The sequence below is a fragment of the Blastomyces gilchristii genome (genome assembly GCF_000003855.2).
Source record: "Blastomyces gilchristii SLH14081 genomic scaffold supercont1.14, whole genome shotgun sequence".
In the NCBI taxonomy this organism is placed as follows: domain Eukaryota; kingdom Fungi; phylum Ascomycota; class Eurotiomycetes; order Onygenales; family Ajellomycetaceae; genus Blastomyces; species Blastomyces gilchristii.
The window spans coordinates 1,555,985-1,667,257 of NW_003101669.1; the positions used below are offsets into that span (position 1 = coordinate 1,555,985).

General features: G+C 35.8%; 13 protein-coding genes and 3 pseudogenes across 17 annotated transcripts in view; 8 read left to right on the forward strand and 8 right to left on the reverse strand.

Annotated features, from left to right (window-relative positions):
- Positions 1 to 10,280: 10,280 nt before the first annotated feature.
- On the reverse strand, positions 10,281 to 10,369 carry BDBG_17443 (annotated as a pseudogene). The gene has a single exon. The product of its transcript is annotated as a tRNA-OTHER (tRNA).
- A 10,718-nt stretch (positions 10,370 to 21,087) lies between these two features.
- Positions 21,088 to 22,235, forward strand: BDBG_06788 (acetyltransferase; the record flags this gene model as incomplete). Its single annotated transcript, XM_031722773.1, has 2 exons — positions 21,088 to 21,201; positions 21,471 to 22,235. 2 exons carry the CDS (start codon positions 21,088 to 21,090, stop codon positions 22,062 to 22,064), a joined length of 708 nt encoding a protein of 235 aa, XP_031579632.1. The 3' UTR covers positions 22,065 to 22,235.
- Positions 22,236 to 23,731: 1,496 nt separating this feature from the next.
- On the forward strand, positions 23,732 to 25,981 carry BDBG_06789 (uncharacterized protein). The gene is made up of 4 exons (XM_002623304.2): positions 23,732 to 23,996; positions 24,055 to 24,470; positions 24,542 to 24,911; positions 24,973 to 25,981. The coding sequence occupies exons 1-4, from the start codon at positions 23,788 to 23,790 to the stop codon at positions 25,220 to 25,222; spliced, it is 1,245 nt and encodes a 414-aa protein (XP_002623350.2). The 5' UTR covers positions 23,732 to 23,787; the 3' UTR covers positions 25,223 to 25,981.
- Positions 25,982 to 28,385: 2,404 nt separating this feature from the next.
- Positions 28,386 to 28,755, reverse strand: BDBG_17444 (uncharacterized protein; the record flags this gene model as incomplete). The annotated part of the gene is made up of 2 exons (XM_031725163.1): positions 28,386 to 28,487; positions 28,576 to 28,755. 2 exons carry the CDS (start codon positions 28,753 to 28,755, stop codon positions 28,386 to 28,388), a joined length of 282 nt encoding a protein of 93 aa, XP_031579633.1.
- A 1,647-nt stretch (positions 28,756 to 30,402) lies between these two features.
- On the reverse strand, positions 30,403 to 30,817 carry BDBG_17445 (uncharacterized protein; the record flags this gene model as incomplete). The annotated part of the gene is made up of 2 exons (XM_031725164.1): positions 30,403 to 30,426; positions 30,527 to 30,817. The coding sequence occupies 2 exons, from the start codon at positions 30,815 to 30,817 to the stop codon at positions 30,403 to 30,405; spliced, it is 315 nt and encodes a 104-aa protein (XP_031579634.1).
- A 514-nt stretch (positions 30,818 to 31,331) lies between these two features.
- On the forward strand, positions 31,332 to 33,580 carry BDBG_06792 (chitin synthase export chaperone). The gene is made up of 3 exons (XM_002623307.2): positions 31,332 to 31,907; positions 31,994 to 32,565; positions 32,631 to 33,580. Exons 1-3 carry the CDS (start codon positions 31,667 to 31,669, stop codon positions 32,817 to 32,819), a joined length of 1,002 nt encoding a protein of 333 aa, XP_002623353.1. The 5' UTR covers positions 31,332 to 31,666; the 3' UTR covers positions 32,820 to 33,580.
- BDBG_06793 (uncharacterized protein) lies at positions 33,286 to 35,467 on the reverse strand. Its single transcript, XM_031722774.1, has 3 exons — positions 35,240 to 35,467; positions 35,013 to 35,161; positions 33,286 to 34,939 (listed from the first exon to the last, which is right to left on the reverse strand). Exons 1-3 carry the CDS (start codon positions 35,279 to 35,281, stop codon positions 33,721 to 33,723), a joined length of 1,410 nt encoding a protein of 469 aa, XP_031579635.1. The 5' UTR covers positions 35,282 to 35,467; the 3' UTR covers positions 33,286 to 33,720.
- Positions 35,023 to 40,308, forward strand: BDBG_06795. Of its 2 annotated transcripts, XM_031722775.1 has the most exons (4): positions 36,487 to 36,507; positions 36,617 to 38,089; positions 38,225 to 39,481; positions 39,616 to 40,308. In XM_031722775.1, the coding sequence occupies exon 3, from the start codon at positions 38,264 to 38,266 to the stop codon at positions 38,684 to 38,686; it is 423 nt and encodes a 140-aa protein (XP_031579636.1). In that variant the 5' UTR covers positions 36,487 to 36,507; positions 36,617 to 38,089; positions 38,225 to 38,263; the 3' UTR covers positions 38,687 to 39,481; positions 39,616 to 40,308. The 2 variants fall into 2 exon arrangements, with proteins under 2 accessions (XP_002623356.1, XP_031579636.1); XM_002623310.2 differs by lacking the exon at positions 39,616 to 40,308 and having other exon boundaries at positions 35,023 to 38,089; positions 38,225 to 39,445.
- BDBG_06794 (acyl-CoA thioesterase) lies at positions 35,469 to 37,626 on the reverse strand. Its single transcript, XM_002623309.2, has 2 exons — positions 36,768 to 37,626; positions 35,469 to 36,494 (listed from the first exon to the last, which is right to left on the reverse strand). The coding sequence occupies exons 1-2, from the start codon at positions 37,107 to 37,109 to the stop codon at positions 35,655 to 35,657; spliced, it is 1,182 nt and encodes a 393-aa protein (XP_002623355.1). The 5' UTR covers positions 37,110 to 37,626; the 3' UTR covers positions 35,469 to 35,654.
- A 672-nt stretch (positions 40,309 to 40,980) lies between the features above and the next one.
- BDBG_06796 (mucin) lies at positions 40,981 to 45,245 on the reverse strand. Its single transcript, XM_031722776.1, has 3 exons — positions 43,182 to 45,245; positions 42,821 to 43,103; positions 40,981 to 42,747 (listed from the first exon to the last, which is right to left on the reverse strand). The coding sequence occupies exons 1-3, from the start codon at positions 43,710 to 43,712 to the stop codon at positions 41,495 to 41,497; spliced, it is 2,067 nt and encodes a 688-aa protein (XP_031579637.1). The 5' UTR covers positions 43,713 to 45,245; the 3' UTR covers positions 40,981 to 41,494.
- Positions 45,246 to 85,728: 40,483 nt separating this feature from the next.
- On the forward strand, positions 85,729 to 85,817 carry BDBG_17446 (annotated as a pseudogene). Its single transcript has one exon. The product of its transcript is annotated as a tRNA-OTHER (tRNA).
- Positions 85,818 to 93,763: 7,946 nt separating this feature from the next.
- On the forward strand, positions 93,764 to 93,852 carry BDBG_17447 (annotated as a pseudogene). Its single transcript has one exon. The product of its transcript is annotated as a tRNA-OTHER (tRNA).
- A 6,396-nt stretch (positions 93,853 to 100,248) lies between these two features.
- On the reverse strand, positions 100,249 to 101,486 carry BDBG_06799 (uncharacterized protein). The gene has a single exon (XM_031722777.1). The coding sequence runs from the start codon at positions 100,611 to 100,613 to the stop codon at positions 100,296 to 100,298; it is 318 nt and encodes a 105-aa protein (XP_031579638.1). The 5' UTR covers positions 100,614 to 101,486; the 3' UTR covers positions 100,249 to 100,295.
- Positions 101,487 to 102,313: 827 nt separating this feature from the next.
- On the forward strand, positions 102,314 to 106,615 carry BDBG_06800 (NADH dehydrogenase). Its single transcript, XM_002623315.2, has 5 exons — positions 102,314 to 103,098; positions 103,180 to 103,518; positions 103,586 to 103,863; positions 103,926 to 104,619; positions 104,697 to 106,615. The coding sequence occupies exons 1-5, from the start codon at positions 102,720 to 102,722 to the stop codon at positions 104,768 to 104,770; spliced, it is 1,764 nt and encodes a 587-aa protein (XP_002623361.1). The 5' UTR covers positions 102,314 to 102,719; the 3' UTR covers positions 104,771 to 106,615.
- Positions 106,616 to 106,897: 282 nt separating this feature from the next.
- BDBG_06801 (mitochondrial 54S ribosomal protein YmL10/YmL18) lies at positions 106,898 to 107,888 on the forward strand (the record flags this gene model as incomplete). Its single annotated transcript, XM_002623316.2, has 2 exons — positions 106,898 to 107,186; positions 107,305 to 107,888. The coding sequence occupies 2 exons, from the start codon at positions 106,898 to 106,900 to the stop codon at positions 107,886 to 107,888; spliced, it is 873 nt and encodes a 290-aa protein (XP_002623362.1).
- Positions 107,889 to 109,748: 1,860 nt separating this feature from the next.
- BDBG_06802 (CAMK protein kinase) overlaps positions 109,749 to 111,273 on the reverse strand; it is a gene marked incomplete at its 3' end in the record, with an annotated part of 2,833 nt that continues 1,308 nt past the window's right edge. The window contains exon 3 of the mRNA XM_031722778.1: positions 109,749 to 111,231. Coding sequence (XP_031579639.1) covers positions 109,749 to 111,231 — 1,483 coding nt within the window. The remainder of the gene's footprint in view (positions 111,232 to 111,273) is intronic.

Sequence of the window (111,273 nt, forward strand, 5' to 3'; positions counted from 1 at the left end):
AGCATATGTTTTCTTCTGATTCAAAGAAGAAGAAGAAGAAGAAGTAGAAAAGAAAGAAGAGCAAACTGAAGAGTCAGTGATTATATTAGAAATTTTCAAAGTTTTTTAAACTGTGTTTGAAATTCCAAGTTTGAACTTGATCACTTTCTGTAGTTGTCTAGCCTGAGTATGAAGAATTAACAGAACTTCTTCATTCATCTCACTTAGACACTGCTTTTCAAGAATTTTACTTGCTTTTTCAAGTTTCTGTATTTCAAGAACTTGTTGTTTCTCTATCTCTTCTTTCTTTCTTCTCTTCAGAATTTCAATCTCAGAAATAGTATTTGAGAAAGCATCTTTCTCCACAACAACTGAGTGTACTTTTGAACTCATTGTTCTTACTCAATGAAAAGTTAGTCAGACTAATTCAATTGAGATATTTATTAAACTCTTTTTGAATTGAAAAGTTGATCAGACTGTTTCAATTAAGAGGTTTCTAAGTCTGTTTTCAATTGAAAAGTTAGTCAGACTATTTCAAAAGAAGAATCGCAGACTTTTGTGTATAAAACACCTGATTTTTTTCACACTAGTTCAGTAACTAGGTTAGATTTTTGAAGAGAATCTAATAAACTAAAATTGATTTTTAAGATAAATCAATAAAATCTTTACAATCTCTTTCTTAGAATACAATGAGGAAAAGTATGATATCAATTGATAGTAAATCAGATGATATGACAGTTTTTGAGAGAAAAACTGACAAAAAATAAATCAATTTTTTGAAGAGAAATTGATTAAAACTATTCAATTTTATTCTAAATTATTCAATTCTTCTCACACAACAGGTGTGCAACTCAAATCAGTTAATAAAGAGTGTAAAAAAGAATTAAGTATTAATGAAAGCTCTTCAGTCACTGAAAAAGTAATTCTTACTTAAAAGAATATGAAATTATGACAGAAAACAACTCTGTTTTTAATTCTTTGTAAGAATATTGTGTAAAACCCAGAGAAAAACACCTTACTTTTTTAAGAGAAGTAAAAAACTATTTCTAAAATCTTTTTTTTGCATTAACTGCTGCAGAAGAATGAGATAGAAACTGCTAAGATATGCACTACTGTATACTCTCTACCAAGACTTTCCCTCTTCAGGGTCTTGATATTATAGAGAATATAAGTCTGTTTCTATATAATAATATAAATATTGCCAGCGGGATGTAGAGGAACTGGTTATTTATATCTCAAAATAGAAGACTTTGTCAATGATTATATCAATATAGAGTTAATTCTCAAATTTAATAGAAACCTAGTGTTGCTGTTCTCAATCCCTTGCAGAATCTATTGAATATTGAGGTATTAAAACTAGATTTAATATATCTCACTGTGCAGGGATCAAAGGCTCAGTCAGACCTTGGGGTATACTGATTTTATAGTTGTCGTGTCTGCTGATTATGTATTGAGTACAGTTGCTGAGGTATCTTTTTGTACTTTTCTGTCGGGGATGGGCCAGATTGAGAGGGGTGGTACGAGGGCGAGACTTGGCGTTGATGTCCAGATACACTGAAGACAGACCGCGGAGGTTGCACTTCAGAAGTGGTTGTTGGTTATGTGCTTGATATTATCGCTGAGGTATCTTTTTGTATTTTTCTGCTGGGGATGGGCCAGATTAGGAAGGGCGGTACAACGGTGGGACTTGGTGTTGGTGTTTTGAAACATCAAAGATGGACAGGGTTTTCGCGGAGGTCGCTCCTCAGATATCTCCACAACTACAGATCGGGGATCTTCCAAAATCGAGAAGATTGGTGCATATGGCTAGGTCTCTTCACCTTACAATTTGTATGGCACTTTGGCCCGGGGTTGTGGTGTGGTAGGGGAGAACGGGGGATACTCCCACACAGGAGTTTCGAACAACGTCCGGTTCACGTTTGGCTGGATAACTCCACCACCACACAGGGTATGCGGTCGGCGATGGGGTCAGAATGCTCGTATGATCGAGGGCTTTTCGATGGATCTATCGGCGGGTTCTTATTCGAAAAATTGAGCGAGTTCGTGGTGGAGCGGTTGATCTGTGATTATGTAGAAGTATACTGTAGAAAGAGTATAAGAAATACTAAAATTATTAATTTATCAACTTACAAAGCATCTCAGTTATCTACTTCAACTGAAGTAAGATTCTCTTTAATTAGTGATTAATCTCTACAGTGCTTTCAATAGCAGTATCAGCTGACTTCTTCTTAAGATTAGTCATTCTGAGATATTTTTTTATCTCAGAGACTCATACTTTTATCTTCTTTTACAGATAAGTAAGAGAGATCTTCTCAGTCTTAACAGAATTCATCAACACTTGAAGCTCTGAGATTCTCACTCTGTACTGCTTAAGTATCTAAACTTCTTATCAGAGCTGATATAACATCTTTCTGTGAGATAATACTTACAGAGAGATAGAAGTTGTTGTTACAGATATAACAGAAATAACAGAAGTAAGAGAAGAGATAGATATATAAAATCCTCTCTTTCTTCAGCTGCTTAGTACAGTGTAAATAAGTAATAATATCAGTCAGAGACTGCACTGAAGTCTTCTTACAGAGAGAAGACAAAGAAACTGCAGAATTCTGTGAACTTAACTTAGCAGTATTCTGAGCAGGGCTCAGGTATACTGCAGAAGAGAAACTACAGATTGAGCTTCTCAGAGTCACTATCTCTGAAATCAAGCTCTCTCTGAGTTTCTCTCTGAATGATCACACAGGGTCATACATTACTATGTTAACTGAGAGAAAGAGTAGTGTCACAACAGCAGTGAAGAAGACAGAGAAAGAATCAGATATGAACAAACTGACTGATAGAAGAGATAACATCTCACTGTAAGATATAATAACTACTGCTGCAGCTGTAAGAGAAGCAGAGAAAGAAGAAGAAGAAAATGTGACAATGAAAGTGATACTTCTGCAGTCTATTGACACTGCTGTCTTCATCTTCAATCAAGCTTTCTTAATAGTCACAGAGACTGCAGCTGCACTACAAAGACATTTAATCACTAGAAAATGTCAGAATAAGCTCTTTATTATCTTCTCAGAATAATACTCTCATGCACTCACTATTATAATTGAGAGAGAGGAAAGAAAAATGTATCACAGAGAGAGAGAATCTTTTGAAAAATCCTGTCACTACTGTTAGCTTTGTTTCTAAAATACATCACTTTTATAGAGAATTTTATACATAGAATGAAATATAATAAGAGATCTGTAAGTCACTTGTTAACTATGTTTTTCACATTTTAAATTGATATATAAGAAACTCACTTATCACATATTTAATTTGAATAGAGATGAGAAAGAAAGATCTATACAGTTAGTAGAAAGACTCATCTATTTCTTTATATCACACACAGTATATACACTGTCAAATTGATTGATAACTGTTACTATACAACAAAGATAATTTCTAATTCAGTAATCTTAAGAGTATCAGAATCATGCTTTTAAAGAAGAGAGTATTATTATATTTCTGACTGTGTCAAGACCTTACTGCAGTTCTACACAGCTTATCACTTTTATATGAATAATTTCATTCATTCTGTAGATTATTCAAACTGGTTTTCAACCACTCTATAACATTATTCAGATATATTATAGAAAGATTTAATTAATAAATATGAGAATCTCACTTCTATACAAGATTAGCAGATTACTCTTTCTTGATAATAAAGCATCACTGAGATATTGCTTCAGCTATTCTCACTGTGAAATGAGAGAAGAGTATCTGCTTATTATCTATATAGAATAGCTAGATGCTGGCTTCTCATCAAAGAAGTCAGTAATTTATTTTTCTCAGACTAAAATATATACAAGAGTTACTGTGTTTCTCATACAATCTTCTTAGTATACTAAGTATTATATCTGTGATATTCTCACAGTAACTCTGTAGTCTACAAGCTCACTATTTAAGCAAGATAGTCAAGCTCACTTATACAGCTTCTCAACAACTATTTCTACATAATACCGCTGACTAGCCACCGCTTCAGTTCTATCACATTACATTAATTATCAACTGTAAGAGTCAGCTGTAAAAGACAAATGTTATTATACACATCTCATTCATTTTCATATGTCACATATTTAATCTATTTTCAACATCATGTCATCTGAAAAACACTAAAAATAAAGAAAAATCTCAAAACTTGAGATCTGCAAGAGATTCAAGAGCTGCAAGCTACTCTTATAACAACATTATATATATCTCTGATTTCTCTATCACTCTGTGTATAACATTAATGTCATTTATCACAAGATTGACTGAAATGCCAATATAGAAATGTGTATATATATATGTAGAAAAATTGAAAAAGAGCACAGAACTTACAGAATTAGAAGTCAAGATAGAGAGAGCAGAGATGAAAGAAATAAAAGAAGAAGAGAGTATAGAACTGAATGAATAACAGTAGAAGTCACTCAGAATTGAATGCTTATAACTCAGTATATATACTAGACTGGCCGCTGAAACTATGAATTTCACATTTGATCCCATTTGGTCTGGTTCCATGCATTTCTTGGCGTGAATCCCGCTGGGACTGACTATCAAAAAAACATGTAAAGTGACTATATATCAGATCTTAAAATGAAACCATGACTTGAAAAAAATGAGAAAGTGATCTCATTTAATTCCATTTAGTCTCATTCTTGGCATAAAGTTACTATTTTTAGACATTTTAAGGTTTTTTTTAAACTATTTTTAATTTTTTAAAAAGTAACGCTTTTTGATAATGCTCAAATGAGATTTAAAGTCATTTAAAGTAATAAAAATAATTTAAATTGAGAAGTGAAAATCATGATCTCATTTGAAAAATGTGACAAGAGTAGACAGTAAGTCTCACTGGAACAGTATAGAACTACTATCTAATGTTAAAACTATGTAATGAGATCAGTTGAATTGGTAATGAAACTATCAAAAAATCTGGTTCTGGTTTCAGACACGGTCACATGATCAGTCTAGTATACACACAATCTTCTCTGCAGAAGAGAGAGAGAAAGTAACAGAAGAAGTTTAAGAGTAGAAAGAGATAGTCTCAGCAGTGTAATCATCTTTGATTAAAATGATTTCTGATATTGAAGTAACTAAGAATCATTGTTAGTATACAAAAACTGCAAAATCAGAGATAAGAACAGTTACTGAATGAACATCTACTGATCTTAGAGTTGTACATACAACTATAACATGCACAAGACTTCTCAGAAAGAGAGAGAGAGACACAGAGAAATGCAGAAAGCAGAATACAGTATACAAACAGCTCATTTTCATGATAATATCTCAGATAAGATGTATGAGTCTCACACTCACAGATGTAAAAGAGTACAACATTCATGTTTCTATTTCTGAAAACACAGATATCTTTTGTCTGCATCATGAAGTTGAATAATAGATACTAAAGAATAGACTGATATGAATCTATTATTCTGAAGAAATTCATCAGAGCTGATATCTCTGTGATATTGAACTTTACAGTTGTAAAAAGTTTCTTAATATCTGTGAATGTCATGACTTTGTGTATAATAAAATCTATAATAATTTTCTCTAAGAACAGAAAAATCAGTGTTAGAAAGAGAAGATGAAAAAAGAAAGACTTACAATCTTAACACTATTAAAGAGAAGAGTGATTCTTCAGTATAAATGAATAATTACTTCATTATAAATATTTAAAATAAATATAATAATTGATATCTATAATCAAGCTTCAGATAGTCATATTATATACAGTCTTTGTATAATAAATTGTTTTAGAAGTTAATAAGAAGAGCAGAAGTATATACACTGAGAAATGTAATTCATTAAGTCTATGCAATATCTTCTTAAAACAGAGAGAGCTAGTAATAAAAGCAGAGACAGCAGAAGTAGAAAGAGCAGAAGTAGTGAGAGTGAGAATTATAGAAACAGAGATAGCAGAAGCAGGAGAATCAGACACAGAGACAGGTGTAGAAGATAAGAGAGAAGTAGTAGAGAAAGAAACAGAGAGAGTAGAAGAGAATACAGAAGATCTGATTATATATAATACAGATAATTTCTTCATTATTATGTTTTTCAAGTTTTTAATTAATGATTTAACATTGAGATACTCACTATTATCAGCAGACACAGATCTGTCAATATATGAAGATTCTATATGAATAAAAACAAACATCAGTATCTGTATTCATATAAAAATCATGTCAGAAAATATGATCAGAAGTCTACTGAGAAGAAAAAACAGTTGAGAGTGTATAAGAAGATGAAGAAGATATGTTATTCATGATAATATATTCTGATAATTATTAGAAGAAAATAAGTCCTGATCACATTTCACAATGCATTATACTTACTGCTAACAAACTGCTCAGTATGAGCACTACAAGAACACTTATTATAAGAACAGAGAGTCATCATCAGAAATGTATACAATGTGATAGATGAATAACAGATAGAAGATGTTGAACAGAAGAAGAGACAGAAATCTTGAATGAGATGATAATATTTGATGATGATAATAATGAAGAAGATGATTGAAGAATGAGAAAAGTTAGTGAATAAGTGATATAATATAGTAGAAGTTTCTTTGTAAGAGTGTACACAGAATACTAACTGAATCAGAAACAGATCACATAATTTTGAATACTAGTGACATGCTAATCTGCATGAAGCTAGAGTGTACATCATGATTATGTGAGTGTGACTGAATCTGATGAGAGAGAATGTGATTCAGAAGAACATACAACTGTCAGATGATAACACAGCCGCTTCCAAACTTGCTTATGAATGTAAAGAGGCCATAGCAGCCACCGATTAATTTAGTGTACAGTATATAAGAAGCCGGCGTACGCCTGTAATCGTACGCTGGCTCAAGCAACCTTTGAATCACAGAACTCTACTCAATCAGATGAAAAGAGCTCTGAACTCAGTAGCTGCTCACTCAGTGATAGTCTTCTCATTTGAATTACTCACAGAAGTTAAGCTGAGATAGCTGCTGCTGAGAGATAAAGAAGCTCTGATAGATGTAACTGAATTCATCATGATCTGTGATACTGTACAGTGAAATATTCTAGATTTATATATTCTTGCAAAGATTAAAATGACAGAATTCTTCAACTGCTCTCACACTTAATCAGTTATCAAGATAAGTGACTTTGTCTTTCTTAATCTAGCCTGTAAGAATGAGAAAGAATATACTATTTAAGAATCTTCAAAGATCTCATCTCTGTAAACTGACCTGTTTAAAGTTATTATGAAAGTCTCTGATATTGCCTTTTATCTACTACTTTCTCTCAAGTGATGCATGCATTCTGTTATTTCTGTCATTTATTTGGAAAAAATACTTCTATATTCTGCAGATCTCAAACATTCACTCTCAGAGTCAGTTATTGTGACTAATCAGTCTCAATTTGAAATTGAAAAGATCATCAGCAAATGCACAGAGAGGAGAAAAACATATCTTCAGATTAAGTGAAGAGAATATGAAGATCTGATCTGAAAATCTCTCAATATAATTACAAAGAATACTTCAGATCTTGTCAAAGTCTTTATAATCAAGAGATCTCGCAGGCGATCATGTCAAGTCTAAGAGAGATGAATAAGAAAGAGAATGTCATGAGTAAAAGTAATAAGAAAAAAGAGAAGAAGAAGAAAAGAAAAGAAAATTCATTATCACTATTTTTAACTACTGACTGCAGAAGAGAAAGAAAAAAGAAGAAAATAAAATAAAGAAAAGTAAAATCAGAGATCTTTCATCTATTACATTCATTTCAAGTCTCTTATCAATTATTCTCAAGCTCATGTTACAGCTTCATCTTCTATTTGATGAGATATGCATCTCAGAATGCAATGTTCACTGACAGACTATTATTTATAAGATCACTGAAGTATGTCTCACTAGATAGCTTGAAGAAATAATTGTTATTGATGATATCATCTACAGCTGAGATTATATTAGTAAATTCTCTGATCTTGTCTAACTTCTTTCACACAGTCTGCACAGTGTTCAGATTATATTTATCAAGATTAGATAGCTGTCTCAATATCTTCAGATTCTGTGCTATACAGTTGATAGTCTAATCTCTGAAAGATAAAATTGATGACTACTATCTGCTACTTATCTTGAAATTCTTGATTACTCTGATAGAAGTTAAACTAGCATTCTTCTCACTAATTCAGATATGCTTGATAGATTTTAAAGTGACTGAACTCAAGATCTTCTGTTTTAAGAGAGTGAGTGTCTTCTCAGTAGAGATAAAAATTAAATTATTTTCATCTGCATCACTATCTTTGATAGTGTTATCTCTATTCACACTCACAGTCTTCTTAAATCTCAGCACACTTTCTCTAAACAGCAGATTATCAGTGTTCTTTTCAAATCTGTATTAGCTATGACAATTTAAAGAACAGTGAGCACTCTTGTTATTTCACTGATAGTTGATATAAGCATCATATCTCTGCTGAGTCTGATTGTTATCTGAAGAAGTAATCACACACTCTTTGAATCATCTGTAATCTGCTGTACAAGACTAACAAGATGTGAGAGCTACTTTCTCATGAGTTTGAAGAATGACAACATTCTGATTGACTGAATCTTTGAGATTAACTGTTCTTGAGATAATTAAGTCATTATTTATCATCTGTAACTGCAACTTTCATTGCATGAGTATTTATTCCAGCTGCTTAATCAACTACTGACTGAACAGAATAAAAAATTTGCAGTTTATAAACAGTATTTCCTCACTATGTTCTGTGAGTCTTTTAATAATTGAGATAGTATCTGCAAGTCCTTCTACAGTTGAATCCTGTATTATTAATACACTTGGCTGAGCTGGCTTCTCATTCTTCTGAAAGTGTAGATCAGTTCTGTCATCATAATACAGATAATACATATAAGTTATGTCTCATAGTTAAGACATCTGATTATCTTTAATAACTCTCTTCTATTCTATTCTTTTCAGCATGTTATTCTCTAATATACTATATTACTTCTGACTATCTCTTCATCACTGTTTATCTGCTTCAGTTGACTTCAGTTTCTCTTTATCTTTCTTCTTATAAATATCTTCTGCTGCTGACTTTACTTTCACTTCTATCTGAGCTATTAACTTTATCTTGTCTTCAGTCACTGTCTCTGCATCTGTATCTCTGTCAGAGAACTCACAAATATTTGAAGATCATGACTTCAGCTCAGTGAATGATATAATAAACTTTTATTTAAATCTCTCTGCAGTTACATCTGAATCTTTTGAGCTTCTGCTCTCAGATTTCTTCACTAACTCATCTGCAGCTTTCTGACCATGTAATCTAGCTGACTGATAATGAGATGCAACTGTCTTTTTCTCATCACTTCTTGAAACTATCTTAGACATTGAAGAATGAGATTCTAACTCTTCAATTTCATTTGTCTTCTCTACAGTCTTAAGAAGAGTATTACACTCTTTCTGACTTAACAACTGAAATAATCTTTTCAATACTCTTCTTATATTATCTCTGTTAAGATAATTAATCTGATTAATTACTTCTTCTGTATCTGATATTCTGAATATCTTTCTTGAACTTATTGCTGCAAGTTCTCTAAATTTTAATGAAAATTTTTTATAATAATGAGAATAATGATGAAAAGATAATAAGAAAAAGAAAAGAAAAATAAGAAGAGAAAAATGACTGATTATATTATATACTTACAGATTATTCACTCACATTATTTTCAGTCTTCTGACAGAAGATCTATCTCTTTATTATTCTTAATTCTCTTATTCTCTTTTGTCTGTATTCACTCTGAGTTCTACAGTTCTTCATCTTTCATCTATTTATTCATTCTTATGACTTCTATCATCTTGTTATCTCAGACTCTTTATCTTATTCATAGTTATTATTTTATTATCATCTTATTATTTCAATTTCTTTCTTTATCTGTATAATATCTGTGAAAGATAAAGATTCTCTATAATATCTATTATCTTATTATTTCAGACTCTTTATTATTATGTCATTATTATCTCATTATAATAATTTCTTTCTTTACTATTATTATTATTATTATTCTTTCATTATACTTATATGCAAGCGGAGCTTATGATGAGTCCTTGCGTGATGTTAAATACAGGTCAAGTGTTGGTTATACAGAAGGAAATACAGGTGTTGAGACCACGCCAAGATAACAAGAACATAGGAAAATACAAAGGAGTGACAATTAGATACATGCGATAATAACTTCCCAGCCCAGGAACATAGAGCAATTCATTGAAGCGATTTGTACACCTCTGTATTTATTAGAAACCTGAGGTGCTTGAGTTCCGGATTTAATGTATCCCCTGCGGGTTTCGAACCCACGCGCCTTGGTTTCCCACATCAAGGTGCTACCAGGTGGCCGCATTAACCATTCAGTCACCGGGGCTTTCTTTCTTTACTCACTCTTCATACAAGAAGGATATTAACCTGCATCTGAAAAATGCCTAACTCATTTCTTATTAGATTTAACACTCACAGTATTTAGTGATTTCTATCACTTTCTTTCAACTTCATTTTTTTTTTTTTTTCTATCATCTCATTTTCAGATGTCTGCCTCTTTTCAGACAGAGAGACTGTGATGTTTATTCTTACTACTTCTCAGAGCTTCTACTTCTTTCTTTCTGAGACTTCTACTTCTTTCTTCTTTTACTCTATTCTTATTTCTCTATCTGATACTTCTTGAAGCTTTCATCTCTTTCTGAGACTTCTGTCTCTTTCTTTCTGAGGCTTCTGCTCCTTCCTTCTATAAAAGTCAATCACAATAAACAAACAAGCATGTGTATATATATATATATATAGAGGCGTCCGCTCATCTCCATCTTGAAGAATAAGACAAGATTTACCTTTTTACATATATGATACGTGATTGATATACACTATAGATGATGTATACTGCAGTTCTGCAGCTTTTATTAAAGTATCAGATTCATAATTAATAACTCAGACATTAATATTAAAAAGAGCTCTTAATGTCAAAGAAGAAACAATCTCATTATTCTATAATTCTCATCATCATTCTGCTAAATCTTCTCAAATTTATAAAATATTCAATGATGAAAAGTTATCTATACATTCAAGAATCACAGTCATTAGTTAACAACTGAAGAAGATTTGAAATCAATGATCAAAGAAATGAGATTCTTTATAGATGGAATATGAGATAACTGCTCAGTGATATTGTCAAAAGATGAATTATTATAACTTTGAGCAGAGCACTTGCTGAATAGTAGACTGATTATGTGACTGTGTCTGAAATCAGAATCAGATTTTTTAATAGTTTCATTATCAATTTGACTGATTCTATTACACAGTTTTAACATTAGATAGTAGTCTCATACTGTTCTAGTGAGACTTACTGTCTACTCTTATCACATTTTTCAAATGAGATCATGATTTTCACTTCTCAATTTAAATTATTTTTATTGCTTTAAATGACTTTAAATCTTATTTGAGTGTTATCAAAAAGTGTTACTTTTTAAAAAATTAAAAATAGTCTAAAAAAAACCTTAAAATGTCTAAAAATAGTAACTTTATGCCAAGAATGAGACTAAATAGAATCAAATGAGATCACTTTCTCATTTTTTTCAAGTCATGATTTCATTTTAAGATCTGATATATAGTCACTTTGCATGTTTTTTTAATGACTAGTCTCAGCGGGATTCACGCTAAGAAATGTATGAGATCAGACCAAGTGAGATCAAACATGAAATTCATGATTCTGGTGATCAGTCTACTGAATAGTATATAATAATACTCATATTCAACTTCTGAGTAGTGAGATTGCAAGTTGAATAGATAATATTGAACATGATAAAGCAATAATTGAGACTTCTTTAAGAAAGATGATAAAATAATTAATAAGTAGAAAGAAGAAGAAGAATCAGAAGAATGAATCTATAACTTCTATATTCAATTCTTCTATACAGATCTCTTAATTACTAGTAGTTATATTTCCTTCTTCAGCTTCAGCAGCTTCAACTTCATTAAATATAACATTTTCAAATAAGATAATCAATATGATAATAATGAAATATATGATGAAAGAAATAGAAGAACTGAATTCATAACCTCATTATCATTCACATTCAGATCTGCTATTAAATCTTTCATTAAATTCTTCATTAAATCTGCTGTTGAATTCTTTATTAAATCTGCTACAAATTCTTTATCAAATCTGCTGTTAAATTCTTCATCAAATTCACTGTTGAACTCTTTATCAATTTCACTATTAACTTTATTAAATTCATCTTCAATTTAAAGCAGTTCAATATCTTAATTTAATGAATAAGCAGATTTATTCTTTGATAAATACTTTAAATGATTGATAATGTGAAGATCTAATAAAGCTTCTGATTTATTAGATGCTAAGTTCATTCTTCAGAAGAAAGAATTTGAATTGAATTATCTACAGATATTGATAAGAGAACAGTTACTTGATATAAATATTAAGAAGAGTATATTTCAAATTATAAGAGATGGATTAAAAAGTTCATTATAATAGATAAGATTGCAGAAATTTAAATTATCTCTATCAACTACTTATAGTGATGAGAGCAGATTTTATAAGTTATACTACTTCAATCTTTAAATCTGTATTATAGTTAAATGAATTACAATCTGAATCTTTCTGATTATTATAATACTATTTTATATAAGTAGATCTGAAATATTCTTTTATATCTTTTTCTTTCATAAAGTTCTCAACTGTATGATATAAAAAAGCTTTAAAATCTCTATTAAACTAAGTATCTAACTGATCTCTATATCTTCTAATTCATTTCTTTAATGTGTGAAAAGACTTCTCTATAGAATTATAGTTAGATAAATATAATAATAAGAATAATAATTTAACATCTGCATATCTGCAAAGATTCTTCAATTCTTGAGATCAATGAGTATTACAATTATTTATTACTAAGTAGTGATAACTCTGTTAATATTTAAGCAGTATTCAGATATATATAAACTTATTAAATCTCTCTGTATTGTAGAATCTCTGATATATATTATAATTAATATATTTATTGATAGTTATTACAAATAAGATTGATTATCTTCAAGATTATTTACAGAGTCTTCTAATATGATAAGAGATCTCTCTACTTAATCATTCATAGACTGGTCACTGAGATCATGAATTTCATATTTGATCTCATTTAGACTGACCGTGTGACCGTGTCTGAGACCAGGACCAGATTTTTTGATAGTCTCATTATCAATTCGACTGATCTCATTACACGGTTTTAACATTAGATAGTAGTCTCATACTGTCTCAGTGAGACTTACTGTCTACTCTTGTCATATTTTCCAAATGAGACCATGATTTCCACTTCTCAATTTAAATTATTTTTATTGCTTTAAATGACTTTAAATCTCATTTGAGTGTTATCAAAAAGTGTTACTTTTTAAAAAATTAAAAATAGTCTAAATAAAACCTTAAAATGTCTAAAAATAGTAACTTTATGCCAAGAATGGGACTAAATGAGATCAAATGAGATCACTTTCTCATTTTTTTCAAGTCATGATTTCATTTTAAGATCTGATATATAGTCACTTTGCATGTTTTTTTGATAGCCAGTCCCAGCGGGATTCACATCAAGAAATGTATGAGATCAGATTAGACTGATCATGTGACCGTGTCTGAGACCAGAATCAAACTTTACAGTTGTCACATTGTCTAAAAGCATTACTTCTGGTCATGATTTGTGTTCATCACATTGATCTCAAATCTCATTATTTCAAATATTAAAGGTTTCAGATTCACTTTTCAAATAAAAATCTAGTCTCAGATAAAGAATATGTTTGAATTCTTAGTCATATTTTCATTCTGATCTTATTATTGAAAATGGCATTAAATGAGACTATGAAATCATTTCTCACTTATATAATATTATAATATAGTACTCATTTGTTGAAAATTCAACAGAGAGTGTTATCAAATATTATTACTTTTCTAAATATAGATTATAATTAATATCATTTTAATTAAAAAAAAAATGTAAAATACAAAAAATAATAAAAAAACAAAAAACAAAATAACAAGAAAAAATCCCAACAAAAAAAAAAAAAAAAAAAAAGAGAAAGAAAAAAAGAAGAGAAAGAAAAAAAGAGATAGAAAGAGAAAGAAAAATAAAAAAAAATAAAAGAAAAAGAAAAAAACAAAAAATAAAAATAAAAAAAAATCAAGATCACAGAGCTGCAGCATTTTCAAAATACTTACTTCTCAGAGTCTTTATAATATTCATTATCAACTGTGTATCTCTCACAGTGAGAATAACACAGCTGCAATGAGTTATTATCTTAATATCATCTAACAAATAATCAGTATATATCTATATAAATGTGAATAATTAGAAAATATACACTTAAAAAGTGTGATCAGGGTGAACTCTGCTGCTACTTGAATAACATCAAGAACAGAATACTGAAATTGATGATTTCTCTCATCAATTTCACAGACAAGATATGTAAAGATAATCTTGAGAAATATAAGATTCTCTGACTTCTGATAGAAATGAATCTCATGAAGAGACTCTATTTTCATTATATCAGAGACTGAGTGTTATTAAAAAGTATTACTTCAATGCACATGCACTTACTGCAGCAATTCACTCTCTATGCATGTGACTGAGAATTGCAGCTTTCTCACACTGCATGACTCTTTCTGAGATGCTGCTGCCAGTTTGCAACTCATGCAGTCTCTCAGTTCAGCATGCACTGTGTATATACAGCCCTGCATGCTGAGACTGTGTTAATCATTATAATCTGGCATGATACTCACTTTTCACAGGCCATGTTTTGTTTGATTCAGAGGAAGAGGAGATACAACTGCTGTTTTATTTGAGAGGAAATGAGTAATTGAATCTGTAGAAGATAATTTGATTTCTTCTGTATTTGAAATTTAATTAGTCTATACTCTTCAATTTGAGGGTTTCTGAGAGTGTTTTAATAGTTTTCATACTAGCTTGAAATTAGTGATTGATTGAAGAAGAGAAAAGAGAGAAGAAAGAAATGAGAATAACTTATCTTTATAATATAAAAACAGAGAATTGCTGCAATCATTTGTTCTAGTAACAAAGATCTGTTTTCTGCATATATCTCTGATACACATTATATGATAACTGCATATAAAGAATATCAACAGTGTATGTATTGAATGAAGATAATGTTGCTATATAACACTGTAGCTGTTTCTGTATATTGCTGAAAGCTGTTAATATTTTCTTTAAGTCTCTTTATATTTGATAAGTCAGTAATATATTTCAATACACTCTCTCTTTCATCATCATCATCATTATCATCATCATCATCATTATTATCACTATTACTATCATTATTATCATCATTATCATCATCATTATCACTATCATCATTATTATTATTATTATATCATTTCTAGCTGTCTCTTCTATCTTCACCTCTCTTTAATACTCACTGAAACTAATCATGTCATTCTTCTTTAAATATTCTGCAGTTCTGTGAACCATCAAGGCACATGAGTACTGTCACAGATTGAAGAAAGAGAAGAAGAAGATATTCAAGTAAGAGAAGACAGATTATAAGACATATTATAATGTCTTGAAGAGGCTCTGTAAGAGAGTAAAATAATAATGATTTTAAGTAATACTTCTGATAGATTTAGACTGAACTAAGTATAGAAATAATGTGAATGACACTGTCTGTGAGAGATTGAAGAAGAAGACAGTAAAGAGTCTTATACAGTAGTGATGAAATTAGAAGAAGTTCTGAGAATAGTTTGAGATCAAGATGAAGAGAGAGAGAGAGAAGAAGAGTGTTACTATAAATAAGTGATAGTAGAAGAAGATTAAGAAGATGTTGAAGTGAGAGATAAAGAAGTTAAAATGAATAAGTTTTTTATTTATTAAGAGATAATAATTTTTGATAATACTTCTATTCTCTAATTGATTAGCAGAAGCTGGTAGAGAAGAAGAGAATTGAGATCTTGTTCAGGTCTTGAATGCACTTCATGATTCAGAATATTGAGAAGACAGCTCTGCTCTCTGAGCATGCTAATCTGCTTACTACTGAGATGAAACCTGAGATAGCAGACTAGAAAATGCAGGATTTTGAGATGCAGATTGACCTGGCTGAGAAGAAGTAGTGAGAACCCTCTTCTGAGAAGGCAGTGAAGAGAGATTTTGAGATGATTATCATCTCAGATAAGAAGAAGAAGAAGAAGAAGAAGAATGAGAAGTAAATTATAAAGAATAATAAGAAGAATGAGAAAGAGAAGAAAGATGATGAGTAGAAAAAGTTTTTTTCTTTTTATATTAGTTAGTTATTAGTTCATAATTATTAATAATTGAAATTAATTTTGAGTTTTTAAAAATTATTGTACAAGTTGTAATCAAGTCAGGAACAATATATATATATATATATATATTTAACTATCATGATTCACAAATCACTATAATGTATAAGTATTAACATTTTTTCAACATTGATATTCATAATATTAATATATTTTTAATGATATTATCTGATAATACAATTTAGTAACACTCTCTTTCACAATATTAATATATTTCAAGAAATATGATAGAGATTAATTAAGATTATTTATTTACTTTTATACATTGATGATATTCAATCTGAGTTAGTACTAAAATTATAACTAAGCTAAGAAACAAGATTATTTTCTCTTATATTAATTCTTCTTACACATATCAGTGATCAGTTATTAAAAATAAATTATTATCTTTCTTAAATTATTATCATGTCTTCTGAATTCACTTCTTTCACTTCTTTTACAGTTTTACTTCTATTGAAGATTTATAAACTTCTCAAGAAATCACTGTGAATCACAAAGTCTATGTTATTTATAATTCAACACAGAATGCTCTCTTTCAATTATAGTGAATAATTACTTCATTCTTCATATCTGATTTCAGGTCACAAAATTTATGAAAAACTCAATATAAATATTGAGATGAACTATGAAATAATTATTAACAGATTGTATTGCAGATTACTGAAGAGTTATCTCTCTACTATAATCACTGTAACTTTATTCAAAAATATTCATCATGAACTGATTATGACTCTGAAGAAATTTCTCAACATCTGAAGTCATCAGAATGCAGACAATAAAAGAAAAATAATCAGAAAATTACTACTGAGCTGATAAGTTACTCTATTAGATAATAATTTTTGATAATACTAACTTTCTAATTTGAAGAAAATTATATGAAAATAATCTTATATCAGTACTCTGATTTCATAACTCTTATCTGATAACTTCTGTGAATAATTACTTTGTATATATATATCTCTGAATCTTTCTCTTCAATCAATTAAAAACCCTGAATTCTGAACACTTCTTCAAATGCTTAATTTAAATCTTCATATTTCACATTAATTCTGTCTTCAGTTCAATCTTGAGACATACTACAAAGTTAATATACAATATCTAAAATCAGAGTTGAAGAATCATTGAAGAGTGTCTCTCACAGTGAATATATAAACTAGTACAAACAATCTTATATTTATGAGAGTTATATGTTATTACATTGATGAGAACTGAACTTATTAAGAGATATTAATTGAATTTGAATCATTGATCAGTAGTCATACTGAGAATTATATAATAAAGATATTAATAACTGTGATTAAAAATGACTATTGAGATATTAGTCTCAGTCTTCTTACAATTATAACTGATAATACTGTGAATAACTACACTATAATAAAGAGCTTGAAGTAAAAATTAGCTTTGCATTTCTGAAATAATAAACAAGGTTATATTCTCTGTATTACTCATGTGATTTAACTTGTAATACAAACACTGATAAAGAATCTTAACATTGAGATGAAGAATAATGAGATGACTAATTCTTGAAATAAGAATGAGATGAAAGTGATTACTCAAGTAACTTTTACATTCACTTTATAAAAGATAATATTTTTTAATAATACTTTTTAATATTGCTTTTTAATAACACTTTTTGATAATGCTACTGTTAATTTTGAATAGATTGACTAATAATTTAAATATCATAGATTTGAAATATTATTAATGTGATTTGTATCTCTTCTAAACAATAATAATAATTTCATGATATTTAATAAATAAATAAATCAGTCACATCACTGAATATGATACAGAATATTAGAATATAATGAAGTTTAATATATAAGATAACTGTTCAGACTCTTTAATTATGTCAGATAATTAATCATTGAGTGCAATACTCTGATTAGAAAAAGATTCAGATATTGAAACTTTCTAATATAAAGTGAACTCAGTTGAAATATGTGATTGATTTACTATTTCAGTTTTATAAGATAATAAAGACAGTCTCAATTACTTGTATATCAATGCTGCAGTCAGTCTGATGAGTGTATAATAGTTTATTTACTCATCTTAAGAAGCAGTTGAATCACTTAAAAAGAAATTCAGTCTGAGATAATGCTATAGTGCAGGCTATTGTTACTATAAGAAATAAACTGATATAGTACTACAGCAAAATGAAACAATCTTTTACAGAGTACTATACTATAGCAGCTCTACTAGATTTCTTCTGTTAAGTTAATATCTACACTTCTCAAGATTGAACAGAGAAGAAATAAGACTTATATATTAAATTAACTCAAGACTACTACAATACTAACTATCAGAGATTTGAATGAGCAGATATTCAAGATATGAAGACAGTGAAATATAATTCTCTAGTAAGTAATGATCTTTGATAATACTTTATATTATATAGAACTATAATACTAACTTTGAAACAGAACTTATATGTATTGATTGCAACTGAAAATCAGGCAAAACTATATACTTATAAAATTGAATTTGACTACTATCTTCAAGATGATTCAATAAATTTACATACTAAATCAATTCTAGAGTTATAAAAAATTGTTGAGAGTATATATTCAACTGTTACACTGATAATGTGTGATATTCTGACAATTTCATTGATAGAGATGAGAATAAAGTAAAAGTTCAACTCAAGTTAAGATATTTATCACTATTATCAGAGACAATTATAAGAAGAAATAATTAAGAAACTCATGATTATAAAACATAGAATTATCAGATAGTTTAATACCTCTGATCACAGTATATCAGAGAAGTGTAGTTTTCATGAGAAAGTGAAGAATAAACTTGTACAAGAATGTATTTAGTTGTTTCATAAGTGTTATTAATAATCATTATCAAATTCTGATTATATAAGCAATCACTGAATGAACTGAATAGAACTGATTTTAATCTTCAGTCTCAGTCTTATTCTGATTTTGAAAGAATGATTATCTTTCACAGTTTATTCTGGAAAATTACTCTCATTTCACTGTTCTTGAATTAAATCTGGTCATTTTTCACATCATTTCTCTCAGAAATGGTTCATTTTCAGATTTTTTTAAGGCTTGATTCTGATGAGACTCACATCAAGAAATGTATGAGATCAGATCAAATGAATCAAATGTGAAATTCATAATTCTGGCGGCCAGTCTAGACCAGATCAAATGAGATCAACGTGAATTCATGATCTCAGTGATCAGCTATCTCATTGATCTGATCTCATACAATTTCTTAGCATGATCTGCTGAGGACTAGTCATAAAAAAACATGTAAAGTGACTATATATCAGATCTTAAATGAAACTATGACTGAAAACAATGAGAAAGTGATCTTATTTGATCTCATTTAGTCTCATTCTTGACATAAAGTTACTATTTTTAGACATTTTAAGGTTTTTTTTAGACTATTTTTAATTTTTTAAAAAGTAACACTTTTTGATAACACTTAAATGAGATTTAAAGTCATTTAAAGTAATAAAAATAATTTAAATTGAGAAGTAAAAATCATGATCTTATTTGAAAAATGTGATAAGAGTAGACAGTAAGTCTCACTGAGATAGTATAAAACTACTATCTAATGTTAAAACTGTGTAATGAAATCAGTTGAATTGATAATGAAACTATCAAAAAATCTGGTTCTGATCTCAGACACAGTCACACGGTCAGTCTAATTATTCATATCATTGATTCACTGTACATTTATTTATAGCACTCTCATTTAAAAAGATCAGTTGATCAGAGAGATACTAAGTAAGTTAAATATATTATTCAGCTTGAAGTTCTTCATTGTATTAAGTGACTATGAGTTCAATCTATATTATAGAACTAATGAATTAGTAGATTCTATATATTAAGTAATATTTAATTATAATATTGATTATCTTCTTTTATATCAAATTCAGTTTCTTCAATACTCTAGATATTAATCATGAGTGAATATCAATATTAAATTCATTCTTCATAAAGCAGACAGTCTTATTGTGATATGCAGTTGAATACATCTTGAAAAAATCCTTCAATTCTGACAAGATATCTAGTGTGATCTTTGACTTTACACTGTGTATTGAATGAGGTTCTCTAGCAGTTTCAAATCAGCAAAGATTTTATTGAATTCAATATATAGTAGTTAGATGACAATCAATGCTTCACACAATCTCAGCGGATATATAATCATTCTTAAGAAGGTGTACAATCTCATTGATAGTGAAATCACAGAGTTGAGGTGGCATATTGATGATAAAGGTAAGAAAGACGCATATTTGGATGATATTTGATTGAAAAAGATGTGTATTGGATGATATTGAATGATTCTAGAGAAATGCAGGTTTTTTGATTTTTTGGTGGTGTTTTGCTACTAATTTTCAGAGGGAGCTGGGAAAATTCTGTTTTCGCAAGTAATATGTCCGCCACAATATGAAAACAGTCTCTTCCTCTTATACTTAACCCCACAAACATTATCATCTCTAAGTTACCGAGCACTCTCGGACTAGCCACGTTGGCAGATATCATTTACCAGCTCCTGAGTGTGCGAAGAGAACGGGCAGGTGATGGCCAGCTTGACAGCAGAATTATTCCTTTCCATCTCTTCATATAGCTACCAAATACCTTGCTATTCATGAAGACTTTGCCTCTACTTGATCCTTTTGATCTATGTGCTCTTTGTCTGTCCATTACGGAGCCGCCTTTCATATAGCAGAATCTAGTTTGCAATAGGCATTGTTACCACAATCGTCCTCACTCCGAGATTCTACAGCAAGTCTCCCAATAATTACACTCAGTATGACTATCGAGATAAGCCCTTTAACCAAGGAGGACATTCCTGCTGTTGTTGAGATTGTCCAAAAGGCCTTTGAGGCTGACCCTTATTTCCTCTGGGTCTTTGATGCGCAAAAGGTGCGTACCCACGTCAATATATAATATGTTCCGACAGCGTGTTGAAAGAGTGATTCGTCGAAAGAAACTTCCCCCAACTGCTCAAACACCACTGGCTCCAGCTCTTTTTCACACGACTCATGCCCCCTACTAGAGAATGATGATATTCCACATCCCAGGAACAGTATTTTGTCTTTAGTACTAACCTTTAATTCAACGGCTTGCGGTCCGCGGGAGATACACTTCTGTCCGCTACTGGGTCGATCCATTTCGCTCTCTTCATTGAACAGTTCTCGAAGGAAAGAAACGCAGCATCCCTCACAGCCCGCTGTTTATGGGGTATCAACAATGGTCTATTCTACGTTGCCAAGGGGGTACCATCATCGAATGGTGATCAAGCAGGGTCTGTCGGACGATCCAAGAAAGATGCAGCTCGCATTATCGGCGTTGCGATGTGGCTTCCTCCCCACCCGCCGTCCGAACGAGAAAGCTGGTACTCGTACTTCCAATCTTGGATCTTAACCTTTCGCCAGATAGCAAACAATATCCTTTTCCGCGGGCACGGTGGTCTGAACGTCAAACGTTACTGGATCTGGAAGGATGCTCAAACTGCTATTCAAAGCGCCATCTGGGATGACCCACGTGGCTATTACTTTTGCAATGTCATTGCAGTTGCGGACGATGCGCGCGGAAAAGGTATTGGAAGAAAACTGGTCGAGATTGTCACGGATAAGGCCGATCGGGAAGGAATGAAGTGCTATTTGGAAAGTTCCAGGGATGTACCGAATTTAGAGATCTATGGCCGAATGGGATTCAAGTTTGCGAAGGAAATGGAGTGTCATGATGGGGAGGAAGTCTGCAAGGTGAGATACATGAACCTCTAGATCAAGCCTTCGTGTTGCCCTCGATGTTCGTGAATATGTTTAATATCCTCCTTTTTTAAGGCTAGGAGCTCGCATATTCCACCACAACATCATGACCCACTGGTTAGATGCTTGCTATCATGTCTTTTATTCGCTAACATTGCTTCCAGCTTTATTGTATGACTCGCGAACCAAAAACCGCGAATTGAACCGATGTAGTTCAAAGTAGGTGGGCGCTGAAGTGGTCAAATAGTTACAACTTCTTTTTCCTTTGAGGGCGAAGAGGCGACTCTTTATCAAAAATGCCTTTTGTATATAGATTCCTACTCTGCACAGTTATCAGCATAAGTGTTCTCCATAGTAGGTGAATGACGTCAATTAAAGCCAACATCCATTAGCTTGAATGCACGTGACTGTTGATGGCCAAGGCGGCCCAGACAGCCTCAACAACATGATATCCAGAGACTAAAGAGATTCCTATGCGACGAAGAGTTTCAAATATTTTGGGTATGAAAACGTCTTCCTTGGTTGATTCTTCTCAAACACGAGCTGTTTGATATCTTGGCACCTGGTTGCGTTTTCAGGGGCTTGCAAAATCGCGCGACGCTTCTCTGACTCGACACCAGAGATCTAACGTTGCCGCGAGTCAGAAAGACAAAGCAAAAAAATCTAATAATTGCTGAATCAGTTCTTCTGGTATCTTATAAACCCCTTTATTGCAAAGAGGTATCCTAAGGACATCTTACTCCCACTTTCGCGACTCTAAGTGTTTGAGAAGCCAGCCCTTGCAGAAACCAGAGCATAAGGGATGGGGGATTTGCAAAACTGATCAGATGACAAAAACTGCTTTTTTCGCCTACCAGAAAATATTTTCACCTCACATTGGGAAGAATTGAGATCTTCTATTGGTGGGTTCAAAAGAAAGTGGCAACAAACAGCATACATCCAGATCCTCAAACCTCTGGAAGGAATGAGTGCGCCAGCCAAAGATGTTATCTCCATTTGAAACCAGCCGTCAGCTTTGCGTAGGCGCCCTAGGCAATGAGACATGGGTTTTTTTTACTCCTTCAGCATTTCATGATGTTTGACTGCTATGGTGGTCTTTTATTCCCCTTATTTGGTCGCTAACAGCAGCTGAATCCGGGGCACCCCTTCTCCTGAGAGGGGACCATTTGTCGTACCGTGCATAACAATACCGGATCCGGTCTTGGGCAACATTTCTATCCCTTCCCCTCGAGTACCTGACTATTCTCTCTTTTCAATGTTTGGAATTTGTTCTTCTTTTCTCACTTCGATACAGGCGGCCTTCAAGCCCCGGAGGAACAATAACAATAATGCCATTATCCTAAGGACGATATCAAAACAGCAATAAACCAGCGGAAGAAAAGAGGTATATAGCGAGGTGGAACCCCCTTGCATCAGTTAACGAAGTCAAATGTCCTTCCGCCCTTCTTCAGTAATATTGTTTTCACACAGGGACTTTAGCCATATTTTGGCTTTTGGCATTGAGTATACGCTATAGACTTGATTTACGAACCGTTTTTCTTCTATCCCAGCTGGGATCTGATTTTGTCGATCTAGTAGGCAGCTGGCCTGTTTACCTCGCTTTACTTACACGCCGTTCCGTGATAATTGGGCAGAAGGGACCGCATACTCATGCCGTTTACCGCCAGTTATCTGCTTTAAACAACGCAGACTCTTTTTTGGTCGATTTCAAGGGCGAAGGTTATCGAAGATCACAACTATGCCTTTGATAGTTGAAAATATGGCTAGTTTGATTGGGTCTATGGCCGATGAGGGAGATACTCTGAGGCAGCTCATATATCCTACAAAGAGATCAAGATCCAATAAGCACAATACATCTCCTCGAGCAACGGGTGTTACCGAGAAGAGGAGACGGAATGAGGTCGTTCGCTTTTTCATGTACCGACAGAGCAGGCAGAGCCATATAAGGTTCGCCAGACTGCAACTTAGCGCACGTGAACCGGAATCAAATACACCCGGCCTCAAGGATAGGGGAGGGACTTGAATCCGAGACTGACAGCGAAGAAAGTCAGGATGATGAGGGCGATTTGGATGGCGAGGGTATCGACACCAGCGGGGATGAGAACGCGGGAGAGGAGGAAGAACAGCCCAAACCTACCACATTCAGTAGCGGAATACCACCTGCCGGCACCAGTCCCATCGAGTCTGTAAAGCCAGGAATCGACTCACCAGTAGCCTTGGTCTCCGGAACCATTAACCCATTACCACCTGCAAACACCAGTCCCAGCGAGACTGAAAAACCAGGAATTGATTCACCAAAAACCTCGGGTTCCGGAACCATTAACCCATCTCCTACAAACTCTGCAAATTCGTCTCCTTCAAAGGGCGGTTTGGATAGTAGTAATCCTACGCATCTCGCAGTTTTAATGACAGGGATAGTAGGTAAGCAAAGACAATCAGCCCACCTTCGGGACTTCCATTCAACTTTCATCTAACATTTTACTTGTAACTAGTTGTTGTCTTTTTTATATTCCTTGCAACCTGCGTAATGATAAGGCCTAAAAAGCAGCGGCATCCCGGAGGGATTTATAGTCGATATCAAGGCCTGCGTCTAAATCTCGGGCTTGCCTCGGGGTATCATAAAGCTCCCGTAATCAAAAATACTAGCATGAAGACCACCGGTAAACCATACTGGGATGTAGAATCAGCTTCGAAAAACCGTATACCCCTTCTGTCAGGTCGAAACTGCACAACACTGAAGAGAAACACACTTCTATATTTCGGAAAGCCCTCACTGGAGCAAAGTCAAGCATCCCTCACATCAAGCCCAGACCTAAATCTCTCGTGTTACGAGGCCACAATTCCGCTTTTGGGCTCCCAAAGGTTGTACCAGTCCATAAGGAATACAACCCCTAGCCAAGGCTCACACTGTCGATTCTCACAGGTCTCCGACTTTGCTTGCAAAGGGCCAAGAAAATGAGCACGCCCAGGATATTCTACCTTCGGGATTCACATCTAAGTTTTCACGGACGAATGCGTCAGCAACGAACACGCACACAAGATCATCGGTACATACACCGAATGCTTTACACTATACACCTAGAGTCGATGAGAGCGATGCGGTAACGGTACTTACAGAAGACACCGAACCTATCCGCTTCAGAAGCACGACGAGTTGGGTGTTGCAGCAATAGGTCAAGAACCAGCATCACGCCCAATTGAACCCGGATAAGCCCAAACGACCACCTAGTGATATGGACTTCTCAATTTCGGAGGATTCCCATGTCCCAACTGGGGTTTAACCAGGCCTTGCAATATGAAATTACGTACACAAGCCTCACTTTTCAAGTTAAAGTTGCCCCTCGGGGCTATGTGGTTCTGGTCTTTTCAAGGTGTAGCTTGAGGGCTCCAGATTCCATGTTTGTATCATCCACCGTCTTCCTACTAGTTACTCATTGGAATTGAAGATGCTGAACGAAAGAGAGAGGATCAGGTCAGATAGTACTTTGTTTGTCCACGCTTCGTTTTCCATCCATCAACACAGCTTATAGCGCAAGAAGCATATGCTTTCGTGATAATTTTCCTCTCCTTGTTTCCTTACTATTCTATTGATTTCGCGTCTATTCCGTTGCCTTTGAACAAAAGTAATGAATTGAGCACACTTCTGTAGCATTAGTATGTATGCACATTACATTTATGTAACTAGCAGCACTCAGACTGAAAATATAGGTTTGCTTTCCCCTTGCACTTGTATTGCAGGGTCCTAAAACAACAGAAACCATACCAGAAATGACTCTGAGCTGCTGTGATTTAGTATTTAAGACCAGTTTAAAGGAGCCTTGATTCACACCTTTAAATTCCCTTTCAGCTCCAACTATACATAAAGTGATGTTTATCTACTTGACAGGGAGATCATATAATCTCCTGTCTACGCCTGCCCAGTCAGCCAAGTGTTATATTGCCGATCTATGTATCGGCTTTTCAAAAAAATAAAAATAAAAAATAAAAATATATATATATATATATATATATATATATATGCAAGTAAACGTCGCAGAAAAGCATAAAAAACTCCGTTTCCCTAGGCCACGGCCCTGAATTGTACCAGTAGTCCTGACTAATTGGACTCTTAATGCAGGAAGCAGGCCTCCGCCCAGGAAGCAGAAAACTTGACCTCGCTAAGTGCGCCACTTGACCTTGTTACATAATCATGACACTGACCTCACACAATACAGTAATAATCAGTTGATAATTGACTTTCAATCTTTCAATTCACTCATTTATTCATTCATTCAGCTCATCAATCAATCAAAAAGCATGTATAGCTGATTCATAATCAATTAAATAAATAGATAAATTCATATAGAATATAAAGAGATATTTTACAGAATTTTAAAATATATTAAGATAAAAATATTTAATAATTAATTTTAAATTGATTTTAAATTGATTATTAATTAATTATAGTAATAAAAATAAATTCAATCTATATATTTAAGTAATTAACAATTGATTGAAAATCAATTAATAATCAATTCAGTGTAAATTATATAAATACTTACTTTATTATTAAATTCAAGAATAATTTCAGTATTAAATTGATTTTAAATTGATTTTAAATTGATTTTGAATTGATTGTAGAATTGATGGTAAATAATTGAGTGGTTTCAAATTACAAGAAAAGATGTATTGAGCGAGGTCAGGTAGTGGCACAGGCCACAATTTGTGTAGGCTACTGGGGCAAAAGAGCTCAATCACCACCAGCGCACTGCTGGTAGAAGGGCCGACCAACCGCGGGACCCCCAACAATTTGCGAGGTCAGCTTACATAACGAGGTCAGGTGGCGCACTTAGCGAGGTCAAGTTTTCTGTATACACGCCTCCGCCAGTGCTTGATGCTGAGATCATTTTGTGTCAATCATAGCCAATGCGCGCTTTCGAGCGAGCGCATCTTTTGTTTCTGATCAGCGTCTTACGGGATAATATGCAGAGGGATGCAAGCCATTTGTCCCCCTTTTCCGCGTTCTCTACGAGGTTGCAAACCCGGAACCCGCGATCAGCAGCCACTTTGGCCTACGCATAATTTATCGTACGATGTTAAATTTAGCAATAAGTGGCCGAGCTCAGGCCCAAAGTATCTGGAACAAGCATGAAGAGCAGGCGAAACAAGCGAAGAATGTCCGTACAAGAACCAAACAAGTTGAAAGGGATGAAGAGGCTTCAAATATCAATAACTAACAACATTAGCTAAGTTACCCCTTTATGCAAAACACAAACTCATATTCTCAACACCGATATATATATAAAAATATACTTCTGGGTATGAATGATATCCGTGATAGCTAATTGCTACACAAGGGAACAATAGAAGGTAATCATTATTATTATTGCAAATTGAACCATCACCAAATGTCAGTTGTCCATCCTTCTCTAAATAACTTATCTGATTGCTACGTTGCAATATTTGAGCAACTCGAAGGAGAATTTCAACGCTCAGGGGAGGGGAAACAACGCCTCCTGATCAGCAAATACTAAGAGCAATGATAGCTAGCCGCATCATTCGGCGTATAATGTAAATAAACGATAGGTTTATTGTCACCTCGGACATACGATTGCCAACCAACTGGCTGAAACGCTATCATATATTTCAATGCTGTCTGGTGGCCTCACTATACCTTTCTTACTACTACGCTTGTAACCGGCGAAGCCATGGAAAATACATATGAAATATTATAGAAATATTATAGATGATATTTGGAATTATCCATTTCTAGGTTTTCAGGAGTAACCAATTATTTGGCCAGCACGATCTAGCTAGACAAGGAAAGGAAGTGAATGAGCAGAATCAGAAATTCCCGCCTAAATTCGCTTCATCAAAACCATATCAGGAAGTAGATTCCAAGACCGCGTCTTTGAAGTCACTAATATAGCAAGTGATATAGCACAGCAGACAGCAGCGAGGTGTGCAAGAATGAAAAACGTTATTGGCGCGTAGGACTGTCCGAGAACAGCAACATCTGTGGTCGATAACATATCACTGGGGGAACAAACAGGAAGCCGCCCCTTCCGTTCTCTCCTCGTGTATTTCAAAAGTTGTTGGCACTCCATTAATGTGATGCCCATCCTTAGCGAAATAAGGTATCATTTGACAGAAGAATCGCCAATCAAGACGTAGCAATTCTTATTAATACTCCACGAGGGTATAAAGCTGAACCATATAGTGCACTTAGATTCATGGTAATATAGGACCCAGATTGAGGCGCCTCGCGTAGAGCGTTGTGCCAGCTCTGCCTGGATACAAGTGACCCCCCCCCCCCCAGCTCGCATCGGCCGGAGCCCCCATTAGTTCAAGGTCTTATTAGACTGTATCAATGTGGGCCAGACTGGTGCTTCTTGCATGCTTGTAACAAAATTTTGGGCCATGAAGAGTAGGGGGGGTATAGATATAGGAGTTATAAGCCTATCAGAGAATATTAGTCACTATACGAGGGAGGGATGGAGAAATGCGTTCCAGTTATTTTTTCTTAAAAGCAGACTCTATAGCTTACCGTTCGAATAGGCACGTTCTGATTACTCAAAAAATGGCTGGCTAGCAAGAGTAATTCGGTGACGTACTGGAGCAAAGAGTCCGGCCGCGCAAATGAGTATGAGGGTGTCTGGATGATAGCAATCGGCCCGCGTTCCGGCTCAACCATGATAAGGAATACTCGCAAGTTAAGATCGGTCATGAGCCGTGCAAATATGCTAGGGATATTGCGGGGGAACAGGGGTTATGGAGAATTTCCAACGTGACAACGTTTGATCACCGACTCCTTGCAACGCCCGAAGGCTAATGCAGTACGAATACATGTGTGGAAATGATGTATTAAGGACAGGGGAGATGCCACCAAAACAGTTATGACGAGTCAATAGGAACGAATGAAGCCAGGTATGTGCTATATGCGGGTCTCCGTCACTTCTCACCCCTTGAAGCGCGAAGAACCAGTCCAAACCACTAAAAACAAGAAACCCAAGAAACTCACAGACCATTTCTCCACCATCCTTTCCCTAGAAAACGCCCCTAGCCGCAAAATAAATAGGGAATTTAAATCCCAGCGAATGACCAGTGGGACTTTGCAGTCCGCGATAACGCCTCATAATGTATACCCAATGATCAAATGGAAAAATAATTGTGTCAACGACTACAAGGAGACCCCTGTTCAGATATTAATATTAACCCTTGTACAATGAAGGTTTATAAGGCATGGGTCAAACAACTCAAAAAGCTTGGGATTATGTAAAAGCTGAGAAGTGTTTCCCGATCGCGTCAAGCAGTCAAGGAAAAGACGAGATAGAAAAGAAATCGAGGTAAAAGGGAAGAGGGAGGCAAGGCAAAATAAAAAGTCGGCCAAGTGCATAATTTAGAAGGAATGAGTCGTACCTGGATAGTTGATTACTGCAATTATTAAAGAACATTCCGGGTAACAGTGTCTCCCTGTCTCGGGACGCATTGGAGGTAATGAGCCGGGTTGGAAAACGGTTGGTCTAATCCTAGCGTTTGCAAAGACGACATTGACCAACGACCACGATAAATCTTTCATGGGGGCTCCCGTCGCATCGGACTCCGCTAGATCCATCAGTCGAAATACGGAAGAAATGGTTTGCTGGATCCCGACAGGCGCTGTAGATGTAAAAGTTTTTGAAGAAGTTGCACATTGCAAGAAGTTCGATAGGCCAAGGGCGAGTTGAAACTTCATAGCTATTAGCAATTTGGAAGTCTCCATAAAGCACAAAAGGGACTTTGTCATACCTAAATTTTCGGAGGGAGAGGAGTGAATTTGTTGCAGTAACAATGCTAGAAGGTATCCTGTAGAAAGTGGGTATTCGAGGACATACCCTTCCCTCTTTGTAGGATCTTATAGAAGCATGAAGGGCAACGGTGCAACCTGGTTACACCTCAAGGTGGTCTCAAAATTCTCCATTGGCAGGAAACAAGAAAGGCAACCTTCACGGAATTGGCCAGGATAAATTAATCAGATTGCTGAAAGTCTATTTAAACAAGGCAATCTGAAGTTTCTGGAGTTTACAAAGAATATCATCTCCCGGTCGATCCAGTGGGGGTTGTCGGCGATCGAGAGGGACGGTGGCTAAAGATTGACGATCCAAGGATATGCCAGGGATGCCACGAGAAAAATGTGGCTGTTTATTTGTATTATTGCACGAATAATAAAAAGAGTTGTACAGCAATCGCGAAGCGGGAAAACCTTGTAGGGCTCCGGATAACACGCATTATTAGCCCCACGGGGAACTGCAATGTACTCTTGCTATCTGGACCGCTTAAAGGCCGGAGAACTCAACACATCGAGTCATATAAAAATAAAGTTCGGCTGAAACCTCTAGGAAGTATTCAATATGTAAAACTTGCGCGAAGGTTTGTTAACGGCACGTCACATCGGCAAATTTAAACCGTAAACGCGAAGAGATTGAAGAATTTGATATGGACGACGATCAAGGGCATACCACATTGAGAACACCTGAAATGGCACAGATCACCATCTGAACAGACAACATCAAGTTGTGCATGCATATCGCTCCACAATGGGTCGGAACACTGGATCCCTCATTTTTCCCACTGTTCTTGTTCCGCGTGGCGTAAATCTCAAACGTGGTTAGAGTTGATTGAAGGTACATTGATGCCTTAAGATTAACTTCGACAGACCGATTAATACAGGCACATAAAAACATTGAAGCAAGCCAAGCGTCCGAACATACTTCTCGGACGGATAATAAATAACAGGGATTGTTTTTCATCCTTGCAGGAGCTATGATATCAAGATGTCCCAGCCTTGAGGGGATCTACAGCTTGCTGACAATGACAAGCCCAAACAAATGGCGTTGTTGGCTGACTAGATTTCTCTAACTTGAGACGCCAGGATCCATACATTTAGTTGTTTGAAGGCTTGGCCATAGTGGCACCGACAGGGTCGGTGTGTGGTCCTTCATTTTTGAAAAAGTCCTTGCGGAAATGAGCTGCACCCGTATTGACCGCAGAAGAGAGCAGCATAATGAAGGTGACAATTAACAGAGCGCAACGAACCCTATCCTGAAGGAACGAGCAGAAATGGTCCGTGATGCCAGACGCGCCAACACGACATCATTCAGCATCTAGGCATCTATCACGAACAGGTTGTTGTAAAGTAGGTAGTGATACGATACTGAAGCGACGCGGAGTCGTTTTAAACTTTAGAGGCACTAGTCCACATTTAGAATAGGTTCTATTTTTGGGGCTCGCTGAGCAAAAGCGCAATATTTGTCAGACCGACCCGTAACTCGCTGCCCCAAAATAGCAATTTCCAACGTCAACCTTGAAACATCGTCCTACCCACGCTAATCGTCTTCCAATTTTCTATCTTAGTCGTTCATTGCCAACGTCCTTTGTTATTATCGACAGGACGGATTCTAGCCGAGCCGTAAAGTCTGTAATCTGGACGCAATGACCCTCTAGGTCTGACCTCTCTTTGCTCTCTATCCTCCTGTGCTGTCACCCCGCTTGCCGTTTCTCCTTGACACCTTTGGCGCCTTCGTTAACGCGAATATACCCTACTGCCTTCTCATTTGACTGAAGTAGCACGCGGGTCGACGATCCGCTCCAAGTAGACAATGGGCTTCGGTGACTTTGATTTCATATGTCGGCAGGCATCGATCCCTCTATGCTCTTTGGTCGGGCCTCCCTCAACGGTGACGAACGGCGCACGGGGCTATCTAGCCAACTGCTACTCCAGGAATATCGAAGTCGCAAATACGATCATCTTTCAGGGAGCTACTGGTGTTGCGCATATTGCTGCTCTGGTAATGACGGTGATCATGGTAATCCATGTACGGTCGAAATTTACGGCTGTGGGTACGTATGAAACTTGCCCGGAAATTGAGAATGGATGATCTAGATGACCATATGATTCTAATACGGATTTGGACTCGTTTTTTTAGGTCGAAAGGAAATTATCACGTTCTTCTACCTTTACATGGCCTTGACGATGTTTTCGCTTGTCCTTGATTCCGGCGCTATTCCCCCTGGAAATGCTGTCTTCCCGTACTTTGCAGCCGTGCAGAACGGTCTAACATCCGCCCTCTGTACTTGCTTGCTCATCAATGGATTTGTGGGATTCCAGCTCTATGAGGATGGGACGACATTATCAGTTTGGCTTCTTCGACTAGCATCCCTGGGAATGTTCTCTGTTTCCTTCGCGATTTCGTTACTAACTTTCAAGGGATGGGCTGGGCTCTCGCCGACGAGAACTGCTGGGTTATTCGTCGTGTTGTATATCCTGAATGCACTTTGCCTGATCATCTATCTACTAATGCAGGTTATTCTTGTCGTGAATACTCTACAAGATCGATGGCCATTGGGCCACATCGCTTTTGGCACATTCTTTTTCCTCATCGGGCAAGTGATTCTATACGTCTTCAGCGAAACCATCTGCGAAAATGTTCAACACTATCTGGATGGCCTTTTCTTTGCAACTATTTGCAATCTTCTAGGAGTTATGATGGTTTATAAGGTACGCGAATCTTGCTCTTTCTTCCCGCCACACGCTATGCCATTGCTGAGCTAACATTTGAATAGTATTGGGACTCCATCACGAAAGAAGATCTTGAATTCTCAGTCGGTGTTAAACAGAATAACTGGGAAGTTAAAGAACTTCTAGAAGATGACCGAAGGGCTACTGTTTACCATGACAACAACTCCGAATACGCCAGCAGCTTGTACCACCAGCGAACGTCCATCTACGGCGGTGTCCCAACGAACTACTGAAGCCATCCAATTGAAACTAATATCTTTGCTATTGTCATATTCTCATAGATTGTCACATTACTCCAGCCCCTCTCTCTAGGAGGATTCCTTTTTATCTTTGTTGCTCTTGGCCGTTCTAGCCTCATTTTCCTACAGGCTTTCTAATTTTCAACGACATCTTAATGCTTGGTGTTCTATTTGGGTTATATTGGCTGCCTCCAATTTTTCTTTTATCTTTTCTCTCCCTCTATATCTTGTTTTTTTCTTTGTTTTCTTTGTTTTATTTTTTATTTTATTTCAACATTTTTGCAAATCCCTTCATGTATCAGCAAGACAAGTCACATATATATTAGTACTTTACTGTTTATCACTCACAGAGACATTTTAATAATCACAGCCCTGCTTTGAAAAATCCACACCTCTTCCCTTTTCCTTTCCTTTATTACTGACTCCCACTCCTGTATGTGGGAACGAAATACCTGCCGAGTCCACATTATATTTCCGAATCAATTGTCCCTAGAATTAGAAGACGCCATCATGTGCAATTTTCCCAAGTTGTTTGCATTTAAATGTTGAAAGTTAGCTAGTCCTATATCATGTATAAAACAAATGCTTTATCGCATACGGAATTTCAGAGCATAGATGGCACAAAAGATGTCTCATTCTTCGTTGAGAACGCGAGATACTCTGATTAGGCATAGCCATGACCGTTGCCTTGATCAGTACCGATGTATAGTAAAACACCCTACTGTAGAAACATAATAATAACCCTTCCCTGGCAATCATTCCCTTTTCCTTATTCAAGTGTATCATTCAATCGTGTATTCCTCGCACCTCGCATAAAAATACAGCATAACGCCCGCTTGAAACAAATTCAACTTCGGAAAGAGTGAGCAAGAAATTTGGACTCCGGAAATCCGTCCTAATCTACAAGAACAACATCATCTTCGCCTTCCACAAACTCTTTCCCTTCATCCTGGCCACGGTTCGACCCAGGGCTGTTGCTTTTTGGGTTACTGGAACTACCGCGACCACCACCAGCGCGGGTAGCTTTCAAGTACCACCCTCGATCGACCCATCCAGTCAGCAGCTCGCAAGCCTGCTGAGCGAGATCATAGAAGGATGGATTTTCCACGGACGAAAACATGCTCATGTGCGCTTTTGTTTCATCATTTGCTTTATCATTCGTGGCCTTTATCCACTTGATCCCCGACATATCGCTATATTTTGCCTTGATGTCACCTTTATTTTCGCCCTCATCAACATCAGCCGGGAGGTTGCAGAATGTTCGCATCTTCGAGCGCAATATATACCGACTGAGATAGGAAGCTGTGGAAGAAGTGTTGCTGCTGCTGCTAGCTGGGACGGCGACTGCCCCCTCCCCTAAACATGTGTAAAAATCTGCACAGCCGATCCCTCGTTCCTGCTGCAGTCTTGCGGTCGCCGATACGCGCCGTCGTAGTTCTTCAGGCCGTGCGAGACACCCAACAAACTCTAAGTGTGAGGTAGCCCAGCTCCAGCCTTCTAAAAATTTATTGCGCTGAGAATATAAAGCAGCTGCTCCACCGGCTGCAACTGCGCCTGCAGCTCCCGCATACATCGCGTAGCGTCCCCAGCGTTGCCAGGACGGCGTGGCAGCAGCATCATCTGTGGAGGAAGTCATGCTAGATGTACTCGTAGCTGGAGGAAGAGCGGATGCGCCGGATCGACTATTTCCGTCGGCTACAGGTGTGCTTCTAGCCATATTTTCACTTTTCTTCGCAGCTCCCCATCCAAATACACCAGCTACCTCTGAAATCGCTCCGTACGCAGCAGTGGCCGTTCTATAATGATTTTCAGCTGTGTATGAGACAACTCCTGGCGCGATACCAAGGAACGGGGTATCGAATGCAAGCAATCCTTGGATGTGAGGAAACATAAAAGCGTTGGCTTCTACAGGCTTGCCCTCCGCCCCTGACCTCTTCGAGGGTGAAATATTTGACGGAGTGGGTAAGAGTTGTTCTGACGCTAGAAGGAGCAAAGTCTCTGCGCCAACAATCCCACCCATCGAATGTCCAACTAAAAAGACATGTACAGACGGGTCGACAGTGGGAGACGGTGCTTCATTTGCGACTTCTATGTCTATAACCGTGTTTTGGAGCCTGTGTACAACTTCACACGTTAGATGCTGTTAATTTCTCCCGGATATCAAGCACAAGCCAATATGGAACGAACCATTCTCGAAATCTAGCCACACACCCGTTTAAATCCCCCTTCGTCTCAAACTTCGGGTACACCGCTACGGTGACCTCTATATTCGGCAGCGCATGGTTGACTAAGGCGCGCAGATGATCAGGGAAGCTTCCAAATGTATCCTCTCCGCCCTATTGACTGCGCTGTTAATATTACCAAAGCTCCTCCCATCCGTAATGCGCGAGGCGGCGGCGCGAGGGGTGGCACACCTTGAAACCGTGGATAAATACCAAAAGAAGGGTTCTCTTCATGATACCCGTGAATCTCGGAACATATTCTTCATGGTTGACGGTCTTGGAAACGGTCCTGAATGAGGCAGAGTTCTACTTCGCAAATGCGGTTGTTATGTTATGGATAGTTGGCCGCCGTCCCCTTCCCAGGCATTTGGCGTCACAAGCAGACAGTTGTCACATGATCTCATAGGGCTGACCCTTCCGTCGACCCTCCCTCGAATCGATTAGGATACAACCAGTCTGAAATTTGAACCAGGAACTAATATCTCAATTGTTAGACTTCGGGAAAGATCCAAAGACTAACAGGAAATGGCATTTGAAAAACATCCAGTCTTCACCATCTAATTTAAATTGAAATATGCAAGTCTAATATAACAGGGAGCAATGGTGTTCAAAGTTTAGGAAACGAAGCTCTTAGCATGCCATCCTGCATCATCGTCGCGACCAGCGTGCCATCAGGGCTCCAAATCTGGGCTTGGAAGAGACCTCGATTCTCTCCTGATCGACTCGTTTGTGCTTCCAGCGCGAACCACTTCTTCCGCGCTGCTTCCTTAGGGGCATCCCAATCTATCATTCTCAATGCCGGCCCATGGGTGTGGAAGATCACGGTATGGCTTAGACTCGCGATATTGGTAATATCATAGACCATGTCGTGAGCCCACGCAATGACAAGTAGCGAACTGCGGTCACTCTGGTATAGATGGGCACAGATATAGAGATTATCGTACTCTCCCGCCTCGTCAGCCTTCCGAATCTCTTCGAGTGTGCCGGCATCTGCTTCGTCTTCGAGGCCAGGTAGCCCCAAGAGCCGATAGAATTGCAGGTGGCGATACCGATCTTTATGGTTTCGAGCATCCACTGATTCATTGTATTCATCCATCGCTACCTTCCTTGACTCAACGCCAGCGAAATGCAATTCTTCACTTATGCGTTCTTCAACCTTGGGGTTCCATGATGCCCTGTCGACGAAGGGCGCCAATGGGTGGTCCTCTATCCTCTTCCCCGCCAGGACGACTTTATATCTCTCCTGGATATCTGCGACTGGTTGATGCTGGAAATTGTACCTCCGCTCTGCCCGTTTAAAACTACAGAGAGCGCTGAAACACACACCTTGGCCTTGTGAAACATCTACGGCGCGAAGGCAGTATGTTGAACCGTCTCTAACATGGCGCACTGAAAATGTGAAGGGGATCCCATCCAACCCTGGGAGCGTGAACGAGCCTGTTATATTCTGAACAGCCATAGTTAGTTACTGCTGTCCTCTTTTTGAAATATAGCGCAAGCTGTTGGATCTGTACAAGTTGGTGATATCTGAGCTGAAATATTATTTGTTCGCCTTCGCGCTGGTTTCAGGTTTGTTTGGCACACACATATTCCTTCCGTCAAACACTTATACTGCACAGGTGCCTTTCAACCTACCTGCCTAGCAGGCGCAGAGCAGTGTCCACAACAACACAGTAAACAAAATAAAAATGGGAACAGGTAAGTAACTTTAGGTCCTTACATGTAAAACGAAACCCTTCCCGACAGTCTTTGATGCAGCATATGCCGACTGGGCGTAAACGTGTCCGCCATACGCAACTTTAAAATCGTCTGGCCGATACGGGGCCATCCGGGCCCGAAACCTCTCAAATCGAAATGATTCCCCATTCTGAGCGCCATTCGCACAGCTGTCGCAAGATCCACCGTTGCCCGTAGCATCTCCGTTCTCATCTAACCTTTCGAGGGCCATCAACTTGACAAATGGATATGCGGGCGGTGCGGAGGGTGCGGCGGGATGTTCTTCATCATCGCTTCTGTCGCTTGCGCTTTGCACAGAGCTGTTTATTGGGGGTGGCCTTGACATGGTTTGAAGAGCATCCTTGTTCTATGGCCAGAGTATGCGTGTGGGCTTGGGGAAGATGTGAGATTGAGAAAGGAATATAAAGTTGAAACGGGACTTCTTATCGAGTGGTTTATGACTGAGCTGGGAGATGAAATGATTCCGCAAAATATGGGCAAAGATATGGGCCCTCCCTTTTCAGCTACAAAAAATTAGCTGCCCGGGAGAAGGCATGTGCGTTGCGAATAGCCCTGTTATCGATACACTCCCCACTTCGAAAGCCTAAAGGATCGATCAAATCCCACCTGTTTTGCCCTTGAAGTCATTCAAAGGATTTGTTATGCGCGGCCATGGCTGATAATAGCCCCCGAAAACTACCAGAGCCTCTGCGAAAAATCCCTGTCGACATCACAACTGAAACCTCACATATCGAAATGCTGAGGTATTCTTGCCGGAAATCTGGAGTCGGCCATATCAATCTGTGGCTTCGGCAGTTCCGGTTGTCGGGCGGGAAAGCTATATAACTGCTCCGTACGGAGTACAGAGTACAGCGTGTTTGTCTTGTTTGTCTCGTCCCAGCTTCTCATACCAAATTAGTACTTACATAGGTGATGTTATTTGATGACTCGAGTGCATTTGGCTTGGCCTGTTTAACTGCCCGCCATTCTGGCGTGCAGCGGCTTCCAGGTTGTCAATGATGTAGACTTATAGGTGATCGCCGCGGTGAAGTCCAAAGGTATCAGTTCGGAGCATTAGTGGTTTCTTGGTAGTTGCCGCTACGATCGTATTTCCCAGGCACCCACGCCCTACGCTACGTACGTAGGAGTTCAACTCTGAGGGGAGCTTGCTGCCTGGCATGCTGTTGAAAACGTCCCCGCGAAGTCTATATAACAAGAAACGTGTTGGACCTCTCTCACGAGAGTGGAATGATCTGAGCGACTCAGGCAGTTGTTGTTTTGAAGTTGTGTTCGCTGTGTCCTTTGATGAACAAGCAGATATTCGAGGTGAGTCTGCAAAGCGGAGAGGGGATAGGGGCTGCGTTGAGCTTAACCATTCCCCCGGGAGCTCATGACGTTCGTGTCTGAATGTCTAGACGCTGTCTCGAGCGGTACATGTGCCCATGCTAATCCTCGCACCAGCCCAACCATCCTATCCATCAAAATTACCATTAAATAACCATGCCCCGCTTCATTGTGGTGGTCCTCCCAGACGCCGACGCCGAGTCTGGCAGGATGCCCACGACCCAGGAGCTTGCAGACATGACCGTATTCAATGAGCAGCTCGTCAAAGCCGGCGTCATGGTCAGCGGAGAGGGTCTGCTCCCCTCCTCACGCGACGGGTACCGCCTTTCATTTTCCACCGCTGCCGACCCCGTTGTCGTCAAGGGGCCCCTTGAGAACCCGGCTCTCAGTGGCTGGTGGGTGATCAAGACCAAGGATGTTGATGAAGCACTCGAGTGGTGCAAGAAGATTCCGTTCAAGTCTGGCGGGGTGGAACTGAGACGCATTGCTGCGGAGGAGGATTTTGGGCCGGAGCTCACTGATGAGCTAAAGGCGCGAGAAGGGGCTATGAGGGAGGAGCTTGCGGGAGGCAAGCCCTAAGGATGGATGCATGCGGACTGGAGTCCGATGGAGGCGCAGGTTTTTATGACTTCGACGATGTTTACTTCAGATTTGACGTTAACACCACCACCCACTCCGGAAGGAAGCCCTCCCAGGAATTTCAATCTTTGGTACTTGTTCCTTTTTATCTTATGCGGTGGAAGTGAAAGGAACTATCTTGACTTGAAGGACTATGCCTGTCAACAGGTAGAGTTCAAAATACTTGAATCAACACTCTGTCGCTCTCTAGCTATAGCTCATTTTGTATGTCTATAGGTTGCACTCTTTTACTCGCACAAATATATGCAAGTTTGATCTCAGCCTCCTTGCTAAGAAGACTGAGCACGTCACTTTTACTCTGGTACATGTACATGATGTGGTGTATATGAGGAGTGGAGGCGCTCCGCGCCGCTGGATACACATATATGCCAATGCCATCCACCGCATCCCACTCCACCCCAATAATCCCAAATCCCACTACAGCTACAGCGAGCTATCTTGACGAAAAAAAGTCCTCTCCTAGCCAAACCATGCCGTGGGACGATCTATCCATCCAGCCGGGCTTCTGAGCAATCGCACCTCCCACCAAACCGTATATCTCATCTCACCCACAAGTGCAGCTGTCAGAAATAGTGTTTGAAAAAGAAAAGCTTCCATTGAGAAGAAACCTACTCCAGATCTCTGTATGAGTTTCTTTTGTTGTTGTCCTCCCGTGTAGGGCTGATGTTTATCCTGTTACCAATGCCATCAGCAAATCTGAGTGTTTCTGTTCTTGTTTTGCGAGAACGCTCTTACGTAGGTTGTTGCTACTACCATGGGGTTCGAGAGCACAAGTTTAACTCTATTTGCTGTGTCTCTTCTCTTTCTCTACATCCCTTTCCCGCTCCCGCTCTCCCTTTGTCTTCTTCTATGAGCTAACTTTATAATAGCTTTGGCCGTGAGTTTTGTTTGATACGAGCCCGCGGTATCGAAGAGTAATCTCGAAGACTGAATTAATTTTTGTAAACTGGGAATTGTGGGCCCTTAATCAATCAATCAATCAATCAATCTATATTGATGTTGTAGTAAAAGGTAAGATTTCCCCCAAGTCTCCCTCCCTCCCTCCCTCCCCCGACATAATCTAAACCAACGATATATATATATTTGAGAAGCCTCCCTGAGCTTTAGTTTACACCCATCACGGTCAACGTGAGCGGGTCCTGTCCCGTGCACGGCCATCCCATACATACATACATACATACATACAGACTCCGTGTGCCTACGTAAAATGCACCAACCAACGAGACAGACAAGATAAGATATCGTCTAATATCTTCTCTCCCCCTCCTCTTTCTTCCCTTTCCCCTCCGTCCATGCCTCGCGCATTAAGCACTGCCTGGCAATTGCATCATGTCGTGCGTGACGATAGAAAGAGGAGAGGGGTAGGGGGGGAAAGGAGCGGAAGTAAAAGAGGGAGGAATGATATATATCAATCAATCAATCAATCAATCAATCAATCAATTAGGGATTGGTGAATGTATACAGAGAGTAAATATTCATAACAATCTTGAAAAAAAAAAGCTTATTCTGTTTATAATTATAACAATTTTCCACTAAATAATAGATTTTCTTTATTCTTATAATCAGTTATATAATTTACTACACTGAAAGTGATAAATATTCAGAGCAGATACTATTATACTGTTTAACTCAGCAGAGACAGATATAATGATATTTATCAATTATTTAAAAATTTATTATCATATAGAAGAGAAAAAATACAGTATTTCAGATATTTCAACTGTGTTTAAAAAATCAGATATTAAAATAATACAACAGTCTGTCTATTAAAATAAAATAAAAAGATTAGTATTTCTCTCTTTGTTATAATCTGCGAGCTAAGATGAGAGTTTCAGTTTCTTTCAAATCAGCTCTTTTGTGAGATTTCAATTCAATCAATCTGAATGCTTTCATTATTGCAAATAATTCAGCATCAAAAACTTCACATTCACTGTCTAGACTTCATGAATCTGAGATAAACTCAATATTATTCTCAGTATATGCAAGTTCAGCTTCTAATTTATTCAGATTCGGGAAAAAAAAGGGGGAAAAGATACAAAATAAATAAATAAAGAGGAGGGAGATTTGCCCAGCCTAAGTACGTACCCATGGTTTGTCGAGTCAATAATATTTCCTCCGGCCCCATGTAACTAACTACCTCTAGCTTCACATGATAATATAATAATAATGGTGTTTTCACATCATTAAAAAGGGAATTCATTCAGAAAAGGGTAAGAAAGAAAAATCAATTTAAAAAAAAAAAAAAAACCGCCGTGGAAAGGTCTTAGATAACAACAATAGTGAACCGCCCATGGAAATAGAATAATAGTAGTGACACTGATGGTAGTAAAAGAAAAAGGAGAAAAAATAATTGAAGATCAAAAAAACCGCCCGGTAAAAAGGGAAATGAAAATGAACTGGAGTAAAAACAAAGAGAAAAGATAAAAATAACATATAAAGTACCAATAATAGACACCCATCTAAGCGAAACTCCGACGCAATGCTTTGGAAAAATATAAGTGGTATTCGTCATGAAGCTGGAGGGAAAGAAGAAAAAGAAAAAAAGATAAGAGAGAGAGAGGGATGAAACGAAACGGACCGGAACGACGCTGTACAAGTTTGCTAGCTGAAATCAAAAGATAAAAGCGAAGAAAAAACCGTTAAAAAGAGTGTATGATTGGAATGAGACGCATCGTCGACAAGGGGTAAATTAGATCGTCTAAAGTATATGGAATTGTGTCTAGTGCTCCAAAATACCCCTCAATTGATTCAACGAAAGGATTGGCCTTGATACAGCTGCTGTAGTTCTTGCTGATGCTGCTGACGTGGATGATGATGATTTTGCGGACAGCTAGACTGAAAATGCGATTGCGAATCAAACCAAGTTTCATTACAACTGTTGTTTTGGGAGTAAGGAAGCACACCAGTCTTTCGCTCAGTTACGGACTTCCCCAACGGTTGGTAGTGCATCTGATCAAGCGGGAGATGGCGAGCATGGTTCATAGAAGCGGATGGGGGAGGATACAGCAATGTGTTGACCTGCCGGACGGGTCGGTAGGGGGAGTTTCTATCGATGACGAAGGATGGGGAGAGTCGGGTGGGTGTATGTACAGAGTAGGCGGAGAGAGCTGGAGATATAGTGGCGGAGGTCGAGGTGTATTGGCTTTGGTGTTTGGGTTGGTCGGGGTAGTTCGTAGAGGTACTAGGTAGCGTGTGAGGTATGGGGGCTAACGTCGTCGTTGGCGGCGTGCGTTGGCTCCAGGTGCTAACAGGTGGGTAAACCGTGGCCATGGCACGGGTAGAAGGTGGTAGGATGGGTGGAGGCTGTGATTGTGGGGCAAATGGAGGGTAATGCTGTTGTGCCAGTGCAAAATTGAGCCGCGGAAGTTGTGGTAGAGACGAAGGGAGCGTGGGAATTGCTAATTGTGGAACGGAGGGCATTGTCAAGGGTGGAATATGGCCTCCGGTGACTGCTGTTACGGGTGGAAGTGTAGGAAGAGACGCAGGGCCAGACACGGTTGATATGGCCATTTTCTTTGAGGGATGCTCCTCTACTGGTCCTTCCCAGCTTCGCTTCCGATGAAGCCCCGAATTCGATTTCACTGTCCATGACGACTGACGCGGAGACAGACTTGGGTGGCCCAAAATGGGTGGAGGCGCTGGTGTGTATTTTGGATGGTGTGGCGGCACATATGATGTTAGGCCAGGAGGAGAGGGTAGCTTTGGGGGTCGGCCTGGTAGATGTGTAGCAGATGTAGGAGTTGTGGGTGTGAGATGAGGGGAGGGTTGCGTAGTCGGGGTGGTAGGTTGCGCCTCGTTATCGAGTGGAAGTCGAGCAGCTTTTGTGAAATAGTCTGCGAATGTTCCAAGCTTGGTGTGCCACTGCTCCCATTCACTTTTCGTCACGAATAGGTTATATCGAACATTACTAAGAAACTCCACCTCCATTATATGGATTTCCTGGACTGAGATACCGGATACTTCGGCCCAGGTCTTGTTCGTATATGTATTATCATCCAGGACTATGATCAAATCAGCATAAGAAGATATCAAATCGGTTAAATAAATATTTCAAAAATAAGGTACCGGCCATACATTTGTTTCCCATCATTAAAGCTATCGTCATTAATCTAAATTCGCTTCCCCGTTTCCCTCTCACAGCGGGGTTGAATTTTTTCAAACGGTAGATAAATAGGAGGGCTAAGAGCACGACATTTTGGCTGACTTGTGTCGTGGAAAGGATTGTAGTGACCCATTTCCGAAAGCCGATTGTTGGTATCGATTCAGGCATAAGTGGTGGAATATGGTACTTTGAAGACGAGGAATTCAGGACGACGTTAAGTTTCGACGCTTTTTCGAACCAGAAGAGGCATGTAATCTTCGCCCGTCATGTTAGGTACGCAGTCCAAAAAACTCTCAGTTGAAAGGAAGGAATGACCCGTTGAACCCAACATACCTGTGCAGTGAATTCCGCCAGACTGCCTCTGCTATGATTGATGGATGATGGAATCTGCAAATACGGAGCTATTGAACTGCCCGAGTTCTCCTTCTCACGGGTCTCTGGGAGCTGGCTCGTCTGAGAGGGTGGTTGTTGTATCCGGGAGCTCACGGCGCTCGAGGCCATGTCCCTCCTCGTCACTATCTGGATGGATGGTCTCTCGGGGGCAGCGTTCGAATAGGACGTCTGGATCCGATATGGGGTTGTTGTTCCATAGCTGGATGGTGGGAGCGACGGGACAGACTGCTTTACAGCAACACCTGCCATATCCTCCGGCGGGGTGGACAACCCAAAGCGAAGTGGTGAGGACCACTTCCTCGTGTCCCCAGAGGAAGTCTCACTGGATCTGCAATGTGTATTTGTTTTGGCTCCCACCGATCCTCCTTCGACAATATTCCTGATGCTGGGATTGTTGTAGGTGGAATAGCTCGGAGCAAGCGGGTGTGCGGAAGTAAGCTGCGGATGGGCGGCTGGAAGAACGCCAGGCATGGGGACGGCGGCACCGGTAGAGGAAAGGGTATGGGATTAAGGAGTATCGAACGGCAAATGTGGAGGAGGGATACCTGATATATAGCCTCCTGGGTGGAAGGGAATGGAATGGAAAGACGAACGAGGAGGGAGAGAAGGGGGAGTAGGAGAGGAGTAGTTGGTAGCAGAAGAGACTAGTAGGGGTGAGGACGGTCATCTAGGGCGGCGGAAGCCGGTCACTCAATTGTGCTATCGGTCCATCGGTCTATCAGGGCAGGCATCAATCAGGACTGGAGTCGATTCACAAGAGTTACAGCGAGAGGCGGTTGAATTGGAATTCGGGTGGTGGTGAAGAGGTGAAGAGTGACGCAAGTTGGGGCGGTGGAAGGGGAGCCGCAAGGTTTATTCTTTGGTTGGACCAGACAGAGCGCAGCCCCAACAACAAAACTATATACCAGGCCGGCTTGATGAACAGTGAGTGAGCTGATTGAATGGAAGGGAGAGAGAAATAATAAAGGAAAAAAAATGCAATAAATGGGGGTGGGTAGTCAGTCAGTAGTAGTTTAGTAGTAGTAGTAGTAGTAGTAGTAGTAGTAGTGAGGAGGCGGGCAATGACGAAAGGTAAGTAATAAGTCTATCTAGTTTGTACGTACAGAGTATCAACGAATGAATCGGAGAACGAGCAAGTCGCAGGAACGAACATGAGCCACCACCACACCACCCAACAGCCCACTTAACTCAGCAACCCCCCTCAGTCCGGCCCAGGGAAAGGCTGGTGGAGCAGGATAAGGGAAGAGTCGTAATAACAACTTAACAAGGGGAGGTTCTCGGCGCTTTTGGGAAGACGAAAGAGGAGTCTCACATACGCAGTAGCGACCACGGATGGAGCATGGCGGGATGGAGATAAACCAGGCCTCGCTGGGCTCTGTTCCACTTGGTCTGGTCAAGGAGTTTCTTATTAGTGGCAGCGGCGGATTACGCAGAAGGGATACAGTTTATTACTGTGTATTAGTGGGAAAAAAGAGAAAGGCTAAAGTTGCCGGTGTCAGAAAAAAGGCGGGAGAAAAAAGGGTGAAAGCAAAAATCAAATATCAAATATCCTCCCAAAAAAAAAAGGGAAAGAAAAAGGGTATGGTTCCGAATAATAATGACTTTCTATTTTTTTTTTATTTTTCTAAAAATTCATTCATCCATTCACACGATAACAAGCCATGATCCAGCATGGTTATACTGCGTAGGTATAAAAAAAAAAAAAAACATAAAAGACAGGATAATAATACAACTATTAGTTAGAGTTTGCTTTTTTCTGATGAATGCAGGCGAGGAAGCCAGGGCAAACCCAAGAAAAATGTTTAAAACGTATATGTGTTGTTGTACACAGCGTATAGTTATAGAAAAAGACACGAGCCAGAGAAGTTATGAGACGGGCTTAGTTTGGTCAATGGTCAAGTCTAGCTGGCTGGGCGTAGAGAGTCATTTTTTGTACCCGGAAGCAGGTCAGGATGGCTGGATCCGATTCTGCGTTGTTCTCGAGTCTGGTCTTGCAAAAACCACCCAAAAAAAAAAAAAAAAAAAAAAAAAAAAAGGGAATAAACGAAAAAAGGAGGGCGGAATAGGTTAGTTTGTGTCTGAGTTATTAATAATAATGAGGCAGGAAAATGGAATAACTAATAAATAATAGTTCAGAACAGAATTAGGGCGACAAAGGGCCGGCTAAGCGGGAAAAGGTTGAACATGGTGCCAAAGAAGTTGATTGTGGTTGCTGCTGATCTCTGGCCCACTTTTCTGGACACAAATGTTCAACTTTTCAACTTTAGTCATCTCTCTCTAAAACACACCCTCACTACACACACATATTATGTAGAGATGTAGATTAGAGGAGTAAAAACTGGGAATTAGTATTAGAATGAGCTAGAATGAGCCAGAGTCTCAAGAAATATGAAGAAAAATCAATACATGAAGCCTCCTTGAATACAGAGGAGATGTGAGAATGATGTGTGGAATGCCTAGTGTATGTAGTTTTAATGGGGTGCTGCCATGCCATGGGTTCCGGTTGAAGATCAGGTTGGAATCACACCAGGGCTGTTTTTCCGGCCTGAGTTGGCATTCACAAGTTTTGTTGGCACCCATGTTCAACTTGTAAACCCCGAAAAGGATGTTAAAAAAGGGAAAAGAAAAAGAAAAGAGAGAAGAAAAAGAAACGAGGGGAAAAGAAGAAAGCCACCAGAGTTCAGGGTTGAATTCAGAGAAAACGAGGGGTTAGGTTAGGGACAATCATCAATCGCTTATCATTAACTAGCCCAAAAAAAAAAAAAAAAAAAAAAAAAAAAAAAAGCACGATCACACTCTAATAACTCAACTAATTTATCCAGCCTAGCCTGCTGAGAGTTACTAATAATATTCCTGCCTGCCTGACTGCCTGCCTGCCTGCCTGCTTGCTGCATCGACCCCGGCATACACAGCATAGGCATAGGCAGATACAGAGGGCAGCGAGAGGGACAGACAAGTCAGCTGCTTTGTTGAGGGGGGAAAAGAAAGGAGCCACACTACAAGGCTACAGCCCATCCGACCTGACGACGACGACGACGACGACGACGACGACGACTATTCCTCGCTGCTGCAGATGATATACAACTGCTGTCTGTCACGGCTGGGGGGTGTGTGTGTGTGTGGTGGGTGTGTGGACTGGCTGCTGATCCAGTGCGGGGCAAACCCGGTCTCCTGCTCTGCTGCCAGTTTGCAACCCGTATCACATCCAATCGCACGCGCTCGTTTGTTCCTTAGTGGTTGGATACTTGGTAGATGGGTTGCAGTGGTTTTGTGGATGTACTGTGTATGTATGCATCTATATACTGTGGTATGGTATGGTATGGTATGGTATGTATGTATGGATGCGCCCGTGGGCAGTCCGTTCCTTGTTAAACAACTAAGAAGTGCACCGCCTTGTCTTTCTTACTTGGTTTACAGATGTTTTATTCCTTTCGAGGTGAGCCTGGTACCTCTGTACATTTGAGGGATTTGTACAGACATGGGACATTCATTCCCCCCTTTTAACTGGTACATACATGTTCATGTTCACAAAGAGCGCATTCTATTGCTGATATATTTCAATTCTGGTCTGCTCAACCATGAACCAGGACCCTCCTCCTAGCTGAGAAGAAAAGGGATGTGATTTACGTACAGAGTACTGGCTGCCTGGTTACATACTTGTAGACACTGTCCAATCCAATCCAAGAACATCAGGAAACAGTCATGGCAGAGTATTCTTGTCCTGTAGTTAAGGAGAGGAGGAGGACTCCGTTCGGACATGAGCTGAGAACAGCACTTACTACTATTACACCTACCTCATGACCGGCAATGCATTCTAACCCGTCCATATCTTTAAACCATGCCCCATCTCCTTTCCTTTCCGTTCCCTGTGCACCCGGGCAGCCAGAAACAAGCCCAGTCGTAGATGTACTGTACGTGTATGCTATAACCACTGTAGGCAGAGCGCGAGGGAGGGATGTATGTATGTATGTATGTACTCCGTATGTATGTTGTGGGTTCTTTTATTATTATTATTGTATATAGTCCGTACAGAGAGTAACTTTAACCACATCATCTTTTCTTTTTCCTTCTCACACGCAGCAGCCGCGAGAAAACATCGATCTTTTGTGCAACAAGTAAGTAACCAAAAGTCCGGGTTACATGGTACTCTCGCGATTATCACCACTCAAACCACCGATGCCTCTGTAACTTATACACCATACCTCCTCTCCCTCGGCTGTGTTAAGTTTGGGCCGCCCGGGGGCCTTGTCTTGCTGCCGTGCTGTATACACTTCGTACCGCTTCAAAAGCAAGAGTAGTACTATTCCGCACATAGGGATGGAAGGGTACTTGTATTGTCCATCCATGGATACATTAAGTTGCGGCCTTTATGCAATCGAAGTCCCACACCAACAACCTACTCAAATCAGACACACACATGTATGTAAACAGTCCGTACACGCACACACAAAGACCCCTTCGTGTGATCGCCTGGCGCTCATTGGGGGTGGTGCTATGTAAGCGAGTGAAACTTCCCTCTATCATTCATCAACGTCAACTAAAACTAACGCATTCTCGAGTAATTTTCGCTGCTTTGTCCTTGTGGCTTGCGGAAGGGTTGGGTTGAAAGTTCTGGTGACTAGAGTAGATTTTATTGATTTATTATCCCTGCGGGATTTCAACTTGCTGGGGGGAGGGGGGGGGAAGTCAGTACTGTAATAATATTAATGGATCTGTTGTGGATAAATAATGATGATGATGGTTGCATTCTAAGTCTGTATGTTCCTTCAATTTCTGGAACGATAGCGGACTTGGAAAGACTGTTGGGTGTCGCGGGTGAACCAGAACTACAGTAATAATAAGTTACCTAAATATCAAACTTCAACTTCTAAAGGCATGGTTGGGTTGCAGCCCCGATTGTGACGCCTATCAGGTTCTAACTACCTAACTTAACAACTTTTGGTTTGCCTTAACTAGCCACGATGGCAAGAAAGAAGTGGTGTTGGTATTTTTAGAAATTCTGATTCTGTAGTTAAGTTAACTAACTCAAGAAGAAACATTACGTGATATCTTTGCTTAAATTCTGCCGCCAGTCCTGAGATAGCTGAGAATATGCGTCATCATACAGAGAGCTATGCATAAGAGGAGTCGTCCCGCAGCCACTGAGGATGATTTGTTGTTAAAGTTACCATCTTTCAAACAACGAAAAAGCGCCTTGTTTAAGAAGTGAAAACCTCTGATAGACGAAGTAATAAATCAAACAGACGTATTACTTCGCTTATTTACCACCCCCTGTCTCCGAACCAGGAATTCCGCTGCAAAGAATTATTAAAAGAAAAATGGAACTTTCCCAAGCCAAAATGTTGGAATGCTTCGGAAGGGAAGGTCATGTCGGGTGCCACCGGCTAGAATTGAAGCCGCAGAAAGCACTTTTTCGTTTCGCTCTTTGGCTTTTCTGTTCCGGAGCGACCTTTTTTGAGATATCTCACTATTGCAAAATGCGCATTATTATTGAACACTTTGAGATGCGGGCCTTTCCTTAGATCGAAGAGACTCGGTGCAGCATACATCTTGTACGGAGTACAGAGGAGGAGGATGTCACAGCATATTTCCCCAAGATTCATCAGCAGGTGGTGCCAGGCACCGCCTGTTCTTCGTCCCAGGGTTCCTCTATTTCATCTCTTTCTCTCTTCTTTTTCTTTCCTTTCCCTTCATCTTCCTCACGCCATTTTGAAACTTGAAAGAAAAAAAAAAAAAACAATACGTATATAGAAAAAAAGGCAAACTTTCTTTTAGCCGAGCCAATCCCACCCCGCTGCATTCAAAGAAGATGTCACTTCTTCCCCTTCTGGCTGAGATTTGGTAACGCTGTGTGGGTAGATAGTTAAGAGAGGCTCTTGCAGAACCCATGCCAAATTAGTACGGACTGTACGGAGTACGGAAGAAGCTTTAAGGCTTGGCTGGATCCTGTTTGTGGAGGTGGGTTTGGCTTATCATTCCGCCCTTCTATCTGGCTCTTCTTTTGTCCTCTGACACTGACAGCGAAGGAAAAAGTGGCTGGGGATGCTTTTACGAGACAGGAGCGGCAAGGCATTAAAAAAAAGAAATGCACTTCTTTTCCTTGCACAAGTGGGGTTTCGAAAAAACAAAAAATCGTCTGCATAGATCGATCGAGCCACTTGAAGAGAGACGAGGCTTGGGGACGGCAACTTGATGTTAGCTATGCATGTACTCCGTACCCAGCCCAGCCCAGCCACAAAGGATTGCGTTTCACTAAGTTATTTTATTATTATTGAAAGGCGGATTTCCGCCTTTTCATTCCCGCCGCCCCCCCCCCCCCCTCCTTCGCTCCGTTGAGTCCTGGTCATAAGTGGTTTTGGTTTTTGTCCCTTGTCGAAGCTCTTTAGCACCAAGTGGTTTGAATGCATGGGCCTTGTGCTGATTTGGGTCAGTCTCAGAAACGCGGCTTGGGATTTTTTTTTAATTTATTGGGTGGCAAGCTTGGGAGGGAGGGAACGCCCCCAGGCCGGCAGGACCTTTCAACGCGCATGAAACTTCCAGTCAATCAATGATAGCGCGCGGAGGAACTTATCTCGTTTTCCCGCCCGCCCAATAATGAAGCAATCCTGGCTGGACGTTAGGAAGTTACTTATTACTATTTAGTGATGGATGTGGTGAAGATGGGATTACCAGGACGGGGTTAGCTTGATAACCTACCATTCGCTCGAGCTGAGGAGGGGAATCTCATGGATACTAGCCAATAAAGGAGGAAGTCGTTTTTGTCTTTGCTATGTGCAGTTAATAAGGAGCAGGGAATGGCCAGTAGACAGCTGGTGGTATTTACATCTGTACGCTGTAGAAGGATGAAGCTCGCTCGCCTCACTGTACATGTACATGTACAGTACATTCATGTCTGGGTTCGGTCTCTCAGCTTTTTTACATACAGAGTGAGTGGTTGGGGCCATGGTCACCAACATATTATCAACTTTGCTTAGCAAGGGAAACGAAGAACTGCTGTGTCTGTCGTAAGGGGCTATGAAAGTTTCGTGGAGCCAAACCCCATCCTTCTACGGAGTACTCTGTACAGCGTAGGTACCTATGTTAATCATGGCCGGAAACCGTCTCATGGACGCCCTTTGCCCACCCTTACTTTCTACTAGTGTACTACCAATCCACCAAGTTCACCATCCAGTCGTTTTGACTCCTCGGATCTAATGCTCCCACACTGCATCCGAGAGGCCAAATAATGCCAGACGGTTAGGCCCATATCAGCCGGGCGATGTTCAAGTGGCAGAAAATTAATTGCAAGGGTGGCATGGGGCCTCGAGGGACAGAAGATAAACGCATCTGGATACCCCTGGCACCAAGCACCAGCCCCAATGTACGCGGTCTCATTCGTCCATGCATGCAACACGAGAAGTGAGCCCGCCTTCAACATCATTATTGGTAGAAAGTTATACTCTCTTCAGCTCAACATTCAGAGTTAAGATATCAAAGTGTGCGCCCAACCAACAAAACCGATCAGGCGAAGGGTAATCGAGGATCAACCGGGAAGACGAAAAACCCCATCCGCACCGTTGTTTAAATTCTGCAACAAACAAGCTGCACCAACCGCGGTGGACAAAACTCGTCGAATCGCGGTATCTTTCTTTCTTTTCTTTCTTTCTTTTCTTTCTTTCTTTTCTTTCTTTCTTTTCCCCTGTTGATTGTCCTGTCTGATTTCTCAAAATTGGCTATTCCACTCGGAAGAGAGGACCGATAAAATTTATCCCATCCATCCATCCATTTCTTGGGTTTTGATAGGCAATAATAATGTCTGAATTCGGGCTGTCGCACATCCATCGGGCGGGGGAGAGGCTGTTGCAAACTACTGGAACTGCATACTTGCATGTGGTGACCATTGGAGAGGAGAGGAATAAAATTGACTTTTGTCCAGAAAGGATTTGGTATCACGGCCTTCCTCCATACTTCTGGGGCTGATTTCCTTTGTCCGGAGGAAGCATGGAAATGCACAAAGTATGTTGCTGATTTCAGCGGAAATCAGAAGACAGGACGAAAAAAGAAGCATTTAAAATTCGGCGTGTGTAAAAGGAATACAATCCCCTTGATGTAATTTTACGGAGCAGCAATGGATCAGAGCCCATTCTCAGCAACCAAAGGCAAGACACAGAACTAGACCTAGACCAACCTGTCAACACGCGACACTGCAGACACAGACGCCTCAGGGGAACGGACTCTGTTCCGTTCAATTCCATATAACCCGATTTGGTTAATCATAGCCTGCCAACCTTGGATCTGGATAGCAATGTGATGGCGCGAAAGTCCTGAAATGTTGTATCCTAGAAGAAACCTACTAGGGACAAAAGGGCTGTATTATTATTAATTAAACCGAGCACAAGATGACAGCAGATCAGATACCAAACCAATCTTTCACCGCCTGCTAACAACAACTAGTTACTGGATTACTCCGTAGTGGGCAAGGTCATGAACCAGCCAGCCAGCCAGCCAGCACGCCTCCAACAGGCTAATAACTAATCACAGCTTCCCCCCTGACAAACCCCTCAGCGGGCGGACAACAAACTCTTAACTATTTTATTATCGCGGGGATCCAAAATTTGTGTCAAACCGCTTTACACACAATACACACGAGATTGGGGGCGATGAAAAGGAAAGTTGCTGCTCATCGTTCATAATTATCAGCCTTATTATTCCTCTCCCGCCCAGGCCCAGCCGCTGCTTCTTCCAACCCCCTTTCAACAAGTGCTGACTGCAGCGAGGGTATCCCGCTTAGAGATATCATAACTCCTCTGTGCTCTCCTGTCAGATTTCAGAAGAGTTAGCACACATCTCAAAATTGATTAAGAGGCAGGGAAAGCCGTTCCCTTGTTTTTTTTTCTTTTTTTCCCCCTCCTATCTGAATCCTTTGAGGCTGCTGCCCTATTCACAGAAATATAGTTCTCGCCACAGCTTGTCAATGAGGGGAAACAAAAATCCTCTAGATGGGCAATAGCAAAACTTTGTTTTGAATGGGAATTTCTCATCGATTTCTTTTAACTTCTTAAAGAATCAAGATGCATTACCATTGAAGCAAGCCTAATTTTTGGCCTATGAGCTTTCTAGTGCATGGAGGCCACATATACCTAGCCTTGGATGTTCAATTTCATGCGCTTACCCTACTCTACCTAAGCAACCGCGCCATTTGAAAGTATCAGGGGGTTATCTGGAGCTGGATACGACTCTCGAATGTTGAAGTCTACGCAAAAGCGTCCTCCTCCCTCGCTGCTACTGCATGGATATAACTGTTCTACAGGAGGACATGTGGCTTGTTTGGTGAACACGGAACTTGGGATGATAGATCATTGCCCATTTTGTGAGCGTTGGCAAGCCCTGAACCTTCATACATTGACTTCCTTGAGGATAAGAAGTATCCATCATATCGAGATTCCATAACAGAGACTCGTTGACACCAAACCCCTGGGATTGATCACACCGATGTCCACTGAATGAAATATTCCCTGGCTGAGGACTTGACTTGCACATTTACTTAAGTGTCATTGGGAGTGAATAGAAACCCTTCTGTGTTGACCGAATATGATGGTCTCCCTTTCCCAGATACCTAGCCAGATCTCTCTAACTTGTAGTGTGGTAAGGAAAACCGCAACGATGCGGGAAGGAAGGGAGGGACACAAGGTCAAGGCTGGCTAGATAGCGATATGGATGGTCAACTGTGTATCATTATCAATTCGGCATACATACATTGTTGGAGTTTGTCCCTTTTTTTTCCTCCTTATCGCCCATTTGGCCAGCAATGTGTAAAGCCATTGTCAAGAGCATCGAGGTTTATTCATATCACTATCATCAACTGGTCAACCTTATCATATCTGCGTTTTGACCAAATTACATGTACATGTACATGTACTGTACATACCTAGTGGTTTCTATTATTTCCCAGCGGTCTGCTTGCGAGCTTTGGTAAAAATAAAAATTTAATTAACCCTTGACTAGGGTTCAGTGGTTTGTTTCACCAATATTATGGAGAGGACGCAGATGGTTCTGAACGCGGACATGACTGAATGAACTGGAGATTGTTCCAACCCCCCCCCCCACCCCCTCTTTTTATCATTCAATGTCAACGCGAGGATCTTATCTCAATGCTGAGCAGGGCTATGGGGGGGAGTATAATAAGCGGAAAGAAAGCGCTGTTTTCAGCCCGTCGTATCGACAACCTGTCAAGAGTCATTGTCAAATTCTGCACTTTTTCTCACCCATCCCATCCTCTAATGAGGTTTAAAATAAAGGAAGCAAGCCTGCGAGACGCGGGGGGCTAGCTCCGCGGCTTTTTTCAGGGTAACCTTCAATGCATCCCTCCCTGTCAATGGATGCCAAACTAAACTTTCCAGTCGAGCTTGACATCAGCGAAGCGCAAGATCCTGCCAGATAAGAGCCCCAGTATCTATCTGCATGGCATGGGTGGAAAGGAGGGGAAGCGGGCAGGAAACGGCGTTATTTTATTACAGGCTCTACAGTGCATTCTTTCCAGGTTTGTTTCGGCGGCGGGTTATAGAAGATATAACAAAGAACTTAGATCAGTTAGCTAGTCAGGCCGACGTTTTATTTCCGGTAATGTAATGTTGCATATCTGTTCCTCTTTTTTTAGTTTTTATATATATATATTTTTTTTTATCTTGCCGCAATACACGTTTACATGGTCCCCATTCGGCCAGGACATAACTATGAGGGGGAGTATTATTATTGGACATGGATGAAACGGCCGCCTCTGTCTTGCTATGTACAATTTGTGGCTGCACGGCGACAGGATAAATTCATGGGTTGGCCCAACTATGTAACTAGGGAGTACACAGTAGAGCGAGTATTAATGATATTTATGCGCTCAGATGGCTGGCGGCCCTGCGCAGCCTAAATAGACCAGATTGCAAGGGTCAGGTGCAAGGCAATAATTTACCATTATTATTAATAAATAATTGAGGCGAGTATAACGCGCAGAGAGGAATGTTTGCTCCCAGCAATTCGTTCCGCTCAATGAAATCAGCCCTCTGCAGTTCTGCTGATAGTTAACTTAAAAAATATCTTAATGCACACAAGCCTCTGTGTGCAAAGATGTTGTGAAGCTAAGCTCAAAACAGAAGATCTCACAAGATTGATTTTACAGCTTATTATTAATAATAATAGAAGAGATAGAACTGTAAAAACATATAGAGATTCATTTTTCAGTGTAAAAGCATCAGCTAACTAAGTAAGAAAAAAAACAAAAAATATCTCACTCTGTCTCATCAGCTCATATATCATTCTCAAGAACAGTTTAAATAATCTGAAGAAGGCTTATAATAGTTCTGAATTTAATCTTCAGAACTGTATTCTTCTTACACAGAGTCTCATTTTCAATATAAAGAGTTAAAATCTTAATATTATAATTATCAACTGACTCAATACTTATTATCTGTTTTTTCAAGACTCTAGTCTCTATATTCTCAGTCATAGAGTATTTCTTGAATAAGCTCTTCTTCTTAATTTTCTCTCTTTTTTTATTCTTCTACTTCTTTTCTTTCACTTTATCATTCTTCTTACTGATATTAACTATATATAACTATTAATTAATTGTATTAAAATTAATATATTTCATATTAAAAAGTAACTCACTTTTATAATAAGAGTAGTAACTTTCAGTACTATTATAATAATAATTAATACAAGCTTTATAACACTGATTCAGAGCACTGATATAGATAATAAAAGAGTCTTCTTCTCTAATACAGTAACTGCAGAGAATTATAAAAACAGTACTGTAGAATTATAGAAGAAAAGCTTTATAATTTATATTAATTTTTATATTAATCTGATAACTCTTTTATAAGACTGACTTATAAGTATAGAATAATCTAATAAGAGTCTGTAGCTTCTTTAACAGCTTCTCAGATATTCTTTCAGTTAAATAAGTTAATAGTTAACTTAATAATCTAGAACTGATAGATGCAGCAGAGACAGAGACAGATATAGATATAAAACTAAAAATAAGATTAATAGCTAATAGCTCAGTAAACTGAATAAGATTATTAAGAACTATACTAATTATCAGAATTATAATTTTTATTATTTTAAGAATCTCATTTATAATAAATATATTTCAAGATATTGTTTTCAGTTATAATAACAGTATTAATAATTTTTTGAACTTCTGATGAATTAATAGAGATAAATAATATAATTTCTGAAAAAAAAAAAAACAACTGATAGAGATAAGAGATAAGAGATAAGATAAATTCTTTAAAGAGAAAGAAAATACTCTAAGATTCATTCACTTTCTCTTATACATGTGTTAATAGCTGTAAAAATTCAATATTTCTTATTATATAATATAATACAGGTCTTAATAACACAGGTCTTAGAAGATTCTTAATCTCTCAGATTAAAGATATTATTATATTAAATCTGAGCTATATAAATTAATATCTGAATTATTTCAATATCTTCTATAGACTATTAACTACTTATTCTTAAATTCAGTGATTATAATAGAATCAGTTATAATAGATTTATTAAATTCAATAATTGAATTCAGTGAATCTGTGAGTAGAATAGATAGAGAGAATAATAGAATAGAGAATAAAGAACTTATAGTAATAAAGAATAAGTAAATAAATAGATTAAATATAAACTGTGAAAAAGATGAAATAAAGAGTAAATAAAGCTATATAGAATATAGATTAACAGAGATCTATAAAAAGAAAAGAAATATAACTTAGTTATCTATTAACTTTTATCATGCTCCTGGCCGCGCCAAGGCCCTGTTGCGGTTTCACACGGCTCATCACTTTCATGCGGATGATTTCATCCTGTCTGAACCAGTTGTCAACCACTCTATGACATCATTTGAATATATCATAGAAAGATCTGATTGATGAATATGAGAACCCTGCTTCTATACAAGGTCACCAGATTACTCTTTCTTGGCAATGAGATGCTGCTGAGGTATCACTCTGGCTATTCTTACTTATGAAATGAGAGAAGAGTATTCACTCATTGTCTATATAGAATAGCTAGATGCTGACTCTCTATTAAAGAAGTCAGTGATTCATTTCTTTTACTTCTAGAGAAATATATACAAGAGTTACTGCATGTCTTATACAATCTTCTTAGTATACTAAGTATCATATCTGTGATATTCTTGCAATAACTCTGTAGCCTATGAGTTTGCTATTCAAGTAAGATAGTCAAGCTCACTCATACAGCTTCTTAAAATAACTATCTCTATATGATGCTACTGACTAGTCACTGCTTCAGTTTTATTATATTACAATTTAAATCACTTGATCTGATTACATGTTTGAATCAGTCAAGCTCTAACAGACTGATATGACCTCATGCATTCACACTGAGACTGACTTGATTTCACTCTCTGAAGGAAACACTACATCATCTTCTAGAGTGTGTACATCTCTATTTCAGCAGGAATCTGAGATTTCTGAAGTCACTGTGCATTTTGACATGAGCTCTTTAATCACTCTGTCATCACCACAGTCTCTACACACCTACATCTATCATGAAGATAGAGAGATTAAGATCAGAGATTCACTGAGATATAAGAAAAACATCTTATCTGAATTTCACAGCTTTATCTGTACTCTTGAATGAAAATTCTGCCTTAATCTGAGCCAGTATAATACTCATGAGATATAAGTAATATACACTGCTAATCTTCTTGAAGACATCTCTGCAACTACTTGAGTCATCAAGAAGAGGAAGCTTGAGTGTATCAATACTATTATAACTTGAGAAGAATTCAAGAACTTTCTACTAAATTAAATTAAAGATTACTGCAACTGCAGCTTCACAGCAGTACAGTAGTTTAACTCATTATATTAATGAGATAATAAGAACTCTTTCAATTTCAATACAAGATTTGAAGAATATTAAGAGAAATTAACTGATGATTTAAACTAATTAAAAACACAGCTTTATCTTATAAAGCTGACTCACAAGGTGTGAATAATAATATTATAATATCAGAGTTCATCAATCAATTACACTGAGCTTGTCAACCTGACTTTTCAGATCTATTTAAATAATCAATTCTCTGAGAAAAAGATTAATAAGATCTCTTCTAAGTAATTAATAATGAAATCTAAATAGTGCTGTGATAGCTTCAGTGTAAAGAAAGTAAAGAAGAATCTTAAGTATTCTGATTCTTCACTCACTGTGAAGAAATATTAAAAAAGATTTGATAAAGATCTCTATTTCAACTGTAAAGCTGATAAATACTATATCAGTGATTATAAGAAGCTGAAGAAGAGAAGAAACTGAGAAGATATCTTCTCAAAGTTAACTTCTCTTCTGACAAATATATTCATAAAAGATAATGAAGAGAAAGAAATGAAGAATTGATAATTCTTATATCTCTGAGTTTATATTACAATTATAATACATACTCTGAATAAGAAGATATCAGTGAGATGTCTACTTGACTCTAAGATGAATACTAACTTTATATTCTATTTCTTTTCTTTAATAAAGAATTGAAAGAAGATAGATTTATCAGATTATATGAAATTTACTGATGAAATGAAATATCACTATTTTAGCATAATTCAAGTGAAGTATGTGATCACAGACTTAGAAGAAATCTTTAAGAAGAGCAGTCTGCTTCTTTATACAGTTAATATTATAGATGAGAATGTTATTCTAGATCTTCTGTGATTAAGAGAAAACAATTCTCTTATTAATTGAGTCACTCAGATGTGATGATACTGTCTCACTAATAAAGAGACAGTGATAGAGAAACCTGAAGAGTTTCATTGAAAGAATCTTGAGAAAAAGATTGAGTTGATATACTGTGTAGTAGATAACTGAGACTTGAGAATAGATGAAGAAGTTATTACTCTCACTACAAGATTAGCAGCAGTATTCATTATTAAAGATGAATGTATATGATATCTCTTTACAGATTTTAAGAATGTCTTTTCAGAAAGAAAAGCAGTGAAGTTTCCTGATATCAAGATATAATATAAGATTCATCTTGAAGATGATGTAACAGTGCTGTATAAGCCTCTTTATAACTTGTCTGTAAAGAAGTTGAATATTTTATGTAAATATCTTGAAGAAGCACAATTAAAGAACTGGATATATTTATCAAAGAGTCTGATAGAAGTGTCTATACTCTTTATACTCAAGAAGAATGATAGACTATGTCTATGCATAGACTACAGAGGTCTTAACAAGATAATAATTAAAAATCACTATTCATTACTGTTAATTAATGAGATGATTAATTAATTATCTGAAGTGAAGATATTCTCAAAAATTAATATACAGAATGTCTATTATAGAATCAGAGTTAATAAAGATAATATTTAAAAAACAGCTTTTTATATCAAGTATGGTAATTTTAAATATCTTGTTTTATCTTTTAGTCTTTATAATGCTTCAGCCATCTTCCAGGCTTATATAAATGAGACACTGTGAGGCCTTATCAACATCTTCTATATAGTATACCTGAATAACATTTTAATCTTCTCAAAATCAGAGAAAGAATATGATACTCATATTCAAGAAGTGTTAAGTTGCTTAAGACAGTATTAACTCTATATAAACACTGAAAAATGCTTGTTCTACATGCAGAAGATTGATTTCTTAGATTATATTATTAAGATGAATAGCATTTCAATGAACAGAAGTCAGATCTTTGTTATTAAGAACTGGTCAGCACTGTGAATATATCATAAGATACAGATATTTCTAGAATTTGTGAATTTCTACAGATAATTCATCTATACATATTCACAGATTACTGTTTCTCTTACAGATCTGTTAAAGAAAAGTGTGAAAGACAGAAAAATGAAACTGTTTACTCTCACTCAAGACACTGCACAGACATTTGTGAAATTGAAACAAGCTTTTACAGATGTTATGATACTGAATCACTTTAATTCTGACTTACTTAGTCAGTGTGAGACTGATGTATCTGAGAATGAAGTCTGTGAAATCTTTTCACAGTTGACACTGAAGATCTTTCAATGTTGAAAGAATTAGAGAATAATCACTTCTGAGAAAACAGATAATGAATTATCTGTGAAAGAAGACTTTTTTACAGAGTCTATAAGACACTGTGAATAGAGATCAGTGACTTTCTTCTTCAAGAAGTTATTACTCATGTAGAGAAGGTATGATACTTATAATTAGAAGATGTTAGTAATTGTTAAATTCTTTAAGATCTGATGATATTATCTTTAGAGTAGTAAGTACTCAGTGTAAGTTCTCACTAATTATGCAAATCTGTGTTACTTCTTAACAATAAAGAGCTTGACAGAATGTTAAGTCAGATGAGTGAAGCTGCTTTCAGAGTATGATTTCTATATCTGATACTGTTCAGATTAGCTTAACCTCATTAATACACTGTCTAAACAGCTCAATTATAATATTATTAATATGAAGAAGAATTCTATAAAAGAATCTCTGTCATCACTGCAGAAGAAGCTGACTGCAGAGAATTAAGATTCTCTAAAGCTTGAAAACAGTGCTGAAGAGGCAGCTGCATAACTCAGTATAGAAGATGAAAGAGAATCTGAGTTCTTGCAGAGAACTGACACTGAAGATTATGAGCTTCTTATATTATATCTTACAATCATTGAATTAGTAAAGAATGAAACAGTCTACAATCTTTCAATCTGACTACTTTTGAAATTCATTGATAAGTTACAGAAGAGAGATGTCTCTACTACAGCTTGAATTTAGAAGTTGAAGAAGAAAGAATCTGGTTTGAACTTGAAAGAGACAGACTCTGAGTGAGATGATACTGCTAAGAAATCAAGTTACTGATAACTAGAAGAATGTGAACTTCTACTGCTGAATAATTCAGTCTTTGTTTCTTGTAGCAGAGCAGTGTGTCAGAAGTTATTGAGAATTCATCATAATAATTCTTATACAGAGCACTTCAGATTAGAGAAGACTGAGAAGCTTCTAAAATATAAATACATTTAAGACAAGCTTCAGACAGATGTCAAAGAGTATATTAAAACTTATGATATCTGTCAAAGAATAAAGATTCTGCAGTATAAGTAATACAGTTAGTTGATATCACTGTCTGTTTCAAAGAACTCATGATAGAATCTATTAATAAATTTCATAGTTGACCTGCTGAAGTTAACAAGAGTTAAAGAATATGACTTGATTTTAGTTATTATTGACTGCTTCATGAAGATGATCAGATATATCTTTACTTATAAAAAGATTAAAGCCTCTGAATTAACTGACCTGTTTTTAGATATTATTATTTATAATCATGATGCTCTGAAATTGTTAATAACAGATTAAGAATCTCTCTTCATCAGTAAATACTGATTGACTTTTTACTATTATCTTATAATAAGATGTCTTCTCAGTACTGTATTTTATTCACAGATCAATAATCAGACTAAATATCAGAATCAGATACTAGAACAGTATCTTTGAGCATTCTATTTATATTATCAGAATGATTAGCTTAAACATCTTCTGACTGCTGAATTCATATATAATAATACAAAGAATGTAATCTTAAGAGTATCTTCTTTCTATGCTTATTATGAATATAATTCTTCATTACTCAGTGACATTGCAGATAATGTTTCAAAGAGAGAAATAGATAGTCAGAATATCAGACAGATACAGAGAATGAAGTATTTCTCAGTATCAGAAGTAAAAGTAAGATTGAAACTTTTGAACAAAATTCATGAGAAGATAATGAAAAGCATTTACTGTGCTTAGAAGTGATAGATAAAATACTATAATTAAAAACATTTTCTGATAAAGTTCTTAATAGAGAATTAAATGCTACTTTCAGTAAAGAATATCAAGATAATGAGACTGTGTAAGAAGCTCAGTGAGTGATGACTAGAATCTTTTCTAGTAATAAGAGTGATGAATAAGCAGACATATGAGTTGAAATTACTTATAGAATTAAAATCAATTCATTTTATTTTTTACATTTTCTATTTGAAGTCTTATAAGCAATATCTTGAAGTGAAGCTGTCTTGACCAGATAATATTGAGATTGAGAGTGATACTGAATATCTTATAAAGAAAATATTGAATAAGTGAACATATTACAGCAGGCTTCAATATCTTGTTAAATAAGAAGATTATTCATTATCAGAGAATTTGTGAGAACTGCTTGAGCATTTGAAAAATACTGAGAAAGAGATTGCAAGCTATGAGATGACTAGTAGAGACTGCTCTGTTATATATCAGAGATATTGAGTAAGAAATACTGCTTAAGACTTCTTATTTTTCTTAAAGAATTTTTTAAAGAGAATCTTGCAGTGATGAGCTAATATCTTATAGACTCTATAGTACTCTTCTTCTATTTTCTCTTAAAGAGTTTTTTAGAAGTTTAATAAGACTATATAAGTGTAAAAATTCTGAAGCAGTTAAAGAAAAGAGATATTGAAAATTAATAAAAAGATTAATATTATTAATCTGTAAGCTGCTGCTATTCTAATAGAGTTACAGCCTGCTGAAAAAGTAAAAAGAAGAAATCTCAGAGTCTACTTATCAATAATCACACTCTCACTGAACTCATTCTTCACTGTTGAAGTCTCTGACATCAGTATCTTTATCTGTTGAGAAGTTAGTGCTGTGATACTGCAGAGAAGTATGCTACAGAAGAGTATGAGAGATGCTGAAAGTATCAACTTATTAACTTATAAAGCATCTCAGTCATCTGCTCTAACTGAAGTGAGATTCTCTTTAATCAGTGATTGATCTTCACAGTGCTTTTAACAGTGATACTGACTAACTTCTTCTTGAGATCAGCTATTCTGAGGTGTTTTTTCATCTTGAAGATTCATGCTTTTGTCTCTTTTTACAGATGAGTAAGAGGGATCTCTTCAGCCTTAATGAAATCTGTCAATACTTAAAGCTCTGAGACTCTTGTTCTGTACTGCTTGAGCATCTAGACTTCTTATCAGAACTGACATGATGTCTTTCTATAAGATAATACTTACAGAGAGGCAGAAGTTGTTGTTACAGATATAACAGAAACAATGAGAGTGAGAGAAGAAGTAGATGTATAAAATCCCTCTCTTCTTCAGCTGTTTGATACAGTGCAGATAAGTAGCAGTGTCAGTCAGAGACTGCACTGAAGCCTTCTCACAGAGAGAAGATAAAGAAACTGCAGAACTCTGCAGACTCAACTCAGCAGTATTCTGAGCAGGGCTCAGGCATGCTGTGAGAGAGGAACTACAGATTGAGCTTCTTGAAGCTACTGTTTCTGAAATCAAGCTCTTCCCAGGTTTCTCTCTGAATGACCACACAGGGTCATATGCCACTGTATTGGCTGAGAGAGAAGGTGGTGTTGCAATGATGATGAGAGAGGTGAGAAATGAACTGAACACAGATGAACTGACTGGCAGAAGGGATAACACCTCACTGCAAGGCATGATAACTACTGCTGCAGCTGTAAAAGAAGCAGGAGAAGAAGAAGATGTGACAATGAGAGCAGTGCTCCTGCAGCTCATTGACACTGCTGCCTTCAATCTGACTTTCTTGATAATCACAGAGACTGCCACTGCATCACAAAGATGTTTACTCACTAGAAAATGTCAGAATAAGCCCTCTATTATTCTTCAAGAATGATACTCTCATGCACTCACTGTTACAATTGAGAAGAGGAAAAGAAAAATGTTTTATAAGAGAGGAAGATCTTTTTGAAAAAATCCTGTCACTACTGTTAGCTTTGTCTCTAAAACACATCACTTTTGTAAAGAATTTCATATATAGAATGAAATATGATGAGAGATCTACAAGTCACTTATTAACTATGTTTTTTCATATTTTAAATTAATATATAAGAAACCTACTTATCATGTGTTTAATTTAGATGAAGATGAGAAAAAGAAGATCTATGCAGTCAGCAGAAAAACTCATCTATTTCTTTGTATCATGTGCAGTACATGTGCTGTCAATTGATTGATAACTATTGCTATATAACAAAGATAATTCCTAATCTGATAATCTTGAGAACATAGAAACTATGCTCTTAAAGAGAAGAACATTATCACACTTCTAACTGTGTCAAGACTCTGTTGCAGTTTCACACAGCTTATTGCTGTCATGTGAATAATTTCATCCTGTCTGAACCAGTTGTCAATCACTCTATAATATCATTTGAATATATCATAGAAAGATCTGATTAATGAATATGAGAACCTCACTTCTATACAAGGTCAGCAGATTACTCTTTCTTAGCAATGAGATGTTACTGAGATATTGCTTCAGCTATTCTTGCTCATGAAATGAGAGAAGAGTATCTGTTCATTGTCTATATAGAATAGCTAGATACTGGCTTCTCATCAAAGAAGTCAGTGATTCATTTCTTTTACTTCTAGAGAAATATATACAAGAGTTACTGCATGCCTCATACAATCTTCTTAGTATACTAAGTATCATATCTGTGATATTCTCATAATAACCCTGTAGCCTATGAGTTTGCTATTCAAGCAAGATAGTCAAGCTCACTTATATGACTTCTTAAAACAACTACCTCTACATGACGCCGCTGACTAGCCATCACTTCAGTTCCGTCACATTACAACTTTGATATTTTATATAATTAATCTTATGTATCTGTATGCTTCTGCTTACTTTATTATTAGACTGATAAAATCTGAAATAATTAAAGAGTTACTTAAATAGAAGATCTTAATATATTTTAACTCATGAAATTATAATATATATAAGACTAGTCTGAAATTCAGTTTTAAAAATATCAAGAATAGTCTGATCAAGTGATAATTCTTAAGATTTATAAACAGTAATAATATATATAACTATAATAAAGAACTGTATATAGTTACAGACTTAATTAATATAAGAAAAATCATAATAACTGTGAAAGATAGACATAAGTTTAAGATTCTTTCATTTCAAATAAGCAGAGTTATTATATTTATCAAAATTGATTAACAGTATAAATAAAGAATCTTGACAGAAATTCTTCATATCTAAACTTTATACAATATTATAAAGAGTTCTAAGAGTACTGTTAATAAGACTACAGTCTGTTTAAATATTTTATAGAAGTATAATTCAGCAGCTGATAAAGAGAGAAAGATTCTGATAAAGATTATCAGTTTTATCAGAATTTAACTGAGAAGTGTCTATATTAATATTTATAATCTGAATATTAATAACAGATTATTTACAGCTTTGAATAGTATTATTATTATAGACATGAATATGACACTTCTTTATATAAATGTGAATTATATTCTCAAAGATCAGAGCTTCATGAGAGATAAGAGTCTGTATATACTTTAAAAGAAACTCTCAATCATTCAGAGTTAACTGATTAAGATAAAGATTTTTCAAGATCTTATAGAACTGATAGCTGATAACATCTCTATTCACTTATTATTAAATTACAGTAAGTTGAATAATTTTACTAAAAGTTAAGTAGATTTAACAGCTCTGAATATCTTCTTTATAATCAATACATCTGTTATAATAGAGTAGGATTTAAAAAATAGATAAGAGTTAATAGAAATCTTCACTGAGAATGACATTGAGATTATTAAAATAAGTATTTTTATAAGAGAATATATAACAACAGACCTGATTAATTTATAAAAGTTATTATAAATCAATTATTAACTTTTTATCAATTAATAGATAGTGAACATTCTTAAAAAGAGTCTGTAAAGATCAAAGATTTTAAGAGTTAAGCAGTTTATATAACATATTCTTGTATATAAGAAGCTGAAATAATATATATAAGGTTTAAGTGTTAATGAAGTAAGCAGTTACATCAGTTAACATAACTTGAATAATTGAGATTAAGAGATCTTGAGCCTCTGCAAGATTTTGAAAAGTTATAGATAAAATTATAATTAAATAAGTTTTATCAGTACTATCTTTATTATCTAGATTAATTAGTAAAGAATCTGAGAACTCACTGTTAAGAATCTCAGTATAATAATAGAGAATAGTGTTATAAAGAAGACATTAATCAGAGTCTAGAGTCTTGAGTGAGTTATATTTATAAAGAGTAGTATCTGTAGAGAAGTTAGTCTTTATAGTATTTTAAAATTCTATGTCAAGATTGATATAAGTGTCAACATAAGAGCTTTAATCATAGTTGAAATTTAAGAACTGATAATCAAGCTATTCACAGTTTCAGATGTTAATGAGATTATTATTATCACACTGTGAGTTTTAATAGATAAGCAATGCTTAAGAGAGATCAAGCTTCTCTTTATTATTCTAATTATCTTCAAACTTAGATTCTGATTTCAGTATATCTTTATTATAGATATTAACTGAGTGATTATAAGAAAGATAGTAATAATTAAAGATCTCTATAAAAGAGAATTAAGAGATGAGAAGATTAACAATCTTAAGATCTTCAATTTGATAAAAAGAGTGATAAAGAAGAAGTTTGATATAAGTATAGTTCTTTAAATCAGTTTTAAACTAATAAATAGAAAAGTAGATTAATACTCAGAGTTTTATACAGAGATATCTCTTAATTTAATAACTGTGAGAAAAGATTCAAAGAAATTTAAAAAATAAAAGATCTTCAAATTCAGTTAATCACTGCTTATATTTTTTTATAAAGAATAAATTATATTATAATTCATCAGATTCAAGAATATAGCTATAATAATATTAAAATTCAGATTAATAATTAACTGTAATTAACTTATAAGAACTCATTTATAAAGAAAGGTTTAAAAGAAGATAATAAATCTTCTAAGCAGATTAATCACACTTATTAATAAGTTAATTCATAAGTTTAACAACTGTAGAGAGTAGTGAGTGACTTGAACTGACTCTTGAAATTACTTATTAAATAATCTGATGATAGAATTCTGTATCTGTTTCAGTCTTGACAATGTACTTAGATAGATAATCAAGAACAGCACAGCTGTTAATACAGAGAATAATATCAGTATTTACTAGTTAGCTAACTATAATCAATCTGTTATAGTTATTAAGAATTGAGTTATTATAATGAGAATGCAGCTGATAATATCTACTATTTAAAGATTTAAGAATAGTATAGTCAGTCTGATATTTATATAAGAAGTGAAATCAGTAATGTAGATTATTAGTGATCTGATATTTATAAATACAGTACTTTTCACTACAGTGATGATATTGAACACAGTTAAGAACTATAGATAAATATTCAATGATATTTATCTGATCAGAATAACTGAGAGAAAGAAGTAACTGTACATCTTCAGACTGAGTATAATTAAGCTCAGAATTCTCAGTTATAATAATGAGATCTCAGTAGTTAGTAAAGATTTGACAGAAGTTTTCATTCATATCAAGTTCAGAATTCAGCATATTCTTACACTAAAATACACTATATGAGTGCACTGATTCATGATCTTATCACTTATAATAAGTTCAGTAATCTAGAATTTTGAATTTCAGATCTAGAATCTTTTTCTTAAAGATTATAAGTTATAGATGAAAGTAATGTATAACTATAGTGTCACGTCTCTGGCCGCGCTAAGGCCCTGCTGCGGTTTCACACGGCTCATCACTTTCATGCGGATGATTTCATTCATTTCACAGGCTGTTCAAACTGGTTTTCAATCACTCTATGACATTATTCAGATATATTATAGAAAGATCTGATTGATAAATAAGAGAATCTCACTTCTATATAAAGTTAGCAGATTACTCTTTCTTAGAAGTAAGACACTGCTGAGATATTACTCTGATTATTCTTACTTATAAAATAAGAGAAGAGTATCAGCTCATTATCTATATAGAATAGCTAGATACTGACTTCTTATTAAAGAAGCTAGTGATTCATTTTTCTTCTACTGAAATATATACAAGAGTTACTGCATTTCTTATACAATCTTCTTAGTATACTAAGTATTATATCTGTGATATTCTTGCAATAACTCTGTAGTCTATAAGCTTGCTATTTAAATAAGATAGTTAAGCTCACTTATACAGCTTCTTAAATAACTATCTCTATATAACACTGCTGACTAGTCACTGCTTCAGTTCTAATATATTATAATTTAAATTACTTAATCTGATTATAAGTTTGAATTAATCAAGCTTTAATAGATTAATATAATCTTATACACTTACACTGAAACTGACTTAATTTCACTCTCTGAAGAAAACTCTACATTATCTTCTAGAGTGTGTATATCTCTATCTTAGCAGAAATCTGAGATTTCTGAATCTACTATATACTTTGATATAAGTTCTTCAACTGTTCTATTACTGCTGCAGCCTCTACACATCTATATCTATTATAAAAATAGAGAGATTAAAATTAGAGATTTTCTGAGATATAAGAGAAATATATTATCTGAATTTCACAGCTTTATCTGTACTCTTAAATAAAAATTCTGCCTTAATCTGAGTCAGTATAATACTCATGAGATATAAGTAATATACACTGTCAATCTTCTTAAAGATATCTCTGTGACTACTTGAATTATTAAGAAGAGAAAGCTTGAGTATACTGATACTATAATAACTTGAAAAGAATTCAAGAACTTTCTACTGAATTAAATTGAAGATTACTGCAATCACAGCTTCATAGCAGTGTAGTGATTTAACTTATTATATTAATAAAATAATGAGAATTCTTCTGATTTCAATATAAAATTTGAAGAATATTGAGAGAAATTAATCAATGATTTAAATCAATTAAAAATACAGCTTTATCTTATGAAGCTAACTCATAAGATATGAATAATGATATTATAGTATCAGAGTTTATTAACTAATCATACTAAGCTTATCAATCTGACTTTTTAAATCTATTTAAATAATCAATTCTCTGAGAAAAAGATTAATAAGATCTCTTCTAAGTAATTAATAATAAAATCTAAATAATACTGTGACAGCTTCAGTGTAGAGAAAATAAAGAAGAATTTCAAGTATTCTAATTCTTCACTCACTGTAAAGAAATATTAAAAAAGATTTGATAAAAATCTCTATTTTAACTGCAGAGTTGATAATCACTGTATCAGTGATTATAAGAAGCTGAAGAAGAGAAGAAACTGAGAAGATATCTTCTTAAAGTTAACTTCTCTTCTGATAAATGTATCTGTGAAAGAGAAAGAAATGAGAATTAATAATTCTCATATCTCTAAGTTTATATTACAATCACAATATATACTTTGAATGAGAAGATATTAATAAGATACCTACTTAATTTCAGAGTGAATACTAACTTCATATTCTATTTCTTTTCTTTGATAAAGAGTTAAAAGAAGATAGATCTGTCAGATTATATGAAATTTACTGATGAAATGAAATATCATTATTTTAATATAATTCAAGTGAAGTGTGTGATCACAGACTCAGAAGAAATCTTCAAGAAGAGCAGTCTGCTTCTTTATATAGTTAATATTATAGATGAGAATGTCATTCTAAGTTTTCTATAATTGAGAGAAAACAATTCTCTCATTGACTGAGTTACTCAGACATAATGATACTGTCTTACTAATGAAAAGACAGTGATAGAGAAATCTGAAGAGTTTCATTGAAAGAATCTTGAGAAAAAGATAGAGTCAATATACTATATAGTAGATGACTGAGACTTGAGAATGAATGAAGAAGTCATCACTCTTACTGTAAGATTAGCAGCAGTATCTGTTATTAAAGATGAATGAATATGACATCTCTTTACAGATTATAAGAATATCTTTTTAAAAAGAGAAGCAGTGAAGTTTTCTGATACTAAGATATAATATAAGATTTATCTTGAAGATGATACAACAGTGCTGTACAGATCTCTTTATAACTTATCTGTAAAGAAATTGAATGTTCTGCATAAATATCTTGAGAAAGCATAATTAAAGAACTGAATATATTTATCAAAGAGTTCAGCAGAGACATCTATACTCTCTGTACTCAAGAAGAACAGTAGACTACATCTATGTGTAGACTACAGAGATCTCAATAAGATAATAGTTAAGAATCACTATTTATTACTATTAATTAATGAGATAATTGATTGATTATCTGAAGCAAAGATGTTCTCAAAGATTGATATATAAGATATCTATCATAGAATCAGAGTTGTGGCGGGCTGCGCCCGATCAATCATATAGACTATTCCGTACACTCCATAGATTTCTACCGCCTCATTCCCGATCGCTGATCCTCGGCCGCCACGAACGTGTATGTTCTGATCACCGATCCTCAGCTGCTATGAACGCGCGTATATTCTTCCGCTCTGAAGCACCACCATGTACATCATCACATACATGTATAAATATTCACTTTGATTGCTGATTCTTGCACTTTCTCTTTCTTTTCTTCTCTAACATTTTTCTCTTTATTATATAAGACCTATCAATATTATACTAATCTATTCAGCATAGGCCTCTTACATTAGAAAAATGTTCATTATCTTCTTATTAAAAAATGATTATTCACACATTATCTTCTTATTAGAAACAATTATTCATTGAGAGATATTTGAACATGTAACAATGTGTAAGAAAGAGAAACAGTTAAGCAGACACTGAGTTCTCAGATAGAAGCTTATTCATCAGTTACTCTGACCCTGTAATAAGATCTTATAAAGAGAATATCAGTGAAAGATCTGAGAGTTCTGATACTTAGATGTATAAGATATTTATATAATTACACTTCTTCAAGATTTCACAGATATTATACACTCAATGAATGACATGTCTAATAATAATATAAGAGAACTCTTGAATATAAATATAGAAGTAATATCACAGTGACTCTGAGTAATGTTAAAATTACAACAGCAATAAATAGCTGATATACATGCAACTCAATAACTTCAATATGAAGAGATTCAATAATTAACTTATGCAATTTCAACATCTACAGAATTGAATATAAAAGTACTGAAAGAACACTTAGATACTTCTATATATTTCAATACTTTCAATCTCACTCTCTACTCATTATGAAGAATGAAAATGCTTATGAAACTGAGTGTAGATGAAGATATCATCAGTTCATTAATTAATCAAGATTAATATATCAATGAACAATTGAAGAATTGTATGAAATAGAAATTTTATTCATGAATAAAAGCATGTGAACCAGTATTATAAATATCTGACAATATTATGAAATATCTTGATATTCTGTTTCAAGACACTGCTATGTAACAGAAAGTATTAGATTGATTACAGAGTGTCTGACAGAGAAACACTTCTCTTACAACATTTATCTCTGACTTCAATATCAAGATTCTAGAAGCAGATAATCAATCTTAAGAGAATTGAATGAAGATTAGTATGCTTAAGAAGACATTGACTTTTAAACTCTTACAGACTCTTATAAGTGTAGACAAAGATCAGACTTATAAAGACTTCTGCACACAGCTCTGAACATTGAATGATCATCTTATCAAGCTCAAGAGTATACAGAACAGTGACAGAAGATGTTACATTTCAGTCACTCACACACCTGCACTGAAGAATAACAATGATAATGCAGATGCTATGAACTGAGTAGACTTGAATATTTATACATAAGCAAGAGTCTCTGCAGTCTGAACAGGCTTTCAAGTCTCTGAGATCACTTCTGAAGAAGTCACTGATCAATATCAATATAAAGTATATATTAACTATAACTGATCAGAACACATTGCTTTCAACTGCTAATCAATCTATATATCTTCATACTCAAGAGAAAGATCAGTGTCTTCTTATTTAAAGAATGAATCAGTGTCTGTTCACATCAATCACATTACATTAGAGAAAGATTCAGAAGATAACTATAAGAATATCTCAGTTAAACAGAGAAAAGATTAGCTTTTATTCAAATTTATAAACAGAAGCTTAAAGAGATCAGATGATAATGATTTGAAGAGAAAATAATAATAAATGCAATTCTTGTATCTACTGTGATTGATAATATGTGTAATATGAAAGTCATGATAGACAGCAATCTATGCTACTATATAATAATAAAATCTTCAGTTATAAGATGTTATAATCTTCAGTGTATCTCTTTATCAAAACTCTGACTTCTTGCAGAATTTGATAATCTGAAAGATGTTTATACTTGTTATATAATAAAACTAAACATAGATGTGAGAGAACATTAATATGAAGATGTCTATATATATAAAGTTGATAATCTCAATTATAATCTTATATTAGAACTTGTCTGACTATCTGAATAAGACATCTTACTAAATACTTGAAACAGAAGCTTGATGTTCTCTAATAATGATAGAATTCACAAAGATGATATTCACAAGACTATGAACCTTACACAGATCTCTGTCAACACTTATAAAATACTCTGAAAAAGAAGTCATTATCAAAATCACTGACAGAGTCATTAACAAGTTCACTGATAGCAGAATCATGTGTTAATCTATTTCATCAGTCTGATTAATATTAAAAAGATCTTAGAAAAGTTATTCTGTACTACAATAACAGATTCTCATATAAAACTCTCTCAATAATATCATGAATACCTAGATATCTTCTGATAAGATAATATTATAAATATATCTTCTTTATAAGACTCAGAAGTGAATCACAGTATCAAGTTAGAAAAAAAGAATAATAAGAACTCTGAGTCACTGTGAAGTCTTCTTTATAATATGTCTTGAGATGAACTTCTTCTTCTTCAGAAGACACTCAATGATCTGTTGAATAAGAAATTTATATATATTAGTAACTCTTCTACTGCAGCTTCTATTCTCTTTATAAAGAAGTCAGATAAAGAACTCTGATTCTGTGTGAACTATTATAATCTGAATAGATTGATAAAGAAAGATCATTATCTCTTATCTCTTATTAATGAAACTCTAGCATGTATCAGACAAGCTCAATAATTTATAAAGCTAGATATTATTATCATATTTTATAAGATTCATATCACTGAAGAAGATGAATGACTTACAGTATTCTGAACATATTATAATCTCTTTGAATGAATAGTCACATTGTTTAAACTGACTAATACTCTCAGTACATTTCAGAAGTATATTAACTGAGTACTTCAAAATTTTCTTAATAAGTTTGTATCTGCTTATCTAGATAACATTCTCATCTTTACTAATGAATTCAGAAAAGAGTATTAAGAGCATGTATGAAGAGTATTATAATAACTATAAGAAGCAGAACTATCAATTAATATTAATAAGTGTGATTTCAAAGTTAAGAGTACTAAATACTTAGATTTCATTATAGAAGCTGATAAGAAAATTTGAATAAATTCTGAGAAGATCTCTGTCATTCTTTTAGAGATTGTAAAGATTTTATTGATTTATCTTAAAAATCAATTTTAGTTTATTAGATTCTCTTCAAAAATCTAACCTAGTTACTGAACTAGTGTGAAAAAAATCAGGTGTTTTATACACAAAAGTCTGTTATTCTTCTTTTGAAATAGTCTGACCAACTTTTCAACTGAAAACAGACTTAGAAACCTCTTAATTGAAACAGTCTGATCAACTTTTCAATTCAAAAGAGTTTAATAAATATCTCAATTGAATTAGTCTGACCAACTTTTCATTGAGTAAGAACAATGAGTTCAAAAGTACACTCAGTTCATGTGAAAAAAGATGCTTTCTCAAATGCTATTCCTGAGATTGAAATTCTGAAGAGAAGAAAGAAAGAAGAAATAGAGAAATAACAAGTTCTTGAAATACAGGAACTTAAAAAAGCAAGTAAAATTCTTGGAAAGCAGTGTCTGAGTGAGATGAATGAAGAAGTTCTGTTAATTCTTCATGCTCAGGCTAGACAACTACAGAAAGTGATCAAGTTCAAACTTGGAATTTCAAACACAGTTCAAAAAACTTTGAAAATTTCTAATATAATCACTGACTCTTCAGTTTGCTCTTCTTTCTTTTCTACTTCTTCTTCTTCTTCTTCTTTAAATCAGAAGAAAATATATGCTCAAGCAGCTGAATCTGCTGCCTCTAAACCTGCTGTCTCTAAATCTGCTATCTCAAAACCTGCTCAAAATTCTGAGAAAACTGAGAAGAATACTGCTCATACTTCTAGTGATAGAAGAGTGAAGAAAAAAATATAAAAAGAGAAAAATCTTCAAATCTCCAGAAATAGAAGACTTATTCTCAAAGTCTCAAATCAGAACATATTGCAGAGAAATAAGCTAAACTCAAACCTTATTTTCAGAATTAGAAATGAAATCAATCAGCAGTTCTTTTCTCAGTTAATAACTGATATTGAAGTTTAAAAACCAGTTATAGCTTCAATTGAGTCATTCTTCTTTGAAAACTCCATCATTCTGATCACAATGTCTGAATTCAGTGCAGAATTCCTTATTCAGAATGAGAATCTCTGAAAATCAGTAGTAGAATCTTTGTTAAACACAATAATTCTATCTGAGAGAGATGAAAAGTGAGACAAATTCATTCTTCATAATATTTCAGTTGAAATTTTTGACTGTGAAGAAGGAATGCTACTTCTCAAAAATGAATTAGAAGAATACAACTCTATTCAACTGAGAAAAGAGTCTGTATGATTAAATTCAATTGAGTTCAGACAAAGCAGAAGAAATGCCTCTGTTCTAGTATATACAAAGATAATTGAACAGTTAAAGATCTCTGAAGTAAGAGTAACAGATTTGAAAATGAGAGTTCATGAATACAAAAACTCAAGAATGAATCTCAAAGCTCAAACACAGTGTTCAAACTGTCAAAGATATGAACACTTTGCAATCTTCTATTTTAGAGACTCAAAATGTGCATTCTGTGCCAGAGATCATAAAACTAGTGAGTATAAATGTGAAACATGCTTAAAAAGAGGTGAAATATGTCAATACACTCTGCTTAAATGCTCTAATTGCAAAGAAAAACATGCATCTAGCTCAAAAGAATGTATGTTTGCTCCAAGAACTCAAAAGAACTGAAGAAAAGATGAAGCTCAGAGTAAATCTAGAACTGAAGAGAATAGTCAAGTCAGTAAACTCACAACTGTAAACTCAAAAAGAAGAAACTCTCAACTATCTAAATCTTCAAACTTCAATTCTTCAGCTAAATATAAACAGAATTTGAATTCTCAAACTTCTGTTAAGATTAGAGAATTGAGAAATGACTCTGATAATAAACTAGATATAATACAAGCAGTTGAGATTCCTACTTTTCAGAACAGTTATAATCTACTATCTGATAATAGTGATTAGATTCTACTCTACTCTCTTTTAGTATGAATATATAACAAAAACAACAAAAAAAGTTTAAAAACTCTTCAAAAATCACATTTATTTAAAATAATGTGAATAGAAACTTAAATTATATTTATTCTTATCTTCAAATTGCATTTGAATAAAAAGTTGATTTTATACTACTTCAGAAGCTGAATTTTAATGCTGAGCAAAAATATATCATTTCTCATTCAAGCTACTACTGCTTTTTACCTCAAAAGTCTGAGATAAAGTCAAGAGTAGTGATCTATGAAAGAAAGAGATCAAGATATCAATTTAATCTAAGATTTGATATTATATCTAACCCTGATATTCTGGTGAGTGACATTATAGATAAAGAAAATGAGTTTGATACTATACAGCTCATAAATATCTATAATGAAAAGTCATTGAAGAAATATAACAATATCTGAACAATTGATAGAGAATTTCTGAATATAACTTCATCAAGAAACTCTATAATTGTAGAAGACTTCAATGCACATCATCTTTAATAGAATTCAGAATGCAAGAGAGTAGTGAGAGCTGATAATCTGATTGAATGAATCTTTGAGCATTCAATAGATTTGATTAATAAGTCTGATCAACAAATATTCTTTAGAAAAGACATGAAACAGAAGTCTATTATAGATTTAATCTTTATATCACAAAATCTAATGAAAAGAAGACTTATAAACTGATTTATTAATTCAAATGAGACATCAAAATCAGGTCATGAGATTATTCAATTTGATATTGAACTGAGTGAAAAATAAATGAGTGAAAATCCTCTCCTCTCTAATCAGTATAACTTTGAAAAAGCTGATTGAAAAGCAGTTGAAAAAAGCATAAAACTGTTAAAATCTGAAAGACAGAATAAGCTATATTGAAATTCTGATCAAGATATCTCAAATGAAATGCTTGAGAATAGAGTGAAGTTTATTACATCTATTATTCTAACAAGTATTAAAGATAATATTTCAAAGAGAAAATCTTCTGAGTATTCAAAATCTTGATGAAATGAGAATATCTCATCTAAAAAAAAAGAATTAGCTACTGCTAGAAGAGATTGAAAGAATGATATAATATCTGATAAAGAGTTCAAAGCTGTCAGAAATGAATATTTTTCAGATATTAAAAGAGCTAAAACAGACTGCTGGAATAAATTTCTTGAAGAAGCATAAGAGAAGAAAGTTTTTAAAGCTTTTAACTATACTAAAACAAGAAGTGTAGCAAAACTTCCTGCCTTAGAATATGAGTTTCAGAATAAATCATATACAGCAAACTCTTTTGAGGAAAAATGTCAAGCTTTCATGAGAATTCTCTTTCAGAACTCATCAGATTCAGATTCAGATTCAGAGGAAGAGAATATATCACTTCTCAACTACATTGATGAAAATGACTGAGAATGGCCTGATCTTACACAAGATGAATTAGAGTCAGCTATCTTCTCAAGTTCTGTTAAAACTGCTGCAGATCCTGATTCAATTAATCACTTGATTATTCAAAATACATATTCCTACTTAAAGAATGAATATTTTAAGCTCTTTTTCAATCTCTTGAAAAATGAATATCATTCTGAATGCTGGAGAGAAGTCACTGAAGTGATTCTTGCAAAACTTAATAGAAAAACTTCAATTTCTAAGTTATATAGAGTAATATCTCTATTGAACTGCCTAGGAAAGGTTTTAGAAAAGATAATAGCTACTCAACTATCTTTTATAAGCTCTATAGGTGATTCTCTTTTATTCAGTGAATAAATGAGAGATAGAAAACAGTGTTCTGCAATTGACACTGTTCTCTCAGTTATTCATGATATTCAAATAGCAAAGCATGAGAGCCTGGTCTCAACTGCAGTTTTTATTGATATAAAAGAAGCATTTGATCATGTTTCAAAGTCAAAGTTAATTCAGACATTGAAGATATTAAAACTGTCACTTTCTCTAATAAAATGAGTTAACTGTTTTATATCTAAAAGAAGTATACAACTCTTCTTTGATAGAATGAAATAAGACAAGACTGAGATAAAAATAGAAGTATCACAGAGATCTTCAATCTCACTCATTTTATTTATAATATACACTGTATATCTATTCAAAAATAGAAATATGAGAATAGTGTGATCTTCAAGTTTTGTGAATGATATTGATCTAGTCTACAGCTCAAAAACTATTAAAGAGAATTTGAAAGTAATTGAAGAAGCTGTAAAAAAAATCTTTGTTAGAGCAGATATCAATCAAATTCAATTTAATATGAATAAAACTGAGTTAATTCATTTCTTTTCTAGATTCAATGAGAAAGAACTATTTCTAACTTTTTTAAATAGAGAGATTAAACTCAGTGTAAATGTCAAATGATTAGAAGTATGATTAAACTCTAAGTTGAATTTTAAATATCACATTCAACAAAGAACTGTTAAGATAGAAAGACTATTGAACAACATAATCAGACTATCAAATACAGAGAGAGGTCTATTCTTCCAGGCTATGAGACAGTTATATATAGCCTGTATTACATCAGTAGCTGATTATGAAGTTCAAGTTTGATAAAATAATTAAGAGAATTTCACTGAACTCTTTCAAAGTCTGTAAAACAGAGTCTTGAGAAGAATTCTGAGAGCATTCAAATCATCTTCTATTAAAGCAATGAAAATTGAAGCTTTGATTTCTTCCCCTGCTATTAGATTTGAAAAGGCCTGTATGAACTATGCTCTGAGAGTTGTAAAGATGAGCTCAAATCATATAATCAGAGAAAGAGTCTCTTCTTCATTTTCATCAATTAACTCTGGAAATGAACTGGATTGAAATAGATTTCTTGATTGAAATGAAAATAATTCTTCAAAGAAAATGTCTTCTCAACTGTACAGACTATGCTCTCTGATTAAAAATCAATTTTCTTCTTTAAATATTGAAAAAGTTGATCATGAGAAGTTATCTCTCTGAAGAGAAAAGCTTGAATCTCTTATAGACTTACAAATAAGTGAACTATCAAAAGAGAAAGAATATGAACAGTATTTGAAGAGAATTTCTACAATCAATATAAAAGACTCTATTCTGATTTATTCAGATAGCTCAAAAAATGAGAACTTGAATAGATTAGACACAGACATTGCTTATACTGAAGATAATATCAATTTTATCTCAGATTTCTGAAATCTAGGCTCTGAATGTAAAGTCTTTGATGCTGAACTATTTGCAATAGTGAAAGCTTTCAAACTCATTGAAATAAAATCTTATAAAAGAGGAAATTGTTTGAAAGAGGCATGAATATTCTCTGATAGTCAAGCTGCTTTAAAAAGACTTAGAAATAGTCAGATTCATAATAATCAAATGAATCTTGAACTGATCTTAAACTCTGTTTTAAAAATTCAAAAGAGAAGAATATCAAAGCTGATAATTTATCTACACTGAGTTCCTGCTCATATGAATATTCATAGCAATGAATTGACTGATTCAGCTGTAAAAAAGAGTGCAGAATTAAGCAGATCTATTCAAAAAATTATGTCCTAGTCTTTTATAAAGAGAAAAATAAAAGAATCTTGTTTAGACAAGTGAAATGAAAGCTGGTAAAAACAAAAGAAGAGTATACATTATTCAAGATTTGAAACAAAACCCAAGTGAAAATCTTGTTCAATTAAATGTAAAAAGAAAATATTCTCATCTATAATACAGCTGAAACTAGAACATGACTATTTCAAATCTTATATACAAAGATTTGATGATAGATTTGACTCAATAGAATACTCATTCTGCAATACAAATGAGAATCCTGAGTATATTGTAATGCACTGTGCATTATACAATAGTCTCAGAGTCAGATTGAAAGAGAAGTATGATCTAAATCAATTAAATATAAGATTCTTATTCTCAACTGAGACAGGAATTAAATACTTAATAGACTTTCTATCAGAAACTCAAGCAGCTACAAGAAAATGACTAAATTCAGAATTATCTGAATATGAAGAGGAGGAAATCAACCAGATATAGTCTGTTAAAACAGCTATATACTATCTTTTAATAATTTGTTTTATTACAGTCTTTCTTTATTTTATCTTTTTCTTTCAATTTCTTTCTGTCTATCTATTTAATGTGTCTATCTTTAAGACTGTGTTCTCTTTTCCTTTGTCATGATATTGTCAAATGGTTTCAAAGTATGAGATGATGTTAAAACACTGCAATTTGTAAACAGTTTTTGTATTCTGAGCTGGAATTTTCTGATTTTGCATATCTGAAATTGATGAATGTATAATAGTTAACTTTACAGATATAGGAAAAACTCTGAGAACTAAAAGTTCTCAGGTAGATGTCATAGTCTCTGACTGCATACATCTATAATTGAAGAAGAATAATAATAATAATCTGTCATTCTTGAATGAGAAGCTTCATATACTGTGAAAGATGTATAAAGCTTCATTGAATTTGCTAACTGCTATCAGCAATTTATATGAAACTTCTCAGATATTATAAGATTATTTACAGAACTCACTAAGAAGAACTCAGTATTTCAATAATCAGCAGACACTGAAGCTGCATTTATACAGATAAAGAAGATATTCATTAATATTTCTCTACTGATAATATTCAATTCTGATTATAAAATAGTTATTAAAGCTGATTTCTCTGACTATATAACAGAAGAAGTGATATTATAATATAATAATAAAGATATTCTATAATCATGTATCTTTATATCTAAGAAACTAAGTCCTGCTGAATGCAATTATAAGATCTATGATAAGAAGCTTCTCATAATTATATATTATTTAGAAGAATGAGACTCTGAACTCTGAAGTATCTCTGAATTTAAGATAGTCATAGATTATAAGAATCTTAAATACTTTATAACTACTTATAAACTCACTGAATAACAGATATAATAATCTGAGTTCTTAAGTTACTTTCATTTTATAATACACTACTGTTCTGACAGTCAGAACTTGATAATAGATACTCTCTTATAATAAGAGTAAGATATATCATCTGATATAATAGATACTTACTAAATGAACTAAGAGCACTGACTTTTGAATCTGAAGATACTAGTTAATTAAGATAAAACAGCTTATAGTATTATATATACTTCTCTGATTAGAACTATTACTGATATTTCAACTTCTTCTGAATCTACATTAGATGAGCTATAATATATAGTAGCTTAAACTAATGAACTTCTTTAAGCATTTACTGAAGTAGTATGATAAGAAGTATTCTAATTTCTTTCAGAATTATATGTAAGAATCAACATCTCAGAATATTCAATTAATGATAATAATACTTTATAATTTCATGAATAATACTGAATCTCTCACTTTAAATTCTTACATACTCAGATAATACAAGAGATGCATGATTTATATATAACTGATTATTCAGACTGTGAATAACTATATAGAATAATCTTCTAAGAGTTCTATTAATCTGAGATATTAAACAGTATCAGATGCTTTATCTGAAACTGCAACTACTATTCTTCTATTATTTTATAAAAGAACTATAGAAAAGATCTACTGAAATCACTTAATATTTCTAATAGAATCTGATAAGATATAGTAATTAATTTTACTATTAATCTATCTAAGAGTAAGAGTTGTAGAAATATTCTGATCATCATTAACTGACTAAGTAAAGATATAATATTGAAATCTTGTAATAAGATAAATACTGAACAAGTTATTGAAGTCTTCTTACAGAGTTCATTCTATTAGATGTATAAATTATCAAGATTAATAGTATTGAATCAGAGTTATCAATTCATGAGTACTCTCTGAATAAGAATCTGTCAAGTTCTCAAGATTATATACTATCTGTTAACTATCTATTACTCTGAGACTGATGATGTATTAGAATAAATAATTCAGATTATAAAGAACTATCTTCATAAGTTCTGTAATTACTTATAAGATAATTGACATGATTTGCTTCTACACACAGAGGTCACTATCAATGAATAAGATACTATTTCAACAGATATAAGCCTGTTCTTTCTTACACACAGTTATTACATAAAGATGTTAAATCTTCTAGAGATTACACAGTTTATATTGAATCTCTGCAGTTCAATTCAGATTACTGATAATATAGTAATAAAGCTCTGAGATGTCTGTGATTAAGTAGAGATCTTCATAATAACTGTAAAACAAGATCAAGAGAATTAAATTAATATTTATCAAGATTCTGCTGAATAATATAAGATAGAAGATCTAGTATAATTAAATCTTAAGAATATATGAATCATATATTCATCTTATACACTAGATTACTGTCATATTAAGTATAAAGTGATAGAAGTTCTAGATAGTTATAACTATTATCTTGACATATTATCAGAGATTTATAATATCTTTCATATAAGCTTACTCTGCTGCACTGTCACTGATCTGTTCTCTTCTTAACTAATTTTCAACTGACAGCTGTCAGGGATCATAGAAGAAGATAATAAGCTTAAGTGAGAGATTAAAGATATTCTTAATGAGAGATCACATGACTGTAATTAATAATATCTTATGAAATGAGTCAGCTATAATCAACTGATCTGAACTCTGAGTTCTGTGTTATCTGAAACAGTGACTCTTGACTGATGAGAACTGCTTCTGAAAGAAGAGAACTAATATGACAGACTGCATCTGATTAATTATATAGACTATTCTGTACACTTCATAGATTTCTACTGTCTCATTCCCGATCATCAATTCTTAGCTACTATGAATGTGTATATTTCAATCACTGATTCTCGGCTGCTATGAATATATGTATATTCTTCCGCTCTGAAGCACCACTGCATACATCATCACATACATGTATAAATATTCACTTTGATCACTGATTCTTGCACTTTCTCTTTCTTTCCTTCTCTAACATTTTTCTCTTTATTATATAAGACCTATCAATATTATACTGATCTATTCGGCGTAGGCCTCTTACAAGAGTTAACAAAGATAATATTTAGAAAATGACTTTTCATATCAAGTACAGTAATTTTGAATATCTTGTTTTATCTTTTAATCTTTATAATACTTCAGTCATCTTTCAGATCTATATAAATAAGATACTGCAGAGCCTTGTCAACATCTTCTGTATAGTATACTTGAATAACATTCTAATCTTCTTGAAAACAGAGAAAGAATATAATACTCATATTTAAGAAGTGTTAAGTCACTTAAGACAGTATTAATACTATACAAACACTGAAAAATGCTCATTCTACAGGCAGAAGATTGATTTCTTAGATTATATTATTGAGATAAATAGTATTTCAATAAACAGAAGTCAGGTCTTCATTATTGAGAACTGACTGATGCTGTAGATATACTATGAGATGCAGATGTTTCTGAGATTTACAAACTTCTACAGATAATTTATCTATATATATTCATAGATTACTGTTCTTCTTATAGATATGTTAAAGAGAAGTGTGAAAGACAGAAAAATGAGACTGTTTATTCTTACTTAAGATACTGTGCAGACATTTGCAGAATTAAAACAGGCTTTTATAGATATTACAATACTGAATTACTTTAACTCTGACTTACTCAGTGTGAGACTGATGTATCTGAGAATGAGATCTGTGAAATCTTTTCACAGTTAACATCAGAGATCTTTCAATATTAAAAGAATCAGAGAATAATTATCTTTGAGAATACAGATAATAAAATATCTATAAGAGAAGACTTTTTTATAAAGTCTATAAGATACTGTAAATAAAAATCAGTGATCTTCTTCTTCAAGAAGTTATCACTCATGCAGAGAAGGTATAATACTTATAATTAAGAGATATTAGTAATTAATAAATTCTTTAAGATCTGATAACATTATCTTCAGAGTAGTAAGTACTCAGTGCAAGTTCTTACTAATTATACAAATCTGCATTACTTCTTAACAATAAAGAGCTTAATAGAATATCAAGTCAGATGAGCAGAGCTGCTTTCAGAGTATGATTTCTATATCTGATACTGTTCAGATTAGCTTAACTCTGCTAACACACTGTCTAGATAATCTGATTATAATATTATTAATACAGAGAAGAATTCTATAAAAGAATCTCTGTCATCACTGCAGAAGAAGCTGACTGCAGAGAGTTAAGATTCTCTGAAGCTTAGAAACAGTGCTAATAAGACAGCTGCATAACTTAGTATAGAAGATGAAAGAAAACCCGGGTCTCTGCAGAAGACTGACACTGAAGATCATGAGTTTCTTATATTATATCTTACTATTATTAAATTGATAAAGAATGAAACAGTCTACAATCTTTCAATCTGACTACTTTTGAAATTCATTGATAAATTATAGAAGAGAAACATCTCTACTGCAGCTTAAATTCAGAAGTTGAAGAAGAAAGAATTCAGTTTAAACTTGAAAGAGACAGACTCTGAGTGAGACAGTACTGCTAAGAAATCAAGTCACTGATAACTAGAAGAATGTGAACTTCTACTGCTGAATGATTCAGTCTTTATCTCTCATAGTAGAGCAGTATATCAGAAGTTATTAAGAATTCATTATAATAATTCTCATACAGAGCACTTCAGATTAGAGAAGACTGAGAAGCTTCTAAAATATAAATATATTTAAGACAAGCTCTGAACAGATGTTAAAGAGTATATTAAAACTTATAATATTTATCAAAGAATAAAGATTCTGCAGTATAAGTAATACAGTGAGTTGATATCACTACCTGTTTTAAAGAGCTCATGACAGAATCTATCAATGAATTTCATAGTTAATCTACTGAAGTTGACAAGAGTTAAAGAATATAACTCAATTTTAATTATTATTAACTGCTTTATAAAGATGATTAAATATATTTCTATTTATAAAAAGATTAAAGCCTCTGAATTGACTGATCTATTTTTAAATATTATTATTTATAATCATAGTACTCTGAAATCATTGATAACAGATTAAGAATTTCTCTTCATCAGTAAATACTGATCAGCTTTTTACTATTATCTTATAATAAGATGTCTTTTCAGTACTGCATTTCATTCACAGATAGATAATCAGACTGAATATCAGAATCAGATACTAGAACAGTATCTTTAAGCATTCTATTTATATTATTAGAATAATTGACTTAAACATCTTCTGACTGTTAAATTTATATATAATAATACAAAGAATACAATCTTAAAGATATCTTCTTTCTATATTTATTATAAATATAATTCTTTGTTACTCAGTGACATCATGAATAACATTTCAAAGAGAGAGATAGACAGTCAGAATATTAAATAGATACAGAGAACAGAGTATCTCTCAGTATCAGAAGTAAAAGTAAGATTGAAACTTTTGAATAAAATTTATAAGAAGATGATGAAAAGCATTCACTGTGCTCAGAAGTAGCAGATAAAATATGTAAGAGGCCTACGCTGAATAGATCAGTATAATATTGATAGGTCTTATATAACAAAGATAAAAACATTAAAGAAGGAAAGAAAGAGAAAGTGCAAGAATCAGTGATCAAGATGAATATTTATACATGTATGTAATAACATACACAGTGAAGCTTCAAGGTGGAAGAATATACACATATTCATAGCAGCTGAGAATTGGCAATTGAGAATGACTGAGAATCAGAGCATATATTACACACGTTTGTAGCAGCTGAGAATCAGCGATCGGAAATGAAAGAATCTATGAAGTGTAATGAAATAGTCTATATAATTGATTGAGTGCAGCCCGCTACATTAGCTCTCTTCTTTCAGAAGCAGTTCTCATCAGTCAAGAGCTGCTATTTTGAATAATACAGAACTCAGAGTTCAGATCAGTTAATCATAGCTAACTCATTTTATAAGATATTATCAGCTGCAGCTGTGAGATCTCTTATCAAGAATATTCTCAATCTCTCACTCAAGCTCATTATCTTCTTCTATGATGTCTGGTGACTGTCAGTCAGAAGTCAACTGAGAAGAGAATGAATCAGTGATAGTGTAGCAGAGCAAGCTTGTATGAAATATATTATAAATTTCTGATAATGTGTTAAGACAGTAGTTGTGACTATTTAGAACTTTTATTACTTTATATCTGATGTGATGATAATCTAGTATATAAGATAAATATGTGATTTATATATTCTTAAGATTCAATCATATCAGATCTTCTATTTTATATTATTTAACAGAGTCTTGATAAATATTGATTTAATTCTCTTAATCTTGTTTTACAGTTATTATTATTATTATTATTATTCTTCAATTATAGATGTATACAGTCAGAGACTATGATATTTATCTGAGAATCTTTAGTTCTCAGAGTTTTTCCTATATCTATAGAGTCAACTATTATACATTTATCAATTTCAAATATATAAAATCAGAAAATTCCAGCTCAGAATACAAAAACTGTTTATAAATTACAGTATTTCAACACCTTCTAATAGTTTGAAATTATTTGAAAATATTATGACAAAAGAAAAGAGAATATAGTCTTAAAGATAGATATATTAAATAGATAGAGAAAAGAACAGAAGAAAACAAGTATAGTAAAGAGAGTTACAGAACAAGATCTCTGCAGTTTACATCTTAAGCTATATACATATTTTTAACACTCTATATAACTGATCACTGCCTCTGTTCTCTCAGGCTCACTTCAGAGATTATCATTCTCTCTAAAGAGTCATCACTCAGCTAGCTTCTGTAACTAGCTTACTCATAAGTGAAATTCTCACTAAGAATAATATCAGAGCTACTCAATTCTAGTTAAGTCTCTAATCTTCCAGCTGTCAATCTCAGCATTTCAGTCTATCAATTGGCTGTCACAGTCTTGCTTATACTAATCACCTATTAAGAGTGTCTAGGTCTCATCTCATCTAGGTTCTTACTAGGCCCAGGGTGTTCTAATCAGATAGTTTTTAAATCTCATTCCTCAGAAGTGAGTGTCTAGAGTGAGGGGGATGAGACCTGATCAGTTAAGCTTGACAATGATTCACTATTCTGTGAGTATTCTAGATCTCAATCACTCTAGTACTGATCTAACTTAAAGTGTCTGAGAGACTGTTAATTCTAAGATCAGTGAGAATTAGCACTTGGGGACTCTCAGGATGAACATCTTAAGCTTGATAATGATTCACTATAGTGCACTCAGAGGTCCTCAGTACTGTTTTATAACTTAACAGTGGAAGCTGTGGTTAAGATGGCCCTTGCAGGGTTTGAACCTGCCCTCTCTTGGCATTCATTCCCCGGGGGGAAGGCCGCTAATTGGGGCTCCATGGTAGCGTAGTTAACCACTACGCCACCGGGCCCTTGTTTTACAGTTGTCATGAAGATCTCTACTCAATCATAGACATCTCAGAGCTTTATTACTATATTATCAGTGATCTGAATCAGACTGCAGAGATTCAGTGTGAACTGTGTAATCTTTAGAAGATTCAACACTTTTATATAGCCCCGGTGGCCGAATGGTTAATGCGGCCACCCGGTAGCGCCTTGGCGTGGGAAACCAAGGCGTGTGGGTTCGAAACCCGCAGGGGATACATTAAATCCGGAACTCAAGCACCTCAGGTTTCTAATAAATACAGAGGTGTACAAATCGCTTCAATAAATCGCTCTATGTTCCTGGGCTGGGAAGTTATTATCGCATGTATCTAATTGTCACTCCTTTGTATTTCCTATGTTCTTGTTATCTTGGCGTGGTCTCAACACCTGTATTTCCTCCTGTATAACCAACACTTGGCCTGTATTTAACATCACGCAAGGACTCATCATAAGCTCCGCTTGCATATGAGTATAATGAAAGAATAATAATAATAATAATAACACTTTTATATAATATCTATGTATAAGAAAGAACAGACTTATATCTATTAAAATAACATCTTGACTGTTAATAGCAATCTCTGTATATAGAAGAAGATTATATTAATTATCTTATAAGTAATTATAAAATTCATAAAGATAATTCTTTACAGTCTGAATTATTCATTCTAATGTATTATCAGTCTCAGAGTGATAGACAGTTAACAGACAGTACATAATCTTGAGAACTTGACAGATTCTAGTTCAGAGAGTACTCATAAATTAACAGCTCTGATTTAATACTATGAATCTCAGTAATTCATATATCTGATAGAATAAGCTCTGTAGAAAAGCTTCAATGACTTATTCAGTATTCATCTTATTACAAGATTTTAATATTATATCTTTACTTAATCAATTCACAATGATCAGAATGTTTCTATAATTCTTACTCTTAGATAAATTAATAGCAAAGTTAATTACTATATCTTATCAGATTCTATTAGAAATATTAAGTGATTTCAGTAGATCTTTTCTACAGTTCTTTCATAAGATAATGAAAGAATAGTGATTATAGTTTCAGACAAAATATCTGATACTGTTTAATATCTCAGATTAATAGAACTCTTGAGAGATTATTCTATACAGTTATTCACAGTCTGAATGATCAGTTATATATAAATTATACATCTCTTGTATTATCTGAGTGTGTAAGAATTCAGAGTGAGAGACTTAGTGTCATTCATAGAATCATAGAGTGTTATTATCATCAATTGAATATTCTGAGATATCAGTTCTTACATATAATTCTGGAAAAAATTAAGATGCTTTTTATTATACTGCTTCAGTGAGTGCTTGAAGAAGTTCATCAGTTTAAGCTGCTGTATATTATAGCTTATCTAATGTAGATTCAGAAGAAGTTGAGATAGCAGTGATAGTTCTAATCAGAGAAGTATATATAGTACTGTGAGCTGTTTCATCTTAATTAACTAGTATCTTCAGATTCAAGAGCTGATGCTCTCAGTTCATTCAGCAAGTATCTATTATATTAAATGATATATTCTACTCTTATTATAAGAGGACATCTGTCATCAAGTTCTGACTGTCAGAATAGTAGTATATTATAAAATGAAAGCAGCTTAAGAACTCAGATTATTATATCTGTTATTCAGTAAGTTTATAGATAGTTATAAAGTATTTAAAATTCTTATAATCTATAACTATCTCAAATTCAGAGATACTTCAGAGTTCAGAGTCTCATTCTTCTAAACAGTGTATAATTATGAGAAGTTTCTTATTATAAATCTTATAATTGCATTCAGTGAGACTCAGTTTCTTAGATATAAAAATATATAATTATAGAACATCTTTATTATTATATTATAATATCACTTCTTCTATTATATAGTCAGAGAAATTAGCTTTAATAACTGTCTTATGATCAGAATCAAATATTATCAGTAGAAAAGTATTAATAAATATCTTCTTTATCTGTGTAAATGCAGCTTCAGTATCTGCTGATTATTAAAATACTGAGTCTTTCTTAATAAGATCTATAAGTAGTCTTATAATATCTGAGAAGTTTTATATAAATCACTGATAGAAGTTAGTAAATCTGATGAAGCTTTGTACATCTTTCACAGTATGCAGAGCTTTTCATTCAAGAATAATGAAGACTTTCTCAGAATTCATTCAAATTCTCTTATCAGCTTCTATAATAAAACTCAGATACTTAATACTCTTAACTTTAAAATCATACTTATCAATATCTATCAGTAGTTCTGCTTCTTATAGCTGTTGTAATATCTTTCATATATATTCTTAATATTCTTTTCTGAATTTATCAGTGAAGATGAGAATGTCATCTAGATAAGTAGATATAAACTTATTAAGAAAATCTCAGAGTGCTCAGTTAATATACTTCTGAAATATACTGAGAATGTTAATCAGTTCAAAGAGTGTGACTATTTATTCAAAGAGACTATAATATATTCAGAATACTGTAAGTCATTCATCTTCTTCAGTAATATAAATCTTATAAAACATGATAATAATATCTAGTTTTATAAACTATTGAGCTTATCTGATTCATGCTAGAATTTCATTGATGAGAGATAAGAGATATCAATCTTTCTTTATCAATCTGTTCAGATCTCAGTAGTTTACACAGAATCAGAGTTCTTTATCTGATTTCTTTATAAAGAGAATAGAAGCTGTGATGAAAGAGTTACTAATGTGTATGAATTCTTTATTTAACAGATTATTGAGTGTCTTTTGAAGAAGAAGAAGTTTATCTTGAGACATGTTATAAAGAGAGCTCTATAATGATTCAGAGTTCTTATTATTCTTTTTCTCTAACTTAATACTATGATTCACTTCAGAACCTTGTAAGAGAGATATATTTATAATATTATCTTATTAAAAGACATCTAGATATTCATGATATTATTGAGAGAGTTTTGTACAAGAATCTGTTATTATAATATAAGATAACTTTTCTAGAGTCTTTTTAATATTAGTCAGACTGATGAAATAGATTGATATATAATTCTGCTATCAGTGAACTTATCAGTGACTCTGTCAGTAATTTTGATAATAACTTCTTTTTTAAAGTATTTTATAAGTGTTGACAGAGATCTGTGTAAGATTCATAGTCTTGTGAATATTATCTTCATGAATTCTATCATTATTAGAGAATATCAAGCTTCTGTTTCAAGTATTCAGTAAGATATCTTATTCAGATAGTCAGACAAGTTCTAACATAAGATTATAATTAAGATTATTAACTTCATATGTATAGATATCTTCACATTAATATTCTCTCACATCTATATTTAGTTTCATTATGTAACAGATATAAACATCTTTCAGATTATTAAATTCTGTGAGAAGTCAGAGTTTTAATAAAGAGATACACTGAAGATTATAATGTCTTATAACTGAAAATTTTATTATTACATAGTGATATAGACTGCTGTCTATCATAGCTTTCATATTATACATGTTATCAATCACAGTAGATATAAGAATTGTATTCATTATTATCTTCTCTTTAAATTATTATCATCTGATCTCTTCAAGCTTCTATTTATAAATTTGAACAGAAGCTAATCTTTTCTCTGTTTCATCAGAGCATTCTCATAGTTATCTTCTGAATCTTTCTTCACTGCAATGTGATTAATGCAGACAGGCACTGATCTTTCTCTCAAGTGTGAAGATATATAGATTAATTAGCAGTTGAAAGAAATGTGTTCTGATCAGTTACAGTTAATGTACACTTTATATTGATGTTGATCAGCAACTTCTTCAGAAGTGATTTCAGAGACTTGAAAGCCTGTTCAAACAGCAGAAACTCTTGCTTGTGTATAAACATTTGAATCTATTCAGTTCATGATATCTGCATCATTGCTGTTACTTCTCTTCAGTATGAGTGTATAAGTAACTGAGATGTAATGTCTTCTGTCACTGTTCTGTATACTCTTAAGCTTGATAAGACAGTTATTCAATGTCTAAAGCTGTGTGCAGAAGCCTTTATAAGTCTGATCTTTGTCTACACTTATAAGAGTCTGTAAGAGTTCAAAAGTCAATATCTTCTTAAGCATGTTAATCTTTATTTAATTCTTTCAAGATTGATCATCTGCTTCTAGAATCTTGACATTGAAATCAGAGATAAATGTTATAAGAGAAGTGTTTCTCTGTCAGATACTCTGTAATTAATCTAATACTTTCTATTACATAGCAGTGTCTCAGAACAGAATATCAAGATATTTCATAATATTATCAGATATTCATAACACTGATTCACATGCTTTTATTCATGAATGAAACTTCTGTTTCATACAATCTTTCAATCATTCATTGATATATTAATTTTGATTGATTAATAAACTAATAGCATCTTCATCTACACTCAGTTTCATGAGCATTTTTATTCTTCATGATGAGTAGAGAGTGAGATCAGAAGCATTAAAATATACAGAAGTATCTAAGTGTTCTTTTAGTACTTTTATATTTGATTCTATAGATGTTGAAATTGCATGAGTTAATCATTGAATCTCTTTGTATTGAAGTTGTTGAGTTATATATATATCTGCTATCTGTTGCTGTTATAATTTCAACATTGCTCAGAGTCACTGTAGCATTGCATTTATACTTATGTTTAAGAGTTTCATATTATTGTTAGACATGATTATATTGATTATTAAATATGTGATATCTGTGAAATCTGAAGAAGTGTAATCATATTCTCATATATCTGAGTGTCAGAACTCTCAGATCTTTCACTGATATTCTCTTATAAGATCTTATTCTCTTCATAAGATCTTATTACAGAGTCAGAGTGACTGATGAGCAAGCTTCTATCTAAGAACTTAATGTTCACTTAACTGTTTGACTGTTTCTCTATTTCTTATGCATTGTTACATGTTCAGATATCTTTCAATGAATAATTGTTTCTAATGAGAAGACAATGAATGTTTTTATAGTGTAAGAGGCCTACACTGAATAGATTGATATAATATTGATAGGTCTTATATAACAAAGATAAAAACATTAAAGAAGGAAAGAAAGAGAAAGTGCGAGAATCAGTGATTGAGATGAATATTTATATGTGTATGTGATAGTGTATGCAGTGAAGCTTCAGAGTGGAAGAATATACATGTGTTCATAGCAGCTGAGAATTGATGATTGAAAATGACTGAGAATTGAAGTGTATGTTACGCGCGTTCGTAGCGGCTGAGAATTGATGATCGGGAATGAAAGAATCTATGAAGTGTAATGAAATAGTCTATATAATTGATCGGGCGCAGCCCGCCACAAAATACTATAATTGAAAACATCTTTCAATGAAGTTCTTGATAGAGAATCAAGTACTACTTTCAGCAAAGAATATCAAGATAATAAAACTATATAAGAAGCTCAGTAAGTGATGACTAGAATCTTTCTCAGTAATAAGAGTAATAAGTAAATAGATATATAAGTTAAAATTACTCTCAGAATTGAAATCAATTCATTCTGTTTTTCACATTTTCTATTTAAAGCTCTATAAGTAATACTCTGAGATGAAGCTATCTCAGCTGAATAGTATTAAAATTAAGAGTAATACTGAATATCTTATAAAGAAAATATTGAATAAGTGAATATATTACAGTAAGCTTCAATATCTTATAAAATGAGAAGATTATTTATTATCAGAGAATTTATAAGAATCACTTAAGTATTTGAAAAATACTGAGAAAGAGATTATAAGTTATAAGATAACTAGTAAAGATTACTCTATTACATATCAGAGATATTGAATAAGAAATACTGCTTAAGACTTCTTATTTTTCTTAAAGAGTTTTTTAAAGATGATCTCACAGTAATAAGCTGATATCTTGTAAACTTTATAATACTCTTCTTTTATTTTCTCTCAAAGAGTTTTTAGAAGTTTAATAAGACTACACAAGTGTAAAATTCCTGAAGTAATTAATAAGAAAAGAAAGAAATATTTAAAATTAATAAAGATTAATATTATTAATTTACAGACTACTACTATTCTAATAAAGCTGCAGTCTGTTGAAAAAGTAAAAAGAAGAAATCAGAGTCTATTTATTAATAATTACATTCTTATCAAACTTATTCTTCACTGTTGAAATCTCTAGCATTAGCATCTTTATCTGCTGAGAAGTTAGTACTGTGATACTGTAGAGAAGCATAGTGTAGAAGAGTATAAGAGATATTTAAAGTATTAACTTATTAATTTATAAAGTATTTCAGTCATCTACTTTAATTGAAATGAGATTCTCTTTAATCAGTAATTAATCTCTATAATACTTTTAATAGTGATACTAACTAATCTCTTCTTAAAATCAGTCATTCTGAGATACTTTTTCATCTCAGAGACTCATACTTTCATCTTCTTTTACAGATAAGCAAGAGAGATCTTCTCAGTCTTGATAGAATCTGTTAACACTTAAAGCTCTGAGACTCTCACTCTGTACTGCTTAAGTATCTGAGCTTTTTATCAGAGCTGATATGACATCTTTCTATGAGATAATACTTATAAAGAGACAGAAGTTATTGTTACAGATATAACAGAAATAATGAGAGTGAGAGAAGAGATGAGTATATAAAATCTTCTCTTTCTTCAGCTGCTTAGTGCAGTGCAGATAAGTAATAATACTAATTAGAGACTGTACTGAAGTCTTCTTATAGAGAGAAGATAAGAGAACTGCAGAATTTTATAAACTCAACTCAGCAGTATTCTGAGCAGAGCTCAGATATACTGTGAAAGAGAAACTATGAATTGAGCTTCTCAGAGTCACTGTTCTCAGAATCAAGCTCTCTCTGAGTTTCTCTCTGAATAATCACACAGAGTTATATATCACTGTGTTGACTGAGAGAGAGAGCAGTATTACAACAGCAATGAGAAAAGCAGAGAAAGAACTGAATATAAATGAACTGATTAGTAGAAGAGATGACATCTCACTGCAAGATATAATAACTACTGTCACAGCTGTAAGAGAAGTAGAGAGAGAAGAAGAAGAAGATATAATAATAAGAGCAGTACTTCTGCAGTTTATTAACACTACTATCTCTATCTTCAACTGAGTTTTCTTGACAGTCACAGAGACTGCAGCTGCATTATAAAGACATTTATCTACTAGAAAATATTAGAATAAGTTCTTTATTATCTTTCAAGAATAATACTCTTATGCACTCACTATTACAATTGAAGAGAAGAGAAGAAAAATATATTATAGAAGAAAAAGATCTTTTTAAAAAATTCTATTACTACTATTAACTTTGTCTCTAAAATACATTACTTTTATAGAGAATTTTATATATAGAACAGAATATAATGAAAGATCTGTAAGTTACTTATTAACTATGTTTTTCATATCTCAAATTGATATATAAGAAACTCACTTATTATATATTTGATTTGAATAAAGATGAGAAAAGAAAGATCTACACAGTTAGTAGAAAAACTCATCTATTTCTTTGTATTATATGCAGTACATGTGCTGTTAAATCAGTGAGTAACTATTACTATATAATAAAGATAATTTCTAATCTGATAATCTTAAGAGTATCAGAACTATGCTCTTAAAGAGAAGAATATTATCATATCTCTGACTATATTGAGACTCTGCTGCAGTTTCATATAACTCATTACTTTTATACAGATAATTTCATTCATTCTGCAGATTATTTAAATCAGTTTTCAATCACTCTATAATATTATTCAGATATATTGTAGAAAGATTCAATTAATAAATAAGAGAATCTTACTTTTATATAAGATTAGCAGATTACTCTTTCTTAATAGTGAGATACTACTGAGATATCACTCTGATTATTCTTACTTATGAAATAAGAGAAGAGTATCAGCTTATTATTTATATAGAATAGCTAGATGCTGACTTCTTATTAAAAAAGTCAGTGATTCATTTTTCTTCTACTGAAATATATATAAGAGTTACTGCATTTCTTATACAATCTTCTTAGTATACTAAGTATTATATCTGTGATATTCTTGCAATAACTCTGTAGCCTATGAGCTTACTATTTAAGCAAGATAGTTAAGCTCACTTATACAGCTTCTTAAATAACTATCTCTATGTAATATCACTGACTAGTCATCACTTCAGTTCTGTCATATTATAATAGTAGAATAGTTATAAATACTATCTCTTACATAGCCCCAGTGGCCGAATGGTTAATGCAGTCACCTGGTAGCGCCTTGACGTGGGAAACCAAGGCGCGTGGGTTCGAAACCCGTAGGGGATACATTAAATCCGGAAGCACCTCAGGTTTCTAATAAATACAGAGGTGTACAAATCACTTCAATGAATCACTCTATGTTTCTGAGCTGGGAAGTTATTATTGCATGTATCTAATTGTCACTTCTTTGTATTTTTCTATGTTCTTGTTATCTTGACATGATCTCAACACCTGTATTTCCTTCTGTATAATCAACACTTAACCTGTATTTAACATTACATAAGAACTCATCATAAGCTCTGCTTGCATATGAGTATAATGAAAGAATAATAATAATAATAATAACTATCTCTTACAAACTTCAATCTCTCAAGATCAGTGTCATACTTTTAAATAATATAGTCAGAGAAGTGATGTATCAGATTATTTCAGTGATAATTTACAGCTGAGAGAGTAAGAAATAGATGCAGAGATTTAATATTTTAAACATAGATCTATAGCTGATAACATTTTATATTTTAAAAAGAACAGATTTTATAAAGACTCTCTGTAAACTGTGTAAGTGAATTTAAAATTGTGATAGATTATGAAGTATTAGTAGTAAAAGCAGTCTGCAGCTTCTGTAGAGTGAGATTCTTAATAAGAGAATTAGTTTAATTATAGAAAAAGCAGTTCTGATTATTAATCTATCTGTAGAATAGAGAATTAAAAAGAATATATTAAAAATAGCTATAACAGATAAAGTGACTGTTATAATATTTAAGAAGAAACTATGTATAATCTGTAAGATTAATTATTCTTTATCTAGAGAGAATGAATTCAGCTTCATCTTATAAGAAAAGTATTGAAAAGACTTAAGAAAAGAGTAAATAAGTGTTATTAAACTCACTAAGTAATATATTACAGACTGAAGATAGAGTAAGATAATCAATCTATTCTTATTATAATATTTCAAGTTTATAATAAAGTTACTCAACTTCAGACTGTGAGATTAAAAGATCTGAAATATCAGAGTATTCAGATAAGATATTTAAGTTATTAAGATTTAAATAATTCTCATTCTCAATAATCATTAATTCTTGTTTATTAAGCTTGTGAAAAGAAATCTGATCAGAGATATTTTTATTTTCAGATAACTAGTTTTAAGTCTTTTTATCAATTACAATATTCTGATAATCAGAATAATTTTTATAAAGATAGATTAGTTATTAAATAATAGCTTCTTTATAAATTATAAAATCTCAGTAAAACTGATATTATAAGTGAGAATCTGTATTTAAATTTAAAGACTTTAATATAATAATATTAAGATTCTTAGAAAGAAGTGAGAGAGTATTATAAATATAATCAGTGTCTCTAAGAAAGTTAATAATATAATCTTTATACTTATACTGATGTTCTCTGACTTGACAGATCTCAATGAAGATATATATATATAAAATTAATATCTTTTTAATCTGACTGAGAATAGAGAGATCTGAATCAAGATTACTGAGATTAAGATTATTCTCTTAAGAGAATAAAAATAGCTTATCAGACAGTCATCTCAAATCAATAGCATGATAATAAGTATAAATATTATTTTAAAGATTTATTCTAAACTAGTGAATTTAATAATAGCTACAGATCTTTATCTGTAAATCTTTAAATATGTTATAAAATTTCTATATATACTGTTAATTATCAGAATTAACAGCTGAATCTGTAAAATAAGTAAAACTCTGAAGATTTATTGAAAAGTCTGAGATAATTATAGTCTATGACTGATTATATTTCTGAAGAATTGTGAGAACTTCTATATTTAATATATTAATTAAGCTTTCAGATTATATAAAGTACTGAGATATTAAAAGACTGCTAACTCTTCTATTAAATTAATTAATAAACATATCTGCAGAGCTCTGAGAAACAGAGTTTTAAAAAGTTAAGAATAAGAAAAACAGTATAAAAGTTATTTACAGTGAAAGTATATCTGAAAAAGTGAAATAAGATTAACTTAGAAATAAGTTAAATAATAATATAGATAATTGATAAAAGACTGAAGAGAGATCTGTAGAACTAAAAGATAAATTAATTATTAAAGATAACAGCTGCAGCTGTTTTTTCAATTGAGTTAAGAATAAAGTTAGTAAGAAATATTCTCTATAATATCTGATAACACAGTGAGCTCTTTGAATGATAGTTTTCTCTTTATAGACTACTGTTAATAAAGATATATTAAAACTATAAATCTCACAGTAATAAAACTTAATCTTAGATAATATATCTGTTTTAATAGACTATTAACAGGTCTGAGAGACTGCTATTAATTATATAAAGTATTAATATATCTAAGATAATAGAGAGAGTTCAGACTTATTTATCACAGAATCTATAACTGTAGAAGAATCTAGTTTTACTATATATATCTGTTTACAGTTCTACACAGTGTAAAGAGATAATCAGCAATAGAAAAGATGTAATGAGAGAAGATTACAATACCTGAGTTCTCTAAGTATGATATTGAAGACAGACAGCTGTAGAAGTAATAGAACACTGTAAAGAAATAAATTAATCAAGAGACTGATTTCATAAGCAGTGAACACAGACTTTTAATATATTATTCATTCTTGAGAATCTATGAAAGATGATTGATTAGATATATTATCTATTTAAGAATCTGTATAAAGTAGATAATTAATGAGATGTATAATCTATTATTTGCAGAGTGAAGTGAAGCAAATATATGATGAAAACCCTGATTCAAGAATCTGTATGAAGTAGATGATTGATGAGATGAAAGATGAACGCGTTGTGAGCATGCAGAGATATAGTGCAATGTCACAGGATTGCACTTCACTTAATTCTACATCAATCAGTGAGCTGTATTCGCGCCAAGAACCTCAAAAAGGAAATTCTCCACTTTTAATGACCAGGGTTTTCATCATATATTTGCTTCGCTTCGCTCTGCAAATAACTAACTTAACAGACGAGACGAGGAAGCAGCGACAAGGCAAGCAAGCAAGCGTTGGCCAGCTTCACAATAAATAGGCTGGCATCTTTTTACAGGAACATACTATCCATAGAATGAGCGGGAAATCGGAAATAATATTTCAGGCGCTGATGTCCGACTCAACGTCACATTTCCCTATTTAGTTAAATAGCTGATTTTAAGTCAGGGAGCTGCAATATTAAATGGATGTTGGTGGATGACATATTTCTCCATGGTCCATGGATGATCGAAATCTCACCAGCCCCAAAAAAAAGCTGGATCCCAAAATCCGGCTTCGTGTGATTATATTCCCTGTAGAATTTGACGTTTCGTTCGCTGCCTTTCCTTCTCTGATGTAACTAACTAATCTGTAAGTTAGTTAGTTGCTCTCCAGCCATGACGATGGCTGCTGGCCTGTATTTCTTTTTACTTGTCCACCAAGCTCAAGCTCAAGCTCGACTTGAACGGCAACTTATCAGTATGAGGGTTTCGACCCATGGCAAATATTTGCACTGTAACTACTACTACCACTAACCTCTGGGGCTAAATATTCGAGTGCCGGAAGTTGGCTTGTCGTAGCATGGATTTTAAATAAGGGGGTTTTAAAGCGTACGATTTGAAGTTTTACACCGCCCGCCCTGTTGGATATGCACTTGGGATTTGTCTTCTTTTTGGCTGTATCACTGGCTCAGAATACTCCGTAGAATAAATGACTGATCAGCAACCAGCAAAGGGTCCTCCTCCATGAAACAAAATACTATGGTATGGTATGGCATAAATGTTCCACGTCGCCAGCTGTCACATTTACTCCTGACACCGAGCGCCCCCTTTTGGGTTTGGTTGGAAGTGATGGATTGAGTTTCGAGGTTTTATACTTTTATTTCTATTCTTCTCTTGCCTTGGGTCTAAATCACGTCTCATTCATCAACGCCTATCATACGCCTTGTGGCAACTGCATTGTAAGGTTTGATCTTAGATTAGAGCATCAGGTCCATCCTTAAAAGTTACTTCTACACTTGAAACCTAACTCCCTTTGCAAGCATAACCTGGTATCATTTAAGAGTGTGGAGGGCTGTATTTTGTTGTTTGAAACATTTCTTGATTAAGAATTGTGTCACAACCCAACAAGAACATAAATATATATATGTACACACACACCTTTGAGCTTGATATGTTGGTTGCATTATTATTGCACACACATGAACAAAAAAAAACCATCTTATATTAGTCATTAAAAGATGCTAGTTGCTGTTTATCAAGCATTCTTTGCTTTCCAAAGGCGGAATTTACTCTTGATTCACAGATGATAATATTGTTACTTTCTTTCTTCTTTTCTTACAAGGAAAGACTGAAGAGATTCTCTCACTGTAACTTTGATACCCCAAGCACCAAGATCTGATTCAATGTGTTGTTGTCAGACTTGTTTCATGTATCACTAATTCATATCTGCATCCACATATTTCAAACAAAACATCTGATGTCTGCTCATAAGAGAGTAAGCAAAGTGGATTGATTATTGCTATTCTACAGTTAGTTTTCATTTGTGATTGGTTATTTTATTGTTTGCTTCAGAAGGCTGTATTCAGTTTACCCTTAATATATATATTCCATTGTTTCCCCAAAGCAACAAAATATCCTGTTTCTTCCATTTCATTTGAAGAAAGCTTGTTGTGAAGTTCCATTGCTTGCACACATGCTTTGCTTGTGTGAATCAACAATATTATTCCCTCTCCTCTTCCCAACTAACCAACATATAGAACACCTTGAACTTCCACCAACAGGACTGTCAAGCAAATGTGGAGCTTTGAGCTTCATCTGCTGATACAGTCCCTCATCACTGACACATACCAGGTCTGCTCTGAGCCCCTTGATCTTCAAAAACCTACAACTCTTGCTCTCTGTAAGAAATGCTCCACATCAAATCGCGCGCTCATTAGCACCTCAATCAAGTCTTGTTGTCAAGCAGTATAATTTCTGATTGACGAAGCATGATGATGTAAATATATGTACATTATGCTGAACGGGGTATTCATTCCCTTGTGTTCGAAAATGCGACCAAATGAAGTGACAAACACGCTGCTGCTGCACCACCACTCAATTCCTGCGGGCTGAGTGAATATCTATGGGTGTTTTTCTCTTAATTTTGTCAAGAACCGCCAGAGAACTGTGTTTCAACACAGGTTCGAGGTCTAAAGGATGGCTAGAGGTGGATGAAAATGTACTGTACGATCGTAAACGAGGGTGAGAGGGTCAGACAAGGAAAATAAGTAGGATCAATCATTCAACTAACTTCAATGAGACACCGCGGCCGCCACAATGGAGGTGCGTATGGTTGGTCACTTGCTGTAGGCGGTTTTTCATCAAGTAAGTTTCTTCATTTGTTCAAATAGCCCAGGCTCATCTTTGGGGATAGCGCACACATCATCGCTGTCTAGGATTAGGCGGTTTCCGCTTCATATATGTCATGGTATATATGTGCATGACCATTGGATCAAACTAGGCCAACCCAACCCGGCCGCCAGAGCAATCCAGGAGAAATCATGTATCGTACAAGCATAGATGATCAGATTGATGTCTCGAGATAGTTAAACCTGACAAACCTCTTGATCTGCTGGTTGGAGAACTGGAATATCTTTCACCCTTTGAATTTGGGTGGATATGAGCGCTGTTGCACTATCAGCGTTCGTGAGACCTTGGGAATAGTACATACATTTATCCCATGGGCACGTTGTAAAACGGGATAAGAGATGGGTTGGTTTTATACGTACTCCCTGGCCAGAGTTTCCCGGGTCAAATAGAACAACGTCAACGGACTGGTTAAATGATATTCGGCTCAGTGTTCAACAGCATCTGCCACTTCATTTGTATTCTGTTCCCGCGCCTCGTAGTGTTCGTGGAACAACTTAGCTAGATTTGGCGCGGCGGCCCAAATCAATTGATGATTGCTAGGCGGTGGTGTCGGACGACCCGGCGGCTTTCTGAGCCCCCTCCATCTGCCCTGGTGTAGAGTTCTGCCGCGATTTTATGACAGGCAACTGCAACAAGCCTCAATAGGTGTAACTTGATGCCCTTTGACCCAGGTGAGATGCCCTGATATGCTTGTGCTCACCGTAACCCACACGCCATAAGCACGACAAACTAGGTATTTCAGGGGATGTGAAATTGGATTTGTGCAAAGCATGAGAATGAGGCATATAGCCAGTGGCAAGGTTTCGAAAGCAAAGCTTATTATATTGAACATTGAATATGGGTTTAAAGGGCCGCAAGTTGCTGGTATCCTAGGTTGCTCGGGGGTATCTGTGTCAAGTTGGCCGCTATTTGAAGGAAGATATATTGAATTGTACTGTTGGTGGTTGAGCTCCATGGCAGCATGGAAGCTGATGGGAGATGAGCTTGACCCTGAGATATGTAGCGCATTGGCTGCATTTTGGAGCTTGTGTAATGGTCTGTTCGACCAATCCTCCACAGCGCCCGGTAAACTTCATTACGTCAAATGAGTTCAATCCGAGTGCGATGTCGTCCTTGTTGTTGCTCTTAGCTATTCTTGTGCCAATAAATTTAGATTGCTCCGTACACTTTTGCAATGATTGAATGGTACCGGCATTCTCGTTTTGTGAGCAGTGTTTTGCATTCCTCGCAATGACCCATGAGGCCCCGTTTGTTTTGGTTCAAGAGAGGTCCGGTTTCGTAATTCAACTGGAATGGCACGGACTCTGGTACGTCCATGCTCAATATTGATGCTCTGAGAGCAGGAGGTCCACTGTGCCTGTGGAATCAGGAAACTCATTGTTGCTGAGGGATTTTTCTTTTTCTTTTTTCTTTTTCCCTCCGTCGTCAAATATAATTCAGAGCCCATTTTAGTTCATGTGCTAGTTCCAAAGTACTCATGATTGAATGTTTCTTAGCCGGTGGCATATTAAGTTGTCCATTGAAGTTCCCATGAGCTGCCATCTTGGAAGTAAACGTGGGATTGGTGCTTGATTATGGCAGCTTTCTCTGCCCTTTCTCCCGAAGATATGTAGAAAGTCTTGAGATAAATCGCGGACAATATTTCCAGAGCCACCGGAAATATTGAGACGCACCATCATATCACTGAAACAAATATTTTGGGAAATTCCCAATGACGATAGGGTAGGGTCATTATTGCTTTTAGAAAATAGAGACTCATCCATATGACTCCAAGAAAATGGAGTTCCCCCCATTGAATTTTGTCCCGTTTAAAACGCAGACCTCAGCTCTCATGTTGAATGAAGGAACGTGTCAAGCTTCAGGGGACAGGAAGCCGTAAATTGCCCTGCGAGGCCCTCAGGGTTATAAATACAGGCCGAATGTTTCCGCGCTCTGACGTTCGAGAGCGGTATGATATAAATATATGTCAGCTGGGAAAACCGGGCGATGGGAGCATTGAGAGTTGCTGTTGTATTCATTTCAGCCCCCCCCTTTCAACGCCAAGTATCCAGGATGACGCTCTCATTTTGCCCTTCGGGAAACATCGTGAGTTATTCCAGTTGAAGTAGAATTCTGGCTGTAAATTCCCACCCCTCCTCAAATTGGAACACGTCCTAGCATAGCATACCCAGATATTGAATGTTTCTTAGCCGATGGTATATTTAGTTATCGATTCGGGACAATCCGCAATCCTGTAAAGCCCAAATGATCTCAGGCGCATCAAGCTGAAGTGCCCAACGGAAGATGTCGGACGATATCAATCTCGTTTCCCCGCTGGCCCAACCGTGAGCGAACTGGATGGAGACTGATGAAGGATACACGGAGCCATTTATTATTATACTAGCAGCTGATTGCATGTGATTGCTTCATTCTAGGACAACTTCTTTTCTTCTTTTTGAGTATTTTATACTAGTGTTTCAATGAGCACATATAATTGATACTGATTGTATTAACAATTAAAATCTTCTTATTGAAGATTGTACAAATAATGCTTTATATTAAATGAGACCTCTATTCAGAGATCTCTATATTTAGAAATTTCTATATTTAATATATATTTAAAAAATCTATGAAGTATATATTGAGATATCTGTGAAATAAAGTTTATAAAAAATTAAAACTGATTAAATTATATATAGTAATATACTAATTATATTAGAACTAGTGTAATATAATAAATAAAAATTATGCTTTTACACTGAAAAATATTTTAAAAAAAGTTATTTAATATATTACTATAAACTTGCTACTCTCTTGTCTAGGAGCGAGGCAACAATTAGCGTTGTGTCTTACCGCCTTGATATGGCCAATAGGCAAGTTGAATTCGTGGCTTTCAGCCAATAAGCAGTCAATAATTGAGGTGGCAGAAAAATACGCTAATTGTTGCCTCGCTCCCCGATGAGAGGATAGCAAACAAGAATAAAATAAACAGACTTGTATAATTAGAGATTTTATTTAAATTATTATAAAAGTTGATAGTAGGTTAAATATTAACAGCAGCAGTTTATAATATTTAATATTTAAATTAACTATTAAAAAAAATTCAATATAAAAGTGTATATATAAAAAATATAAAAGTTTTGCAGATATAGAAGATTTTTTCAATATAATGAAAAGACAATCAGATCATTGATGTGTGCTCATTGTAACACTAGTATAAAATACCCATTTGACTCAAATGTCACTATAGGCTGCCGTAGCAGACCCGCTTGGCTGCCAACGGTCTTGGCCCGACTAGGTAGTAGGTCCTGGCTTAGTTATATAAAAAAAGTCTCTTGTTGCCGCAAGCAGACACGGCCAGTCAGTCACACTACTGATATCATTCGAGTCAGTATCACGCCGAACGAAATTTTTTTTCTCGTGCTTTCCTTTCTCCTAGAGATCGTTTGACATGGTTGATTAATTGTTGAAAACCATTTACTTTCGTGTGCTCGTTCCCCTTGCAATCCAACCTGTTTCCATTTGCTGCTTTATTTTTTCGGCGTATATTTAGCTCGGCGGTGCCGAATCGGCAATGACCAGCAAATTCCTGATGACTCGACCCAATATGCTCTCGCGACAAGCCACCCAGTTGTCGCCAGTAGCCCGCAGATCCGTTACAGCTCTGTCGATACGGCCTGGTCACTATGTTCAGCCATTGAGGCATACTTCTCTGTCCAAACCAGTCCTCCAACGGTCATTCCGAAGAGCTTACGCAACTGTGCCAATTCCTCCGCCTCCGCCTCAGCAGCCGAAGCCGAAGCGGAGGTTCAGAGGTTTGAGATGGATGTACAGATTGCCATTGCTCTCTCTGTTGGCTGGTGCAAGCGCTCTGGGATACAGTATCTACTTGCTCCGGAATCCAGATGAACAAATACAGCCTGATCCATCGAAGAAAACACTGGTTATTCTAGGTGCGCAGACATCCAGTTTTGATAGTTGGCGACTATGCTATGACTGTGGGCAACTAAAACTGACATATATACGTGGATTAGGAACCGGATGGGGAGCTGTATCCCTGCTAAAAAGATTGGACACGGAAAACTACAATGTTATCGTCATCTCGCCGCGGAACTTCTTCCTCTTTACCCCGCTTCTCCCGTCGTGTACAACCGGTTTAATCGAGCATCGCTCAATTATGGAACCAATAAGGAACATTCTGCGCCATAAGAAAGCTGCAGTAAAGTACTACGAAGCTAGCGCTACAAAGATTGACCCCGAGAAGAGGGTGGTGCGCATCAGTGATGTATCGGAGATCAGAGGTGATACGTCAACAACGGAAGTTCCATACGATATGCTAGTAGTTGGAGTTGGAGCGGAGAATTCTACTTTTGGTTAGTTATCTTTAGATCCGCTAGGAGTACGGTTATATGTACTGATGCATTCTATTTTATTCCCTAGGTATCCCAGGTGTTCGGGAGCATTCGTGTTTCCTAAAGGAGGTTGGTGATGCTCAGGAAATCCGAAAGAGGATTATGGACTGCGTGGAGACTGCGATTTTCAAGGACCAAACCAAGGAGGAGGTCAAGAGACTCCTTCATATGGTAGTAGTTGGAGGTGGCCCAACTGGAGTTGAGTTCGCCGGTGAACTGCAGGACTTTTTCAATGACGACCTCAAGAAGTGGGTGCCGGAGATAACAGATAACTTCAAAGTCACACTCGTGGAGGCCCTTCCAAATGTACGGAACTTAATCTTTTGCCTATCTAATCGATTCCTATTGCTAATTATCATTTCACCCAGGTTCTTCCCACCTTCTCCAAGCAGCTGATTGACTATACCGAATCCACCTTCAAGGAAGAAGCCATCACAATCCGGACGAAGACTATGGTGAAGAAGGTCTCTGATAAATACATCGAAGCAGAAAGTACTAACCCAGATGGAACTAAGGAAATGGAGACTATCCCTTATGGCCTCCTTGTCTGGGCTACAGGTAACACCGTTCGTGGTGTTGTCCGCGACCTAATGAGCCAAATACCAGCACAAAAGAACTCGCGCCGTGGCCTTGCAGTCAACGAATATCTTGTCGTGAACGGAACGGAGAACATCTGGGCCGTGGGCGACTGTGCTGTGACAAATTATGCGCCAACAGCCCAGGTGGCTAGTCAAGAGGGCGCGTTCCTTGCCCGTCTTTTCAACACCATGGCCAAGACCGCAGCTATCGAAGATGAATTAAAGGCTCTCTCCAAAGCACAGGCGGAGGCGCCAACCGAAGAAGAGCGCAACAAAGTCCTGGATGAGATTAGGAATTTACAGAGAACCCTGCGGAGAACTAAGCAGATTGGGCCCTTCCAATATTCTCATCAAGGAAGCCTTGCATATATCGGCAAGGAGCGTGCTGTAGCGGATGTCAGCTGGTTGAGCGGAAATATCGCCAGTGGTGGAACTCTTACCTATCTCTTCTGGCGGAGCGTCTATCTGAGCATGTGCTTCAGCAGTAAGTTCCTTTATTCCCATAATTTTGATCAGCCTATGGGAAATTTGGATTTTTAAAGCTAATACCTTCATTCTCAGCTCGCAACCGAGTCCTGGTCGCGTTTGACTGGATAAAGGCGAAGATGTTCGGCCGTGATGTCTCCCGAGAATAAATTCTCACTTCGATAGAAGAAACTGAGCCTTTTCAGCGTCGAGCCTTCCAACCAAATATGTCCATCAAAACTGCCTTAGCGCGAGCGCAGTGGATGGATATCAACCTAACTTTATTGACATAGCTCCCCGCCAGTAATATACGGATGTGCTCCCCATCATCTACCAAGTCTCTTCTACCGCAGTAACCATGAAACGCTTTTACATATCCAAAATGCGAAATAGACTGCACAACACGGAATCCAGCGTCCAACTATAGATTTCTGCCCCTTTTCTCTGACTCCCGCAGGATTTGCGCTTCACTTTGATGCTCCCTTCCAGTTTTCTTTTTATTTTTTCTTTTTCATTTACATATTTCCCATCTATCTCTATTGTCCCACCAACCATAGACCGCGTCTTTTTATTTTTACCTTTTTTCCCCCTTTTAATGTCTCCTGGCGTCCCGTATCATAAAAGCCTTCTTGTATTCTGTAACTTTTTATTGTTCCCTCCTTTAGTAGGCGCTTTTCTGTTTTCTTGAGCTTTACAGGTTTGTATCTTCTACTATGCTGGGCAATTTACCCGTCTCCTTAATCCTATTTCCCGATGATATACTAATTATACTCTTTCTAATAATGTATTATCTATTTCTCGGTATTCCGCAGAGTATGACTTTCCTCCTCGACTCAGTTTCATGCTTGCAGTCCCCCTTGAGAAACGGCCCATTTTTACTATGATATCGATATAGATTTCCCTCCGTCTTCCTCCTTTTCTGGCTTTGAATTATCATATTAGGTGTCTCTTATGGGCAAAGTCTATTTTGTTCATTACGATCAATAGGAGTTCAAACAAGTTGACTGGGACTTCATCTTAGTGCAAAAACTAGCCTTTCATCTCTGAATTGTGACGCATTTCAACTACTCCTGTATCATGGCCCCCCTTGCCCTTGCTTCAACGCGATTGGGAGAATTACTAAGTAACGCTTCTCCTAGATCCAAAATATTACTTCCCATCCCAGTATGTACATACAATTACGCCTATGATTATCCAGACCACGTACTCGCACGCAGCTGCTTCCGTTCCCCTGCGGTTGGGGGTACGAAGCACAGGAGTACTGGCAGAGCAAGAGACCATTTGCTTTTTTATCCGCTCTTACACTTCAAGGAATGGCCGTGGCTCCATTCTTCGAGTTAGGTTCTTCGAACTGTGCACAACAGGAGAAAACAGGTGGTATTAGACAGCTTCGATCTCATGACGGGGCACTCCTCTTCTTCTCCCTCCGCCTCCTCCTCCTCCTGACCTTCTTTTTCCATCTCTCTCCCGTAACTCGAAACAGCAGTGTTACAAGATTGGGGGATACAAAATATGAGATTGGACACTCTACAGTTTTATGTAACCACTCTCCCTCACTCGCATCTTCCCACGCCGCGTAGTGTGCCATTGGATATAGATCTGTTCGCGCAAGGAGGTAGAGGTTGAATATGACGAGCACCAGAGTAATAGTAACAGTTACGCAGATGATTGTTTTGGGTGCGTCACTCATGCTCGCGGTGCCTTGCGTCGCTGCTGGTGCTGCCCGTGTGCATTGGCCAATGTATAAATCCAATAAGTTAAGGACGCATGAGGATTATTTGCCGCAGAGGGATTGACGAAGAGGATAGGAAGTTGAGTAGTGAGAGGGTAGAGGGATGATGCGATTACGGCATAATGACATCCCTCCCCCGCATCCATTATCCTCAAGTTTTAGGCTTTGTGGATTCCAGGGAACTAGATTTAAGAGAGACTTTAGATTTGTGGCTGGGAAGAAGAATCAGCCAGCTTGAATTTGTCTGGCCTTTGAGAGTAGTTTGTTTGCTTTTGTATTGGGCACATCCCCCGCAATATCATCTTGAGTCGAAACCTCGCTCTAGACCGTAAGTCAGTAAGTTGACCCCAAATAAATATTCCAATCTGTCAGTATGTTTCTTTGTAGAATATACGCCACTGAATATTCCATTGGATGGAAGCCCGACCACACGTGATGAGAGATAATCACGTGACTTATTAAATCACATGACTCTGGGCCGAGCAAATCTTCGATCTTTAGAGAAGCGCATGAGAGCTCCATCATCAGGCAAGATAGAGTATCCAGATACGATTTTACCGCCCCAATGCCTCCTCGATTAAGCTGGCGGCTGCCAATGCAGCTGCCATCACTATTCCAAACCACGTCTCCGCCGTCATTTCTCCTCCCAGTCCTACAACACCAGACCAGACAAGCCTCTATCCTTGCCCAGCTGTCCGATAATGCGACAGCGTACAACAAACGGATAAGACGTGGTCGGGGTCCTGCGTCAGGAAAGGGGAAGACGTCTGGACGTGGCCACAAGGGTCAGAAGCAGCATGGAAGCGTCCCCGCGGGCTTCAACGGTGGGCAGACGAAGGATGAGATTGTGCATGGTGAACATGGATTTAAAAACATGTAAGGAACATTTGACCCATATTTACTTTCCTTTCCCCTTTGGAAGAGGATAAGACCAGAAGACAGACAAGATCTCTAACCGTGAAATCTCCCCAGCTTCTCCCTCGACATTGCCAAAGTCAACCTCGACCGTATCCAAGAATGGATCGACCAAGGCCGCCTCGATCCCTCCCGCCCCATCACAGTCCGCGAACTGGCAAAGTCCCGCTGCATCCACGGCGTCAAGGACGGCGTCAAACTGCTCGCCCGCGGCGGCAAAAGAAGCCCTCAAACAACCTGTCCAGATCGTCGTCTCCCGGGCCTCCGCCACGGCTATCGAAGCCGTCGAAGCCGCCGGCGGCTCCATCACCACCCGCTACTACACGCGCCACGCAATCAAGCGGATCCTATCCGGCAAGACGGACCCGTTCGTCTCGCTTGCGTGGCTCAACGCGGGCGAGAATCTGACCATCGGAATGGGCATTGATAAGCCCCGTGTCAAGGGTGATGGGTTCTCGTATCGGTTGCCGGACCCGACGAGCCGGAAGGATATCGAGTATTATCGTGATTCGGCCCATCGGGGGTATTTGAGTTATCTTGTGGAGAAAGGGGAGACACCTAGCTTGTTCTTCACTGCACCCGGTAAGGCGCATAAGAAGAGTAAGGAGGGTATGCCTTCTAGCGACAATAGGTTGTGGTAGAGGGGGAAGGTGGCATGGTGCTTAAAACGTTTTCCTCCTTTTCCTTTTGCATTTTTGTGTTAGGAATCCAGCAGGAGAAGGGGCTTGTTTCTTCCTTTCCGACTTTTTATGTAGGTATTTGATTCTGCATTGCCTTGTTTGGTTTTTACTGTATACTAGAGAAACAAATTCCTCAAATGGGTTTATTTAGGTTATATTTTGGCAAAGGCTTATTCATGTGCTGTAAGGGCAAATAGCTCCTTTTCCGGCCCTCTTATTCCTACTCAAACAACTTTCGCTAGTTGCGGATATTACCCTTCCCTTTCCGGGCGTGTTGAAAAAGGGTCTTGATACTGGCAAAACTTCTCATAAAATTTGGCTTCCATAAGCAGACTTTTTCAGAAGCAATTCATCGCAATTATTCGAACTCATTAACAGCCTAATTATGTTAACATACATTGTAACCCTTTTTCCACCCCCCTAAATCCTTTTTTTTTAACAACACCCCCGCTTACATCATATTATCAACATTATCACGCCCATCAAGTAAGGGAGATCGCCCATATGAACGAGTACCACGTGCAAAAAACGCCAGTGCTGGGATAAAAAGCAAAGGGGAGAAGAAAGGGGCAAAGAGAAGCCCTTTCTCAAAAGGAGGGGAAGAAAGGTATCGTGGAAGCGAAATCTAGCAATCTGTGTGGCAAAGTGGAGGGTCAAATAGAAGTGGACTATTTGTAGAATGAGACGAGAGCGGTGCAGAGAAGAAAGAGAAGAAGGAGAAGAAAATATAATCCCCATTTCAAACCATGACAACAAGAAGTCACCACTGGAGCGGAGAAACGGAAAAAAACACTGGAGCGAATAAAAGCTGGGGGCGGAAGTCAAAGGAGGACAGTGAAAGATCGAGTGGGGTGAGTGTAAAGTCTCGAGATACAATATTGCCATCACCCTTGCCAATTTCCCTCCTATAGGCCCCGTGAAAATGAATTCTGCATGGTAATACATAAGCTGTTCGCCCCGCTCGGCCAAAATCAAGAATGGCTTCTGGTTTTCACTAGTAGTGTGATGAGAATGTTCCTGCATTGGAGTTTATCGATTTCCGAAAGAAATAGCGGTGCAAACATGATTGTGGGAAAATGGGGAAACGGGAAAAGGGAAAGGGAAAAGTGGTGAAGGAAGAATAGAGGGGAACTGAAGGTTTGATTCGATAGTAATACACAACTCAGCACAAGGACTGAGATGTATGAGAGGTGGTGAGAGTCCCGATCACAAATGAAATGGGATAGGATAATGAGATAAATATGCAAAGAAAACCGGATGCTAAATCAAATACCGAAAGAAAAAAAATTCTTAAAACCCCAGCCAACCCTCACGCGGTTCAATTTCATCAATGTTAAGTGAAGTGGACGTAATCTGCCAAACGACAAAAAAAAAAAAAAAAAAAAAAAAAAAAAAAAAAAAAAAAAAAAAAAAAGAAGAGAAAGAAAGAAAATAGAAGGAAAATCGTCATAGCCTATGCAGCGTAGCAATTGGGAGAAATCGTGCATGGACGCCAAACCATCAAACAGAAAAGGCCTACCCCTCCTGAGCTCGCTAGACATAAGAAACCAGAAAAGCAAAACGAACGCAGAGAGGTATATAATAAGTAGATGCGACACACATTTGGTTAATGAGAGTCACGGGGTATCAAATACGAACGCTAAGACAATAAAGGGATATAATAAACGTGCATGCAAAAATAAATCCACCAAGGACACCATACACTTGATACACTTTGCATAACACCTTGGTGGTTCCTTACATAACCGTCATAAAACAATCGTAACATATCGTCATATCCCATACATAACGAACGCAATCACGATGGGTAGAAGGCAGGGCCTAAAATCTCCATTGCGGAGCATCACCAGCATGATCTGTGCTGTTAGAACACCCCTGAAACCAGCGGCATTGTAAGACCTCTCGGATGGTCCATCGCTTTATCGAGTCCATCTCCAGACAGCCCTGGATTAGCTCCAACGCGTTCTGCCGGTCCTGTTGATCACCCCGACCTTTCAGAACAGAAGCGCTGTCCCAACGACCTTGCATAATATTGAGTTTGATCCGTGGTTTAAAAGAGTCCTGGAAGGGCCGTGAGCCAACAACCAAAGAAAAAACAACGACTCCAAAAGCCCAGATATCCACAATTGGATCAATGAGTCCATTCACGGATGATAGCAGCTCTGGAGAAGCGTATTCCAGGCTTCCGGCAACGCTAGTACTTGTATCCGAAGGACCTATGGCTTTGGGGGGAGGGCGATCCGCGGCATTATCGTACGGATCAGGTGAGCTTCCACCGCCGTTTTCAGATGTCAACCATTCTGCCATCCCAAAGTCACATAGTATCAGCTGGGCCACATCTCCATGTTCTGTAGACGTTGCTGCGTCTAAAAGGCAGTTTTCCAGTTTGATATCTCGATGGACAACACGTGCATCCTCATGCAAGTATCTGATAGCGGATGCTAATTGGTATGCATAGCTTCGGGCAACATTCATTTCAAGGCCTTGGCGATGTCTGCGGACCAAGTCAAACAGAGTGCCCCTTGTGGTTAATCTTGTAAAGCAAAATGTAGCATAATCGGTTTCGTAAACTGCTTCGAGTGGCAGAATGTGGGGGTGGTTTAGGTATCGCCATATGCGTACTTCATGGTCGAATTCGGCTTGGAGTTGCTCATTTTCTCTTTCACTTTGACCAGCGAGGTGTTTCTTGACAATCTTAACAGCCGACCGTTCTGGTCCGCCCTCCCCATGAACCTTAAATGCTTCCTTCACTGTGCTGAAGCCTCCAAATCCGATTTGCTTGCCTATCACGTAGTCTGTTCCTACAACCTGACCCTCATCATCAGGTTTCGGAGGAACCTCCTCACGGCTCCAGAGGGACAGAAACGTGCTGGCTGGAGACTTACCGCTTGAGTTGGTAGAACGGCCAGAATCATGAGATAGGTTGTGTCGTAAACTGCCATCCCGGCCTAGAGTATAGCTTTTAGATCGGCTCCCAAATGGCTGAGGTACAAAGTTAGACCATGCGCCCCCATCATCCAATGATGCAGGCCGGTAGATCCTAGGATAAGCCGAGAAAGGCGACAGAAGTATGTCTCTGGTTGCTTCTGGTGGAGTACGCACTTCATCAGTGGCAGGTGAGGCGGTGGATAGAGAGGTGAGAGAAGTAGGACGTTCCCCAGCTTGCCCAGCGTCACCCCCACAAGTCACTACGGACGGGGAGAAAAAGTCACAGTGAGGCGAGCCAATTGGAAGCGCATTTGCGGAGCTTCCAGAATCGCGTTTCTCGTGGGATAATCTATCCACGCACGCGTCGACATCGAGCCTCGGACAGATGGATGCATTTTCCAGTTGGTTCCGGCTCCCA

Bases quoted from the DNA above. Each gene is read 5' to 3' on its own strand.
- BDBG_06789 (XM_002623304.2), top strand. From the start codon at position 23,788: ATGCCTTTGATAGTTGAAAATATGGCTAGTTTGATTGGGTCTATGGCC. The intron at 24,471-24,541 runs GTAAGCAAAGAC...ACTTGTAACTAG, and splicing joins TTTAATGACAGGGATAGTAG to TTGTTGTCTTTTTTATATTC. The intron at 24,912-24,972 runs GTTGTACCAGTC...CGATTCTCACAG, and splicing joins CCGCTTTTGGGCTCCCAAAG to GTCTCCGACTTTGCTTGCAA.
- BDBG_06792 (XM_002623307.2), top strand. From the start codon at position 31,667: ATGGGCTTCGGTGACTTTGATTTCATATGTCGGCAGGCATCGATCCCT. The intron at 31,908-31,993 runs GTACGTATGAAA...TCGTTTTTTTAG, and splicing joins GTCGAAATTTACGGCTGTGG to GTCGAAAGGAAATTATCACG. The intron at 32,566-32,630 runs GTACGCGAATCT...ACATTTGAATAG, and splicing joins GAGTTATGATGGTTTATAAG to TATTGGGACTCCATCACGAA.
- BDBG_06793 (XM_031722774.1), bottom strand. From the start codon at position 35,281: ATGAAGAGAACCCTTCTTTTGGTATTTATCCACGGTTTCAAG. The intron at 35,162-35,239 runs GTGTGCCACCCC...CGCAGTCAATAG, and splicing joins TATTTATCCACGGTTTCAAG to GGCGGAGAGGATACATTTGG. The intron at 34,940-35,012 runs GTTCGTTCCATA...AGTTGTACACAG, and splicing joins GTGGCTAGATTTCGAGAATG to GCTCCAAAACACGGTTATAG.
- BDBG_06794 (XM_002623309.2), bottom strand. From the start codon at position 37,109: ATGTCAAGGCCACCCCCAATAAACAGCTCTGTGCAAAGCGCAAGCGAC. The intron at 36,495-36,767 runs GTAAGGACCTAA...ATGGCTGTTCAG, and splicing joins GGAAGGGTTTCGTTTTACAT to AATATAACAGGCTCGTTCAC.
- BDBG_06795 (XM_002623310.2), top strand. From the start codon at position 38,264: ATGCCCCGCTTCATTGTGGTGGTCCTCCCAGACGCCGACGCCGAGTCT.
- BDBG_06796 (XM_031722776.1), bottom strand. From the start codon at position 43,712: ATGCCTGGCGTTCTTCCAGCCGCCCATCCGCAGCTTACTTCCGCACAC. The intron at 43,104-43,181 runs GTATGTTGGGTT...TGACGGGCGAAG, and splicing joins TGGCGGAATTCACTGCACAG to ATTACATGCCTCTTCTGGTT. The intron at 42,748-42,820 runs GTATGGCCGGTA...ATTTGATCATAG, and splicing joins TTTAATGATGGGAAACAAAT to TCCTGGATGATAATACATAT.
- BDBG_06799 (XM_031722777.1), bottom strand. From the start codon at position 100,613: ATGGGCTCTGAATTATATTTGACGACGGAGGGAAAAAGAAAAAAGAAA.
- BDBG_06800 (XM_002623315.2), top strand. From the start codon at position 102,720: ATGACCAGCAAATTCCTGATGACTCGACCCAATATGCTCTCGCGACAA. The intron at 103,864-103,925 runs GTACGGAACTTA...CATTTCACCCAG, and splicing joins TCGTGGAGGCCCTTCCAAAT to GTTCTTCCCACCTTCTCCAA. The intron at 104,620-104,696 runs GTAAGTTCCTTT...CTTCATTCTCAG, and splicing joins TCTGAGCATGTGCTTCAGCA to CTCGCAACCGAGTCCTGGTC.